This window comes from Salvia splendens, chromosome 8 (genome assembly GCF_004379255.2).
Source record: "Salvia splendens isolate huo1 chromosome 8, SspV2, whole genome shotgun sequence".
Classification (NCBI taxonomy): domain Eukaryota; kingdom Viridiplantae; phylum Streptophyta; class Magnoliopsida; order Lamiales; family Lamiaceae; genus Salvia; species Salvia splendens.
Window position 1 is genome coordinate 30,848,215 of NC_056039.1, and position 142,142 is coordinate 30,990,356.

Consider the following 142,142-nt stretch of genomic DNA (forward strand, 5'->3'; position numbering starts at 1 on the left):
TTGTCCTACTTGGGGATCGGACTTTCCTTGTCCTAATTCGGCGAGTTTTATCGCGTGGATCGGACTTTCCCTTTGTTGCAGTTCGTTTCAGACGAACTGCTTGTTTCTTAAGCTGAATTTGGTCTTGTATCCTCCTTAGAAGCTTGGACTCACAATCGTTGCTTTATATATGTTCTAAAAAGGGGATCAGCCTTCGAAGAACAAGATACTCAGTAACATTTGTAAGAGACGAACACGCACATAGACAGACAAAACGCACATAGACAAATAAAAAGACGAAAACAAGTAAAAAACAAAGAAGCACATACCCTTAGGACCGAACTAGACACAAGACTGACTGACCGACTGTCTCTTACAAATGGACACTTCTTTGAGGTTGGAAATGTGCCATGTTCGGGTATTGTTCTCCTGACATGTGGGTCAATTTATAAGACCTTTGGCCGAGGACTTCTGACACCCGATATGGACCTTCCCATGTGGGTTCGAGTTTGCCCAGCTTTTCTGCTCGGCTTACTTCATTGTTTCTCAAGACGAGATTCTCCACTTGAAATTGCAGCTTTTTCACCCTTTGGTTATAATACCGGGCTACTTGCTCCTTGTACTTGGCTGCTTTTATGCAGGCCAATTCTCTCTTTCTTCGGCAAGATCTAGTTCGGCTCTCAGTCCGTCCTCATTCAGTTCTGCTGAGAAATTAAGAGTTCGGGGACTGGGTATGCGATCTCAACCGGAATCACGGCTTCAGTGCCGTACACCATCGAGTTCGGCTCCGGTGTGCATTCGGTCATTTTGCCCTGCCTCTGACTCCGGCTGCTGTGATTGCTATGCTTGATGGTGCCGATCTGATTGCTCGCACTTTTAAGCTCAATCTGCAAACACTCTTTTGCTCTCTTTTGATCACCTCGGATGACCGCTATCCCCTCCTTTAGTGGGGATCTTGATGGTGAGGTGATAAGTAGAGCAAATGGCCGAACTGTGTTGAGCCAGTCTCTTCCCAGTATAAATGTTGTACGGGGACCGAGCTTTTACCACAAAGAATCGATCATCGTACTGGAGCTTGTAGGCGCTTTTCCCACCGTGATCGGAAGGCTGATAATACCTTCAGGGCGGGTGTCCTCCTGGGCGAAACTTTTCAGAGGAAGTGGAGCCGGACTGAGCCGAGCTGGATCCACTTCTAGTTTATCGAAACATTCTTTAAAAAAGAATGCTGACTGACGCTCCGGTATCCACAAACACTCTGTGGATCAGTTTGTTTGCCACTCCGGCTTGGATGACAATAGCGTCTTGATGAGGAGAGATGGCCGGGACGGGATCTGCATCTGAAAATGTAATCACTTCGTCCTGCTTCAGCCTTTTATGCGTTGGCTCCTCTTGATTGGAACCTCTGCGTTCTGCTTTTAGGGACGATTTAGTCTTCCCGGCAGGGAGAGCATCAATAGTCAGGATTACTCCATCATATTGCAGCTCGTCATCGTCTTCGGGTCCTGTTGCTTTTTCGGATCCTGAGGAGCGCAGTTCGCACCTCTCTGCTTTTTTGTTCTTTTTCGGCTGCTTGCTTGGTATTTTTTTAACGTCCCTGCTTTCACAAGAGCATCAATACTGCAGCCAAATGTCGGCACTCCTCGGTATCGTGACCGTGGTCTTGATGGAAGGAGCAATATTGATCCTGAGGTCGACGCGCGGCCGATTTCGTCATCCGCTTTGGTTTTTCGAACATATCGGAATGTAGTTCGAAAATTTCCGCTCTTGACTTGTTCAGTGGTACGAACTGAGCGGGCGGCTTCTCAGGATTGAGACGTGGCCCCAATCGGTCTTGCACGGAGTCCTTTGAATCCTTTCAAAAGGAGTTCGGCGAGGATGTCCCTGATCGCTATGATCGGGCTTCCTCCTGTCTCCTCGGGATGAGCTGTCTAAAGACCGTTTGCGACGGTCTGCCTCATCGGCACGGGAGAACTGGTCCGCAATGTCCCACATCTCTTGAGCTGTTTGCGGACTGCATTCCACGAGCTTTCTGTAGAGAGCTCCGGGCAGGATTCCATTTTGGAATGCCGAAATGACAAGTAGATCATTGAGATCATCTACTTGTAGGCATTCCTTGTGGAATCTCGTCATAAAGTCGCTGATCTTTTCGTCGCGACCTTGACGTATAGAAAGCAGCTGAGCCGAAGTGATTCGGGCTTCTGCTTTCTGAAAGAACCTCCTGTGGAAAGCATCCATTAGATCTCGGTAAGATCTAATGCTGCCTTGGGGGAGGCTATCGAACCACCTTCTTGCGTTCCCGATAAGCAGCTCGGGAAACAGCTTGCACATATGGACCTCATTGAGACCCTGGTTCGCCATGTTATACTGATAGCGTCCCAGGAAGTCATGAGGATTCACTAACCCGTCATAAGTCATCGACGGAGTTCGGTAGTTCTGTGGCAAGGGAGTTCGGGTGATATCGTCCGAGAACGGAGTCTTCAATGCTCCGTACATGGCGAACCCGACATCTCTTCGGTATGGAGGAGATGGAGTTCTCCTGTGATTCCGGTACCGAGGAGGAACAGGAACATGTCGGGGTTGAGGATTCTTCTTCCTGGAAGACACGGCACTACTGCGGTAGTGACTTTCATGTCTGGATGAGGAGGGAGAATCCACCGTTTTCGTCTCCGGCTTTTGGCCCTTTTGCAGGAAAATTAAGAACTCTTCCTGCTTCTCGGCCAAAAACAACTTGACAGCCTCGTTCAAATCGGGCTGCTGGGAAGACTCGGTGCGATGAGTCTTTGAGCGGCTTGTTCCTTCTCCGTGAGAACTGGAAGTAGATTTCTCCCGAGGCTGTTTTCCAGACCTGCGGGCTGGACTAGCTTCCTCATGGTTATCACGGACGGAAGCACGGGTATTATGTGATCTGGTATGCATTTTTTTGGTGGAAGAGGATCAAAAACTCGCTTTTATCACAGATTTGGTTCTCTGGTTTCCACAGACGGCGCCAGTGATGATTGAGCGAATTTTTGATGGTAATAAATGCGGGTAAAAAAAATATAGATCACGACACAAGGAATTACGTGGTTCGATTTACTGAGGTAAATCTACGTCCACGGGAAGAAAGGAGGGCAAGATTGTATTGCTTGATCTGGTTTACAGCTTACAAATACAGACTTGCTATATGATATTTGATGTCTAGAGAGCTTTTTTCCTCCTAGTCTATCTGATCTAAGTTCTATTTATACATTGAATTAAGATCGTGGCTTGCATCACCACTAACTAGGTCGTGGATGTCGTGGAGGTCATGAGATCCAGCATGGGTCCACTATCTCTTTGTTTGGTCCGCTATCCTGCATGAGATCCTGCATGAGTTGACACCACTAAATAGATCGTGTAGTGGAGGTCGTGGAGGTTCTGCATGAGTCCACTATCTCCCAGTTCGGTCGAATACTGAGACCGAACTGCTGAACTATTGCCGAGCAGCTTTTGCCGATCTGAGAGTAGAGCTTGATTGGTCGGCTTTTACCGAGCTGTAGGCTGGGGCCGAACTCTTTGGTAATGCCGAACTGATACTCTTCCTTGGGCTTTGGGCTGATGGGCCGTCACTGCTATTGGGCTTGTTTAGTACGTACCCCGTCAAGGGAGGAATTGAGGATAGAGAATTTGAGAAAGAAATTAGAGATAGGGGAAAAAACGAAAGAAAGAGAAGACAAGAAAGTAACAGGCGCTCATCCATTGCTCATAAATAGCTCCTCACCATATCAATTCTCTATAGTTAGACGTTTTTGCATTGATATATAACGAATAAATAAGCTTTATTATGAAAAACTTGGGCAACTGATTAAGTATGAAAATATGTATAACTAAGGTTAAATCATATCCTATATAACTAAGGTGATGAAATTTTAGATTAACTCCTAAATTTATACATGTATCTACTCACTTTGTTCAGATAATATTTGAAAACCCTTTTATACTAATGAGTTTTTTATACCTTTTGTATTATCTTCCTCCTCTTCTTCCTTCTCTTTGTTTCATGTATAGAGTTAGCACCCTTCACAATCATGAATCTCTTCATTATCTGTAAACAATCATGTAGAGTATTTATTAGTTTGGAAAGGATTTATAGTAGAAATTACATATTATTGTGTGAGCTATACTTGGATGATATAATTCTGACTAGGTTTAGTAATTCTGACATGCTTGACATGTCAAGTGTGCTCTATGTGTAATCATTTTGCCCTTTCTGCCGTTTCATCTTCCTTGGAGTTTTCTTTCTCCTCTTTCCTGCAGAGTGAAGGGCGGCTGAAGCTTCTTTAGGGTTTTGTTTGTTTTTATTAATTCAAGCAACCACCTATATATAGTATAATAATAATTGAATAATAGAATAAGTGAAATGGGCCTTACATAAAGTTGTTGATTGTAAACTTATGAAAAAATCTGGGCCTAATCTGACCAATGCGATTATGTAATTTTAATTCTATCTTAATATTAATTTAAAAAAGTTCCTATTAAACTTTTGCATATTAGTTGTTAATTGTTTTATCAGTCAAAATATTATTAACTAATAGTATATATTAATTTTGTTATTTGGAAGGTCTTTCTCATTATTATGTTTCATTGGGAACATAAATTACTTTTTTGAAGAGCATGCTAATCATTTTTTCCCTATAAATATCCTTTCTTAACACTTCTACAATCACTCAACAGCCCCTCACAATTGAAAACACTTAACCGAATCAGCAGCACAAACTTGGTTCAGTTTCTTATCAAATTCTTATTTGCATTCCCCGTTATTGAATCTTCTTCATTCTTCCTGTTTCTCAATTGCTATTTCTGTATTGAATTTATTTTGTGATATTTATCTACTGTAAATTCTCAGTTATTATTTTTGTTGTTTTTCTTCTTTGTTTATCTGTCATAAACTGTGTTAATATTTGTGTCTATGTTTGATAGGTGTGATGAGAATATCTACACATTTTCAAGCATCAAAGGTTCTGATTAATGCTGACTTGGATGTAGTTACAGATTTTAGGAAAAGGTATAAGTTATTGATTGTAATTAATTCCTTACAGTTGTTGCTTTCAAATTATTTATGCAGCTGTATAGTCATTTATCATCTTATTTCCAACTGATTTTGGATGTTTTTTTTATATAGAATTGAAGGTGATGAGAGATTTATTCAGCAAGGATCTTTGGGTCAGGTTGGACCAAAGATCAGAGTATGATAATCTTAAGACTTTTTCTATTATGAGTATTTTAATTATCAGTTAAATGTTTGATCAGTTATATGTTTTAAAATTTTTTCTTATTTAGGTATAAATTTATTGTCAATATTATTGATAATACAAGTCTTATCTATATACTGTGAATTAGGTGTGCAATATACCTCATGTAGTTGAGAAGTAGATACCTCAAAACATTGGTTCATGGTCTGGCCGCCGGTAAGCATGCGGCCGTTGTTCTCGTATAGGCCGATAAATTGGGAGACAGTGGTCTTCAGTCGGTCCCATATCTTCCGGCACTCTTCAGCCGTGTGATACCTTCCATCCGCCGGTTTAAACGAACAGTAGGCTCGGGAGATGCGTTTCCACATGTTGTCGATCCTCTGGTTGCTCGAGCGAATGGATCATCGCAGACATTGATCCATGCTTTTAACAAAGCCACACACTCCTCACTCCACACGGTCCGCCGTATCTCATCGTAGTCGTTATCCGCCTCAGCCCCCGCCTCCTCCGCCCCAGCCCTCGACTGCGAGGACTCACCCGCCACCCCCTTGCCCTTGCCGCGCCCCTGCCTCTACTCTTGCCTTTCTTTGAACCACCCCGACGGCCTGCAGATGATGGACTCTCAGTGGGAGGCACCCTAACCGGAGATAGACCCAACTCCTGCAGTGAGAAAGTCTCAGCATAAGTGTACTGAGACTCCAGTGGAGTACATGTCTGGGATGCCCATGTAAAGAAATCAATAATGGGGCGATAGACATTGTCCCCGGGCGACCCAGCAGTGGCCGACTGCCCCTGCATCATCCCTCTCTTCTGCGTCATCATCTGGGGCATCATCCCCAGCATCATCCCGCTCATCTGGGCCGTGCCGGCACTCATGCCCGCTATTCGGGGCATCATCCCTGCCATCTGGGCCAAGCGTACATGTTATAGTACTATGGCGGCATCATCCCCGGCATCTGGACCCCCATTCCACTTCCAACCGGGAACGAGGGTGTTTGTGTTTCGCTAGTGGCTGGGGAGTCGCTGTCGTGGTGCTCCATTTATCTTGAATAGAAATGAGAGTAGAGAGATAGAAACTCGTTAATACAAGTGGTGCAAATGAAAATGAACCAAAACGAGCCGTATATATAGAGTTTTTTTTAAATCAAAAATTGCTCTCGTCCGTCGGGCGCCCACAATAGTGGACGAGACGACGGACACCGCGACGGACGAGCGCAAAAACTGACAGATGAGGGGTCGTCCGTCTGACTCGTCCGTGAGCGGGACGCCGATCTCAATAGCAAGCGCGACGGACGAGCGGCTCGCGGTCGCTCGTCCGCCGGCTCGTCCACTATTGTGGATGCTCTACTGAGATCATGGTTTTTGGGATAAGAGCATCCACAATAGGAAGGACTTCCCCACGGACTAGCACTAGGCTTCCCAAAAACACATTCTGTCACGTCACTAGGACTTCCCACCCACTACCACATTACTAGGACATCCCACTGCACAATAGTGGACAAACACTGAGGACTAGCCAACGCCCTAGCTAATAAAATAAATTGAAAAAATACGATTAGTTCATTTTAATTGTTGATGTTTATCAATATAACAAAAATGAAGTGAACTGAGTTGTAAATATTGAGTATAAATAAAAAAAAGTAAAAAAATTTTTAAAAAAATGGGACGTCCTACCTTTGTCCGTCGCTGCCCACAAATAGCGGACGAGCGCCGAACAAGGAGGCGGACGTCCGCCTTATCCGACGGACAACCTCGTCCGTCTGGGACGTCCGTCACCCGCTCGCCGCCCAAATAGTGGACTAGCACACGAACTAGCGCTAGTCCACCGGCTAGTCCTCTATTGTGGATGCTCTAATTGGATTAACACGGTTGGGCCACTTTGAACTGTTAGTTTTTTAATATTTGGGTTATTCTTATAATTAATTTGGGCTGTTATGTTTGAGATTTTTATTTAAAAAATCTTTGGACTGTGCTTTTACTTAATTTGGGCTGGAGTATAATATCTTTTGGGTATATAATTTTTTTTGGGCCTGTTTTATTAATGTATGTATATAAAAGAAAAATAATTTGAGAAATAATTATGTATTCTTTTGTAATTATTATGTTCATTTTATTAAAAAATTATGTTAAATATTTAATTATATCTTGAATCGTATTTTGTTGTGTTTGAACTTACTAAAATTTTTTTTGTAGCTAATGTTGGTGTATCGTTCAAAGTTCAATAACTTCAAGTGATGTTGTTCTTGATCAACCTACTTCATGTATTGTGCATGATAGTATCATTTGTTCGTCTTTTGTAATTTATTTTCATATAATTTGATGTTTGGATTTACCTCAACGGGAGGTAAAGTTGATAATAGAATGAACACTGGCCGTCCTCCACCTATTTTTCGTTTGCATGACCAAAATACCACTTAATGGGTAGTTTGTTGCCATAAGATGGTTGCCCCTACAGTTTGCTCAGTGTACATACGGAGAATGAGATCAATAATAGAATAATATCTTTGAGTCACGAGTTACGAGTCGTGCATGTCTAAATTTTTGGCTTGTAAAGATGATGATAATAGTAGAGGCGATCCACCGTTACTGTTGTTCTCAAAGAAGTTTTTCTGAACTTATGACTATTGGTTTGCTGTTATTTTCTAAGTTTTTGTTCCTATATATGAATATTTATATTTTGTTGATCACATTTGTTCAGTTGCATTGTTTATTCCGATTATTTGATTTTTACTCTTTGATCTTTTCTCAAACATATATTCTTTATTTATAAATCTTACTCAAATTAAATCATATTGTTTGATCATTAGTGTCACATCTTATCTTTGTCCATAATTTTATTGTTTTTCTTCATTTAGATCATAAAATAAAATTGAATAAAATCGTTTGCTGAATTTGAAATGTTTCATTCACTAGGGAGTGGTAAATTCTTTATTTAAATATATTCGTATTCATATTTAAAATTCTTATGGCCCGTGCATAGCACATATGTTAACACTAGTACTAGAAATGACAAGGTTTTGTTTTTACATGAAAGAGTGGCTACTATTTATATTAGTAGTAAACGGCGTATTTTGTTATGAAGGAACATAAATTTATACTATGTCACGTCTAGAACTTGAGATCTTTGGTATCATGAACTATTCTACGTACACAAAAAAAAAACAAAACAATTTGGTTTGCTATGGAACGAGGAAGCCGGACATTGAGATTTAAGAAGCTACTATTTCACAATAAGTTTTTAAAATCAATACAAATATTTAAAATAAATAGAATGACAACTATAGATAAATGAATTACTGAATTAGTAGCAACAAAACTCCAACACGAAGCAACTTCTTTACTTTAAAGTTTGAATTATTAAATAATAATAATGATATTTATAAATGCTAATTTGAATACTCTACTATAAAACTACTAAAATACTCTTAGAAAAGTTTAAAACTATCGGGGAGCCTGGACCTCACCCAACCACCTCTGCCAATGTTAATTATATTATGATAAACAGTGTACTACAATTATTTTTTATCTTATTTAAAAACAAAGAATATAGCTAAAATTATGGATTCCCACCTCTCCACATAGCTACGTCAGTGTTTATATATGTGTGTCTATACATTATGAAAGTAGTGTACTATCATTAGTTTGATTTCTAGTTTAGTCCTATTAACTTTAATCCCTTTTAGTAAAAATATTTTTTTTAATGAACATGAATATGATCATATGAAAGCCCAGTCAATTAATGGGCTTTTATATTGGGCCAAGATGAAAATTTAATGGCTGCCATGAAAACACATACTCCCTCCGTCCCTGAAAATTTGTCACCTATTTCCTTTTTCGTCCGTCCCTAAAAATTTATCACATTTCACTTTTACCATTTTTGGTAGTGGACCCTATATTCCACTAACTCATTCACACCCACATTTTATTATAAAACTAATATATAAAAGTAGGACTACCAACTTTTTCAACTCACTTTCTATTATACTCCCTCCGTCCCGCACTACTCGCACTTATTTCCTTTTTGGGCGTCCCAAGTTACTTGCACTCTTTCCATTTTTAGTAAAAATTTTCACCTACAGCCGTCATTTTTGACTTTCCTATACACTCATTCATTAATCTCCGTGCCGAAAATGAAAGGAGCGAGTAGCCCGGGACGGAGGGAGTATTTCTTAAAACTCGTGCCAGGTATTTTGGGGGGATCGGAAGGAGTAGATAGGTCATGTGGTTTCGGAGCCGTCTGTCAATTTTCGTAATTTCTCGCACAAAAATTTAATGTCGGCTTATGATTCCTTTATCATCACCGATCACCGATCAATAAATTTCCCCTCACCAACTGTTCCGATCCGAGAAAATTGAAGAAGCAGCAAATACGCAGTGAGATGATGCGGGCCAGAGGGCTCGCCCGGTTAGCGAGGTCGGGCTACGCCCGTGGTCAATGGGTCTACTCGTCTTTGGGAGTGGCGAGAGCGCGCCGCTGCTGCTCGAGCATTCCTCCCACTTTCGCAACCCTCTTCAGTCTTCTCGAGAGGTGAACTCACGCCCTCGTATTTGATCTCAAAATGGATTAGTGCCAGTCTGGGTTTTGTGTGTTTTTGCGTCGTGTGCTTAGGTGGAGCTGTTTTCCTATTAGTTTCAGCTCTGGATTTTGAAATTCGCGTTATTAGTGAAGCTTGTTTCGGAGCTATTATATTTTCTGTCTATGGTAATTTGATCGATCAGTTGGTAGGTGTAAATGAGTTCATACTAAATGGAGCTTTCTTATGGGTAGAGCAAGCTTTATTAATAAGTGGGTTGTGAAAGTTACTTTTTTTTGCCTTCCTAATCATTTTTTATCAAGTTTTGTTACAGTGATGTTTAGGATTTAAGAATAGAGGAACCTAGCTTATTCTCTGATTCCGCATCTTAACCTGAAAAATTATGTTCGGGTAAATGGAAAATGCTCTGTAGCTCGGGGCTGCTAGCTGTTGTTGTTGGTGACATTTGTTTAACTAGGGCGATGCATATGCAACCATTCACTGCTCTTTATGTATGAGTTTGTGCTGTGTTTAGTTTTGTAATTAACCCTTTTTTATCGTTACATTGTATTATATTTCTTTTTTTACTGTTTATTAGTAGGTTTTGGGTTGCAGAGTTATTTATTCATGGGTGTCAAATGCCATTAGTACGGTTGGGCAACAGGTTCAACTTCAGAGTAGCTCTGCAGTTGAGGTCAGTGCTTAACTGCTTATTTGATGATTAAACTGTCTTGATATTCAAAATTTCAAATTGCCTTGACTTAACTAATCTGCGATAAATATTTGTATCTTTGTACATTGTTTCCAGTTGGTTTAGATGCGCTTTATTGTTTGGCCAACCTTCTTCTTTGTATGGCAGGAGCAAGTAGACCCGTTTTCTCTTGTTGCTGATGAACTGTCGATTCTCGCGGATCGTTTGAGGTCCATGGTAGTTGCGGAGGTATGACATGTACGGTGTTGATTATTTTTACCAAGATGGATGTGTAATGAAGGTAATTCACATGTAATTAATCTCATATAGGTTCCTAAGCTTGCCTCAGCTGCAGAGTATTTTTTCAAATTGGGAGTTGAAGGAAAGAGATTTAGACCCACAGTAAGATTGTCAACCCAATCTGATTTCTGCGTGCTTACTTGTTACACCGCTGATTTTCCTTTTCTTTGTGTTCTTGTGCAAAAAATGATGGACTGATTTGAAATTTTGGTAATTGATTTACTTATGCAGGTCCTTTTGTTGATGGCAACGGCTCTAGACTTACCAATCCAAAGGCAAATATCTGAGGCTGCAGTTAATACCCTGTCTTCAGAGTTGCGTACAAGACAACAGTGTATTGCTGAGATCACAGAGATGATCCATGTTAGTGACTCTATCTCTTCCTAGAAAGCTGTTTGCACAATGCTCCACTTCATGTCTCATTCTTAGACATTCAAATGAGTTTTGGGTTATAAAATTAGTTATGCCAGAATTATTTAGAGAATGGTATTCTGTAGCTTTTTGGTGTCTTACTTTCTCGCAAGTCACAATGTTACATACTTACAATTCTATGTTTATGGGATATAATTTCTTGTTTTAGTTATTTTGAGCGCCTTGGCCAATTGAATCTTCCTTTAGTAATATCCATGTAATGTAATAGGTTGCTAGCCTCCTCCATGATGATGTGTTGGATGATGCTGATACAAGGCGGGGTATCGGCTCTTTGAACTATGTTATGGGAAATAAGGTATATGATTTGTATCCTTTTGAACTCCCTCGGCTATAAGAAAAAGTGGCAAGGAACTTGATTTTCAGATAAAGATCATCTTAGTCCTGTCGACTTTTGAGTTAGGTTATTTGTCTACGAGTCATGTTTTCTTTGTTTAAATTGCAGTTAGCGGTGTTGGCTGGAGATTTCCTGCTATCTAGAGCTTGTGTTGCTCTTGCTTCCTTGAAAACACACAGAGGTACTTTAAGCCTTTACATGTAGAGGATAAGCATTTCTTTACACACTTACATCACAAGCATAGAGTGACTATAGAAGGCCAATCATACACATGTTCAAGAATATCGTTTATGTTTCTTGTAATTGCTACAGGTTGTTTCTCTCCTGGCTAAAGTCGTGGAACATCTAGTCACTGGTGAGACCATGCAAATGACTACTACATCTGATCAACGCTGCAGGTATACTGATAGCTGGGCTTATGACTTCTTTTTTTGTTTCGCTGTTTTCTCTGTATTGGTAACATGCAGAACAATATCACATGATATCAATAACTGTTCTCCTTTCACACACTTATCTTATCTTATCTTATCTTATCTTATCTTATCTTATCTTATGTTTTCTTCCTAAAATATTGTATGTGTTGCTTTTGTTCAGCATGGAATACTATATGGAGAAGACGTACTACAAAACTGCATCATTGATATCCAATAGTTGTAAGGCTATTGCCCTTCTTGCTGGACAAACGGCAGATGTTTCAAATTTGGCTTTTGAGTACGGCAAGAACTTGGTTTGTGTTTTTCTGCTTTCTTTCTTTTATGTACAAATTACAATTAAACTGGGAGTGTTTATTGTGTTTTTAGTGGACTACATGCTGTCTTAACGTGCTTCATATTAGCCTAAGGTTGTAAGATGATGTTACGCGATGGGGTGGCGGAGGGTGGGTATTGAATTCTCTGTTGTTCTAGTTTTATCCTCTTTTCTGTGTATATTCTGTGTGCATATTGGATGCCTCGAATATTCGTTGCAATATGTTGTTATAAATGTTTTTAATGTCATGTTCTCATCCATGATTTCTTTATTACTACTATAAAATAATAATAATGATAATACTGTTATCATGACTTTAATTTTAAAAAACTTTTCCTGTTGTTTCTGTTACCTGCCATAGTTCTATCTTGAAATCTTGTTTGCATGTGTTTTTGCAGGGGTTAGCATTTCAGTTAATCGATGATGTTCTTGATTTCACCGGCACATCAACTTCCCTCGGGAAGGGATCCTTGTCAGACATTCGCCATGTAAGTATCTCCATTTCATTTGAACTTTACACAAATGCCTTAACAATGAATGTGGTTCTAAAATGACATGTCAAAAATTCCAAATAATTTTTTTCAGGGGATTGTTACCGCTCCTATATTGTTCGCTATTGAGGAATTTCCTGAACTTAGGTTGATTGTCAACCAAGGATTTGAAAAGTCTTCAAATGTGGACCGGGTAGGTTTGCTTCGTTACTTGATCATCTGTCAACACCATCGATTAGTCTTTCCCTCATGTGCCTATTTGAAAAAAGAGAAATGTGTGGATATCATCTATCCAAAGTATTGAGCTCTCTCTCTCTCTCTCTCTCTCTCTCTCTCTCTCTCTCTCTCTGTCTATAGGCTCTAGAATATCTCTCAATGAGTAATGGAATTCAGAGAACCAGAGAGCTAGCAGCAAAGCATGCTAGCCTTGCATCAGCTGCAATCGATGCCCTTCCGGAAAATGAGGATGAGGTTGTGCAGAGGTCGAGACGGGCGCTTGTAGAATTAACGCATTTAGTCATCACCAGAACAAAGTAGAACAGATATACAAATATGATTTAGATCATTCTGGAAGTCGCAAGATCGTATCTAGGACAATTTTCCCTCTCCTGTTTTCGGTTGCACAAGACAAGTGTTAATTCGATCCATCATTTCCCCGAATAAAAATGTCTTCCACATGAAATTTTCTCCTGTGAGAATGCGAAGGGGTCCTCTTTAGCTTGAATTATTTGTTGCAATCGATCAATTAGATACTTGCAACATTTTGTATTTGGTGGTTTGATTCTTTACTAAATTGTTTTTGCAATAATTTTGCTTTTCGAATCGAGGCATCATGCAATAAAAATGTCTTTTATCTTACTTTCTGCTGCAGTAAACTGATTGTATATTTCATATGAACATATAAAGTGAATTTGCTAACATTATTACTTTCATTTACTAAAAACAACACACCGAGTCAAAACACACTCTTCACATATCTACTCAGCCTTCCTGCATACATAGTTTGCATCTTTCTACTCTCGTCCATGACCCCTTGATATATCAAAACCGATGGACCCCGTTGATATTTCGAAACTGGTATTCTATAGGAGATAAAAACCATATAGCAAGTCTGTGTTGTAACTGAAGCCCAATCAAGCAATACAATCTGCCCCCTCTCCAGTGGAAGAGATTTACTTCAGTAACGAACAACTTAATTCTCTGTGTCGTGATCTGCATTTTTCATTCTCTACCAGCATTTACAAACCTAAGAAATTCGCGGGTTCATCATGATGGTATTGTATCTCTAGAGAGCTTAACCCTTTTTCTATTGATCTAAGTTCTATTTATACATTGAACTAAGGTCGTGGTTTGCAGCCCTACTAACAAGATCGTGGGTGAGCAATAACTGCTCAATAACTCTTCGTACACTACATAGAGTGGGTTATAGCGGAGGTCGTGAGAGCCTTTCATGAGTCCACTAACTCCTAGTTAGCGCGAATGCTGAGACGAACGCTTGGACTTACCGATCAGCTCTTGCGATCTGAAGAGGAGAGGCTTGATGGTTCGGGCTTTACCGGCTGTAGGCTGAGTCCGAACTCTTTGGTCGTGCCGAACTTTGGTTGTCCGAACAGATTACTATTTTGGGCTCTGGGCTGATGGGCCGTCACTGTTATTGGGCTTGCCATTAGGGTTTAGTTCGTACCCCATCACTACCCCCCCCCCCGAAAAGCGAAGTGGATCACTTCGGCGAGGTGAGTCACTTCGGCATTCTGGATAATGGTAAGGGGGAGGCTGACGTCAGGGGACGTGCCTTGCGCGTGCCTGCTATTAAATGCGACAGTAAAATCCGGCCGTTGAATCCTGAAAAGGTGGGATTCGAAACGGCGCAACGATCTCGAAATCTTTCCCGAATCTGATAAATATGCTCTTTCTTCCTCATTTGAACACCTTTGCGTGTTGCGTCTTCTATACTCTCTCTTTCTCGAGAAATTTTCTTCCGCTTTCAAGAGCTTCTTCAGACTTTCTTCACCTTCAAAAAGTAAGAAAATGTCTTCTTCTTCTTCGGAGTCGGGTAGCGGTAGGAAAGGGGATAAGGGGTCTTCTGGCCGGAAAGAGTCCGCGGGAGAAGACCGTAGAGTATTTCCATAGTATTTTGAGTAAGGATACTGTGATATCCCTACCCGAAAAATACTTTTTTCCCTGGGGGGGAAGGCGGTGGTACCTGACGGTGATCATAGAGCTGACTCCCCGCCGGAGGGGTACGCCACCGTGTACGAGGCCTGCTTAGAATGCGGGCTTCGTTTCCCCCTCCCTTCTGCCTTATAGATTTACTAGATTTTTTTCAGCTTCCTTTAGGCCAAGTGACTCCGAACTCTTGGAGGCACTTGTCGGCCTTCGCTGCCGAACTCCGTAGGTTAGGAAGGGATTTGTCTTTGAAGGCGATCCCTTAAATTCTTTCAATTTAAGAGGAAGGGGTCTTGGTTTTACTTGATCCCTTTACAGCCCTTTAGGGCCCTTTGTAAAACGAAGTGGCCGAAATGGCAAAATCGCTTCTTCTACTATGATAGGACCGCGGCTCCTAGTTTTCCTTGGAGAGGGCCGGAGTCCGTTATCCGTCATCCTCGGCCTGAACCGTTGGACGAGCTCGATGGCGAGCTCAACAAGATTCCCATAGTTAGGAAACAATACACGGAGTCTGAGCTCGTCAAGGGCGACGTCGTGTTCGACATCTCGTCTTCGGACGAAGAGGCCGAGGGTGAGGATTTCTCTTTATCTTTATGCTCTACTGCTTTAACGAAGAAATCTGACTTTGCTTTCTTGCTTTTTGGCAGTGTACATGCTGAATAAGGCTAGCCGCAAATCTTCGGAGTCCAAGGAGCCGGAGAGGCCGAAAACCACCAGCTCGGCGTCTGATGCCGAGAGGACTCCGAAAAGGCAAAAACCTCTTCGGATCCGAAGAAGCCGGAATCGACTTCGGCAAAGGGGAAGGGGAAGGCCCAGAAGCCCCCGAGAGCGCCAGAGAAAGATGTGGTCTTGGCGCCTCCTTCGGAACATATCTGTGAGCCGTTTTTATGGCCCACGGACTTCGCCGAGGTGAATTCTCTTCTTGATTTTCTGGCCTTGCTTTTTTCCTGTATTTTTTGTGGCCCCTTGTTGACTTTTTTCTTTATCCATTTTCAGAGGAACGATATGCTCTCCAAGCTCGTCGCCGTCGAACTCTCCAAAGCGTCCAATGACTATGCTGAGATGCAGAGGAAGTTGGCGGCTGCTTGTCATCGGGCCGAACAGGCTGAGGCTAACTTTGAGAAGGCCAGAGCTGCTAGGATTTCGGCCCAGGATGAAGCTCAGTTTGCCAAAAACCAGCTCGTCATCCAGCGGGAGCAGACGAAACGGAGGGATGCTGCTGCCGTGGTTGCCCAAGGGGAGGCTCTCCGTGTTTACACGGAGAAACTCTTTTGAGCAGCCAGTTCTCGGCCTTTGTCGGTAGTCTGGTAAGGCTAATTGCCGATAAGGGCGAGCAGGGGGCCGACGTCGTGCTGCCTCTGTACAGCCGAGAGATAGCAGCTCGGCTTCAGAATCTGCCGCTCCTTGAGGAGCTCGCTTCATCCTCGGTCCTGCTTTCTGCAGACCGAGTCCGGAGTTGTCGAGCTGATCGGGACGAGAACCTGGAGGCTATCTTTGCCTCCGTGGGACCCATTTCACCCGCTTCGACTTACAACGGAGAGGGTGAGGCCGAGCCGCTGAAGCTGGAGGCCGAAGTCGAGCGGGCCGGGCATCCGGAGAAGGAAGCCGATCAGGAGGCGGAGGCGAGGCCGGCAGGAGGCGAGGCCGAGGCTGAGGTAGCTCAGGAGAAAGAAGCTGAACCAGACCAAGGAGCCGGAGACGAAGCTGGTGGAGTATGATTTCGTCTCCCTTCTCTTAGTCTAGTTTCTTCCTTGTAAAATGGCCTTGAAGCCCTCCTAGTGTAAAAATTTTCCTTGTGAATGAAAAATTCTCTACACTTGTCTTCGTATAGCTTTTCGTACTCGCCTTTATTCCTGTTGTATTTTACTATCTGCTCGGTACAGCTGCCGAACTAATATAGCTGCTTTTGTACTCAAGGAGATGGAGATACTTCACTGGAAACGGCTGTACTCTTCGGCTTTAGACGAAGCTGAGAAAAGAGCTATAGCCGATCAGACGAAGAATGACGAGCTTCTGGCTCGTTTAGTGAAGCTGGAGGCCGATAATAAGGACTTAGAGTCCGATAAGAAGGATCTGGAGGCCGAGCTGAATACGACCATTGCTGAGAGGACTGCGTACGAGGATTACATCCGTGTGCGCGGGGGAGTGACCATATCAGATGTTCAGAGTCGAGTTGACGAACTGTGGGAGGAATATCATGTACTCCGGAGGAACAATGCGCTGGAGAGCTCGGCTTGCCAACAAGTTGTGAAATCATTGCGGCGCTGGGCTTCTCGGTACAACATTGTTCTTTCTCGGCGCCCCTCCATAGAAAGATTCCTTCGGCATATCGTGCCAACAGATGCTCGCACTCCAGATCAAACCTCTGGTTCCCTTGTTCAAAATCCTACTCCCAGTCAACAACGAACTCCGGAACAGCCGGAAACGTCAAGACGAGAACGGGCTCAGGAGCAACCGGAATCGTCAAGACAGGGACGGACTGAAATTCGCCGAGGAGTTGTGACTATGAGCGAGCAAGATCAGCAGATGCTTATTGCAGAGACTCTTCATCGCCGAGGTGTTAGGACTTCTCGGGCTCGGGGAAGAGGCGTTGGGTCGAGGATAGCATCTCGTCGACCTGCTTATTCTTCATCTGCTCGGAACAACCGAACTCGGCTTCCAGAGGATTTTGCAGATAGGTGGCTTAACTTCAGCAACCCTGGACAGTAGAATAGTCCTTTGTAATAGCGTAACGCCATTTTGTAGGGTAGCGGAGTTGTATGCCGAACAAGATTTGAAAAATGAAATTTTGTTTTCGCTTCTAACACTGTATTTACAGCTTAGCGAAAAAATTTCATCGTACTTGTCCTCGGTCTTATGAAGTAAACTTCTTTGACCGGACTTGGTCCTTGGTCTTATGAAGTAAACTTCTTTGACCGGACTCGTCTTTGGTCTGATGAAATAAACATCTTTGACCGGACTCGTCTTTGGTCTGATGAAATAAACATCTTTGACCGGACTCGTCTTTGGTCTGATGAAATAAACATCTTTGACCGGACTCGTCTTTGGTCTGATGAAATAAACATCTTTGACCGGACTTGGTTTGTGTTCTAATTTGGCGATTTTTGTCGCCGGGATCGAACTTTCCCTTGTCCTAATTCGGCGAGTTTTATCGCGTGGATCGGACTTTCCCAGTTAACCGAAGTGGTCTTATGCAGTAAACCTCTTTGACTAGACATGGTCGTCCCCGGTCTTATGAGGTAAACTTCTTTGACCGAACTTGGTCGTCCTAATTCGGCGAGGTTTATCGCGTGGATCGGACTTTCCCTTATTGCAGTTCGTTCCAGACGAAGTGCTTATTTCTTAAGCCGAATTGTGGTCTTGTATCTTCCTGAGAAGCTTGGACTCACAATCGTTGGCTTATTGCAGTTCGTTTCAGACGGACTGCTTGTTAAGCTGAATTGTGGTCTTATATCCTCCTTAGAAGCTTGGACTCACAATAGTCTTTAATAATCGATCTAAAAAGGGGATCAGTCTTTAAAGAACGATATACCTTGGTACCATTTGTAAGAGACGACAAGCACATCGAGACAAAACACATAGAGAAAAAATGAAAAAGATGAAAGAAAAAAACTTTAAACTTTTTTTTAAAAAACGACAAGTAAAAGGTGCAAGTAAGAAACAAACAAATAAAAACATATACCCCTATGACCGAACTAGACACGAGACGGACTGACCGGACTGTCTCTTACAAGTGGAACTTCTTGAGGTTGGAGATGTGCCATGTTCGGGGTACTTGTTCTCCTGACATGTGAGTCAATTTATAAGACCCTTTGCCGAGGACTTCTGACACCCGATATGGACCCTCCCATGTGGGTTCGAGTTTGCCCAGCTTTTCTGCTCGGCTTACTTCGTTGTTTCTCAAGACGAGATCTCCTACTTGAAATTGAAGCTTTTTCACCCTTTGGTTATAATACCGGGCTACTTGCTCCTTATACTTGGCTGCTTTTATGCACGCCAATTCTCTTCTTTCTTCGGCGAGATCTAGTTCTGCTCTCAGTCCGTCGTCATTCATTTCTGAGGAGAAATTTAGAGTTCGGGGACTGGGTACGCCGATCTCCACCGGAATTACGGCTTCAGTGCCGTACACCAGACTATACGGAGTTTCACCGTTGGAGGTTTTGGGTGTAGTTCGGTAGGACCATAGGACTTGAGGGAGATTTTCTACCCATTGTCCTTTGGCTTGTTCTAACCGAGCTTTTAACCCTTTCACCAGAATCCGGTTCGTTACTTCCGTTTGTCCGTTTGCTTGGGGATGGGAGACCGAAGTGAACCGCTGTTGAATATTCAGCTCTTGGCACCAATTCTTGAACGTCTTGTCGGTGAACTGAGTCCCATTATCCGAGATGAGGATGTGGGGTATGCCAAATCGGCACACTATGTTCTTCCAGACGAAGTCCAATGCCTTTGAGCTCGTTATCGTAGCTAATGGTTCAGCCTCCACCCACTTCGTGAAGTAGTCCACGGCAACGATAAGGAATTTCATTTGCCGAGGAGCTTGAGGAAGTGGTCCCACTATGTCTATGCCCCATTGCATGAAAGGCCAAGGGCTTTGCATAGTGTATAGATCGGTCTGCGGCATCCTTGGGACATTTGCATGAATTTGGCACTTCGTACACTTCTTGACGAGCTGCACTGCCTCTTGTACCATGGTTGGCCAATAATATCCCCATCTCAGAACTTTTGTAGCTAAAGCTCTGGCTCCGATGTGGCTACCGCACGATCCTTCATGAACTTCTCTGAGGATGTAGTCCGTCTCTTCTGGTCCTACGCACCGCAACAACGGCTGGAGGTAAGACTTTCTAAAGAGGACTCCTTCATGAAGTTCGTACCGAAGTGCTCGGCACGTGATCTTCCGAGCTTCTCTCTTATCCTCGGGCAATTGTCCTTGATCCAGATACCGCAAGATCGGCGTCATCCAGTTCGGCGAGCTGGATACTGAATGTACCTCGGCTTCATCAATGCTTCGATGCATTAATTCTTCCACCTTTGAGCTCGGATCTGAGGCCAACTTACTTAAGGTATCTGCTCGGCTATTTTCCGCTCTGGGAATGCGGATTATCCGAAAATAGGAGAAACTTCGGCTGATGTTTTGCGCTTTGTCCAAATACTTCTTCATTCTCTCGTCACGAGCTTCACTTGTACCCAACATGTGATTTACTATGACTTGTGAATCACAATGGACTTTGAGAGATTTGACGAGCAGACTTTGCGCTAACTGGAGTCCGGCCAGGAGGGCTTCGTACTCGGCTTCATTATTAGTAGTGGGGAATAGAAACCGAAGTGAGTAGGTTACCTCGTGTCCGTCGGGAGCGACAAGTAAAATACCAGCTCCACTTCCCATTTTGTTTGAAGCTCCATCTACGAATCCGCTCCAGCAGTCCGGCGGCTCTACTTCGGATTCCAAGGGCTGTGCTAGCTCGGCATTGGCAGAATTCTTCTGTTCGGCAATAACAGGAATTGCTTGATCGAACTTTGCTTCTGCAAGAAAATCTGCCAAGGCTTGTCCCTTGATGGCTTTCCGAGGTAGATATTCAATTGTGTGCTCTCCCAACTCTATAGCCCACTTGGCGATTCTGCCTGATGCTTCTGGTTTGGTCAACACTTGCCGAAGTGGCAGATCAGTTAAGACGCATACCTTGTGAGCATAGAAGTATGGCCGCAGTCTCCTTGCTGCATTTACTAATGCCAGAGCAATCTTTTCCAGAGGTTGATACCTGGTTTCTGGACCTCTTAATGCTCGGCTTGTAAAATAGATGGGAAGCTGCTTTAGGCCTTCTTCTCGTACAAGCACCGCGCTGATGGTTTGATCCGATGCCGCTAAGTATAAGAATATTACTTCGGCTTCGGTTGGAGCAGAGAGAATAGGAAGCTCGGCTAGGTAACTTTTGAGCTCGTCAAAGGCCTTTTTCTGCTCGGCTCCCCACTCGAACTTTGGTGCCTTTTTCAACACCTTGAAGAACGGCAGTTGCTTTTCGGCTGCTTGGGAAAGGAATCGATTCAGTGCGGCTAGACATCCGGTTAGCCTTTGCACGTCATGTATGGACTTCGGCATTGCCATGTTCTGAACGATTTGAACTTTTGAGGGGTTTGCCTTGAGTCCGTCCTTTGAAACCCAACAACCCAGAAACTTTCCCGAATCTACCAAAAAGGTACACTTTTGGGGATTAAGTTTGAGGTTGGCTTTCTTGAGCACGTTGAGAGTGGACTTGAGGTTGTGCTCGTACTCCGAAGTGCTTTTGCTTTTGACGACTATATCGTCAACATACACTTCGACCTCCTTTCCAATCAGGTGCCGAAAAAGCTTGTCTACCATCCTTTGATAAGTGGCTCCGGCATTCTTTAAACCGAATGGCATCTTTTTATAAGCGAAAATGCCGAAATCAGTAATGAAGGCCGTTTTTGAAGCGTCAATCTCATCCATTAAAACTTGATGGTATCCTTTGTACAGATCAAGAAAACAAAAAATTTCAAAGCCTATCAAAGCTTCTACTTTTTTATCTATGTTCGGAAGGGGATAGCAATCTTTGGGACAGTGCTTATTTAGATCGGTGAAATCTATGCACATCCGCCATCCTCCTTCCTTTTTCTTGATCATGACAGGATTGGCCACCCACGAAGGATACTTCACTTCGAATAACACATCCGCCTTCAATAATTGACGGACTTCGTCATGGATGACTTGACTTCGTTCTGCCGCAAAGAGTCTTTGCTTCTGTTTTATCGGCCGGACTGAAGGATCAATATTTAACCGATGAGTGATTACCTCGGGGGGCACTCCGGTCATGTCCAACGGAGACCATGCAAAGACGTCTTTATACTCCTTGAGGAGCTGGATGGTTTTTTCCCGAAGTAGGGGCGTTCCCGCGAAGCCGATCTTAACCGTTCTGGATGGATCGTCTTCGTACAGCTGAACTGTCATCGAGTTCGGCTCCGGTATGACTTCGGTCATCGCCTCTGACTCCGGCTGCTGTGATTGCTATGCTTGGTGGTGCCGATCTGACTGCTCGGCACTTCTAAGCGCAATTTGCAGACATTCCTTTGCTCTCTTTTGGTCACCTCGGATGACCGCTATCCCTCCTTTAGTAGGGATCTTGATGGTGAGGTGATAAGTGGAGCAAACGGCCCGAACTGTGTTGAGCCAATCTCTTCCCAGGATGATGTTGTACGGGGACCGAGCTTTCACCACGAAAAACTCAATCATCGTACTGGAGCTGGTAGGCGCTTTCCCCACCGTGATCGGAAGGCTGATAATACCTTCAGGGCAGGTGTCCTCCTGGGCGAAGCTCTTTAGGGGAAGCGGAGCCGGACTGAGCCGAGCTGGGTCCACTTCTAGTTTGTCAAAGCACTCTTTAAAAAGAATGCTAACCGACGCTCCTGTATCCACAAACACCCTGTGGATCAGTTTGTTTGCCACTCCGGCTTGGATGACAATGGCGTCTTGGTGAGGAGAGATAGCCGGGACGGGATCAGCAGCCGAGAACGTAATCACTTCGTCCTGCTTCAGCCTTTTATGCGTTGGCTCCTCTCGATTGGAGCCTCTGCGTTCTGACTTTAGGGACGACTTGGTCTTCCCGGCAGGGAGCGCGTCAATAGTCTGGATTACTCCATCATATTGCGGCTCGTCATCGTCTTCGGGATCCGGCTGCCTTTTCGGATCCTGAGGAGCGCAGTTCGTACCACTCTGCTTTTTATTCTTCTTTGGCTGCTTGCTTCGGTATTTTTTCAATGTCCCTGCCTTCACAAGAACATCGATACCTGCAGCCAAGTTTCTGCACTCCTCAGTATCGTGACCGTGGTCTTGATGGTAGGAGCAGTAGCTATCCTGTGGTCGACGCGCGGCTGATTTCGTCATCCGCTTTGGCTTTTCGAATAGGTCAGAGTGCAGTTCGAAAATTTCCGCTCTCGGCTTGTTCAGCGGTACGAACTGAGCGGGCGGCTTCTCGGGATTGAGACGAGGTCCCAATCTGTCTTGCACCGGAGCCCTTTGAATTCTTTCAAATGGAGTCCGGCGAGGATGCCCCTGATCGCTATGATCGGGCTTCCTTCTGTCTCCTCGGGTCGATGAGCTGTCTAACGACCGTTTGCGACGGTCTGCCTCATCGGCCCGGGAGTACTGGTCCGCAATGTCCCACATTTCCTGAGCTGTCTGCGGACCGCACTCAACGAGCTTCCTGTAGAGAGCTCCGGGCAGGATTCCATTTTGGAATGCCGAGATGACAAGCAGATCGTTGAGATCGTCTACTTGCAGGCATTCCTTGTGGAATCTTGTCATAAAGTCGCTGATTTTTTCGTCGCGACCTTGACGAATGGAAAGCAGCTGAGCCGAAGTGATTCGGGCTTCCGCTTTCTGAAAAAAACCTCCTGTGGAAGGCATCCATTAGATCTCGGTAAGATCTGATGCTGCCCTGGGGAAGGCTATCGAACCACCTTCTCGCGTTCCCGATGAGCAGCTCGGGAAACAGCTTGCACATGTGGACCTCGTTGAGACCCTGGTTCGCCATGTTATATTGATAGCGCCCCAAGAAATCGTGAGGGTCCACAAGCCCGTCGTAAGTCATCGACGGAGTTCGGTAGTTCTGTGGTAGGGGAGTTCGGGTGATGTCGTCCGAGAACGGAGTCTTCAGTGCTCCGTACACGGCGAATCCGATATCTCGTCGGTATGGAGGAGATTGAGTTCTCCTGTGATTCCGGTACCGAGGAGGAACTGGAACATGTGGGGGACGGGGATTCTTTCTCCTGGGAGATGCGACACTACTGCGGTAGTGACTTTCTTGTACGGAGGGAGAAGGAGAATCCGCCGTTTTCGTCTCCGGCTGCTTTTGGCTTTTTCGCAGGAAGGTTAAGAATTCCTCCTGCTTCGCCTCCAAAAACTGCTTGACAGCCTCATTCAAATCGGGCTGCTGGGAAGATTCAGTGGGACGATTTTTGGAGCGGCTTGTTCCTTCGCCATGAGAACTGGTGGTGGATTTATCCCTAGGCTGTTTTCCAGACCTGTGGGATGGATTGGCTTCCTCCTGGTTCTCACGGGCAGGAATACGGGTACTCTGCGATCTGGTATGCATTTTTTGGGTGGAAAAAATGGATCAAAAATTCGCTTTATCACAAATTTTGTTCTCTGTTTCCCACAGACGGCGCCAGTGATGGATCCGCGAATTTCTGATGTTAGTAAATGCTGGTAGAGAATGAAAACTACGACACAAAGAATTTACGTGGTTCGATTTACTGAAGTAAATCTACGTCCACGGGAAGAAGGGAGGGCAAGATTGTATTGCTTGATCTGGGATTACAGCTTACAATACAGACTTGCTATATGGTATTTTATCTCTAGAGAGCTTAACCCTTTTCTATCTGATCTAAGTTCTATTTATACATTGAACTAAGGTCGTGGTTTGCAGCCCTACTAACAAGATCGTGGGTGAGCAATAACTGCTCAATAACTGCTTCGTACCACTAAATAGATCGTGGGTATAGCGGAGGTCGTGGAGGCCCTTCATGAGTCCACTAACTCCTAGTTCGGTCGAATGCTGAGACCGAACTGCTGGACTTTACCGATCAGCTCTTGCCGATCTGAGAGGAGAGCTTGACTGGTCGGCTTTTACCGAGCTGTAGGCTGAGTCCGAACTCTTTGGTCGTGCCGAACTCTTTGGTGCCGAACAGATACTCTTTCTTGGGCTCTGGGCTGATGGGCCGTCACTGTTATTGGGCTTGCCATTAGGGTTTAGTTCGTACCCCATCAGTGTCAAACACATCTTTCACGTTCTGCAACAAAGAAAAATGATTATTAAGAATCTTGCTAAATTAATTAATCCATAACATTTGTTATAGAAAAAAATATATTTTATAGCATAATACATTACAACTATATTTACCTTCAAATATTGAAATTATAAAATTATACTTATATCTTACTCCTCCGTCCCATAAAAATATGTACACTTTCCATTTTCGTCTGTCCCACAAAAATATATGCATTCAATTTTTGGAAAGAATAATATAGGTCTAACTATCCATTAACTCTACTTTAACTACTTTTCTCCTCCTCTCTATTACTTTACCATATCATTCTCCTTCTCTCTCATACTTTACCAATTTTATCTTAATTCACGTGCCATTTCATCCGCCCATATTTTTATGGGACGGAGGGAGTATTTTTTAATTTATCAATTTTAATAATTAAGTTATACTAGTATTATGAAAATGATGATAAATTCTGCACACTTAATTATAAAAGTAATGTGGTACGAATAAAAAAAAGTGGCATCTAGAGTGACAATAAGGGAAAATATATGGAGTAAATAATTAAGTACTCCCTCCGTTTCTCCATAGTTGAATTATTTTTTCATTTTAGGAAGTTCCCTCGTCGTTCAGTCATTTCTCTATATAGTAATTTTTTTTCTTTCTTACTTTACTCTCTTTTACTTTATTTTCTATATTTTATTCACTTTATACTTTATTCTCTATATTTTATTCACTTTATACTTTATTCTCTCTACTTTTTCCCTCTCTTACTTTTTTATCTATTTATTTAACACATTCAATATCCATTTCTTAAAATCCATGCCAAAAAGTTTTGCCTCAACTATGAAGGAACGGAGGAGGGAGTACTAATTAGTTACCTGTTGAGTTTTTGCACTACACTCTATATAAGCTACTGCTCCGATCATCTTCTTCAGTTCTTCTCCCTGTTTACAAATGAAAGAAATGTTAAATTTGAAGAAATTAAAATATGGAAGTAACTGTTTATATACCTGCGCATTTGTTATTGGATGAGCAGCTGGATGGTTGATTAGAAATTGCTTATCTTCTCTCAAATCTGGTGGTCCAATTCAAGTGTGCAGATTACATGTTTGTTGAAATGTCTCAAAGAGTCTAACACTCATTTCAAAGGTCAGATTTATATCTTACCCATTTTGGTTCCAACAAGCACAATAGGCATAGTTGGAGAATAGTGCCTTAACTCTGGAATCCACTGTGATCAACACTAAATCATCACACACTGGAAAAATATAAAGGAAAAAAACCTGATAGAAATGAAGAACAATGTCCAACTTTCTTGTATATGTTCTCATAGCTAGCTTTGCTGATGAGAGAAAATGCAAGTAAAAACTCTTCTTGCCCTATTCCATCAAATCACATGCTATCAAATTTCATCACAAATCTTCATCTAACCAATATTATAAATAATTAAACAAGCATCAGAACCTGCGGTATCCCATAGGCCAATGTTGACTGTGTTTCCATCGACGACGACGTTGGCGCTAAAGTTGTCGAACACAGTCGGAACATAATCCTGCAACGGAACGAAAGCAATATTATGATTTACAATGATTAATCTCGAAGATTCTGGTTGTATTAAGGCAGTAGTACCGTTGGGAAAGTATTACTCGTGTAAGAAATGAGCATGCAAGTCTTCCCGACGGCGCCGTCGCCCACGGTCACACACTTGATGAACTTAGCCGTACTCATTTTTCTCTTCTTTTAGGTTGCTTATGCATCTAATCTGTTCTTGTTTATATATCACAGTCGGTTTGATCTGAGATTACAAATTGAGAACGAAATGTATGATGATTTGTTAGTGGATAATTATGGCTATCTTTGAGTTTAAGGATAGAGACGATTGGGTGCAAGGGAATTAGTGGTGAGAGTTGGTTGATTAAGTGATGAACAAGCGATGGAGAAAAAACAAATAACAAAAGAGAGAAGGTGATCAAAGGGAGAGGGTTGCTTACTCTATAACTAATATGCCATCATAATCATTTCTTAACAAAAATGTAAGAATTATTAATTGTGATCTATCAAGCCTGTCTATCTCATTTCAATAAGTCATCTACTTTAATAGATCACTTCATACAATAAAAATTTAATATATCAATTCTTTTGTCACACCTTATGTCATTGTTAGATTAATTTATTTTATCCCGCATTCTAGCTTACTTAATCATTTTATATTTCCTATTTTCTAATAAATATACTCTCAATAAATTAAAGATAATATTTTCTTTCATATAATATTATCACTATTTTGTGAACCTCACACGTCATTAGTCTACTTTATACTACAAATGAAGAAGGATGTAAGAATTTTAGTTAGAAATGAGATTGGTGAAGGAACTTATAGAGGTTATTGGAAATATAATCGTTTGTGTTTTTAAAAATATAAAAATAAAAAAAGGACTTGCATGTCTACCACTAAATCACTATAATATATTTTCGATGGTCGAAAAAAAAGAGAACTAAAAACAACAAAAAGAAACATAAAACAAAAACTTAATAAAAATAAAATAAATAAATAATCGAAATCTGCGTTGGCGCGCTGTGGATGCAACGCGTCTTCTTCTTCCAGCGGTAAATTTGGTTCATACTCTAATGATGAAAAAACAGTCGCCATCTTCTACGCTATCGGTTAAGGATGAAGTTCCTTAACTTGTTGATTTTGCATCGAACGTCGGGGGAGCTTTTGCCCATCGATCAATCCGGCGTCAAAATTAGGGTTTTGTGCGTTTTGCACGTTTGAAAGGAAAGAGAGTAAGAGAAAGTAAAATAGAAGGATAATTGATATTTCTTGAATGATTGAACTAAAGAACAATGTCCACTATTTATAATAGTGGATACTAACTTAATGAGCAAGACAAAAGATATGAAAAAGATATGCAAATCTATAATTAACTAACTAAATAATAATAATAATAATAATAATAATAATAATAATAATAATAATAATAATAATAATAATAAGCGTATCAACTCCCCCATGGTTGAAATCCACCTTGTCCTCAAGGTGGGCACCATGAAGCAACGATGAGTGTCGAAGAATCCTCCTGGGTCAAACATACACCGAATAATTGAGCGTCTCCCTGCATCAATGCGTCCATGAATGCTCAAGCATAGAGTGTCATTTTGCGGAGGAATCAACCGGGCATCGGCGTCGAGGAAAGTTGATCGATGATTAATACTTGTAATATCACCAACATGAGATTAATCACTCAATAATTTCAGCGATGCGTTGTCCATAATGGAACTACCCAAACCAATCTGGACTTGGGGAATCTTGAATCGAGAAGCATTCAATTGTCGCGCGCACTGAATCTCGATGCAACCGTGAACCGGTTTCTCTTTACATGCGGAATTCGGACTGGACTTCTCTATCTTCTCAACTTTTTCAACTCCACCAAAACGAGAAGAAGAATGTAGAATCTTCTCCGAAGAATCATCAAATCCTTCCTCGACTCGATCACAGTCAAGAATCACAATCTCTTTCTTATTGCACTCCAAAACATTCTCAACTGAAGTATTGGACAGAGCATAAGCCAACGAGCGATATTCCACTTGCCAAGGAAGAAATTTTGGCGGCGGCGGCGGCGGTTCGAGGGCGGTATCGGGAAGCAGCGCAAATGGTGGTGGTGTTGTACTCGACTGTTGCGGCGGAGCCAATGAGTCGTAGGGGACTAAACCCGACGGCCCCGGCGAAGCCTTGCTATTTCCTGATGGAGGAAGGTGCTAAATGAGGTCCCCAAACCCGAAAATTTGGGAGCCGTAGGGCTGCGCAGGTTCAGGCAGCTCGAGAGGAAGCATGTTGTCGATGCGTCGGTCGGCTGCAACAAGGAGAGACTCCATCCTGTAGCACGCTTCCAACAATTGTTGAAGTTGTGCGAGAGTCAGATGTGCCGTGGTGGTGGCTGCGGCGCGGGCTGATTCCATCCTGAGTTATGGTTGGGGGGCAGCGTATGATTGTATGCCGAGACCTCGTGAAAGGGGCGTTGTCCCGTTGTCTCCCAGTAGGCAGGTGGATCCCAACTAGTGGGTTGTCTGAGCGCGGTGTGGTGTAGCTGCTGAGGCGGTTGATAAGGCTGAAAGTATCCCTGCTGCGTGCACAACCTTGGCGGGTCCCAACAAGAGGGCGGTGGTGGCGAGTACAAATCTGTCTCGTAGGACGATGGTTGTTGATATGCAGTTTCCTGGCGCAGCCATGGCGGGTCCCAGGAAGTGGGTTGACGGACTTGGTAGGGATGGTGTTGTGGGTGGAGTCTCCCATCCTGTGGATATGGATATGATGGTTGTTGATCTAACGCTCTGATCGGATGGAGCAGGGGTTGAGGTACGGGCTGCCATGGGTGGTAATCTGCCTGCCGGAGTTGATATCTGGTGTAGCCGTATGACATATAGACAACGATTCAGAGGAAGAGCTCTCAATGAAAGCACCAATTATTAAGGATGAAGTTCCTTAACTCGTTGATTTTGCGTCGAACGTCGCGGGAGCTTTTGCTCGTCGATCAATCCGGCGTCAAAATTAGGGTTTTGTGTGTTTTGCACGTTTGAAATGAAAGAGAGAAGGAAAGAGAGTAAGAGAAAGTAAAATAGAAGGATAATTGATATTTCTTGAATGATTGAATTAAAGAACAATGTCCACTATTTATAATAGTGGATACTAACTTAATGAACAAGACAAAAGATATGAAAAATATATGCAAATCTATAATTAACTAACTAAATAATAATAATAATAATAATAATAATAATAATAATAATAATAATAATAATAATAATAATAATAAACGTATCACTATCACTATTGAATATCTCATTTCTTAGATTTTTCAAATTGAAATCCACTATGTTAAGACTTCGTGAATTCGATGATGAATGATACCTCAAATTTGGATGATTGTTTGCCACCCGCTTCCCATAGAAGTGCATTGTTGAGATTCCTCAGCTCTGAAGCCGGCCCATATAGAAACCAAGCCCATATTTTGACGTGTGCATAAATCCCAGGATATGATTATTTCATAGTCATTGTGGAATTGTAGTTTCTTTTATTAAAAATCGTCATATCCGGGGATTTTTAATAAAAAAAATCATCAATGTTAGGATTTTATTATTTATTATTTGGGCTTGTACTTGTTTAAATTCGATTTATAATAAATATCAATTACTACAATTTAAAATCCTATTCAAATATTGCATTTAATGACTGACATGTAGAACATTATGGAACCGATACTTTGCAACGTTTTGGTGAGCAATCAGACATTTTGTATTTTCTTATAGTACTATAGTATTTTTAATGATTTTCCATCACTGAATACGAGGGATGATAATAAGCCCTCAAATGTTTTGATTTAGTACGTTTTTTTTTCTGGAAAGTTGGATGATGCAATGGAAGAAATTAAGAAATAGTAGTACTGTAATTGGAAAATAGAGCGGTGATTCGTGGGTTTTTAATTACTCAACTCTTATGTATCAATTCATAGTATAATATAAAAAGGAGTACTACATACTTATGGAAACATGATGTACTAGTAAATTATGTACATTCCAAAACAAATAAACAATATATTATACTCCGTCTAAGTGCACTTAATAACACCACATGAACATGGATATAAATTCGGTAAAATTTCACTTATTTTGTGGAATTACGACGACTATATATTGAAAAATCCAAAACAAATAGTTATAGACCAAATTAACAAGTTACTATTGTATGTACATGAATGAATAGAAGCTACCAGAAAACACAGTAGTAACGAATTCTATGCATGTTGCAATTGAATTAATGATGTATAGAATACAAATATTGTGATTGTGAGCAGAGCAGACTCTCCAAATAGTCATTCCCAAGATCCTCTAATTCTAAAACATGACCATGATGAACCCCTCTTGATCTCTTGTGCAAAGGCTGTTCCAACACAAGCAACCCTTGTTCATCAGGCGCTTCCCTTTTCACAGTCTCGAGAGGGAAATTGAGACGAGTTTTGGGACCTCTAATCCGCAATGCCGCCTTATCATACGCCAGCGCCGCTTCCTCCGCCGTCTCAAACGTCCCCAGCCAAACCCTCGCCCCTTTCCTCGTCGAATCCCTTATCTCCGCCGCGTACTTTCCCCACGGCCGCCGCCTCACTCCTCTGTAATGCTTCCTCGTGGCCTCCGTCTTCGCAGCCGTTCAGTTCTTCGGCGGATGGAAATGGAATGATTTCTTGCAGAAACTGCTCCCACGCTTCGGCTCCCATCGATATCCATCTGCCTAAACTCGGAAGCCTCTCCAACATCTGCATCGATCCATCTCTTTCAAGGCTAGGCAAACCTTCCCACGCCTTTGAGGTTGATACGTCGTCGTCTTCACCTTTCTTCGCCATGAAATTCGCCCACACATTCTCGAGAATTGCTTCAGATGATTCGCTCTCCGCTCCCATAGTTTAATTAATCTATGATTTCAAAAATATTATGATAATTTTTTATATAACAGCTGTGGTTATATATATTTATATATATATATATATATATATATATATATATATATATATATATATATATGAGTTTTATCCATCTCGGAAAGAGTAAGAAACTTGTGTTGCAAGTTATTAGAAGCAAATTTCAAGGATGATTCTGCGGTGGATGAAGTTTTAGATAATTTAGTAAGACAAGTCTGCGTGTGATTAATTACTTGGAACATTCGATGTATAGTAATCATTTAGGAGGATTGTTTGGTGAAGAAGCAATGTTTTGATGTATTTTTCATATATATAGGATGTTTTGTAATGTGTAAATGCGGCCATAAATTGGAAAAGGTGCACGGGGTGACGTGCTGCTGCTTGATTTTTATTAGCTAACAATTAACTGGAAGATGCATTTGCTTATATGTTAAGATTATAGATTGTGTGATGTGGAAAAAGTAGCTACGAGAAATGTCAAAAGTCAATTCACGAATATACATGCATATGCCCGTGTTCACACTTACAGTAATAATACAGTATAAAACTGCTGACCGATGTAAAATTCTGATCGCTACACATCTTTGCACCTATATATAACATGTGAACCGACCAGTCTTGTGTCTTGATTTCTTGAATTGCAATAGGCATTTGGGAAGGCTATTATACACCCATTCTCCTAAACATACCATATTATAGAGATACATGCAGAGTTTAAATACGATTCGCATGTCAATCGAGGTAGCACATCGACTTTTGGGTCAGCGGACTAATCAAGCTAGAATTTTATTGACTTGAAAATTATGCATTTTAACCTTAAACATTCGGGTTATCTCGATTAGCTAATAACAACTGATATTAATATATCAAAGATCTAATATGATTTTTAGTCCTCAAAGTTGTCATTTAAAAAAAATCTAATTGGAACCACTCCCTATTCAAATATAAACAAGCTAGCGTGTATGTAAAAATCAAAATATTGAATCAAATATATTAAAGTTGAAACCTGCTACATAAAAAGTTAATGAAAAATGCAAGGGATGCGGCAGTGTGGAAACTGGAAGGTTTACTGATTTACAATTTGCAAGCATGGCATCACTTTGAACTTAAGCTTTCTGATACATGTAGAACTTGGTGGATATTTAAATAGAGATCACACGTTTATAGATAGTAGTCTTAAATTTCAAAGTAGAGTCTTGTCTGACATTTTTTAATTATTAGTAATTAATATCACGAATTTGCTAGTTAATCATTAGAGTAGTACTATTATTTAATACTTATGAGTTTGGATTGAATATAACCAGCGCCCAGCGGATTATTTGACGCAAGTTTTTTGTACATTTTGAAAAGTCACAAAAACTTATAACCAACATGATCAGTATCTAATACTCAAGTTTTATCAGCTTAAGGCCATGTTTGATAGGTAGATAACTCGAGAGATAGAATTATTTTAATAAATATGACATTTTAATTTGTAAAGATATATATGCGTATTTTGGTAACAAGATATTATGATATTATACATAACATGACATATTTTAGAAATGTGATAATCATATTTATTTCGAAGCAAAATCTAAAAATCCTACGCAATTGCGGCGATAAGTTTAATATTTAACAGACGGTCAAGACTCAAGTGATTTGGGTCATGTTCACGCCAAGAAATCGTGTTTAACTTTCAACGGATTTTAATTCATAATCTTAATTTTGAGTTATGTTAGTTTAATCTTGCCTAAACATCTCAAACTCATTCTTTAAAAAATAAATATAGTCCTAATAGAAGAAATCCTAGGTTTTAAATCGTGAATCTAAAATATTGGCTTGTTTAATTAGTAGCATGAATAAGACCTACTATTATATTAATATATCAATTTTATATCTATAGTATGTAATTCGTGGTTTGATAAAAGTATTAAAATTAGATACGCAATCTGAGAGATGAGCAAAGTCCCACTTATTAATATTTGCACACTTTTAATTTATATAGATCTGCGTATTTGATAATAAACAAGATATTATGGTATTATACATAATATAATTAGTTCAACTTGGAGATGAAGACATAAAATAAACAATCCCTCGACAGCGGGCAGTTGCTTTAATTTTATTAGCCGATAAAACTAATCGGCCTTTTTCAAGAACAAAATAAAATCACATAAATGGTAAGCATTCCAGCTGTTTTCTGCTGTCGTATTTATCTCTACATTTGGATAGAAGAAACATACATTATGAATTTATGATTGAAAATTAAATATACCATATGTTCTTGCACTATATTAATAAAATATTGAGAATAATTCACCGTTTCGAGCCTGAACTTAGATAGGAAAGAATGATAAAATCGAAAGATAAAACGATGAATATTCTGGAGCTAGGAAGAGATTTTAAGAAAATAGTATTTCCAAAATAATAATAGAAACAAACGTAGGTAGAAATTATGTACTACAAAAAATGGATGGATGTTGAACATAAAGTATAGCCGTTGCATTTAAATGAAATGGGACCATTTCTCTGTGATTTTTAAATTTTATTTCTAATGGTGTGTAGTTATTTCAACGACTGTGGACCTTCCTTCGTTCGTTTAATTGAAGAACTATTACTCGATAAAATTATAAATAAAAATTAGAGTCGAAGGTATTTACTATCTCCAATTTTTAAAATCATAAAAAGTCGCCAAAAAATATTGAAAGTCAATCTTGTACGTAACTAGTTTTCCACGGTTTGGCATTTTAGCCAGATAAAATTTTATGTGATAAAATTATATCTCAAGTGATGATTAAATCTATCAAAATGAAGTTGTTTTGAATAATAACTAGTACTAGTATTATACTTCAATTCGTGCCCTCTCCAATTTGGTAGTCGAAATGAGGTCTGAATTGCATAGCAAGAAATTGTAAATCACAAAACGCTTCAATGCAATAAGAGGCTTTCTGAAGCAATAAAATAAAATAAAATAAAATAATCAAATAAAAAAATGATGGAAATGCCCTTGCAAATTTTGAGCGATTGGATGGGAGCAATTATATATATGTTTAATTTGTAACTTTTTGCCCAATATTTCAACGAATCGTTAGCAATCAAATCGGAATAGGCATAATTAATAAAATTGATGTTGAATCGCACTTGAAAACTTCCAACAAGTTTTACTCTTTTTGCTTATATTTCTTACGTAAAAGTATATAAAATTCAGTCTCATCCTAATTAGAAGAGGTCATCTTCTCTGGGATCGCGGAATGTACAGAACTTGTACACTCAATTACCTTATTTATTTATAACTAAAGAATACATACGAGCACGCCGCATTAGGCATGCACACGGTTCTAAAACCGCTGGTTCCGGTTTGAAACCGTTGTGCGGGTTCCGGTTTGTGAACCGGCGGTTCGGTTCGGTTTGTGCATGTCTACGTCGCATGATTGATAGTAGCCAAAATAACCGGAGTATATTACTATTGGTAAAAGTTATTTAGTAAAGAGGGCTATATATATACATAGATAGAAGTAGTGGTTTCCTGAATCCGGCAAAAACAGTTTAGATTCTTTTTCCAATCATGTCTCTCTCCGGTTCATTCCTAACAGTTTCCGTGCTATTCCTTGTTCATTTAGTGGTTCTAGTCGTTTTCACGCAGCAAACTGCAGAAACGAGGAGGATTAACACTACAACCTCTGCATTTTTTGTGTTCGGTGACTCTACAGTTGATTCTGGCAACAACAACTACATTCCAACTATTAGTCGGAGCAACTTCCCGCCCTACGGCAAGGATCTTCCCGACCACATTGCCACCGGAAGGTTTACTAACGGCAAGCTCGTCACTGACTATTTGTGTAAGTAATATATCCTACATTTTTCATTCATAACATAGACGACTTAACAGCTGGTAAGATTCTCCGACCAATAGTAAGTTGTTTAAAATAATATATAGAAACTACAAGTCCATTTGATGCTATATTTGTGAAAGTGCAGCTTCTTATGCTGGGATCAAAGACATGATACCACCCTACTTAGACCCCACGCTCACCGTCGAAGACCGCAAGACCGGAGTTTGTTTTGCTTCTGCCGGCACTGGCTTCGACCCCCTTACTGCCCAAATCAATGTCTCTATCTCCCTTTAATCTCTATCTCTCTCACACACACATGTGACATGTACTACTACTACTACTATTATATAGTTTTGAGTATGGTGGATTTGTGAAAATGCAGGTGGTGATTCCTATACAAAAGCAACTAAAATATTTCAAAGAGTACAAATCAAGAATGGAGGTGGAGATTGGAAACGAGAAAACTAGAAGGCTGATAAGTAGTGCTTTTTTTCTAATTAGTGCGGGGACTAACGATTTTATGGTTAATTACTATGGGCCAACCAAAATTCGAAGCAAAACCTACAATATTTCTGCCTATCAGGAATTCTTATTACAGCAAGGCCAACAACTCATTCAGGTACGCTATACTATACTTTCTCCTTCACTGCAGCAGAAACAAATGCTACTATCATTCATTCAATTTCTTATATGGAGTAGTGCTATATTATTCTATATGAGTTAATAACTAGTATAACAAAAATTTTATCATAAGTGCTGCCGATGACAGCTTTGCTTGAATAAAGAGTGTGTACTATCCGTTGGACTGTTCATCCATCATAATTTCCATATTTATGAGGTGGGCCATATTAAGTAGAATATGGTTTTTTTTTAAGGGAACGTGTTAGCTTGAAAACCATATTTGATGATCATAAGCCCATCCACTACGTTGTCTCTATACCGTCCCTTAACTACTATTTGACCACTATTTGAGGGCCCCACTGTCCCTTTTTCCTCCATCCCTTAACTAAGGGACGGAACCTGCAACGCTCCGTCCCTTAATCGTCCCTTATTCCGTGCCTTAATTACTATTCATTCAATTCATTTTATATTTTTTTTCCAACCCAATTCAATTTAAACAAACACAATTCATTAAAATTAAAACAACATTACAACTTAAACTTAAAAAAATAGACATAATTAAAATTCTAAAAAAATAAAAATGACATAATTTAATCTTCTCCGCCAAAGTTTTCCCAAATGTGCTCAATTAGATCCTCTTGGAGTTGGGTGTGGGCGTTAGAGTCGCGTGTCCTTGCCCGAATAGCCAACCGTTCTTGTATAGACGGATGCGCTCCACTTCGCGGCGGACTACTTGCGGTTGAACTTCTGGGGGATTCGGGGTCGAACCAATTTCCCGCATCGGGTCCTTTGTCTCGGACAATCATGTTGTGCAAGATTATGCACGTATACATGATGTCGACCATGCTCTCCATGAACCACGAACGAGCTGGGGCTTTGATGATGTTGAAGCACGCTTGGAGAACCCCGAATGCCCTCTCCACATCCTTGCGCGCAGCCTCCTGCTTCTGCGCAAAAAGAGCCTGCTTTGGGTTCGCAGCCTGCTGCACGTCTTCACGAAGGTCGACCACTTCGGGTAGATGCCGTCGGCGAGATAGTACCCCATTTTATACAGCCGGTTGTTGGCGACGAAGTTGATGGCCGGCGCTTTACCATCCAAAACTTCGGTAAAGAGGTCGGACTGGTGGAGCACGTTTACGTCATTGTTCGAGCCAGGGACCCAGAAGTACGCGTGCCAGATCCAAAGCCGGTAGTCAGCAACGACCTCGAGTACAACGGTTGGGTGGGTACCTTTGTGGCCGCTCGTGTAGGACCCCCTCCAAGCCACCGGGCAATTCTTCCATTGCCAGTGCATGCATTCGACACTGCCAAGCATCTCGGGGAATCCGTGCACTTGTTCGTGCAGGTTGAGGAGGTACTGACAATCGTCCGTGCTTGGCCTCCGGAGAAATTCGTCACTGAAGACTGTCTGGACGCCTCTGCAGTAGTTGAGCAAGCACATGCGCCCAGTGGTGTCTCCGATGTGGAGGTATTCGTCAAATATGTTGGTCGTTTGTCCAGTCGCAAGCTGACGGATGGTTACAGTACATTTCTGCAGCGTCGTGTGGCTGGGACGGCCAACCGCGTCGAACCCCTCTCGGAAGAACTCTTCCCGGGCCGCCAAAGTATTCGCTATGTGAAGAAATAGCAGTTTACTCATGCGGAAACGACGACGGAAGTAGGTATCTCCCCAAATCGGGTTATCGCAGAAGTAGTCGCATACTAACCGTGCGGCGGCTTCTTCTCGATTCCGATTGATGTACTTCCGGGAGCGTCGTGGGGGTGGCGCGGCTTCCTCCGCCTCTCGTCGTCGATCTTCTTCAAGTGATTATTCCATTAATTGACGTATTTGCTCAAAAGGATCCATTTGTTTGAGTTGATTTAAGATGAAAATTGGAGTGATAGAGAGGATTTGAGAGGAATAGATGTGTGTTTGTGTTTGAAATGAGTATGAAATAGGATTATTTATAGAGTAAAAAAATTAAAAAAGGAAAATAAAAATTAACGGTAATATTATCGTTTGAAAATTAATTTTTTTTAATTTAAATTCGAATTAAAAAAATGAATTATTGCGTCATCCGTGATGACGCCCACTCGCGGGTCAGCGAGTGGGCGTCACACAAGCATCGGGCGCGTGGCGGGACGGCGCGTCCCGTGTCTCGCGTCTACGGGCTACGGGACGAGACGGGCGCGGGCTCGGGACGGGATGATCGTTGCAACGGGTCCCGCGAAGGACCCGTCCCTCAGGGACGAAACGCGAGCCCGGTGCGGGACGCATAGTGGATGGTCTAATAAATTAGAGAAGGGGAAAAGAATGAATAGAAAAATAAATAAATGTTAAATACTAACTATATGTGGAATGTGGAAACATAAACAGATTCAATAAAAGGTTTCAACCGCTTCATGAGATGAGGTTTTAAATATGATGTACTTATGTGACATTGTGGTGGCGTTCGATTGAAAAGATAAAATAATAATGAGATTCAATATATGATAAGATAAGATGGGCTTAGACTAAATTAGTATTACTAAATTTTATATTGATGTTTGCTTGAAGAGACTATGTCTTGGATTAAATTAGTATTACTAAATTTTATCTTTGCTTTACAAGATTATATCTTGGATAATTTTGTATGATGTTTGGCAAACAAGATTAACTACATTTATCTATTCTTCAAAAAATATTCAAAATAATTAAAATGCATAATTAATTAAAATAAAATTAAAACTATTTAATTTTAAATTATTTTTATTTCATATATTAGGAATTAGGATTAATACAAATACAGAACATAAAGCATAATTATACCACAAGCATTACTACTTATTTAATTTTATTTAATTTTCACCACCTCCTCCAACACCATTCCCCAAACATACAGTATTTAATTTCATTTAATTGCATAATTTGTTGTTGGAAAAAGTGAAAAACAACAACAGTAATTTATTGGTTGTTTAATTGCTTAATTATTAATGCACCCACACCACAAAGGCACAAATCGATGTTGAAAACTTGAAACCATCTATACGCACATACAGAGTAATAGGCGACGTACAAACAAAAAATGGTACTTGCACACAACATTGATATCACACACACACATAAAATCAGAGAGAATCAGCGCCACTGAGGGGGTAGCGCACGATGGCGAAGGAGTAGTTGGGTGAAGTCAGAGAGAAGATGTCTGAGATAAATTTTGTAGCAGGGGTTGGGGTCAGACGACTTGTCGCGGGATAAGTGTAGAAAAATGACCGTTGAGACGGGCAAAGATTGAATTGTCTCGGGCTGAGTTTTGGGGAAAAATGGAACCGAACATTGGATTAACGTAAGATTATAGAAGAAGATATGAGTTGTCTTGGGAACCGAACAGGCACTATATATACGACACGATACATTTTTTTATATTTGTTGTGGAAATACGGCACTCTATAGTCTATGCATTCTGGATAAGGAAAAGAGATCGTTTATAGCCAGTCAAATAAATATACGGTTAAGAACTATTTATATTCCAATTTTTTATAGTTTTAAATTTATTTCAGTGTTTCTAAAATATATACACTTCATACGTATTCTGTACAATAATACTTCAGTATCAAATCTATCGCCAAATTAAATAGCACTATTTCACACCAAATTGTAAAGTCATTAAGATGTTTATGAGTAAATTCTCATCTAAAATATTAAAAAATCACATGTCACATATGCTCAATACATAATTTTTAGCTTTTTTTGCAAGAGCAATTACTTATAAGATGTTAAGTCAACCATCTGACTACAGTCCAAAATATTCACAATTTGCTGTCTATCTTTTGACTTGCCTTTTTGTAGCTCATCATTTTGTGCCTTAGCATTTGTTTTTCTTAAAAAAAAGTCAACCATCTGACTCCGAAATTTAATTGTGTAATATCGAGTATTTAATAGTAATATTTTAAAAGATTAGATATAAAATTGATACTTTCAAAATATTAGGATACATTTTTTAAAAATTGAGATAAAACTACAATTAACCCTAAAATATATTTTCCAAAATGAGCCGTCTTCTCTTAAAACAGTCGGGCAACCTACCATATATTCTTAATTAAATATTTTAATTAACCTGACAGCATAGTAAAAATAATACAAGTATTTGTAAAATTTAATATACAGTTTATCACAAAATTAAACTAAAAAATTGTGTAGTAAAGAAATGTTGATACTTGCAGTTGTTGATGGACGTTTTCGTGACAATATATAGCTAAAAATCTTAATGCTATTGAAGTATAATTACGATTATTGAGCAACAAAAATTGAAATTGGTTGAATTAAATGGTTGGTGGGTGCAGGGGCTATTGGGTTTGGGGGCAAGGAAGATTGCCTTTGTGGGATTGCCACCAATAGGATGCGTGCCAGCTGTCATCACGCTTAATTCGGACAACGCACTTACTCACCGCGGCTGCATCCAGCGCCTCTCCGCCGTCGCGCCGTTATAATACCTTGCTGCAAATCAAATTGGCGGCTCTACAAAAGCAGATTCCCGCCGCCACTATCGTTTATGTCGATATATTTAATCCCGTAGATCGCATGGTCAGAAACCCCCAACAATTCGGTAACAATCTCTTCCCAATAGCAATCAGGTGCTCTGATTAATTTTATTACAGAACTATATGATATTGAATTTGAAAAATTGCAGGATTTGAGAATGTGAACATGGGTTGCTGCGGAAGCGGAATAATTGAATTTTCGGTGTTGTGTAATAACTTCTCTCCAGTTTGCTTGGACAATTCAAAGTATCTCTTCTGGGATTCCGTACACCCAACCTGTGAAAGTGTGTCCATGCAAACTACTGATTTGATCGAGTGGTGGAGCCTCTGCAGCTCAAAGAAGAGATCAAGAAATGAAGCTCGGCTTTGAGCTAGCCGAGAAAGGGAGTTCGGTTTTTGAGCCGAGAAGGGAGTTCGGTTTTGAGCCGAGAAGGGAGTTCGGTTTTGAGCCGAGTAGCGGTTATAACTAACTTTGGGAAATAGAGTTAGTTGGATTTTATTTCTTGATTGCATCTTGTATAAATAGCTCGATAGAGCTCAGTAGTGAAGTAGCAGAATTACACCATATACACACACACACCCAGAGAGATTAATTCTCAAGATAGCGAGCGGTTGTGAGCGGTAGAGTGTGAGTGTGAGTTCATTGTAATTGTAAAGAGTTCATCAATAAGATTCCGGTCATCTTCTCCGTGGACGTAGGTGGTTTATCACCGAACCACGTTATATCGTTTGCGTGCTTTATTTTCTCGATTACGTGTGTGAGATCAGCGGCATCGCAACCCAACAGGTGGCGCCGTCTGTGGGAATTTCCCAAAGGAGTTCTTGATTGCTTTCTGGGATAGTTAGGGTCCAAGAATTCCGGTACTTGAGCTGATCTTGGCGATTGCCCACCGTCTGTTTGAGAAATGTCTACAGCTAAGTTTGAGGTGGAGAAGTTCACCGGGAAAAATGACTTTGGGCTGTGGAGGTTGAAGATAAAGGCCATCTTGATGCAGCAGGGCCTATGGAATATCTTGAAGAATGAAGTCGATGCCGAGAAAGAAGCGGAGGTCGATGAAAAAGAGAAAGGAAAGCTTCAGGATATGCAGTATAGAGCCTACAGCACCCTAATCTTGAATTTGTCAGATAGGGTTCTGAGGGAAGTCTCCAAAGAGGAGACAGCTGCGGGAGTATGGACAAAACTTGAGTCATTGTACATGACCAAGTCCACTACAAATCGTTTACACCTGAAGCAGAAGCTCCTTGCATTCAGATTCTCAGATGCGAGAGGAATTACAGAGCAACTTGAAGAATTTGGTAAGTGTGTAGATGATTTGGAAAATATCGATGAAATGATCAAGGATGAAGATAAAGCCTTGATGCTGCTGAATTCGCTTCCTAAGAGTTTTGAACACTTCAAGGATGCGGTGTTACTTGGAAGAGAGTCCAAGGTTACATATGAAGAAATTCATTCTGCTCTGAAAATGAAGGAATCGCAGAAGAATGATTATTCCACTTCTACTAGACAAAATGATCCAGTGGCTGAGAGTCTTTTCTTGAAGAAGGGTCAGAACAAGAAAGTTTTCAACAAGAAGAAACAAAACAAAGATAAGGCTGAGGGAGAGAGGGAGACTAGAAGCTGCTACTATTGCAGAAAGCCGGGTCACTTGAAGAAGGCATGTTTTGCTTGGAAAAGGAAGCAAGAACAAGCGATCAATGCAGGTTCAAATACTGCAGATCTTGCTCAGGAAGTGGAGGCCAATGAGGCCTTGAATATACTCTCAGGGGCAAGAATTGAAGAATGTTGGATCATGGACTCGGGTTGCTCCTTTCATATATGCTCCCACAGATCCTGGTTTCAAAAGTTGACAGCACACACAGGATCAGTAATGTTGGGGAATGATCAGACATGTGATGTTAGAGGGATTGGAGAAATCAAGCTGAAGGTGAGTGATGGTAGTGTAAAAACTCTCACAGAAGTGAGGTTCATACCTCAGATCAAGAGAAACTTGATTTCTTTAGGGCTGCTGGAGTCCAAGGGCTACAGGTTTGAGTCCAGTAACGGAGTGCTCAGGGTGACAAAGGGTCCCAGAATAGTCATGGAGGCCAAAAGAAAGAATAGCCTGTATTACTTGGTGGGTGAAACCGTGATCAATGCAGCAAATGTTACTCAGTCAGAGAGCCTGGATCTGTGGCATGCTAGACTTGGGCATGTGGGGGAAAAAGGCATCAAGGAGCTTGCTAAGCTGGGTGTAATGAGGCTGGGGACATCAGAGAGGCTCAACAAATGTGAGTCTTGTATTCTTGGAAAGGCAAAAAGGCTACCATTCTCTGGTGGAAAGCACACTACAACAGCTCCCTTTGTATATGCTCACAGTGACTTATGGGGGCCTTCTCCAGCAGAATCCATAGGTGGAGGTAAGTATTTCATATCTATTATAGATGACTATTCAAGAAAGGTATGGGTTTACATCCTCAAAGAGAAGTCTCAAGCATTTGAGAGGTTTAGAGAATGGCATACTAGATATGAAAATGAGAGAGGGTCAGTGCTGAAGTACTTAAGAACTGATAATGGGATGGAGTTCTTATCTACTGAGTTTGATAGCTTCTGTAAAATGAAAGGGATAAGAAGGCATAGGACCGTGCCAAGGAACCCTCAACAGAACGGGCTGGCAGAGAGGATGAACAGGACGTTGCTAGAAAGAGTGAGATGCATGTTGTTCTACTCTGGAATGCCAAAGAAATTTTGGGCAGAGGCTGTTTCTACTGCAGCTGATCTGATTAACAAATGCCCCTCTTCATCAATTTCTAATGAGACTCCTGATCAGAGATGGTATGGAACTTTGGGAGACTACTCAGGCTTGAAGATTTTTGGGTGTGCGGCTTATGCACATATCAAGCAGAATAAGTTGGAACCAAGAGCAAGAAAATGTGTGATGTTGGGATACCAAGATGGAGTGAAGGGGTATAGGTTATGGAATATGGATGAAGGGGGTCAGAATATCATTGTGAGTAGAGATGTAGTGTTCGATGAAGGAGAAATGCCATTCAAGAAAAGTAGAGCACCCCCTGGTGGTGACAGTAGCTCTAGCATACAAGAGTTTGAGTTTGATGAGAAATCTGCTTGGTCTGATGCTGATGAGGATGTTGAAATCTCTGAACACCAAGAAGAAGGTGGAGCTTCCAGTTCTCAGTCAGATGAAAACACAAGAGGTGGAGATCCATCAAATCAAGGAAACAGAAGAAATCCAAGGAGGAATGCAGACTTGCCCAGCAGGTTTTCAGATTATGATATGAGCTTCTTTGCTCTTTGTGTAGCAGAGGTGCTCATGTTCTCAGAGCCTTCAACCTATGAAGAAGCCATAAATTGCAAGGAAAGTCAGAAGTGGATCAGAGCCATGGAAGAAGAAATAGAGTCCTTGTTGAGAAATGGGACTTGGATTTTGGTGAATGACCCAGGGACTCAGAAACTCATAAGTTGCAAGTGGCTATTTAAGAAGAAGGTTGAAGTTGGGGAAGTTGAAAGCATACGTTTTAAGGCAAGGTTGGTAGCTAGAGGATTCACACAAGTAGAAGGTATTGACTACACTGAGGTGTTCTCTCCAGTGGTAAAACACACCTCCATTCGGATCTTATTGGCCTTGACAGCTCATTTTGATTGGGAGCTGCATCAACTCGATGTAAAAACAGCTTTTTTACATGGGGATCTAGAGAAGACGATCTATATGATGCAGCCTAAGGGTTTTGAAAGGCCTGGAGAAGAAAAGAAGGTTTGCTTACTTAAGAAAAGCCTATACGGGCTCAAGCAGAGCAGTAGGCAGTGGAACAAGAAGTTCCATGAGCAAATGGAGCTGATGGAGTTTGAGAGATCCAGCTTTGATAGCTGTGTATATGTCAAGAGAAGTGGAGATTTGATAATAGCCTACCTGTTACTGTATGTAGATGATATTCTACTAGCTGGATCAAGCTTGAGTGAATTGCAGATTGTAAAAGATGAGCTTAAACAAAAGTTTGAGATGAAGGATCTTGGGGAGGCAAAACGAATCCTAGGCATGGACATTGTCAGAAATAGGAAGAAGAAGGAACTGAGGCTTGTGCAAGCTGAGTACATCAAGAAAGTGATAAGGAAATATCAGGTGACAAATGCAAAGGCAGTCTCTACTCCATTAGCAGGCCATTTTAAGTTGAGCAAAGAACAGGCGCCTAAAACCGATGAAATCAGAAGGGAAATGAGTGCGATACCATATGCGAATATAGTGGGAAGCATAATGTACTTGATGATATGTACAAGGCCGGATGTGGCTCATGCTATAAGCGTGGCTAGCAGGTACATGGCTGATCCGGGTAGAGAACACTGGATGGCTCTGAAATGGATCTTGAAATATTTGGGAGGATCTGTTATGATTGGTTTGAGATTTGGTGGAAAAGCATGGTCTGAGAAAGATGAGATTCTGGTAGGCTACTGTGATTCTGATTATGCGGCCAACTTGGATAATAGGAAGTCCCAAAGCGGCTACATATTCACTTTGTTTGGTACAGCCATTAGTTGGAAGTCGAATCTACAACCGGTGGTCGCATTGTCCACAACTGAGGCAGAATATATTGCACTAACAGAGGCCGCAAAGGAGGGAAAATGGCTACAAGGAATCTTACAAGATCTGGGGATAGAGCTGGGAGCAGTAATGATTAATTGTGACAGCAATTCAGCCATATGCTTAGCCAAGCACCAAATGTTCCATGAGAGATCTAAACATATCGATGTAAGGAGGCACTTCATCAGAGACGAAATTCAGAGTGGGAAGATCAATGTGGTGAAGGTTCCCACTGAAGAAAATGCCTCAGACATGTTAACCAAGTCACTGCCAACTTTGAAGTTCAAGCATTGCTTGAAGTTGGTGGAAATTGTGGAATGTTGAAGTATGGAACAGGATTGAGAAGGGAATCTAGATATTGATGGAGTTTTGCAAGGACAAGGTGGAGATTTGTGAAAGTGTGTCCATTCAAACTACTGATTTGATCGAGTGGTGGAGCCTCTGCAGCTCAAAGAAGAGATCAAGAAATGAAGCTCGGCTTTGAGCTAGCCGAGAAAGGGAGTTCGGTTTTTGAGCCGAGAAGGGAGTTCGGTTTTGAGCCGAGAAGGGAGTTCGGTTTTGAGCCGAGTAGCGGTTATAACTAACTTTGGGAAATAGAGTTAGTTGGATTTTATTTCTTGATTGCATCTTGTATAAATAGCTCGATAGAGCTCAGTAGTGAAGTAGCAGAATTACACCATATACACACACACCCAGAGAGATTAATTCTCAAGATAGCGAGCGGTTGTGAGCGGTAGAGTGTGAGTGTGAGTTCATTGTAATTGTAAAGAGTTCATCAATAAGATTCCGGTCATCTTCTCCGTGGACGTAGGTGGTTTATCACCGAACCACGTTATATCGTTTGCGTGCTTTATTTTCTCGATTACGTGTGTGAGATCAGCGGCATCGCAACCCAACACAACCCAAGCCGCTTACTATTCTGTTTTTCTGGGCCTTCGTCCGCTTGTCGATCGATTCATGCACATTTAACTTGTTTCAAAGATTCATTTTTATGTATAGAGATTCTCTCCTTCTCCAGAGCAATGACAGCAGCTTCTCGTGTCTTGTCTTTAATTTATTCTTCACCTTCTCTTTATTGGATTTAGACATGTGTGATGTGTGTATTATTCAAATTCTCTAAGGTTGAGTACCTTGGTTTGTATGAAAATTTGAGGAATAACAAAATTCTTTTACTTTTGTTAATCATGGATGGAGAGGCAAAGATTGAAGACATGGATTAGTTTGTTTGGTAGAATTGAGCACATAACATTTACTATCTAATTCGGGTTAAGTCAAGCTTTATCTCCATCTCGCTCCTCTCTCATCCTCCTCTGCTCAAGTCTACAACCATTGTCTGTGTGGGCTGAGGGAAGCGCGACGGATTTGCAGCGGTGGCAGCAGACGCCAAATCGAGGGAGTGAGAGCCCGATGGGTTGACCAAATAGTAGAGTGGTAATGCATCATGCCGAATATTTCAAATTCAAGTCATTCTATGGCGTGATCTTTAAATTTATGGTCATTATTTACTGTAAACAAGAAAGAAAGAAGGGATGAACATACGGTGGTGGAGGGAGAAGCAATGTTAATTATTTAACTGATTAACATGTGATAGACAAACTAATTGATTGATTAATTAAAATGTGGTGGGCAATAAGTAAACAGCTTGCATTTCTAATAAATTGATTTTATCAATCAATTAATCATTTTATAGATATTAATTGTTAAAATAATATTAGACATAATTATTTAGCTAATTAACATCTTATAGACGAATTAATTGATTGATTAATTAAAAGGTGGTGGACAATAATTACACAGCTTGCATTTCTAATAATTTAATTTTATCAATCAATTAATCATTTTGTATATATTAATTGATAAGATAATATTAGACATAATCTTAATTGCCAACCAAACAACAAAATAAAATCTAAATAGTAGTACTAATCTAATCTTATGCAAATCAAAATGCAACTTATCTCATATTTATCTCAGTATAATATTATCTACCAAACCAAATAGGTACTAGAAATTACCAAAACATCTATCAAGGATTCACATGGAAAATATATTTTACTAATATTTTTTAATCTCTCAGATAAAAATAATTCTACAGTGTTAAATGCTACTCCATATAAAGTATCGCATAAGACACAGTAGGAATCATGACACAATTCTGTTACGTTGTAGTCTAGTTGGTTAGGATACTCGTTGTGAGAGACTTGGGTTCGAATCCTATCATGTATCAACATAACTGTTCTTTTACTTTTTATTTAGTAGATGCTAGAATAGGATAAAACCAATTTAAATAGATGATTTAAAGTCATTACACATAAAAGGATTCCAATAGATATATGATTTTGTTTTTGAGAATCAGATTTTGTCTTGCAATGCACGAAAATAGTTATGGTTGAAATTGATTTGAATGGATGAATTAATGTCATTACATATAAAAGGATTATTCCAAAATATGAAGTTTTTTTCTGTTGAGAATCAGATGTTGTCTTTGTGTGATATATGTACAATGTGAAAGAAATTATAGAAAAGCCATGATAAAGAAGAAGAAAAGCTTTCCAAAAGTATATGTTGTATTTCACATTTTGACATAAGCAAGCAATAACGGACGCAGAATACAAAGCCCGTGGGGTCGAACAGAGTAAAAATTAATATTTATATAATATTTAAAAAACTGTTTTTTAAAATAATAATATTAAATATTTTTATATAATAAATTATGATAAGAAAATATAATATATTATTTTGTATCTACAGAAATTTTATAAAATTATACAACTAGTAATTAACAAAATAAGAAGAAACTTATAAAATAAATTGATGCCTTAAAATAGATTTCCGCAAAATGAATACAATGATTTAGAATATTTAAAAAACTCATTTACGGAATCCCAAATCCCCAGCTCAACCCAAATTTCAAAATACTAAATCACACCTTTATGGAGTATATTATTTTTATAATAAAATAAATTAATAGAATATAAAATTTATTTTCTATTTATAGTAAAAGTAAAATAAAACCAGACAAATTGTCAAAATGGACTCCTAATGCCGAATAGAGGTTGTAAAAAATAAATAGTTTTACTTTTATCTTTGGATTTAAATAGTTATTTTTAAAATTTGTATTTAAATATTTTTATAAAATAATCACGTGACGAGTTATCAACTATTTTTTAAAATCAATAAATTAGAATTGAATTATCGTTGAAATAGAAATTATAAACATAATTATCTAATATTAATAATAGTAGTAGTAAGTAACCTAGCCTATTTCATGAAATAAGCCCATGGAGTTAAAACAAGGCCATAAACAAGGACAATTGATTCGAGTGCCCTGGCACAGGGTCAAGGCAGGGCTGCGTGGGGTCGAAGGTCCATGAAATGAAGATTCCGGCAGCTCTCGACGGACTCCGGTGGGGTCGGGTCCGTCATTGTAAGCAAGTAAGAACATTATATAGGTGCAAAGGAAGAGTCTGGAATGCATCCTATAATCCTAGCAGAGAGTACAATAAATAATAGGAAGATGATGAGCTGTTTGTAACGGAAAAATCTTCATAGCTCATCGAATGTGCTGCTTCAACTGGAATGAAGGAATTTCATCCGATGACTTGCCCTTTATTTGTATCTTCTTGCTATTCTTTTTCTTATTTTCATGTAGATGAGATTGTTGAATAATTGCAGCTTCTTTTAAGTATGATAAGTTAACACAATGCAGGGAAATAAATATGGTTAAAACTTGTAGCTTGTGATGGATCAATATCAAAGCTGGGATAAGTCTAGAGCTTAATCGAGCTCATTAATACGGCAGTGTTCAGTAGCCATCCGATTGGGATTAGTTGGGAGCTTTTAATCTCAGCCGTTGGTTCATAGATAGCCGTTATGTTTGAATACATGTATAAGTAGTTTGTTTAGTTTGTTTGAGCTGCAGTTAGCTCACGATTGTATTCCCAAAATTGATCTGCAGATAATAAGAGTTTCTCGTTTCTCAAATCTTCTTCATCTTCTTCGAATTCTTGCTATTGATTCTAACAATTGGCGCCGTCTGTGGGAAGAGAAGTTGCCGATTGAGTGAGAAGTCAGTCGATATTGTTTCTGTTGGAATCGGATCCGCGACGCGAAAATGGCATCAAGATTTGAAGCTGAAAAGTTCACGGGCAAGAATGATTTTGCCTTGTGGAGGATGAAGATCCGTGGTCTACTTACGCAGCAAGGATTGTCTTCGGCCTTGACGAAAGAGGCGAAGGAGGGGAAGGAGGCAGAGGCGGCCTCAGATGCGAAATCTGCTGCGAAAGATGATGAGATCGAAGCAAAGGCATTCAGCACGATCGTACTATGCCTCGGAGATAAGGTTTTGAGAGAGATATCCAGAGAAACTACAGCGGCAGGTATTATGGCAAAACTTGAAGATTTATACCTTACAAAATCCCTAGCAGATAGATTGCTTATGAAGCAACGCTTATATTCATACAAATTTGTGGATGGAAGATCAATTTTAGAGCAGCTAGAGGATTTCAATAAGAATGTGGACGATCTTGAGAATATTGATGTTTCTATTGGTGATGAGGATAAGGCTATATTACTATTGAATGCGCTTCCTAAAAGTTATGATCAGCTATGAGATGCAATTCTTTATGGCCGAGAAAGGACTATCACACTTCTTGAAGTGCAATCGGCCTTGAGGTCTAAGGAACTGCAGAATGGAGATGGAAGACCTGCTGATTCTATCTCGGAGAGTTTGAATGTCAAGAAGTTCAAGGGGAAGAAGCCATTCAAGAAGTTTAATGAGCCCTATAAGCCTGCACCACCAACTGATCAGAAAGAGACTCGTTCTTGCCATTGGTGCAAGAAACCCGGTCATTTGAAGAAGGATTGCCATGGTTGGAAAAAGAAACAGGCGGAGTTGAGAGGTAAAGCTGTGAATACCACTCAGGAAGTGGTTGATGATGAAGCTCCAGTGGCTTTGAATGTTATGGAGCAAGTGGAGAATGGTTCTTGGATCATGGACTCCGGGTGCAGCTTTCATATGACCCCCAATCTTCACTGGTTCGATGATTTGAAGGAGATAGCTGGCTCTGTGATTCTTGGGAATAACCAAATTTGTGAAGTAACGGGCATAGGGACAATAAGGCTGAAGGCTGGGAATGGCCGAATGATTATCTTGAGTTCTGTCAGGTTTATTTCGGATGTTAAAAGGAATTTGGTGTCTCTGGGGTCTCTTGAGGGTAGAGGGTGCAGAGTGGTGTCTGAGAATGAGGGAATGACAGTAAGCAAAGATGGGAAGGTGCTTATAAAAGCCAAGAGAAAGGGCAGTTTGTATTACATGAATGCTACTGTCATGGTGAAGGATCAGAATGAAGCTCATGTTGCAGTGTCTGATAGCCTAGATATTTGGCATCAAAGGAGCTGATCAAGAGGGGTTTTGTGCAATGTAGGGATTCTGGAAGTGGTTCTACAGAGTGTGAAGAGTGTGTGTTGGGCAAGGCCAAGAAGCTGCCCTATCCAAAGGTAGTGCATACCTCAACAAAACCTTTAGATTATGCCCATAGTGATTTATGGGGGCCAGCTCAAGTGAAGTCCATTGGAGGAGGCAGATATTATATGAGCATCATAGATGACTTTTCAAGGAAAATTTGGATCTACATATTGAAAGAAAAGTCAGAAGCCTTGGCCAAATTCAGAGACTGGTGCATTGAAGTTGAAGCTGAGAAGGGAATGAAGCTTGGCTGTTTGAGGACTGACAATGGCTTAGAGTATGTGTCTGGGGACTTTGATGCATTCTGTAAAGCTAAGGGCATCAAGAGACACAGGACCGTGCCCATGAATCCACAGCAGAATGGAGTGGCCGAGAGAGCCAACCGCACCATTCTTGAGAGAGTAAGATAAATGTTGCTGGCAGCCGGATTGGAGAAGAAATTCTGGGCTGAGGCAGCCTCTACTGCAGTGAAGCTGTTGAATATGTGCCCCTCATCAAGTATAGATGGAGATATTCCAGATGTGAGGTGGTTTGGGAGACATAGAAACTATGAAAGCCTAAGGAAATTAGGTTGTAGAGCCTTTGCACACATCAAGCAAGGGAAGTTAGAGGCTCGGGCTCTTAAATGCATCATGATAGGATACCAGCCAGGAGTAAAGGGGTACATGTTATGGTGTGTAGAACCTGGAAATGGCAACGTTGTCATTAATAGAGATGTTATCTTTTGGGAGCATGATCTACCTTTTAAAAGGAAATCTGATGTTTCTGAAACCGAGCATGTAGTCCTTCCAGAAATTGAGGTGGAGCATGGTAAAAATGATCATAGCCAAGATGATGAAATTACTGGTATTCATGATGAAGCCACTGGTATTCCACAATCTCCACAGTAGATTTCACATCAGTCCACCCCATCCACTGGAAGAAGCTGGAAGTTGGCTAGGGATAGAGTCAGGAGAACTATCAAACCTTCAACTAAGTACTCTGATGCTGAATTCCTATTTTTCTGTTTAATGGTGGCAGAAGAAGTGGAGTACTCAGAGCCTGGTTCATATGAAGAGGCTATGCAAAGTAAAGAGTGGGAGAGTTGAATGCAAGCAATGGTGGAAGAGATTGACTCACTGCTCAAAAATAGCACTTTGGGTATTAGTTGAGAAACCAAATGGAAGGAGGGTAGTGAGCTGTAAATGGGTCTTCAAGAAGAAGATAGAAGGTGCTGATGGGGATAAGGTGAGATATAAAGCCAGATTAGTGGCTAGAGGGTTCACCCAAGAGTATGGCATTGATTATGAAGAGGTTTTCTCTCCTGTGGTGAAGCACACATCAATAAGGGTGTTGTTGGCTATTGTTGCAAGAAAGGACTGGGAGCTTGATCAATTAGATGTCAAAACAACATTTTTGCATGGTGATTTGAAGGAAACAATATACATGGCCCAACCAAAGGGTTTTGTAAAAGCAGGAGATGAGAAGAAAGTATGTCTGCTGCAGAGGAGTATCTATGGACTGAAACAAGCAAGCCGACAGTGGCACATGAAATTCAATAATCATGTGATGAAAAATGGCTTCACAAGATCAGCATATGATGAGTGTGTTTACATAAAGAGAGCAGGTGGAGCTGTGGTTGCATATCTACTATTATATGTAGATGACATGCTCTTGGCAGGAGCTGATTTGGAAGAAATAAGGAAAGTAAAATCTGATCTCAAGGTTGCTTTTGAGATGAAGGATCCGGGGCCTGCAAGAAGGATCCTTGGAATGTCAATAGTGAGGAAGAGAGAAAGCAGGCAAATCTTACTGACACAAGCAGATTATGTATCAAGACTGATCAACAAGTTCAAGATGAGCAATGTAAGGGAAGTCTCAATTCAATGCCAATGGGGCAACATTACAAGTTGACAACTGAGCAGGTGCCTAAATCTGATGAAGAGAGGAAGGAAATGCAGAATATTCCCTATGCAAACATCATTGGGAGTGCTATGTATGCAATGATTAGCACACGGCCAGATATAGCTCAAGCAATCTCTGTGACCAGCAGATATATGTCAAACTATGGAAGGGAACACTGGTCTGCCCTGAAGTGGCTGATAAGATACTTGAAAGGTGCCACGGATGTAGGGATCATGTTTGATGGAGGAGCTGCATTTGAGGGTGATGCTTTAGTTGGTTGGAGTGATTCTGACTATGCAGGGAATCTTGATACTAGGAGATCCCAGTCAGGTTACTTGTTTACTCTCTACGGTTCTGTAATAAGTTGGAAGAGCAGCCTTCAAGGAGTGGTTGCCTAATCAACAACTGAAGCGGAGTTTCTGTCCTTAACAACAGCAGTGAAGGAAGGGTGTTGGCTGAGGGGAATTCTGGAGGATTTTGGCATAAATCAGAAAGTTGTGAGCATTGGTTGTGTTAACAACAGTGCTTTGTGCTTGGCAAAGCATTCGGTCTACCATGAAAGGAGTAAGCACATTGATGTGCGGCTACATTTCATAAGGGAAAAAATTGAAGAAGGAGAAATAAGGGTATTCAAGGTTGATACTGCTGAAAATCCAGCAGATATGTTAACTAAACCTCTACCAAGATCGAAGCTGGACTTGTGCATGAGGTTAGTTGGTTTACAGAGAGAGATCAAGACTGTGTGATGATTGATGATTGATGATTGAGCCATCAAGGTGGAGTTTGTAGCTTGTGATGGATCAATATCAAAGCTGGGATAAGTCTAGAGCTTAATCGAGCTCATTAATACGGCAGTGTTCAGTAGCCGTCCGATTGGGATTAGTTGGGAGCTTTTAATCTCAGCCGTTATGTTTGAATACATGTATAAGTAGTTTGTTTAGTTTGTTTGAGCTGCAGTTAGCTCACGATTGTATTCCCAAAATTGATCTGCAGATAATAAGAGTTTCTCGTTTCTCAAATCTTCTTCATCTTCTTCGAATTCTTGCTATTGATTCTAACAAAACTGATTTAAATATATGAAATAATGGCATTACATATAACAAGGATTATTCCAAAATGTATTTATTGTTGAGACACAGATTTTGTGTTCGTGTGATGTATGTGCAATGCACGAAAACAGTTATTGTTAAAACGAAAAGTGTTGGTTCTCAGCCTATTAGATAAATGTCTAGTTAAGTATGCAAAGCCTGGTGGCCTTATGACCACTGTGACAACTATGAAAAATATCAATGCACAGGATGTATGATACCTGAACCGCAACGTGTTTTAATCCTGGTAGCAATATCGTAATTTCAGCAATACAAAGATATACGTGTTCATCAAAAGAAAATTAAATTTATAGGTGTGGTTAATTGTGAAACCAAAAAAAAAAGGAAGAATTTCCATTTGTGCGCTGCAAATGCGATATATGTGCGATGCACAAAAAATAATTGTGGCTAAAATGAAACTTAAATAAGATAGGGTTAATATCTATAATTTCTCTCAATGATATAATTAAAATATGATGGGATGTAGTCACTGATATAATCACTCAATTTAAATTAAATTCTGTTAATCAAATTTCTGCCCGTATGGCCATAACCGTTCTTCAGTTTCAATGGAATCTTTTAGTTATGGTCTTTTTCAGCCATTAAATCTATGAACATATATATATTAGTATTACTCCATCTCTCCCACTTTATTAGCCTCATTTGAGTTCAACACAAGTTTTAAGAAATGTAAAAGAAAGTTGTTGAAAAAAGATAGTGAAATGTGAATCCTACTTTTATATATTAGTTTTATAATTAAATGTGAGCGGAAAAAAGTTAGTGGAATATGAGCTTATTACTATTTATGGAATATTCAAACCGGGACTCCTAAAATGGGACGCAAGGAGTGACAAACTGCGAAAGTTAAAAGAGGCAATTAACTTGATAGATTATTAACATCTTCCATATTAAAACTTAATCTGCTTTTTACATTCCAAAATAGTTTAAAACTCTAAATACCAAAAAATGCAAAGGCACTAAAAAACCAACCTCTTTTTTCATCTACTATTTATTTATAAGAACTAAAAAAAATAGACTAAACCTATTTTTCTGAAAGTATAGGCTGTAATATGTTCACATCCACTAAAAGAAATTACTACTACAAGTATATGCTACAGTGCTGATAGATTACTAAGTACTCAATATTCAATAAACATTAATTATATTGATTGTATAAACAGTTATATTAGTTACAGTACAATTTTAATCAGGATTCCGTTGTAGTCTAGTTGGTCAGGATACTCGGCTCTCACCCGAGAGACCCGGGTTCAAGTCCCGGCAACGGAACCAATATTTTTTTATTACGTTTAATTATTCTGATTCAGAATAAGCTGATAGTACCGCACCAGCATTAATTAAGTAATTAACTGAAATATCTGTAAAAATATACTAGGTCAAATCTCTGCATGAAACAAAGTACTACTAGTTTAGAATCATTTGTAAAAATATACTAGGTCATATGATCTCAGGTATCTCTCTGTCTAATCACCATTTGTATTTCTGAAAATATTAGCGATGCATTAGACTGAGATAGCATCAATTGCAAGCATATTCAGATTACAATTGGGTATTCCACCAAACAAGACTTACTTAGATGAATCGAGCTGCATCGTCACCAGACCATCATTCACCAACTTAGCCTTCAGATAGAAAACAAGAATCTTAGTGTTTTGAGCACACCCACACACTAAGGCCAGGGTTATAAGTGATGACACAAAGCTATGGATCTTACTTCCATCATTGCTCCAAATACACCATCTGCATTGAATGAACAATCAGTGGTTAGTATAAACCTTGTTGAATTATTTTTGTGGAAGCAACACATAACAGTGTGGAAAGCATCTCATCGTTGGCGATAACAAGCCAACAACACGCAACCTAATTGGGCGGAGAAAGATAATCATTTTGAGACTTATTGTCCAAGTTCAGAAAATGCTAAAAGTATTGAAAAGGCTGTTATTCTCTTCAGTAAATCAGTACCATAGGCATACATTATAGCCGCTCCTTAAAACTATAGCAGAACTATGTATTTGCTTATCGGTGGAGCGTGTGAAGTTTACCTAAGCTTAAAGAGTAGTGTACACAGTAAATAAGGAAAGCATTACAACTTACAAGGCCTTATTTGACAATTCTTTTGTATGCTATCCATCACTATTAAGAAACCAAGCTAATACGTAGTGACAGATACAAAGTTCATAAAACGCATATCACCTTTAACAGCATCTGCACGGTAAGCTTTCTGAAATCTTTCAACTAGAGAAGCATAGAATGATTTAGCTGCAGCGGGGGGTCATCGCCACATGAAAATCGGGTTTGTTGCCTTTTAATACCCCATATAACGTAAACTGACTAACTGCACAAAATCAAACCACGGCGCCATCAGCACCCAACTCAATAGTCATCAATCCAAACTGGAATCAACATAAAAGGAGTCTTACCTAATAGAACTTCATAATTTTTTTGCATAACCTGTCAATGAGCATCAAAGTCATGAGCCATCAAATCACCCTTCAAGCAAATGCATAATAATCTCATGTTCTTCAACAGCTATGGCCTTCTTTTTCTTTGTAAAGTATTTCCTACTGTAAAACAGAATGGTAAAACTGCCACACCTTCCCACCTATTGTATTTTGGAAAACTCTTATAAAATCATCAACTTAGACATTACTACTATTTTTAAAGTCATCTAAAATTGCTACTCTCAGTTCAACTGTTCTGTTCTGCTAAAAAATTACAACTACAAGTACACTAACAGTGATGCAAAATTAGATTTTGCTCAGCAGAGTGAATGTTAAACTTTCAAAGTAAAACTCAGAGAAGGGAGTGAAAATGAGTAGAATTCAACTGGAAATATAAGGTTGATGAAATTACATTTTGGTCCCAAGCTTTCCCAGTTTTTTAGTGTGTAAACAATCTCATGTTCAGCACTTTGCGACATCTGCACCACAGAAAACATATCAAAACGATAGCTTAAAAAAAACTTTTCGATTTATGCTTACATGTATTATTCAGCGTCAGCCTCATGAAGCCCGACGAGGACAAGCAGGCCCGGGCCAATCGACGATATCAAGCGGCCTTCCACCTGCAATCTAACTGAGGTGAGCAATCGTAATCCAAGTACATACGACACCGTTTTGAGTAGGTGAAAGAGAGGGAGAATGCAATTGTAGGTAGACCTCAACGCAAGCAGAAGCCACGCGCTGAACCACGGCCCTCATTGATTTGATTTTTTGGTTTCTTCTTCCGGAGCAAAGACCGGTGGTGGGCGTAGGATAGCAGAGCGGCGTAGGGCAGTAAGGTGATGTTTGGTTTGTACTAGTAGATGAAATGCGGTGAGGAAATCGCCTTTATAGGGCACTTTGCCTTTAAAATAACGCAAATGTACCCATTTTGATAACAATTCCATTTATGGGAAAAACGCCGATGAAATTGGCGTGTTTATAAGTAAAAACGCCAGTGACATTGGCGTGTCTATACTCAAACACGCCAACATAGTTGGCGTTTTATACTTGTGCCGTATTTTGGGCGTATTCTTTCCAATGATCATTACGTTAAAACACGCCATTGGTGTTGGCGTGTAGTATATAAAACACACCAATGACATCGGCGTGTTTAAAAGGAAAGACGCCAATAACATCGGCGTGTTTAACCAAAAAACGCCAATTTGAGTGGCGTGTTTTAACAGGCTGATATAGCAGCCTCCACCCCCAAATCGCGAAAACATCACAGCACACCACACTTTGCGATTTTTCTCCGAGCAGCGCCAATCTCCGCGAATTCGCCCTCCTCTCCGTCATTTCGCACTCCATTCATCAATCGGTGCTATTCTTCTCCAGATTCATATATTTTCTTCGGTTAGTATGCTTATCTTTTACAATATTAGTTGAAATATTGTAATGGGTTGTGAATTGAGTTGAAATATTATGCATTTTGGATCGGTTGAATGACATTATTGTTGATTATTATGTTGGATTGTTTGGGTTTAAGTGAATTTGTGTATAAAATTGATTATAAACCTAAACCCTAGGGTTGTTATAGCTAAAAAATGGGTAAATTGTTTTGGTTTATGTGGGTTTTGGTTGATGTATGTTGATTAGTTTGAATTGTTAAATTTGTTTATATTGTTAGGTTTGTCAAATTGAAATTGGACAAATTGAAATTGTTAGGTTGGACAAATTTGTAATTGAAATTGTCAATTTTGTGTAGATGAATTGTGTTATGATTTTGGGTGTGAAATGTTGTGTAGGTGAATTTGTGTATTGTGAATTATTTGATTTTGGTGTTCCATTTTGTGAAATTGGATTAAATTGTATGTAATTATTGAATGCTGTGTAGGTAAATTATGGCATCATCTTCGACTTCTGCTCGTCGGCTTGCGTGTGGTCCTGCGGATCCTTCTGTACTGTATCTTCAGAGACAACACGTCTCTAATAACATATGGGCAGGAGTTCCATCCGAATACGTACGCTGCCGACGATATGAAGGAATAATTTGGAATGTTCCCATACATCACCGTGTTTTGGCACTAGTGGACCAGATGGGGTTCGGCGGTTTATTGAGGTGTGGTCAGCCAAAAGAAATTGACCACCATCTGATCACCGCTTTGATTGAACGTTGGAGGCCAGAGACTCACACGTTTCACTTCCTAGTCGGTGAAGCGACTGTAACATTGGAAGACGTGGAGGTTTTATGGGGCCTGAAAGTTGATGGAGAGGATGTGACGGGTTACATCCCCCCGACACAACCGGGATATTGGCAGGATATGTGTTTGGATTTTCTAGGATTCATACCGGACGCATCCGAGTTGAAGGAAATGTCTTTTAAGCAGACTAGCTTATCGCGTCAATTGAGGATTGAGCTGAATGATGAGCACGAACACAACATATATGCTCAGCGGGCTCGTATCTACTGTCTGCTATTACTTGGTGGTCTGATGATCCCGAATGCCACCGGAAATAAAATTCCATTCTTCTACTTGCAATTTTTCATGGATATAGAACGGTGTTCTACCTATAGCTGGGGTGGTGCGACGCTTGCTTGCTTGTACCACAATTTGTATGAAGCTGCCGTTGCTAAGAGGACGGATGTCGGGGGAGCCTTAACTCTATTACAGTTGTGGGCTTGGGAGAGAATCCCAAATATTAGACCGAGGATGCTAGATCCCGTGCATACAGACTATCTACCATGTGCAAGCGCGTAAGTTGTTCACTAATTCATTTTTTAAGCTTTATGTTCATCAGTCTTCGTGTTATTCGCTCATAATTTACATTTTGTAGATGGAATGGTCAGGCGTCATATGTAAAAGCACCCGGACATTGTATTGAAAATTTCCGAGATCAGTTCTCCATGATGCATGCCAACCAGGTACTTCATATACTTATAAATTATTTTTTGTTTGTTGTTTTTTATTGAAATTAATTTGAATAAATTTGTGTTACATGTAGTTTATTTGGATGCCTTATCTCCAACGGCAGTTGCCGGAAAGTTGTGATGCCGGTCGTCCTGTATGGATATCGATAACAACGCTTATTTGCTGGAATCTGGCTGAGCCACACCTGCCACACCGAGTGTTGCGCTAATTTGGGATTGTCCAACCGTATATCCCGCAACTCCCCCGGTTCCACGGTACTGATTTTGCGAAACAGGATCGCCGTGGAAAAGCTGGTCGAAATTGGGTTGATTGGCACGCCAATTATATACAGGAGTGGGACAACAGACACTTTTTGGTGTGGACTGATCTGGAGTACAGTGATGAGCCCGTTGCAACCGAAGAATATATGGATTGGTTTCGGCAGATAACTGTTGTGTATTTAACCAAACCCGGCGTGCATGCTGAACAGGGCTTCCACGAAACGGCATCTTCTCATAGATTCGCGGTAAATTATTCATACTTAACCAAACCCTAGTTAATTATTAAAATTCATATTATGATATGTATTTAACTTTGATATTTGTAGGTGGAGACACTTCACAACGTGCGCCACTTTCTAAGTGGCCAAGATACGACAGAACATCCGGCTTTGGGAACCATTTCGAGGATGATTGAAGAAGGACTGCAGATATCCGGAGAGGCTGAGCGGATGGACTACCGTCCTTCGCAGCGCTCTGCAATGGACGTGGACGTACCCGTAAGGCAAAAGGCAAAACGGCGAACCAAAAAGAAAACCGCCTGCGGAGAGTCGTCATCTCAGCCCGTACACTGCTCCGATGACGATTTTGTGGAACCACCTCCACCTACATCTGCAGTTCGAGGCCGTCATTCTGTCAGCCACACCGGTGGTACCGGCGACGACATTGGCCTCAGTGATGTCCCCACTTCTCCACCGCGGTCGTCTGTGCAAGATGACATTTTTGGGGTGGATCTAGAGAACGCTGTTGTTCAAGATACTCCTCCCTCAAGGATCTCTAGATCTACATCCAAAATTGGGAAGGGGATACGGGGTTTGTTTATGCGGAAACGGCGAGATGATTAAACTAATTTGATACTTTGTATTGATATTGGTTGTTTTTCATTGATTTGAACTCGTTATATTAGACGATTTGATCCTCTTTTTACACGTATTCATATTTATATTTTGAACTCTTTATATTACTTATTGGTCGACGATAGGAACAAACACGCCATTCCCAGTTGGCCTTTTAGTTGTACTAAGATTTTGTATAAAACGCCAATATTATTGGCGTTTTTACCTTGCTAAAAATTTTGCCAAATTTCCCAACGTCGTGCCCATTCTGCATAAATACGCCACTGACAGTGGCGTGTTTTAAAAGACGCCAATATTATTGGCATTTTTAGTAGAAAACGCCAACGAAGATGGCGTTTTTACCTTGGGAAAACTTTTGCCAATTTTTCCTTAGTTGAAGCGGACATTCTGCATAAACACGCCACTGTCGTTGGCGTGTTTAAAAAGACGCCAATATTATAGGCGTTTTAAGTGGAAAACGCCACTGTCGATGGCGTTTTTACCTTGCTCAAAATCGTCAGCGGCATCCTCTACCAACTGAGTATCCATCCTTGAAGAAGCATTCGGGCAGTTGCGTCTGTCGTGCCCTGGTTGACGGCAATGTTTACATCGGCGTCGGGCGCGTGGCTGGTCAGCTTCACAGACATCGGAATCCTAGTAGTACGATATCGACCTCGATTTTTAGGCATTAACTGGGCTCGTGAACATTGCAAAGTCCATTCAGGCACAGCCCAATAATCTTGGTGTCTGATTGGATTGAACACCGTAGAATACTGGTGTACCCAAACACTTGTGCGGTATACGTTATCAACAAGCGACAGCATGGGCTCGTTTCTAAACCGCGCAACTGCCGCTGCATGTGAACATGGAAGCCTCCACATCTGCCACTTTTGACATTTGCAGTTCGACTCCAAGTACTTTACCTTCCATTTATTACCGCCCTTTCCACCAATTCGACGCTTTGTTCGAACCACGTAAAGCCCTGCAATTGTGTTTGGGACTCTCACATTATGTAATTGACCTTTTACATCATTTTTGCACACCTTTTCATGGGCCCACGGGGTAAGTGGTGTGGCACACTGTGTTGATGCAATTGACCGCTCATTAAACCATTCTATTGTCCTCCAAAATATCAGATCAATGCAAGCTTTAATTGGGAGTTGTCTAGCGCCTCTCAACACATTGTTGTAAGATTCCACCATATTAGTGGTCATCTCACCCCATCTTTTGTGTTTGTCATACGCCAAACTCCATTTTTCTAACTCCACGGCATCAAGGTACTGCACAGCCTCGTTGTTGATGGTTCGAAGTAAACGACGTCTGATCTTAAACTTGCGTTTCTTTGTAGCAATACCAATTTTCCAAACAAGTTTTTTTACCATGATGCCTTTGTGATTCTGCAAAACATTTTTTCTAACATGTACCAAGCAAAATCTGTGATGCCCCACATTGGGTTCTTCTTTCCATATGGGAGAATTCATTGCATCTATGATTCCCACATGCCTATCAGATATTACACATATTTCATGCTTGGCTACGTGAATTCTAATACGTTCCATAAACCAATTCCAACTTTGTATGGTTTCCTCATCAACAATGGCATATGCAATAGGCAAACATTTCTTATTAGCATCAAATCCAACGGCAATAAGAATTTTACCTCGATATCGTCCACGTAGATGAGTTCCATCAACGGTTAAAACTGGTTTGCATAGTTGAAAAGCCTCCACAGCTGGACCAAAAGCCCAAAATACGTACTTGAAAACCTTGTTCATACCGTTGCTTAATCTTTCATCATGTAACCATTCGACAATTGTGCCAGGATTTTGTCTTTGCAACTCATTCAAATAACCTGGTAAAACTTTGAAATTCCACGCCCACGAACCATACACAAGCTCAATAGCTGTCCTCCGAGCATACCATGCTTTCTTGTAACTAACTTTCACATGAAATCTATTTTCAATATCCGCCACAATTGCTTTTACCTTGTAGCAAGGATCGTTTTCTATCTGATGTCGAACACTCAACGCTATCATACCCGACGAAAGATTAGCGTGCCCATTATAATTACGATCCCCCATGCAAGTATGAGCAGTGCTAAACACTCTAATTTGCCAGTGTTCATCATGCTTCCTCAATGTTGCTCGGCACTCCCACAAACATGGCGGTAAGGACTTATCTTTCGGATTTCCTTGTGGCCACTTACAAACTGCATGCCATCTCTTTCCTTTACTTTCAACAACTGTATATTGTCGGATTTTTTCCAAATGCCAAAAAGTCACAGCTGACTTCAATTCCAATTTGGTTTTAAATTTAGTATGCAAACTGACATTGCTCGGATCTTTTTCACTCCAATAATGCACATTGAGATCATCAGACTCAAAGTTTTTTGGATCAAAACTATCATATGGACCTGGTAAGGTGCGAAAATAGTTCATACCAGGCTGTGGGAACTGTGGAACTACTCTTTCTCGTACTGCTCTTCCTCCAATTGATGTTTCTCCAACCACTGTTTCTCCAACCGGAATGGATGTTCTTGGAGCAACAAATTGGTCCTCATCCGACGAAGCACCATCAGAATCTGTACTATCCGGATCGACATCTTCAGAATCATAAGGTGATTGTGGATCAAGAAAGTCGGCTTTATCAGGACCAATTATGTCCTCAACCACATTACAATTGTCACTGTCCCCTAAATGCACGCCTCCAATATCAAAATCTTGTGTTGTATCGAAGCATGGTTCTTGGCCTCTCGTTGACGTACCAACATCAAAATCTTGTGTTGCAGCGACATATGGTTCTCGGCCTCTCGTAGACGTACCAACATCATTACTCATGAGATGATGACTATGTTGTTGAGTAATTGACGAATACTCAACATACAATTCAATTTGACCTCCTGTAGTCATACTCTCACTAAACATTAGTGGCATGTATACTTCTTCTAGTAAAATACCTATATACGTGATTGAAGATCCATAGAATATATGACGTTTCCATACTATTTGAAGTTTGTTTTCAAATATGTTAATCCCCATTCTTTCACAAATTGTTTCCACAAGCTTTTCGTAGGAAATACTTTCATCCAACATAATCAATCCTTTTGCAAAAGGAGGATCATATGAAATAACTGTTCCGGGAATTATATTTCCACCCCAATATAAATGGACACACCACGTCATACTATCTGCATTAATGTCAAACACAAATATTGGTCAAAAATATTTCTTTACAGTACACTAAAATATATACTATCATAACAACCTATCAAATATGGGTAAAAAAATTAGATATACTACAACATATACTACCATAACAATTGGTCAAAATATTTCTATTAATTACAATACAATTTATAATACTATAACAATCCATCAAATAATTATATAAATTACACTACAATATATACTATCATAATAATCCATCAAATATTGGTAGACTAATGTTTGGAAGAATGAGTTAAAAATTAGCTATACTAACCGATTGCGAGTACTAATATTTGGAAGAAATGAGCCAAAATAGAAATCTACACGCTTCAATCCACCACCGGGTTGACCCGACCAAGGCAAGCGTTTTCGCGTTTTTCAGCTTTGGGAAGGTTTTTCGCGTTTTGGGGAGGGAGGAAATGTGATTAGGGTCTGCGATTTTGGGGGAGATCTGAGAAATATAGTTCAACCCAAAAACGCCAATCAGATTGGCGTTTTTTACGTTAAACACGCCAATGACCTTGGCGTTTTATATCGTAAAGACGCCATCAAGATTGGCGTGTTCAAATTTAAGTAGTTTGGTAAAAATACGAGCAAGATACGGTCCCTATGTAACACGCCAACTATGTTGGCGTGTTTGCGTATAGACACGCCAATTTCACTGGCGTTTTTACTTATAAACACGCCAATTTCACTGGCGTTTTTACTTATAAACACGCCAATTTCATCGGCGTTTTTCCCATAAATGGAATTGTTAACAAAATGGGTACATTTGCGTTATTTTAAAGGCCAAGTCGCCTATAAACGCGATTTTCTCAAATGCGGTTGGATGTTGGATTTGCGTACACCCAGTACTTCCTAAATTTCTTCGTCCTAGACTTCTAATTTCATTACTTCAAATGAAAATTTAAAAGGCCCATCTATTTAGGCCCATTTAGCCTTTTAAATCGAACTAAATTTGAAAACAATGAATGAATTTGGGGTTGCCACTCCTTAATAAACAAAATAACTTTTTCTTAATTCTACAGATATTTAATTAATTTTTTTTATATTTTCCTATATTATTGTAAAAGTTTGTAATTAATTTTCATAAAATAATACTCTTTCCCACAAGATTATGTACTCTTTCCTTTTTAGTCTGACACACAAAAATATGCATACTCTTCCATTTTTAGTTTGTCCCACAAGAATATACAGATTTCAATTTTGAAACTCAAAAAAATATGGATTCATTCTCAACTAATAATACTTTAATTACTTTTTCTCTGTGTCTCTTACTTTATTAGTTTTGCATTAAAACTTATGACGAACTCAAAGTGTTTATTCTTTGGGGAATGAGAGAGTAGTACTAAAATTAGTTTAGGCATTGTGATAAAATAATGGCGAATCAATTCAATCTAAGATAATTTGGTTACAATATAATCTTCCAAACCTTGGTCATAGGTTTGCAATCGTAATTATTTTCCGGCGGTGTTACTTGTATATAACAAAATTATTTCAAAAAACACCGAAGAGAGAATGTCAACATTCTGGAAGCCGGGAACTGAGAAACCTCGATTCGTCGAGGATGAAGAAGGCGGCGTTTTGTTCTACACCTCCGCTTCATCTTCTTCGTCAGGGTGAATATCTTTTCTTCTGCTCTATTTTTCCCTCTTGACTATTTGTCTTCAGCTGGTTTGGTTTAATTGTGTGTGAAAATAGGCATGGGTACGCGAGTGTGGAGCGACAGAGGCAGAGGCTCCCAGTTTACAAGAACAGGACTGCCATTTTGTATTTAGTGGAGACGCACGCCACCACAATCGTCGTCGGAGAAACTGGCAGTGGAAAAACTACTCAAATCCCTCAGGTTTTACTGCTTGAATGAGCACTTCTGCTTCAGTTTGAGCTTAATTAAGCAGATTATTGATCTTTCCTACATTTGGATTTTTTAGTGTTGTGTTAGCAATAGCATTTTTCTTATCTTGGGCATTGAATATGGAATTGCACTTCTTGATGCTAATGGTTGAAAATACAACGAAACCGGGCAGTTCTTGAAAGAAGCTGGATGGGCGGACAGTGGTCGGATGATAGCCTGCACGCAACCAAGGCGATTGGCTGTTCAGGTATGATACTGAGTGCAGATTTTTTTTGGATGCAAGAATCTCGGGTTTACTTGTTCAGTTTCATTATTACAATCGAGGTCTATATGGTGGTCAGTCAGTCGCTTCAAGAGTTGCTGAAGAGATGGGCGTTAAACTTGGGGAAGAAGTTGGTTACACAATTCGCTTTGAAGATATTACAGACGCTGTGAGCATTTATCCTTCTTGTGGTCTTATTCTGTTGATTTGTAGTATCATATGTTGTGTTTTCATCATGCCTTTTGCTGATAATGGCGTATACACAAAAGCTACGCCTCATTATGTGGCAGTTCCTCCAACTTGGATTACAGTCTACATATTAATCGACACTAACAATGACTTACACTTTCTGGGACCAGGAACTAACACGTGTAAAATTTCTCACTGATGGAGTCTTGCTAAGGGAAATGATGGACGATCCTCTATTAAGCAAGTATAGGTAAGTCTATGCCTTTTAAAGTTTGTATGTGAGCTTCACTAACTTGGCTAGGAAAAACACTGTATGACATGCTATGTTGATGAGTGATTAGAATTGAGTGGCACTTGCTTGTATTTACATTATTGGGGCTCATCCATTGCTTCTGGGTACCCAGTGTTATCATGGTAGATGAAGCTCATGAACGGTCTCTTTCAACTGACATTTTGTTAGGTCTCCTGAAAAAGGTACCTTTTTTCATCCTGCTGGTTCTTACATTCTCCGCTTTTGTCATGAGATACATTTTTCTGTTTGGTCTTATATCTTCTATTGAAGTTGAAAGTAACTGTTTGAAAACAGATTCAACGGCGTCGGCCTGAGCTTCGCCTCATCATCTCATCTGCTACGATTGAGGCTAAATCAATGGCTGCCTTCTTTAATAGCAGGTTTTTCATTGCATCTGAATAATATAAATATAGCAGTTAGTTATAAATTATTTGGCTTCAAAAACATTGGTAAACCTATATTTGTTGCCCCTTATTATTGTCATGATATCCCCTGCTCCCTATAGTGTACAGGTGAACTTATACTCCCTCCGACCACGAAAAATAGTCCCATTTTGCCATTTTGGGATGTCCACAAAAAATAGTCCCATTTGTAAAAATGGAATGTTTCTCTCTCGTACTTCACCTACTTTTTATTCATATCTCGCTTACTTCACCAACCTTTTCTCCTTCTCTCTTACTTACCAATTTCTCATCAAAACACGTGCCGTCCACAAATGGGACTATTTTTTGTTGTCGGAGGGAGTATAAATTAGCTTAGTTTTCTTGTTATAGAATTATAACAATTATCCTTATCAAGCAGAAGTTGTGTGACTTGATATGGCCTTATTGTTTAATTAATTATGCTAGTAAAGCCTTTTGGGGTGATAAATGAGTTTTGCATTAGTTGTTTTGTTCTGTTAGGAGGCTTGTGCTCTTTCAAACCTAGTCTAGTGATGATATAGTATTTTATTTTGGTTGGAGTAACACAATATGCTCTGACCCTGTTTCTCTTTGAAAAAATGGCTCTACTCAATTCTGATGGTATTTAGAAATATCAAAACATGTGTTAGTGCACTATTGTAGTATTGTTGAGTAAAGCCTAATCATAAATTCATGAGAATACATAGATAAAAGGTGCTCTTGCATGGTTTTATTGTGTAAATCAGTCTGAATATGTTGTTGTTTTAAACTCCACAATTCCACTGTACCTGCTTGATGAGATCAGTTAATGCTTTTATGTCAGAACAACTTCCAAGTTCATTTCTTTAAGGGCTATTGTACTTAGTTGGTGGGTTCAAGATTTGCAGATCTGAGAATAAGATATATGTATGACGCTTTACCTTAAAACTTCTAAATTCTTCTTTGGGTTTTCTTGACACTTTGACCTAATTGGTGTATGACTGCAATGATGCTAGTTTGAATTATTCGATCATGGAATCTGCTCAATATTATATTTATATTAGCAACTCCCTAAACTTATCTTCTTGAGATTCTGAACTTTATGCTTTTTAAAATTTGATCAAAACTAGCCGAAGGCTTCAAGGACGAGATGTTGAAGGACAAGGACCGAAGAAAGAGTCTGCTATTCTCTCTGTTGAGGTATATGTTCTTGTAATCATGCTTTCGGAGTTCGGACACAAGACCAGAGCTACCCTTTGCTACGCAGACACAAACTCAGAGAAACACAAACATTCACACATGCATACATACCATCTTATTTTTGGTGATTGAATGATTGTTGATATTTATAACCGGATGTCTCAAATTGGAGTTGAATATGTAGGGTAGAGGATTCAATGTGCAAACCTTTTATGTTGAGGAGCCGGTTTCAGATTATATTCGAGCTGCAGTTTCGACCATACTTTCTATTCATGACAAGGTACGATGAGGACTACCACCAGATAATGTCTTAGCAGATTGCATGAACATAGATGCACATGCAGAAAAGTAAAGAGTGGCTTGGAATAGAAAATTGTCTAGTTAGAATTTCCTTTTTACTATATATATGAATTTATACATCTGTTGTGAGCTATATTGGATAAAGACTAGGCTGATTTTCTACCAAGGAAGATTTGAAGACCGTAAGGCGGGTCCATCAGCTTGAATTTATGCCTCACAAGATGCCATCAGTTCCTCTTTACAGTGATTTACTATAATTTATTGCATTAATGAATTTTAATTTGCAAAGGAGAGATCTTAATCGTATGTCTTTCTAGGAGCCAATGGGAGACATTCTTGTATTTCTTACTGGTAAAGATGATATTGATGCTGCAATGCAGTTGCTTGCGGAAGATTCTCATCACAGAAACCAAGGTAGTTCATGTAGACATAATGAATTGATAGGGTTCACTTGTTTCTTCATGCACTTGAGGCCATAAATTGTTTTATCTAGAGAACATTGTTTAAGCATTTGAAGAAGTGTGGCTTCTATGGAATTTTCTGAAGCAAGAGATAGACATGGTTTATTTAATCATTCGCTCATTCTCTATCATCTGATCTGTATTAACTAATACTCCCTCTGTCCACAAAAAATAGACAAAGTTGTAAATGGCACAGGTTTTAATGCATAATTGGTAAAGTAAGAGAGAGGGAAGGAAAATGTGGTGGAAGTAGTGTTAGTGGATTGTGGGGCCCACATTTAGAATGATGTGTATGGTTGGTATTGGTTTAAAACTTTTCATTTTTAGAATTAGTCTAATTTTGGTGGACGGCCCAAAATGGTAAAACTTGTCTATTTTTTGTGGATGGAGGGAGTACTAACTTTCTTAGTATATACTGTAATTTTGAAGATAGCTTCCACTAGAATCATGCAAAATTTTCCTACTCCTGATCTTATTACCTGCTTGAAATTTGTACCCATCTTCATCACTTAGATTGGTAAGTGGATAATTTATCCTATTCATCTTCTTCATTCTGTTTTATTAATCTCGCTTCTGTTTGCTTGTAGGACTGATTGTTTTACCTCTGTATTCTGGACTGCCGCGTGCTGATCAGGTTATTGATTCTTCATATTCTGTTGAAAAGAGGGGAACATATTGGAGTCTCAGCCTTCATCTATATAACTGAATCTCGTAACTGTTTATTTTTTCTAATCTTCTCGCTAGGATCTTGTGTTTTCTCCTACTCCTCGCGGGAAGAGAAAAGTGATAATATCGACAAATATAGCAGAGACATCCTTAACGTTGGAGGTAAAATATTCATCCTAAAGGGCATTCCTAACACTCCCCTGATTCTATGTAGCTACTGATCCTTGTTTCTACTCTTCTCAATCTCATTTCAGGGCGTTGTCTATGTTGTTGACTGTGGGTTCTCAAAACAACGGTTCTATAATCCTGTATGTGTTTCCAGTTTTCTCTTGATTTCACAAACTCTTTTGACTTTCAGTGAGACTTGGTTCTTCTCATGTCATGACTAATTAGTAATTTCTGACTATCTGTCAAATTGATGCTTAATATTTTCTTGTAAAAGCATTGGGCTCATCTGGGCTACTGAATCATGCTAAGTTGTGCATGTGCTGAAAAAAGCTGGAGCATATTAGTTAGTTAGCTCTAATGGTCGTTACATGAGAAGGTGACCACAATAGTTTCGAGGAAAATCAACTATGCACTTGAAGAGTCAGAAATCAGACGTGGAATATATTCTGATAAATCATGTGGTGCTATATGAATGTAGTAAATTTCTGACTATCTGTCAAATTGATGCTTAATATTTTATTGTAAAAGCATTGGGCTCATCTGGGCTACTGAATCATGCTAAGTTGTGCATGTGCTGAAAAAAGCTGGAGCATATTAGTTAGTTAGCTCTAATGGTCGTTACATGAGAAGGTGACCACAATAGTTTCGAGGAAAATCAACTATGCACTTGAAGAGTCAGAAATCAGACGTGGAATATATTCTGATAAATCATGTGGTGCTATATGAATGTAGTAAATTTAAAGGGCTAAGAAGCAACCCATATGCTCCACTCATTGTCAAATGCATAACTAAATAGGGAATAGGGGTAGGAAGCAATGAAAGTTAATAGATGTGAAGTATGCAGATAATGAGTACCTGAGTGCATCTTTTGTCAAGTAACAACAAAATAGAAGTTTATGATTTTTCACCTTGAGCTAACACTACATTGGCTTTTTCAATAGATAACTGATATTGAAAATCTGGTCGTGGCTCCAATATCAATGGATTCAGCCCGACAACGGGCTGGAAGGGCTGGAAGAGTTAGACCAGGAAAGTGTTACAGGTGCTGAACTAAACCCTTGTCTTGTGAGCTTATACAACTATTGTCTAATTTAACTTGGATAAATCTACTTACGGAAGAAAAAGAATAACTGAATGTTTTGAATGTTTTCCTTTTCTTCACCTTAAATAGGCTCTACACTGAAGAATATTATGTAAATGAGATGTCTTCTGATGGTGTTCCGGAGATACAGCGGTCAAACCTTGTTTCGTGTGTTATTCAGGTATGTGTTTATTATAAATCATCTTGAAGGTAAATGTTGTTTGAATCATGAAAATTTGGCTGTACATCTCACTATCGAGCAAAGTATCCTCATTTTAGATAGGTAATAACATGAGTTACTGCACTCGATTTTATTACTTTAAATTGTTATATGTCCATCATCATCTACTAGTCATATGTAAATGTTGCTTTTTCTTTTTTTTTTTTTTTTGGAGAGGGCAGGAAGTTGAAAGATCTAGTTGGGTAAAATTCTTTTGTGTTCCTTTTGTACTATTCAGTCACCTGCCAACCCTGCCAGTGATTTCAAGAACTTTTGATGATCCCGTCATGCATTGAATGATTTGAATCTTTTATCAATTCAAGGGCTTCATAGTGAATTTTATTTATTTATTTATTTTTAATTCTCTTTGATAGTTAAAAGCATTAGGGATAGACAATATTTTGGGATTCGACTGGCCATCATCACCATCGCCTGAAGCACTGATCAGAGCACTTGAAGTGTTGTATTCTCTTGGAGTTATTGATGACGATGCAAAACTTACATCTCCTACTGGATTCCAAATTGCTGAAATTCCACTAGTAAGTTTCTGAAGCCCAATCTCCTTATATTGCATCAATGATGATTTTGTATAATACACAATTTTTGGTTTTTTCCCTTTTTCAAATTAAGTTTGTGATGGAAGAAAATAATAATTCTGATGCACAAGATGATCATTGCTTTTTTTTATGTGAAATGCACTGGAGTAGGAGGGTTATGTAAGGAGTGTTGTGATTTTATCTGGAGAGTTAACATTTTGGTGCTTAATTTATCGTAATCTTTCCATTGCTAAGCAAATGTATATGCAGGATCCGATGGTTTCAAAAATGATTTTAGCTTCAAATGATCTTGGCTGTTCAGAAGAAGCCATCACTATTGCTGCTGTGTTGTCCTTACAGGTTTGTTTTCTTCTTTCTTCAACTTCTATTAAGTTAATATCTCTGCATTCTGCTATTATTTGATCGCATAATTCAGATTGCGAAAGACTCCATTTCTCACATTTCTTCCTCTTTTGCTTCCCATTTTTCTTCCTCCCCATGAAGTCGATCTGGTATTCAACCAGGGGATCAGAAAAGGAATTGGATGAGGCCAAGTTGAGATTTGCTGCTGCTGAGGTGCTTTCTTGTTCTGCTCATCCATCATATGCTCTGCACAATTTTTGACTTGCAGGTTTTAATATTTTGTATAGAGCTTTTGAAATATCCATGTAGTGCCTTCTGGATTAGGTAAAACATAGTTACTTATAGATAGATTGTTGTTATGGAAGATGCATGTACATTAATTTGAACCGAAGTATCAGAGTTTGTGTGGGGGTTGCTTACTTATATTGGTTATCCTATTCGTATCTTGTATCATGCGTATTGGATTGTGCTGTTCCGGATATTGACTACTTAAACTTTAGCTTCAGGAGAAATCGGATACGGGCATGCTGGACTACTTATTATCAACAAGTACTCATTAGCTTAAGAGAGAGATGGGGAAATGTGGTGGAAGTAGTGTTAGTGGATTGTGGGGTTCTTATTTAAAACATTCCTTATATAGAAATGGTCTAATTTTAGTTAGTCATTGATTTGTTATACTTCTTTGAGTTTTTAACTTTATTGTCTTACCTTAATAAGAGGCCAACTGTAATTGGTTTTACCATTCAGCTTTTATGGATCAGGTGAATTTATTTTTTTCGTGTTTATAAATCAACAATCAACAACATTTATTATTTGCCTATCCTCTCAGAATATTCTTACTCTCTTAGAAATGAATTTTTATACATTTTCTGGTTCTGCTCATAATTTTGCAGGGAGACCATGTTACCTTCTTAAATGTGTATAGAGGATATGTTGAGTCTAATAAATCCTCGAGTTGGTGTCACAGGAACCACATAAACTACCATGCAATGGTGAGTATTGTAAACTGTATACATTAAAATTTTACAAATTTTCAATGTGCTCGTCTTAGATTTTGGTTTGCTTTGCCTACAGAAAAAAGTTGACGACGTTCGAAAACAGTTGAGAAGAATAGCACAACGTTTGGGCATATCCCTTAAATCTTGTGACCACGATATGCAGGTTAGCACAGGGGAACATCTGATGATTACTTTGTCGCATAGCTTAGAGAACAATCAATTTTGTCTTACATGCCAAAGGCACATCACTGGTTATAAATGATTGCCACGTCACTGGTAATAATAATATTAATTTCAACATCTTAGTACTGCTTGTAAGTGCAAAGATTGAAGACAAACTTGGTTTAATTTGGTCGCTCAATTTTCTGTTGTGTTTGTTTCTAATAAATTGCAACACTTTCCTAATACCTTTAATGGGTTATTGGATTCGGCAGGCTGTGAGGAAGGCAGTTACTGCTGGATTTTTCTCAAATGCTTGTCGCATCGAAGTAAGTGTTATTTTTCTAGTTAACAGATCTTAATATCAAACTCACATTATTGGGGAAAACTTGTTGGCCCTGAGCATAATTTGATTTGTGTCCCTTATCTGTTGCTTATATTTAGGCCTTCAGCCATAATGGCGCATACAAAACTATACGAGGTTCCCAAGAAGTCTATATTCACCCTTCGTCTGTATTATTCAGGTTAGATGGTGTTATTTATTTTCTTGCTATCTTATAGTAGTAGAAATTAGAAGTATAGAAGTATCACGTGTGTTCGGGTTTTGGTATGTATTGTGCAGAGTGAATCCAAAGTGGGTGATCTACCATTCTATTGTCTCGACTGAGCGTCAGTACATGCGCAATGTCATCACTATAGAACCCTCGTGGCTGCCAGAGGCTGCTCCGCACTTCTACCACCGCCAACAGCTTGATCCTAGATTGCATTCCTAATGTGCCTTTGACAATAAAGCTTATGCCGGATCTGTGCTCCTTTCGGTTGCTCACTCTTGCCATTTGAGATGGTTTGCCTGAAGATGTATGCATTGCGCCTCATTGAAAGAGATCTTAGATGAAAGCTCATGCAAACTTGTTTCGTCGCAGACCTCTGTGAGATTGCTAAATTTGAACTCGGCGTGAAGCTAGAGCGGAAAGAGTGAGCAACCGAAAGGAGCACAGATCAAATGTATTAGGTGGAATACCAAATGTGAGTTGGTATCAGTCAATTTCTCTAAAATGATTAAAAACTTAGATTCGGGTTGCAAGTCTATCTTGAATCTATGTAAAAATAGGCATACGCGTCACTGCTTACCCATTCATATTTTTACTCTATTGATCTACAAAAAGTAAGTCATTTTAGTTCGACTATCAATACTGGACTTGCTTTTTTTTTAGGTAGGTAAATTTCGCTTTTTTTAAATTATTTTTTAGGTAAATTTCGCTTTCGGAGTTGCTGAGTTAGTTAAATAATGCAACATCTCACACTATAATATATACTCCTGCAGTATTCCCGCCTTACGTACTCATTCGTAGATTTTTCTGACCTGGCACGTTGCATGCGCCAACTTGTTGCGCATAAAATAATGATAAAACCCAATTTAATTGGTAAGACATTTTTCCTTTAATCCATATTTAAGTATAAAAAAAAACATAACTCAATTGATAAGATGCTTCATTTGGGCCAATTATAAACAAGAAATCCGATTCACATGTTGCATATAAACAAGTGTTTTAATGACGTGGATTCCAGCTAAGCTTCTGATTGATCAAGTTCAGCAGCCCATTCCCATATATATATGAGAATGGTTGGAGTGGAGATTAATTAGAAGTAGCTAGGATGGGGAAGATGAGCATAATCTGTGTGGTGGCTGTGGTTGTAGTTGTGAGCATGCAGGTGAGTGTGGGGGATAGCCGTTTGATAAGGGGGGTGGGTTTGGGTGCGACGGAGACTTGTGAGCCGACGTATGGGTTCTTGCCATGCTCGAGCAATGCCTGGGGGCTGCTCTTCCTGGTCATCGTCTTCGAAATCCTGATAACCTTGGGCAGCCAATACGTGGGCGATGGATCGGACCTCTTCTTCCAAACAATCGGACCGGGCATACTTGGCGCCAGTGTGTTTCAGTTTCTTGGCACAATCCCTCAGATTGTCATGGTTCTTGGTCAGTTCCTTCTTTTCTTACCTTTGCCTTTATCATTTTATTATTTTATTTATTCCATGAATAATAAATAAAAATAGGAAAAAAATCATATTACCCTCATTCTTTTTTCCTTTTTTATTTATTTATTAACCATAGTTTGGTTTTGGATCAGCAACGGTGCTTTCGGGAAGCAAAGAGGCTGCTCAAGAAAGGGCCACTCTTGGGATGGGATTGGTTGCTGGATCAACGGTTTTGATTCTGACTTTCATATGGGGCGTTTCCATTATCCTTGCTAGCTATGATCTCTCAGAAGCTCCCACTCTTGACAAATCTGGAAGCCAGAAAACCACACCTCAAGGTGGCATTTTATCTTCTTCATGTTCATCTAATTGCTAAACTTCTCTCTCTCTCTCTTGAGCAGGTTATGGCATTGTTACGGACGCCGAAACAAGCTACACTGCACGCATAATGCTGATACCCTTGCTTCCATTTCTCATCCTTCTGCTAGCACAGGCCTTCAGTTCATCATCAGTGAAGAGAGTGTTTCTTCTCATTGCACTCATTGTCTCAGTTTTGTTGCTTTTCGGCTTCATTTTGTATCAGGCATTCCAGCCTTGGATTCAGTCTCGTAGATTCGAGTACTTGATGAGCAAATATGCAAAGGACAAGCTGCTCAGACTCTTGTCCAGAAACGGCATGCCTGATACTCGGAAAATACAAGAGTACGTAGATCAGTGTAACTTGTATTAAGCCAACATTTCCAATGCCTAATCAGTTCCGTCTTGGTGTCGTTTGCAGCCTGTTTAACCAAATCGACAAGGACAGAAGCACGTCTGTATCAGCAGCAGAACTCAGAGTGCTTCTCTTGGGTGTGAGGCTGGATGAAGATGACTTGAGCACAGACAGGGACGTTGAAAATGTTTTGGAGTCTTTTGATACCACTGGAGATGGACGTATCAACCAGGAAGAGTTCATCGCAGGCATGACCAAATTACTCGATGATCTGGCTGAGGAGAGGCGAAACCGCATCAAAGGAAGTAGAGCCACCAATTCTCAGGTAAGCATAAAACTTGCACTTCACTCATATTTCTGTCATAAATTGACTGACAGCTGTTGATCCTATATTGTATAATGCCAATCTTCAGGTAAGTGATCCATCACAACAGGGCTTGTTAGTTAACAGCAACAGCTCGAATGTAAGCAAAAGCCAAAGTTCTCAAACCACTTGGCTGAACTATCTGCAAGCTCTTTCCTTAGTGATTCTTGGGATTGCGTTGATGTCTGCTTTCGCAGAGCCACTGATCACCAGTGTCGTGGGTTTCGCCACAGCAGCATATCTGCCTAATTTCTCTGTCTCATACTTGGCAATACCCTTAGCTACGAATTACCGAGTTGCAGTTCAAGCATTTGCTTCATCCGGAAACAAGTCACAGAACTCCATTTCTTTGACACTCTCTACAGTAAGTTCTTCACTTGTTCAGTCAAAATAAATGCATACATACATGAAGATATCACTTTTTCCATATTCTGAAATCTCTGATTTTAATTTGTTGTGCAGCTTTACACTACCGTGTACATGAACAACGTGGTGAGCTTGATTGTGTTCCTTGCACCAGTTTATGCTCTGAATCTGTCCGTAGATGTCTTTGCAGAAGTTCTGGTAGTTATCACGATGAACACTGTGATGACGGCTCTGACAGGCTTCCGCACCTCATTCCCTAGCTGGTTGGGTTATGTCGTTGTGATGCTATACCCGGTTTCTCTGGCATTAACCTATGTTCTTACTTATGTTCTAGGATGGCCTTAGAAAGGCTGTGGTTATAATTATTTGTGTAAGATATGTGTTTACTTTTAGTTTCGATGTGAGTAAATTTCTTCACTGTAACAATAATCAATATGTTAATAATGTAATTAAGTAGAAAACATTCTACATTTGATATGCACTGGCTGCCATCAGTTATATGCTAATTGTCTCCCATCATATTTTATGCAAAGTAATCAAGGAATTGATTCTCTAAATTATAAAGAACGTATGAAGAAAAGACTGTTATATTTCAAGGAATTAGTACCTCGCACAGCTTGGAATATAAATAAAGTGAGGAAATTCCAATCTTTTTCTGCAAGCTCTCATATGGCCAACCACGTGTTCTTCACGAATGCATGCTTCACTTCTTAATAGTTAATCAGATAAGAATTGTTCTTCTTCCATGATTTAGTGTCCATATAAACGAATAAAATCTAGATCTTAATAAATTAGCATATAAACCAGCTATTTGTTTTGCTTAGCATAACATATGCAAGCTGCTTTCACTAGCCTTTTAATGGCTATCCTCGTAGCATGTCTAGTCTTTTACATAATTTTGTCTGTAACTAACACTGTCACCGGTCGTATTCTGAGGCTTAATACTTTGGATGATTTAATCTCTGATGGGGTTGATGCTGATGCAATTCAAGCTCCATTTTTTAACCCCGGGAGGTCTCCTAATACAAAATGTGTGCACAGTTATGGCTTCTTCCCATGTGCAGACAACATAGGGGGCTATATTTTTGAGATAGTCGTCTATCAGTACTTGGTTATTATTGGAGGAAAGCTAATCGGCCGAGGGAGCAAGAGACTCTTCAACATCTTAGGTACTGGTGTATATGGCGCTACTGTTTTTCGTATACTCACAGTGTTGCCAAAGATAGCTATGGTAATTGGTAAGTCATTTCTGATTCTTTCTTTTTTTTTTTAAATGGGAAGAAACATGGTTTTGTTGTTGTTATTTTCAGTATCTGGAATTCTCAAGAGTAAAGAGGGTGCTCAAGAGTCTGTTTCATTCGGGGTAGGCGTGTATGCCGGATCTACAGTCTTCAATCTCACATTAGTATGGGGAATGTGTGTGATAATTGGCAGAAAGGAGTTTCTTGTGAAGTCTGGTGATGCCTATCATCATTCCTCATTCAAGGAAAAACTATCAGAATTAAAAGGTTTTTGTAGCTTTTCTTGAACATGAGAAGAAATTTTGGAACTAAGAACTAAGACATGTTTCATTGGTGCAGGTACAGGGACAACAATAGACAAAAAGACATGTTACACAGCTGGAATCATGCTTCTGTCTTTGATCCCTTACTTCATAGTGCAAGCGGCCAATATCTTCGACTCATCATTTGGAACGCGAATGGTGATCTTGATCGCTCTCGTGGTCTCAACGCTGATGCTACTGTCATACTTCTTGTACCAGATTTTCGATCCTTGGATTCAGGAAAGGAGTTTGGAGTATTCCAAGTATGAGAATCTGCTTGTCGGATTTCTGCAGCACGTGCAGAGGCACGCCAAGGAGAAGCTCGTTGATGACAGTGGCCAACCTAACATTACAGTTATCAAAGGGTGATTTTCATACACAAACTAATTTTTTAACTTACTATTTGTCAAAGGGTGATTTCCATATTAGTACAGATGAATAGATAGACTTATGCTTGCAGGCTGTTCAGTGAGACTGACAAAGATGCTGATAAAAGCATAACATTTCATGAATTGGAAAAACTGATTCACGAGATTCAGTCCGGGAAAGTAGAGGTGGAGAAAGGCTATGCTATTTCAGAAATGTTGAAAACATTTGATCTCAACAGAGATGGAAGGATTGAAGAAGACGAGTTCGTAGAGGGATGCTCAAAATGGATCAATGAAGCTGCGGAGCTAGCTGGAAAGGGTGACTCTGATGCAGCAGAATTGTTGCGAGAGGCAAGTGTGTATGCTAATACAACATTAGTCCTCTCATGATTTTGAATTTGTAAGAGTGTAATGTACACATTTTGATCAGGTTGTTGAACCAGTTTGCAAGAAGAAAAGATTTGAAAAGGCTGAAATTGAGCATCTAATGGCAAGAATAATGAAGCATGCACATAGTGAAGAGCTTGAAGCAGAACAGCTTGTAACATATGACGGAAAGCCTAATATGGAACGAATCAAAGCGTATATATACATTTCATATCTCCTTTATCATCTTTGCTCATTCTTATCCATTGCAGCATATTTAACTATTCCCTTTTCCTCTTCTTTCTGCAAAGTCTGTTCAAGCAATTCGATACAGACAGAAGCAACTCGCTGTCGCGGCCAGAGCTGGAGCAGTTGATCCACACTACAGTCGCAAAAACTGGAGATTCTCAACTGCAGCATGAAGAAATGGTGAAGAAGTTTGTGAAAGATTTCGATATGGATGGTGATGACATTGTTGACGAGCAAGAATTCGTTCATGGCATGACTAAATGGCTTAACAAAGCCATGGACGTCACGAAATGCAAAGATGCAAAGAGATCAATTGATGAATTTGACAAGGTATAATAAATCTTGCATCAAATTCATCTAGGCTAGTACTATTTATATATTAACACTGACACATGAAAAAAGTGCAGATTATGTGGGGAGAAGTTGACGATCTAGTGTATGAAGTTGGTCGGAACGAGGACAGCCATTTGAAGCTATTGACATGGAGTTCCACAAAAGCCATATTTCAAGTGATGTTAGGCATTGCTATACTGACCTTTCTCTCCGGACCTCTGAAGACCAGCATCCAACACTTCTCACATGCCATCGGCGTGCCTGCCTTCTTCGTCTCCTTCGTTGTTGTCCCCATATGCTTGAATGCACTCTCAGCAATATCAGCAATATTCCCAGCAAGCCAGAAGAGCTCAAGAACCTCTTCTCTGACATTCTCAGAGGTATAGAATCTGCGTGGTTTCTTTATATTTTAGTATCGTATTTTATTTCATCAGTGCATGCACGATTTTACTGTGGCAGATATATGGTGGAGTGGTGATGAACAACATCATGGGATTGTCAACACTTTTAGCAATTGTGTACATAAAGGGATTGGAATGGGATTACTCAGCTGAGGTGCTGACAGTTTTGTTGGTGTGTGCAGTAATTGGAGTTCTTGCATGTTCACAGACTACATATCCATTGTGGACATGCCTCTTGGCCTTTTTCCTCTACCCATTCTCCTTGCTAATGTATTATGTTTTCCAGTATGTGTTAGGCTGGAATTAAAGCAGTTTTCCTATTTGTGTAATTTTACTATGTGAAACATGGTTAACAAACTATGTTCGGAATAAAAGAAGTATCATTGATGATTATAAAGATGAAAATTTTAATTTGCGCTAATTGGGTAATGTTTATCATTTTGAAATGAACTTAATCATTAGAATTACAAACAACATTGGGAACTTAATAGAGGATTTCAATGACGACTTCTGCCCCAGAATGTGGGCTTATTATGGTCTTCAAAGGCAGGGGGTCGTTGATAGATAATTGATGCAGCTTTAATTCCCCAAATTGTGTAACATCTATTTTCCGTTTCGTAATCGAAGTAATGAACCAAAAATCTTTCGCACATCAACTCTCTACTTTCTCCTCTTTTCGTTTTTCATTCTGGACATTATTCAAGGACCAAAATAATTTCAAATTAATTTTAAAAAGTGAAAAAAAAATAGCCAACCTTGAGAAACATCTCTAATGGAACATCGAATACTGATTCCACCTCGGAGGGATTAAGGATAGGGGAGAAGCTGCTGATATCCCAAATTATTCCAATCACTGGAAATACAGTAATATGGCGCTGCAAAGTGCATATTTGAATCGATTTCAAATCGATTTGAAATTTGAATCAAGGAATAGAGAGGTTAAATAAAAAAAAAGGCGGTACCTTGGTGTAGAAGGGGTGGAGAATGGAGACAATTTCGAGTCCAATCCGATTTCTTCGTTGGCCTTCTCTGAGAGCGGTGGCGGCGTGGGTGTCATCGCCTTCTTCCCACTTGCCTCCGGGCAACGCAACTTCACCAGAGTGAGAGGAGATGGTTGAAGATCTCTGAGTGAGGATTACGCGAAGATGCCCGTCTTTTCCTTGGAACAAGCAGATCAAAACCGCAGCTCGATTAGTCCCCAATTCGCCGGCAGTTGGTGAAGAATTGGTGTTGTCGTGACGGCGTAGTCTTTCGGAGGCCGGAACTTGAACCCTAAACCTTTGTCATCATACATTCACCAATTGATAGTTGTGGTTCAGTTGAGAAGTATGTTATGTTTATCATCTAAATCCTTTTAGTGCAACTTCACAACTGATCATTATTAACCACAACCTACCTTCTTCTAGCTCACTACAAAAGTTAGAATTCATACTAAACGGAGAGAGCAAGCAAATAAACAAAAAAAAACACTACAATTTACAGACGAAACCATCTCACCACAAAATCCTTTCATCGTTTTCCAAGTACAAGACCAACATAAATATATACGCTTCCAAATACAAACTACTGAATCAACGATTAATTACAATATTAATATATATGACGATAACTTAAAAAAACACTGTAATGTAAGACAGTAGAGAGAGAATTTCTTGCAGGCCGACCTCAGATCAAATCCTCTTTCTGCTTTAGTTTTTTTCCTTTTGACAAACTCAGTTGCAAATGCACAACCCACACTTAGCTAGTCAAACCGTAAACACAACTCGATTTTCTCGTTCATCTGAAATCATATGCATTTGCTAACTTCTCCTACAACACTTCAGAATGAAGCAACTGGAGTTAAGAGCTTTCCTTTTCATTCTTCTTTTCCTTCTCTTCACTCTTCACGCTCACTTTTTTAACAGCAGCTGCATCGTAAGACAGTTTGCGTCCATTTCTGGCAGCCTTCCCATTAGGAGAGATCAATTTGGCCTTTCCTGGCGCCTTGGTTGTAGGGGAAATGGTCTTTTTAACTGCCTTTCCGTTAGGAGAGATCAGTTTTGGGAGTCGGGTGGTCAGCTGTGTTTTTTGGGGGCTATTAAGCGCTTCAACTCGGCTTTCCCAAGGACGAGCAGCTATCCAACGATCCATCCAGCTCCAGCCCCAGTTTTCTTTACTGAGTTCTTTATTGCCTGGTCCGAAACTTGGGATTGTGTTGGCCCTCCACTGCACGCGTTTTTTTTGCTCGTTATATCTTGGTTTGAGAAATGAAAAAGAAGCCCGTAGATACTAGAACTTGACAAACCTGATGAGTAAATGCATATGCCAGAGCTCGCTCCCTTTTCACTGCTGCCTCTTCTCTATGATGTATTTTTGCAAGAGCTTCACTCACTGTTTCAGAACCACCATTCCACTCCACCTGTCACACATTTCATTTACGGATAACATCATGTGGTGTGCACGTAGTTTCAAGCGACAAAATACTGAGGCACATTATTATATATCTAAAAGAACCACTTTAAAATCAGAAATCAAGATATATCAGGGGAGATACAAGGCTTCCTATGCACGAATCCTACTATTGATGCATGTAACGAAACGACATTGATGCATCCTTCGTTTTCTCCTCTTCCCTAGTAATAACACTCTGTCCTGGGTTTCTAACTTAGTTACTTTCTCCCCACAAGGAAATGGAATGAATCAAAGAACGAAATTTTCATTTAGTGCAGCAGCATTTCATTCTTTTTGAGTTTTTAGTGTTTTTAGCCATAATGTACAGACATAAGGAGAAATCTTGCCATATTTCCATATTTCTTATACTCTTAATTGATGGTCTAACTCAAAAGTGTTTTAAAGCCTTCGAACAAATAACTACGTACAAACCTCATCAACTATTCCATAGAGAAAGACTGTTGTATTACCTCAAAGTCATGAAGCTTTGCTTCTAGCTTCAACTGATTCTCCAGTTTCTTCTGCTTAAGCCGGCCTTCCATAACCATATTAGCACGACGTGCTCTAATCTGGGCCTGAGTTTTGGTCCATGAGTGCAGGTGACTCAATGTAGCCGAGGCTTGATTCTTAATAGAATCACACTGCACCAGCTTCTGTAACCTTACAGTTCCTCTCATTCGACGAAGACTTTTCCGTGCCTGAAGCAGGAGAGGAAAATACAGTCAATAATAGAGTTTGAGAAAAAAATTCGCTAGACTGACAAATGACATTAGTCAGGGAATCCATGCGTCTATTATAAGCACACACTCGTATATCATTTTACTACATAAAATTATTTTGCACATAAAATGGCGAATATTATCACAACTATCCTTCGTACTATGTATTAGCACAAGCACAGTTTCTAGGTAAGACAAAATAAAATTATGAACCATGCACTAAAACGATAGCAATTGGGAGCAGGGATAACATACAGCATGTGCACGGTACGCAGTCTGAATCTTTCTAGCAGCACCATATTCTCTGGAGAGACCAACACTGCCCTGATTGTCGAGACAAGCAACATTGGCTACTGCTATACACCCTTTGATAGAGCAGAGATCCTCTTTGCAGCCATCTATGTGTTCAAGGGATGAATATCTCTGCTCAACAATATGGAAAAAGATAACAATATCAGAAATCGCGTCCAATCTTGTGTAAAAAGCCTTGTATAATTGTATTCAATCAGGCAACCGAAAACAACTGCATGTAAAAACCTTCATCAAGAAGAAGGGACCGAATAACTTCAGATATCTTGAACTTGAATATTCAGATAACATGTCATGATGTTACCACTCCCAAAACATGGGAGGAAAATAAAACACAGATAACCAAAGATTTGGATTAGAGCTTCAAACCTTGACTTTCCCTGATTTCCCACCCTTCACTTTCTTTTTGCTGATTATATTCTTAAACCAAACTCCTGAACCCATGCTCAATGCTCAAAGCCTCGAACTGGTACTGCAATACCCTATAGAAATCATAGATCACATCAATTACACACAGTATACGAAAAGGCCTCAGTGCACTTGCTCACTAGTCCAATTATATGCTTCAACATAAAACAAGATGTTGGTATCATATGACATAGATTGCTTCATTTCTCAGGAATTCTCAGTATTTCCTCTAGTCAACTCAAAAACCATCAACAAGAAAGGATGAACGAGAAACTTCATTAAAGAAGAAAGCTTGTGTTCCATCTCATAGATGGAATTACAGAGTGTACTTACATTTAAAATTGATACTATTAATTTGTTCTGTCTCAGTTAAGAACCAAAGAGTGTTCTCAAATAAAGGCTAATCATCAAACCTCCCATAAAAGCAAATCATGGGAAAGAAAAGAAGCTGATATTTAGTGGATCAGAGAAGGGACATCAAGTTCTCAAAATGAAACTGGGATTTCAAAGATCCAGAATAAGATCAAGGAAATCAGATTCAATCTAGTATGAAAGACTTGTTTGTTTCAATCTAACAGTCCACAGAAAGCAAATGCAATATAACTTAAACTGATTCGGATCCTATCAAGAATCACAAAAAAAACACATGTTTCTATCAGTAATAGTTGAAAAAAGAAATTTAAATAAAAAGAGAGGCACATTTTGCTTGCAGACACATCAAAAAACATTCTTGAAAGGAACAAAACAAAGTGGGCAGTTGAAGAAGCAGACATACCAAAGAAGAGGCCTCCTCCTTTTGGGCAAAAGGGTTTCTCTCAGAGCTGACAAAATAACCAAGCAAAACACTAGAAGGTAAAAGCAGTGATGGAGATTGGAGTGGGAGAGACAAGTATGAGTCAAGCTGAAGAAATACAAAGGCTTATATGTACAGTACAGACTTGAAGTAGAAGGTTGAGAGGGAAAGAGAAAGCACATAAAAGTGGGTAGCTTTGCCATGGCCCAGCGGCTGCTGACCTCAAAAACAGACTTGAATCAATCAATCTAAAAACGTAGCAACAATAAGGAATGTCGCTTTACATTCCAATTATTTGAATAAAATTACATGTATTTCCCCAATCAAGAGGTCTTAACCGACACCCAAAAATCCGAATCTGCATAATATTCTTAGTTTTATTATCCATATCACTGTTTTAAAAACCGGACCGGCAAGCGAACCGGAGTCGTTCACTGGTTCAACCGGTTCACTGGTCGAACCATTGGTTGAATCGGAACACTGTTTATACATATATATTTATTTATTTAGTAGTAAATAATAAAATTTAATTATATGTTTTATCAATAAATAATATAGTATTATACATTTAATAGTATTATTATAGAAACCAAGTCTTGTACTAGTATATTAGAATATTTAATGACGTTAAGTTTGAATACAATAATAAATTATAATACACAATATTAAAAACTAGTATTAAACTCTATGTATAATTATAAACTCATATATTGTAAAATATTAGTGATTGTAAAAATATAATTAAAATATAAGAAATATATTATAATTATCAATTTCTTAAAAGAATATAAAATTAAAATGAATTATCTTAAAAGAATACAAAATTAAAATGAATTATTAGTTTCGGTGGAAAAAGAATTTCAGATTTAATGTATAAGGATTAGGGATGTCAATCGGGCCAACCCGTTCGGGTTCGGGCCAACCCGTTTGGGTTGTCGGGCCATTCGGGTACGGGCTATTCGGGTTATGATTTTTTCGGGTTATAAAAGTTCGACCCTAACCCTAACCCTTCGGGTTTCGGGCTAACCCACCGGGTTATTCGGGCTAATGCGTATTTTTAATTTTTTTAATATTTTCAAAAAATAATACGTATTTTAAATTTTCTTTAATTATATACATATTTTTAATTAATCATTCAACAATGAAATACATATTTTTAATTTTCTTTAATATTTTTAAAAAAGATTAAGTTATTTAAATTTAAATAACTTATTCATTACATAATTATTTACAAAATATTTATAAATAGTATGTTTATGTTTATGTATTTAAAACATAAATCAACACTTTGTTTCAAAATTCAAACATAAATCAATTCGTAGAAAATTAAATAAAATTTTCATAACGTGAGAGGTGCATCGTAGATGTAACAAAAATATTTTGAATTGTTAAAGAGTGAATTATCAAGATGCTAGCTAATTGGAGTAACTCTAAGTTTTCTTGAATTATGATTGGTCAAATTTAATTTATTCCAGCTGTAAATAAGTCAAATAATAATTTATCTTTGTTTTAAGAATCATCAAAGTACGCATAATTCAATGAGGAAGCGGCGTCAAAACACTTTGCACTATTATATTGGAAATATACTAAAAGAAAACTTTTATATACGAGTATTTATTAATCCATGAACCACATGGTGATTTTTTTTCGTGATCTTATATAGTCGGTTGACGTATTTGGATTTTGCATGGTTTTAGAGGGTTGTTTTGGATGATTTTGATTATATTTCTATATTTTGGTATGTTTATATGTTTGTTGAGAAATGATAGAAAATTGATTAGAAAATGTACACAAAATATGTGGATGTGCAGCAGCCTTGTTTGAGTCAATGTTTCTCGCGATTTTGAAGTGTGATAAACCTCTAATACATATCATTCTCTTCGTCTTCGAAAGAGCTTCGCGTGGATATATTACACGCCTCAATCGGAGCTTTGTAAAGAAAGTTATGACCGTTACAAAAACTGCTCGCTGTGTAGAAGCCTTCAACCCGACGGGCCAACCCGTAACCCGAACGGGTCAGCCCGCCTAACCCGACAACCCGAATGGCCCGATTTTAAATTCGGGCTGCGAAATTACAACCCTAACCCTGTATTTTTATCGGGTTATTCGGGTCGGCCCGCGGGTTCGGGTTACATTGACATCCTTAATAAGGATAATTAATGTTCATAATATTTTAAAATGACTATGTGGTGGAGTGGTAAAGAAGTTGGTATTTAGAGATGAGGTCATGTGTTCAAGTCCTAGCAACAACATATTTTTTGAAAATATTTTGAAAAAGTGAAAAACCGGTTTCCGGTTCACGGTCGGACCAGTCTGACTGGCCGGTTCCACCGGTTCACGGCGATTCAATGTGCTAGTGGTTTTTAGGGGTGAACCGGACCGGACTGCCTGCCGGTTTGCGGTTGAACCGATCGAACCGGTCGGTCCGGTCCGGTTTTTAAAACACTGATCCATATAAATATATTGTTATAGCGGCAGCCTACTAACCAATTTTTTATATGCTAGTATGTTGTTAAAGACCTCGTCCATTTACTTCTCCCTCCTTTCCATAATAAATGACATATTTGGAGGCACATAATTTTAAGAGATGTTATGTTGTGCGTTCGTGAAAAGAAAAATTTTTTTTTTTAATATTAATGCGCGAGTGAGTTTTTCCCAAAAAAAATGACATCTTTTGTGGACAAACCAAAAAAAAGTGTGACATCTATTATAGGACAGAGGGAGTCGTATACATGAATAAAGGGATGTCTTAATTTGACAACCTTCTTTAGTGTAACACTATACCATTATTTTAGGTAATTAGATCCGATAATTGTGTGATTCTCAAACTGTCAAGCTGTCATGTGGCAGCCTATTTTGTTAGTAATTGAGCTGACCAAATCCAATTCATCTCTGAAATATAGCCGTTGGAGCAGTGGAGACTTGAAGTTGGAGTAGCCGTTGGAAGTTATAAGAGCACCAGCAACGCGGGCCGCCGGCATTCCGCGTGCCGTTCCTCCGGAATGAAAGCGCAACGGAACGCGTTTCGGCGCATGGTTTCGTCGCGGTGCCGTTCTCATGCCGGGCCGGGTGCCGGCGGCACGACTCGCGGCACGGTCTGTGCCGCCACGCTCTTCGGTGACGTGGCTCTCCCCGCGTCGTGCGTGACGCCCACTCGCCGGCCCCGAGTGGGCGACGTCACGTGCTGACGCAATAATTATTATTTTAAAAAAAATCGATTTTATAAAAAAAAATTTTAACGGTAATATTACCGTTTTTTTTACCGTTTTTTAATTTTTTTTAAATTTTTATTTTTATTTTCCTATTCTATAAATACTCCTAATTCATCATCATTTCACACACAACTACACATCTATTCTTCCTAAATCAACTTCATTTCCTCTCCAATTTTCATATTCAATCTCTTCACAAAATGTCCGGCGACGGCAACTACGGCGGTGGCGGCTCTGGTGGGTGGGATCTCAACGCGTTCGGCGATTGGGAGACCATGTACAACACACTTGGTGGTTCCGGTTCATCGACGCCGGGCACCCAGGGGTCGGCGACGCCGGGTGGGTACCAACCACCCACTTTCGATGTGGATGCATACGCTCGACCCTCCGCCTCCCGGCCTTCTCAGGGATTGCCCCAGATTCGGGAGGATATCCCCGTTGAACCCACCCAGGGAGAAGGCCGAGGCGGTGGAAGCTCCAGGGCTGCGTCTGAGGCGGTCGAGGAGGAGGAGGAGGAACAGGAGGAGGAACCGGAGGATCTGGGCCGGCATCCGTACAGCAACGAAGAAACAAAGGCGGTGTACAACGCCTGGCTCACCGTCTCGTACGATCCCATCGTCGGGAATCAACAAGCCGCCAATTGCTTCTGGGAAAAGGTCCGTGATGTCTACCACCAGACTAAGCCGAAAGGGGCCCGGAAGCGCAAATATACAATGTTCCGTTCTCACTTTGGCCGAGTCGACGTACAGGTCAAAAAATTCTACGGTATCTACTCGGCCGAAGCAGCGCACTACCAAAGCGGAGCTTCGGGCGCCGACATTCTGAGGGCGGCTTTGTGCGCCTTCCACCAGGACACCGGTCTACAGTTCAAATTTGTTGATATTTGGCAGATCGTCAAGGACGAGGAAAGGTGGGCCGGCGGTGTCCGCTCCAGCTCGGGCTCAACCTCAAAGCGCATGAAGCATACGGCGAGCGGCAACTACTCGTCTGGTGACACCGGTGAGGCCAGCGAGGGTGAACCGCAGGTGTTTGGGGGTACGGCCGGTGAATACGGGGGATCCAGCCGTGGGCGCCGTCGGCCGCAAGGGACGAAGGCGGTGAAGGCGGCTAGAGCGAGGAAGGGCCGAGGCGAATCAAGCCAGCCGGCCTCGGGATCAGGCTCGCGGGGAGGCTCGAACACACTTATGGTGGCGTACATTACCGCCACAATGGCGGACACTTCCCGTTTCTCGCACTCCCAATACGTGGCCTGGTGGAACGGAATTGTGCATATGGCGGCACAACTTGGCCTTCCGACTCCCCCTTCACCTCGACCGCCTTCGGGGGGTGATTCGCCGGTGGAGTAGTTTTTTTATTTTCCCACGTTTAATTGTGTGTTTTTTATTGTGTGTTTTTTATTTTTTTAAGTTTAAGTTGTAATTTTTTTAATGTTGTGTGTTTTTTAATAAAGTGTGTTTGTTTAATTAAATTGGGTTGGAAATAAAAATAAGAAATGAAATTGAATGAATAGTAATTTAAGGAACGGATAAGAAACGGAGGGTTACAGGTTCCGTTCCTTAGTTAAGGAATGGAGTAAAAAAGTACAGTGGGGCCGCAAATAGTAGTTTAAGGAACGGTTTAGGAACGGTATAGGAACAACGTTGTGGATGGCGTAACTAACTTTGGAGCCAAGTTGTAGAGTGGCGGTTGAGCTACTTGAGTTTCTTCTCAAGTTGATATAACTGTGAATAAATACACGGTTGAAATAAGAGTGTCTTAGTTAGAAAGAAAAGTTTCAAGAGAGAAGAAGAGAGTTCTCCAACTGTGCGTTATTAGCTCTCGAAGTAGCATCGTCTTCAAGCGTGTTGAGAGACGGAGAGATCTTCATCTTGCAAACATTGAGTCTAGATAGATTCTTTTAATTCTTCTTGAGTGATCAATAAACATACATACTAGTTTCGGCTCGTGGACGTAGGCCTAGAGCCGAACCACGTAACTGCTCGTGTTCTTTCTTTTTCTTGTTTTCGATCTTGTTCGAGCGTTGCAAGTTATTCACATATTTTAATTAAACCGGAACACAAAACGTTGAAGGGCAAAATTGTACTATCTATTTCAGTTCCAGATTGCAATGTTACTCTATGAATATTGCAGTTTCACGTGCATGCATCATTCGTAATAGTTTTTCACCTTATCAGATTGCAGTGTTACTCTATGAATATTGTAATATTACCAAGTGGTATTTGCAGTTTACATATTACCAAATTCGTTTGTGATTTTAATTTTTGGGAATTGACTAAAATACCCATGCTTGCAATATCCAACACATAAGACGCAATCCGAACTCTATTTCATCAATTCAATCCTAGGCGTCTATCTTATAAATTTAAGAGCTATGATTAGTGTTATGGTGTCACTCTACACATGGTGTCACCCGAATGCTCTCCAATAAATAAATGTTATGTAGCATACCTATATAAGCGTTAATCTTGAGAAAAATAAATCGAGAAACCCAATTGCAAAAATTATTGATAGTTATAGTACTCCCTCCGTCCCGCACTACTCGCACGTATTTCCTTTTTGGACGTCCCAAGTTACTTGCACTCTTTCCATTTTTAGTAAAAATTTTCACCTACAACCGTCATTTTTTACTTTCCTCCTATACACTCATTCCTTAATCTCCGTGCCGAAAAGGAAATGAGCGAGTAGCTCGAGACGGAAGGAGTACTTATTAATAAATGTCTGAAAATGATATCGAAATAGTAAAATGGATACAAATTAACTTCTTTTGGTATAACCGATTAGCAACATGCCATTTTATGTAGTGAGTTGGTATTAAAAAATAAAAGGATATTTTCTATAAACAATAAAAATGCTTTCAAAAAGCGCGTTGGAAATAAGTTTAATTGATATACTATCACCCGTCAATGAGATACAGTTACTTGAGAAATGGGACAATATAATTCCAACATATCCATTTAAAAATTATTTTAAAAAATCAACTAAAATGGGCATCTTTGTTTGGTGAAAGCAATGATTTAGAGATGAGCATTACTTATATTTGCCGTAAACTGGCAACTGGCATTATCATGGTATTAAATTAAATGTCTTACTTTTGAATAATCAACTTATTTTTCAGAGGAATAAATATAATTAACGCCTAAGTACTTTAGTTTTCTTTTAAAAACTCACAAGTAGTTTGAGTTATTATAGGTCGATCCGAATTGCATGTCACGTTGTTATGAATAGCAACTTACTAGTTTTGGAACAGCTGGAACACCAATCTTGTTGATTACTTCTTTCCTGAACTTAAAAAATGGATCATTTCAATATTCTAAAATAAATTAGATGAATGCATAGTATTAATTGAAATGCAGTTTGACTTCTTCAATAAAAAAGTCAATGAATACTTGTTATGCTATCATTATTTTAAAACTAAATTACAGAAAAGGTTCAAAATTCAAACGCAGTATAAGGCTTCGATTGAAAATAGAAAAAGTTATTTGTTCTCATTTTCTTTTACACTCTTAATAAGTCTAGGATTCACTCTGCATGTATAAAAATCATGAATTAAGTTCAGCTAAAATAGAGTACCTCGAGGAGAAAATAAGTCAAAAATCACAGGTAGGTTGATAAAATAAATAGTACTACTAAAATTAGTTTAAAAATAAACATTTTTTATTTGGTTATGTCAAACAGCAAATTAAGGTGGGTGATTGAGTACAAATTGTGGAAATTATGATAACATAAATTATGACAGAAAGTTGTAGGTTTTGATGTGGAATATTTAGGTGCACCGTGCATGTTCGTCTTTATCTGAAATAAAGTATAACAAATATAATTGGTCGTTTACCTACAAACAATGATTCCATAAGTCCAGATATATCTCCGCTGTTCAATTTTTTTTATTTAATTTTATTGTTTGCTTGTCTTCAAAACAAATATTTATGGAGATTTAAGATTTTAGCCACAAGAATACTTGCTTTGTTATTTATAGCTGGATAGGAAGTAAAGTAAAGTAAACTACACAGGACAATTAGATAGGAAACTGAATCAAGGCTCATCCTACTTGTAAATAGTATTGTGTCTTTAATTTTCTATCAATAAATAGAATAACATCAGCAGATTTTATGTATTAGCATTTGCAAACTTGTTGGGGTTTGTGTGTGATAAGGTTGTCTTGGAGCTGGAGTCGCCAAAGCTTGATCTGTCCGTGAGCTTCGTCGACTACCCAGATTTCACTTGTGGTTCAAAACCGAGAGGAAATCGCGTACTTGCCTCGTGAGAGATAGATAGAATTGAATCTTCTGTGTTTTTCTGTATATATTCTGTTTGACAGGTTGAAGAGAGATTTTCTATCTTAATCGAAGCTACTGAAAGATAATGTAATCAACTATTTTTCAATGTTCTTATAAATTTTGGTAGTGGAGTAATAAGTATGCTTTAGTTACAGCTCAATCTAAAAAGTTGATAGAGATTGAAATCCCAATTATTTTAACTTTGTTGTACTCTGTATTTAAAAAAAACTAAGGTTTAACATTTCTTACTAATATAAAATCACATTTTCCGCGCCATAATTTTTATGCATATTCATGCAGCCAAAACGAAATTATGTGAAGTGATCATTTATTAATTTAATCTCTGTTTCTAGATTACATTGCTAGTTCCAAAATTTTATGATAATTTCTGTCTCCAAATGTCATTCTAGTGTATTTTGTGACTTGTAAATCAGATTCAGTTTAATTAAATCATGTGGTTTTATATTTTTCCAGAGGGAAATACCTTCGGATTTCCAGCCCTCACTATTCCATACCTGTCTAATCCTATTCAAGGCTGGGTAAATATACCGAAAACACAGTAGATCGATCGTATCGCACCGAAAAATATAAAAAAATATCAAATTTTTGGTATACCGAAATTTTCGGTACGATACAATATTGTATCATAAATTTTCGATACGATAACAATATGAATTTTCTTATACCGCGGTATACCTTTTATATCGAATATTTGATATATATCAACATATCAATATACCGAAATATATCGAAAATCAATATGTATTGAATTATCGATACATACCGTTTATGCTGATTATAATAATATAATTTATTTTTTACAGATTAAATGTTTAAATCATAAAAAGATATCCATTTAATTTATTTATATATTCAAAAATATTTATTGAAAACCCTAAAATCATAAATAGATATCCATTTAATTTCAAAATAACGTTCAGAATGGTATACCAAAGTTTTGTACGATACCGAAATTTCGATACGATAACTTTGTAGATGTTATCCATACTGAAATTTCGGTATACCGGAGTATACCGAAACTTTCGATACCCCCACTCTAGTTGTTGTATTGTGTAACTTCTATGTATGATGCAGTAAAATTATATTTTATTACACTTCCTTTTCAGGAAACATGTCATGTACTGCTGATTTCCATAGCATGCCTCTAAATGCTGGTTTGTGGTTGTATATATTCTTGTCTTATTATTTACAATATGTCTCTCAATGCTTATGGTTATATATATTTACTTGTTATATAGTAAAATTATGCTTCCTCCGTCCAAGAAAAATAGAGCACATTTGTCATTTTTGGCTGTCCACGAAAATTAAAGCAAATTTAAAAAATAAAAGTTTTCAACAACTTCTCTCTTACTTTTTTCCCTTCTCTCTTACTAATAATATGGACCTCACATTCCACTAACACTACTTCACTCTTACTTTTTTCTCTTCTCTCTTACTTTACCAATTCCACATTAAAACTCGTGCCATTCACAATGTGTCCTATTTTTCGTGGACGTAGGAAGTATTTTATTACACTATCCTTTTCAGGGAACATAGCTGGATTTTCATACCCCCACCCTATCGTAGCAACTTTCTCCGGTTCAGCTTTTCATAGCATGCCTCTATGGTTTGTGGTTGTATATATATTCTTGTCTTATTGTTTACAATATGCCTCTCAATGCTTATGGTTACATATATTTACTTGTTGTATTGTGTAACTTCTATGTATGATGCGGTAAAATTATATTTTATTACACTATCCTTTTCAGAGAACATGTCATATACTGCTGGATTTTCATACCCCCACCCTATAGTAGCAACTTTCTCCGGTTCAGCTTTTCATAGCATGCCTCTAAATGCTGGTTTGTGGTTGTATATATTCTTATCTTATTGTTTACCATATGCCTCTCAATGCTTATGGTTATATATATTTACTTGGTGTATTGTGTAACTTCGATGATGCAATAAAATTATATTTTATCACACTATCCTTTTCAGGGAACATGTCATATACTATTGGATTTTCATATCCCAACCCTATGGTAAAAACCTTCTTTCATAGCATGCTTCTAAATGCTGGTTTGTGGTTGTATACATTCTTGTCTTATTGTTTATTTTCCAGTTCAGATGCGGTGAAGTTACTTTTTATTATACCATCTTTCAGGCTTAATGTTCAATACTGGCATACCAAATTCTACTGGATTTCCATATCGTCCTGTTGTTGCAGCCAGCAGTTCAGCTCTCCAGATTTAGCCGTCTTATGTTAATCATCCACCTGCAGGTATGACTTTCTTCCGTATTTCTTTATCTTATATATGACTTTTCTTTATTTTGATATCATTTTCTTTATGCAGCTGGACCCCATATACTTTCAGAAAAGACAGATTTGCTCACCAAAGCTTACAAAGATGCATATGTATTTGTTAATGCTCAAGGGAATGCGAGGGTTCACTGTTTCGTCTATCGCCAGTTTGGTGGTGGCCGTGCAAAAAAAGGTACTTCTCTCCCAATGGAAGTGGAAATCGTAGCCTATCTGGTTTTCAGACTCATCTTTCTTCTGACTTCCATATCAACTCACTGTTGGCTAAAGAAAAAGGGAAGCAACCTCTTGAAACCGTTGTGACAGGGCGAATTTCTGATTCTGATTTGGGAGGTACATCTCGAGTTGGTTCCGTGACTGTTCTTTCCTTGCTTCAATAATTGGTTCACTCTATGGACAAGGTGTCCTCCTCCGTTGAGCTCATAAAAGAGCTGTTTAATGAAAAGTTGCAGTAATTCTGATTTTGTTAAATCTTTGCTGCTTCATTACTAACTTGTTTCATACCATATTTTGCTATTTCATCCACTACTGATGGATGTGCTGATTTGCGACTTACATATTTTGCTATTTCATCCACTATCTGATTGGATGTGCTGATTATTACTTCATCCACTACTGATTGAATTGGATTGAATGTGCTGATTTGCTACTTCATCCACTATCTGATTGGATGTGCTGAATTGTAATTCAAGATTGGTTGTGTACATAAGTTTTCTGGTTCCTTTGTGTTTTTCATATGTTGTCCAAAGCAAGTTACATTCGGTCCTGCTTTATAGGCTCTTAATTAAAGTTCTTCATTGCTTTATTTTTTGGCCACAAAATATGTTCGAGGACGCGAACGAATAAATGAATTCTATGTCTCAAGTTGCTTATGCTTGTGTTTTATGTGCATATTTACTTTTTTAACGTTATTGGGACCTATAGAGTGAGTTAAATATGTATGATTAATTGTTAATTTGTTACTCCATTCGTTGTATATAAATAGAATGATTGACTTAAAAAATTTAGGGGGCAGATGGTATCGATGAAAATAATTTTTATGGTTTCCTAAATAGTGGGCTTTTTCACATGTATATGGATAGCCTTTTTGGTGACTATATTGTGTTTGGTACAAACCATATATCCTTAAAAGCTCACTGCTACTTGTTTCGTTGAAAGCCCAAGTTTGTGAAAATAATTATGAATTGCCTAGACTGCCCCTCACTTGAAAATATTTAAATATTATTTGTTAGCCCATTTTATTAACCTAATTGTTGAAGACAAGCAAAATTAGAATTCAATCCTCTTCTTCATATAATGTTTGGACTCTCGGCAAAGGACGAAGAATTGCGGTGGAGATCCACCGGAGGTGATTGTTTCCGCCATGGAAATCGGAGGTGATTGTTGCTGGAGATTGAGGTGTGACGCAGACGAAGGTGTGGGTTGATTGTTCACGGAAATATAGTGGGTTGATTGTTCACGGTATCGTCATCCTCGACGCGAACAAATCGAATTCAACAAATGAATTAGGATTTCGCCCAAATAAATTAGGATTTGGCCGAAACCTGATGCGGAGATCAAGCCCAATTCAGTGAAGGAGTGAAATTAGAACGACGAGGATGACAATTTCGTTAATAGTTGCTTCAATTTGGGGAGAGACGTGGGTAAATCTGGGAGAAGTGTTTGTTTTCAAGAGAAGGGAGTATACCTGCCCTCGGCTGTGATTGAGTTACACTACTACTTCCTCCGTCCGTGAATATGAGTCCCGTTTTTTTCATTTTAGTCCATCCGTGAATAAGAGTTTTGGTTCACTTTTAGCATAAATGGTAATAGGATCTCACATTTCACTAACTCATTTCACCCACATTTTATTTAAAACTAATATATACAAGTGAGACCCTTATTTCACTAACTTTTTTTCACATACTTTTCTTAGTATTTTTTAAAGTGGAATTCCTAATGGCGAATGGAAGGAGTACATGATAGTAATATAGGGTAATATTTCTTAAAGTGGACTCCTAACGGCGGATGGAAGAAGTACATGATAGTAGTACAGGGAAGCCTGAAACCCGCTTGGTATTACCGGGTCAAGAGATTAGTTTCACAGCTACCAAACAAGAGATGCAAAGAGTGAACAGTGCTATTTCACACCATTTCATAGCTACCATCGGCCCCCTTATTTTACTAAAATTAACCATCATTATTTGAGACACAGTTAACTATTTGCTCTCTAAATCTCAAAACTTTTACTTTGAAAAATGAACATTGGACTACTAGGTATCAAATCGACTAGCATGAAAAATAGATGAAGTTTATTATTATTTGATTGATAAAGTTTATACTGTTAAGTAAGTATGCAAAGAATAAGAAAAAAACAAATTGTCGCACCATTCCATAAAATTATAACTAAGACTTAAAATACTCTAATTAAAACTATGGATACAATAAATACTAGCTAATTTAATTTTCATTATCTAAGCTATCTTTCTAAAATAACATTAGGGTATATAAGTCAAAATATAAATAATACTTATGGTAAAATGATATAGGGGCATTATCACATATAGACATTATGTTTCTAAATCACTACCCTAAAAATAAATGTTATGTAGCATACTTATATGAGCGTTATTCTTGAGAAAATAAATCGAGAAACCAATTGCGAAAATTATTGATAGTTATTACTTGTTTATAGATGTCTGGAAATGATATCGAAATAACAAATCCTTACTTGTTTTGGCATAACTGATTAGCAACATGTCATTTAATATAGTGAGTTGGTATTAAAAAAAATAAAAGGATAAATTCTATAAACAATAAAAACACCTTCAAAAAGCGCGTTGGAAAAAAGTTTAATAGAGATATTATCACCAATCAATAAGATACAGTTACCTGAAAAATGGGAATATATAACTCCAACATATATTTAAAACAAATCAACTAAAATGGGCATCTCTGGTTGGTGAAAGCTAGTATAGTATGATTTAGAGTAGAGATGAGCATTACTTATATTTGCCGTAACCTGGCAACTGGCATTATCATGGTATTAAATTAAATGTCTTACTTTGAATAATCAACTCATTTTTCAGAGGAATAATTAAAGCGTAAGTACTTTAGTTTTCTACTTTTCTTTTAAAAACTCATAAGTAGTTTGAGTTATTATAGATTTATAGGTTGATCCGAATTGCAGCATGTCACGTTGTTATGAATAGCAACTTACTAGTTTTGGAACACCAATCTTGTTGATTACTTCTTTCCTGTACTTAAAAAATGGATCATTTCAATATTTTAAAATAAATTAAATGAATGCATACTATTAATTGAAATGCAGTTTGACTTCTTCAATAAAATACTAGTAGTATTATTATTATTAAGCAATCAACACTTGCTATTATTATTTAAAAACTAAAGTCCCAAACTACTCAAATTAGTCTTACATATAGGAGTAGTTGTTCTACGATTTTAGTCTAGACTCTAGAACATTATGTTTGATACCTTTGTGTGCCTAATCAGCTAAATAAAAAACGTGCCTTTCTTCTTTGTCATTCGAACACTCCACGAATTATAGTTTTCCGATTCCTCTTTCTTCTTTCTCGTTCAAACACTCCATAAAATAATCGACCGGTGATTTGGGAATCGTCTTCTCCATGAGCTGGGAGTCGCCGCTCCTCTTTTAGCATTCCCCGGCTGCACACGCGACATCCGTCTCTTCTATGCGAGGAGAACAAAGTTCAAACACAATCGAAAACATCCCTCAATTAAAAATAGAAAAAGTTAGTTGTTCTCATTTTATTTTACATTCTTAAAGCGTAGGATGCAATGAATTATGCAGGTATAAAAATGATAAAGTTCAACCAAAATATATAGAGTACCTCGAGGAGAAAACAAGAGTAAAAAATCACCAACTAAGTTGAAAAAATAAAATAAAATTTGTTTAAAAACAAATAGTAATTTTTATTTGGTTATGTCAAACAGCAAATTAAGGCGGGCGATTGAGTACAAATTGTGAAAATTATGATAACATAAATTATGAAAGAAGGTTGTAGGTTTTGATGTGTAATATTTAGGTGCACCGTGCATGTTCATGTTCGTCTTCGTCTGAAATAAAGTATCACAAATATAATTGGTCGATTTACCTACAAACAATGATTCCATAAGTCAAGATATATCTCCGCTGTTCAATTCTTTATTTAATTTAATTTAATTTAAAACAACTCACTAATATTTATCGAGATTTGAGATTTAGCCACAAGAATACTTGCTTTGTTATTTATAGCTAACAGGATGCAAAGTAAACTACACAGGAAAATTAAATAGGAAACAGAATCAAGGCTCATCCAACCTGTAAGTAGTATTGTGTCTTTAATTTTCTATCAATAGATAGAATAACATCAGCAGATTATATGTATTAGTATCATATCACTCTAAAAATTGCAAATTAAGATGAAGATTTGAACAAATTCTAACCTATTAACTTCATTCTACCAAATATATTCTTGGATTATAGCATCTTGACTTCTTGTCTATCAACATTAACTCAAAGTTTCAGCAATACAATACAAAATGCTTAGAGCTTTATCTGTTTGTTTTGCAGCTCCAAAATTGAATAGCCAAGTACACAAACCTTCATACCAAAGATAAACCTTGCACTGGAAAATCAGAAGAAAATTTACCTCCCTCAGCCAAAAACTTCGTAGAATTTCTCAATCACGAGTACGCCTGAGTCGATCGACTCCAGAGGATCCTTTCTAAGTCGGTGTCTTAAGCAGTTGGGGATGACAGTGGCAATATCCTCTGTTGTTACTTTATCTCTTCCTTTGAGAGCAGCCAATGCTCTTGCTGCCCTATTCGAAACAATATCACCTCTCAATCCATCCACATTAAGCTCAGAGCAGACCTTGGAAATTTTTACTCGAAGATCATGATCTATTGTAACGGAGGAAAGGGCACTCCTGGCTGAGTCAATTTGCTGCTGGAGTTTCTCTTGCTCTGCAATGTAGGACTCCCGGAATTCTTTAGGATTCTTGTCAAATCGTGCTCTCTCCTCGACTATCTTGACCCTGAGCTCCGCATCCCTCACTGTTCCAACTTGGGCATGCATTCCAAAACGGTCAAGAAGCTGTGGCCTCAGTTCTCCCTCTTCCGGATTGCCAGATCCAATGAGTATGAACCTGGCTGGGTGGGAAATTGAGATTCCCTCTCTCTCGACAGTGTTCCAACCCGAAGCAGCAGAGTCCAGTAGAACATCCACTAAATGATCATCCAAAAGATTAACTTCATCCACATACAGAATCCCTCTGTTGGCTTTTGCCAGAAGGCCAGGCTCGAACGCCTTCACACCTTCAGTAAGAGCTTTCTCAATGTCGATTGTGCCACAAACTCTATCTTCCGTGGCACCCAAAGGCAGATCAACCATATTGATTTTGGTGGAAACAACAGGGAGCTGTTCACCTTTCATGACTTTGTCACGTACTTCCGGCCCCTGCACTTCAGCGTCCTCTGGATCCGAGTTAAATGGATCCCCGTAGACTACTCTGATTTCGGGGAGTAAATCGACTAAAGATCTAACAGTGGTAGACTTCCCAGTCCCCCTATCTCCCATGATCATCACCCCACCTATCTTGGGATCAATCACATTCAATAAAAGGCACAGTTTCATCTCATCCTGCCCAACTATAGCTGCAAATGGATAAACTGGCCTCTGGTTCTCCTTCGAAGAAGTTAGCTTCTGAACCTGATCACACCCATAATGTAGTTTTCTCACTTATGCAATAGATTCAATCTATATTCAGATAGCCAATTAAATGAAATGAGGAACATATGATTTCACAGTATTATGAAAGAGATTACTTATCCACAATTACCAAAAATGAGAATCAATGATTGCCGTTAAACTCAATCACATTCATATCTACAGCATCAACACATGCAATTTTTGGGGGAAACAACACTGTTCGAAGCAAGATGGAAACAAACCCAATTTAAAATATAGTAGAACGCCAGGAAGTTGGTACCTCTTCTTGAGCGGGAGAAGTGGCAACATTGGAAATTGAGAGATGTAAATGAGAGCGCCCTTTCTTCAAGGGGAGGGCAACTCCTCCATAGAATTTCCTCCCTGAACTTAGCCCTACGTCGATTAATAAAACAAAATACTCCAATTAAACTTCTATTAGTACTATCGTTCAAATTATAGAAACTAGAAGTTGAAGCTTAATCGGACGCAGAAGAGTTCAACATTGTAAAGATTGAACATAAAGTTGAAAAGAAAGAGTTTAAGAAATGTACGAGGAGAGGGGTGGAGGGAGAAAGAGGGAGTTGGTGATGAGTGAGAAGAAAGGGGCCTGGAGGCAAAGATCGGTGCAGTGGAGGAAGTTCCGATAATCCCAGCCATGTTGAAGCCAGTGTGTGTAGTGGAATGGATTTGGAGTGGCGGAAATCCAATTGAGAGGTTGTAAAAGTATTGTTGTTGTGTAGTGTGTGGTGAAGATAAGGATCAGATTTCCTAACGACCCATCCACATTAGTACTGATCAACTGTTTCTTATACGGATTCTTATTTTACCCATAACACAATTATCTTATGTCTCCACGACTACTTGGATTGCGAATTTTTGTGGAAAACTATAATTTGATTGAATTCTAATTCAACAAATAATATAAAAAAAATCAATAGAAAAAACTATAAAGTTTGACTTTTTTTATTAATGAAACACCATTTGTTTTTTTTCAATTAACGACATTGCTTAACTCGCTAAGATGATTGACAACAAATCCAAACTTTATGATTGAGAATAAATCCATCGTTTCATTTTATTAAAATAAATTGCCCGGTTAAAAATTTATGCCAATCAGAATATCGACGTCACAGCCGAAATTACGTGTCGATTGAGTAATCAATGTGTAATTTTGGGTAATAAACATGCAATTTGGATACCGACATGGAATTTTGATTTGTCACGTTAATATTTGATCGCCAAAAATATTTTGCCGGACATTTTATTCTAAACAATGAAACGTTGGGCATTAAATGGTTATTGCCTTAACGGTGGTAAAACGCACAAAATGATGGGACACAATAGACTCTTTACCCTTTTATTTATAAAATTAAAAGTGTACGTCAATTGATTCGGTAACATGTTTAACTCAAAAATGAAATTATATGTTCAAGTCTGACTCTAAATGTCAGATGTCTGGATTTGGCATCAAAATTACGCTGATGGTTTGTTTACAATTTACAAATGGTTTACTTTATACAGTTGTAGTAGATTCATTACAGTTTTTGTCTTCTGCATCAGCACCTACTCAAATTGTATTGATGCATTGCTGTAATTTTGGGCTTGTTCAAATCATCAACCATATTTGCACTTGACTTGCAGAAAGCTGCTTTTGGATTTTGCATGTTTAGTTTAATGGACACATCATCCGCACAACTGATTTACTCAAATGCAAATGAAGCTATTGAACTAACTACACAACGTCTTCATGTAAAACAAAATATTGTGGTTTTTGAATCAGTTTTCTCTCACTTCAAATGAGTGCTATATATATGTTCACTTACCACCTTATCTATATCACACTTGCATTAGACAGTAGATTGCTAAGAAAAATAAACCACCATGAAGTTTTCCATGTTGCTTATAACTTTGTTGCTCCTATTTTCATCTGCAGTGATTGCGGCTCGCCCTGTTAAGCCTATAACAATGGCCAGACGTGCATTCGAGGCTCAGTTCAAGATGGCCCAGAGTAACGGCCATGAGTGGCCTGAGAGATCCAGTCCCGGAGGGCCTGATCCGCACCACCACCGCAGGCTTACAATGATCTTCCTTTGAGAATGTAATATGATCTTTTTTTGAGAGTGGTTATTAATAATGTACTTACATCTTTTGCTTGTGATCAGTAAAAGATGCTTATATGTTTCTCCACATGAACAAAGGAAGATAATTTTCTCACAGTTTCATATTCAGGTCTATTAGTTTAAACCATGTTATTTGGAAATTAACGTGACAAAAATGGACTCAAGAGTTGGGTTTCATTTTTGTTAGAGACATGCATAGATTACAATAATAGATTAAAAATTCAGCTTATTTTATGTATCCGTACCAAGTTGCTGGAAAAAAAATGAGCTAGTTTCTAAAGAAAAGGTAAAAAGGTTTCCATTTTTTAGGCATATCTGAAATTCGATCCTTAAAATTACTATAGAGAGATTTTTCACCACTTGGACGATGCTAAAGGGGCAATATGATTATTTTAAAGAATTTCCTTGAGTCCATAAGAAAACATCTTTCTGGATAATCAACTACAGATTTATTTATCTCATCATAATTATACACATTTTGAGTTTACCGACTGATAATTCCATACACCTTTATTATATAAATGAGATAATAGTTATTTAAAATTTTGGTCAAATTTTTGTCTATTCCATTAACTTTTGAATTGAAATATGAAATCACGAATTTTCAATTTTTCTCAATTATCTCATTCATGCACAAATCAACTTCTTTTTGTAATGATAAAAACAACTACTATACCAATCAAATAAGAAGATAAATGAGAAGATAAAAAAGGAATATAAAAGAAAAGATACTTATTTTAATGAAACACGTCATTTTGATGATCGTTAAAAGACGAGATTTTGTGCATTAATGAGATAATTGAGAAAAAATTGAAAATTCATGATTCAATATCTTCAAAGTTCATAAGACAGATCAGAATTTGACCAAACTTCGTGATTTAAATAGATGTCATCCTTTATATAGATAGAATAAGTAGAAGGCAATAAGGTAATTAAATCTCTGTTATAAGCCAGTCGAGCCGCCACTTGAAAGCAATAGGTTTGTCGAATGCGAGTAAAGTAAACCAACTTACAATGCGTCCATCTGCACTAGCGCACCAGCTTTTAAAAAGGATAACCACTTTGTAGCTCCATTAAAATGCAAAAGATTACCTAAATAATCCAGTATACCAAGTGGAAATCCTTTTTTTGAAAAGACGCTACTATACATATATTGCCCGTGACGATTCGGGGTGCGCCATTTATTCCCTCTCTTCCACATAAATTGAGTCGTATAGTTTTTTGGATTGTCAAAGTATAAAGTATATCCATTTGCATGAATTGCCGGCGCTAACAACATTTGACCTGCATCTCTATATATCCTGGCTCTTCAACATGATCCAAATCAACAACTTTTTCCCTCTCAAAATTTATTTATATATTGACTACTACTTCCTCCGTCCCATAGTAGAGGCGAAAGAATTAAAAAGATGGCTGCTGTTTCAGTTTTCAGTAATGGGAGTACATATTTTTTAAGCATGCATAAAGGGTTAAATAGTAACCAAATTTACAAGAATTATTAGATGCCAAATTCTCAAAGATAGAGAGCAAAGTAGTAGGAGGGTGATAGTGGATACAAATAAAGTGTCTTCAGTCTTCACGTCATGTTCATGTTATCATGTATAATTTGAGTTAGAAAAGGTATAATAGTATTGTGATCATGGGACTATAATATATGTTCAACGTTCAACAGCATAGAATTTAAATAGAAGATGACAAAGAACAACACATATATGAGATTTTGGATCCAGGATATTGGTCTTGGTTTAGTTTTGGTATAGAGATATATTATTCCACTGCAAATTCAAATGTAGTGAACTGAAAGCTTGAGCAAAAGGTCCTCCTCTTCCATTTAGTTCGCAAACGACTTGAGCGGATCGTTAGGGTCGATCTCAGAGATGAGTGGGAAATCTGCTGGCAGCGTCTCGAGACTTATTTGCTCTTTAGCTAGAAGATTAATCACTTCCTCGAATACAAACTTATTTCCTTTCTGACTGAGGTGCAGGCCGTCACTGCAATTTCGGAAGATGGATAGTTTTTACTTTTTAGGGTTGGAAAACAGTGGCAATTATAGGTAGAGAAAATATGATGGGAGAAGAGAACCTCAAAAGCGACTTCCAGTCAGGAAGTTGCTGCATTTTTTCGCAGAGATGGATAGCTGGGAGCCCACATTCAGCTGCAACGTCGAGGCACTGTTTGGCGTATTGGCAAGCAGCCTCATTTGTCCTATCCGGAAGCCCAAGAGGTTTCTCAACAAACGGGTACCTGAATTACGTTAAATGATTGAATCATAGATATCAAGCATTTTCAAAATGCTAGCTATCTATGTAATAGAATTACTCAGCAAGGAGCGTATTACAGGAGTCGTGCATTGTCATCGACTGGAGGAGGTGTGATGAGGATGATGCGAGTGGACGGCCATTGCTTCTGCAGTCATCATCAGCATTAATGACCACATAGCATAAGCACTACATTCTACATTGAAAAAGCAGGGCTCTTACATTGCATCAACTTATGTACTGATCATCAGTGTTAAAATATCTCAATAACAGTTAATACCACATTTCCCAAGTGAGAAAATGGTGAGAGGATTAACCAAAAAATAGTAAGAACAAGAGAAACAAATAATTGAAAGGTAGTGAAAATGACAGGGCAACTCCATGCATAATGATAGCAATAAGTGCCAAAAAAGCTACTTACTACTTTGTTTTGTTAACATTTCTCAACATTTGTAGTATATACAACTCATATATGGTTTGATAGTTCATGAGTCATTGTCACATCATCAATATAGGTAAAGTGTCATTATCCAACATATGTAACTTTAGGAGAGAGCAAAATCATCCATTGTCCTATCAATGATGGCCGCGTGCGGACAATATTGCTTTTTTTTAAATGGCCATGCTGCTCATATTAAATTGGAATGATCTCCTAAACATATCGGCTCCTTTACTTTGATTTGAGTAAAATTCTTGACGCATTAATTAAGATACAAGTAACACTCCCATTATTTATTTTTCCAAACAATCTAGGTGTAATACTATACCAAAAAACAAGAGAGTGAGGCCAATTTTTACCATTTAGAAACAAGACAACTCAAAAAGAAACTTTTTTAAAAAAAATGAATAACCAGTGACCACATTAATGTTACAGTGAGCCCACCCGCACGTGTGAGAGGCCACGTGCGGGGTGCAGTTGAATTATTATTTTAATTTATGTTGTTACCTTGAAATAAGCAACAATGGCGAGAAGGTTGTGCTTGTACTCGTCAAGAGGCACGTGCTGAAAGCCGCTGTCTCTGTCGGGTAGCGCGGCATCATTGGCGCCGAAGAAGACCGTGACCGCCAGAGGAGCGTCGCCGGCCGCCGGAAACACTTTGTGGATGACCTTGAGAGCCCATCTGGTGTTGTAACCGATATAGCCTCTCAACACCACATCCGCCTTCAAAAGTCAAAAGTCAAAAGTTAAAACCAACCACAGGCATACATACATATAGGAGTAATAACAAGAGTATTTACCATGCGAGCGAAGTGATGTGCGAGGGAAGCACCCCAGCCGCCGTTGGAGAAGGAGCCTTCGGTGATTGAGTCGCCGAAGAGATAAATCTTGGGCCTCATTTCTCTCTATTCTTACTAATTCCAATGCGCTATTTAAATCTCCCAATGAAACGTTTTCAGCAGTTTCGATTTATTAGAATTCTAGGAAGAGTAACAGTAGGGAATTGAAAACAATTAGGTAACGGGAGTAGATTTAGTTAGACTAGCTTATAGGTTTGGTTCTCTCTGTATTTAAAGGTAAGGGAGTAGAGTAGTAGTATGTGTGGACCGACCGTGTGCTCTTTGCGCATTTCCAAGGGCTGTATTAAACAAGGTTTCGAAACTGGGTTGATAAGGCCACCCGCACCGCGTCACGCGGGTGGCCCGTATTCCATCACGGAGTGACGGGACGGCGGCGTGACGCGTTGCAGCGCCCCAGCCCGTCCCCAGCCCGTTCTGCGTTCCGTCACGGCGTGACGAGTGGCGAGACGTCTCGCCACGCGCCGAGGCGACGTGGCGCGCCCCGGCGCCGTGCGTGACTCCTACTCGCCGGCCCACTGACGCAATAAATCATTTTTTTTAAATTCGAATTAAATTTAAAAAATTTAAAAATTAAAAACGGTAATATTACCGTTTGTAGCCGTTTTCCATTTTTTTTTTGTTTTTTACTCTATAAATACTCCTAATTCTTCTTCATTTCACACACAACTACACATCTATTCTTCTCAAATCATATCCATTTCCTCTCCAATTTTCATCTAACATCTCATCACAAAATGTTCGGCGACGGAAACTCCGGTGATGGTGGCTCCGGCGGGTGGGATCTCAACGCGTCGGCGACTGGGGGAGCATGTACAACACATTGAGTGGTTCCTGTTCGTTGACGCCGGGCACCCGTCAACGCCGGGGGTACCAACCACCAATTTTGACGTGGATGCATACGCCCGTCCCTCCGCCCTGCGGTATTCGCAGGGATTATCCCAGATTCGGGAGGATTATTCCGTTGAACCCACTCCGGAAGAAGGCCGAGGCGGAGGAGGAGGCCGAGACGGTGGAAGCTCCAGGGCGGAGGCGGGCGAGGAGGAGGAGGATCTAGGCCGGCATCCGTACGGCCCCAAAGAAACGCTGGCAGTGTAAAACGCTTGGATCAGCGTCTCGTACGATCCCATCGTAGGGAATCAACAACCCCGGAAGTGCTTCTGGGAAAAGGTCACCGAGGCCTACCACCAGATTAAGCCGAAGGGGTCCCGCCGCTGCACATATAAGATGCTCCGCGCTCACTTTGACCGAGTCAACAGAGAGGTCAAACGATTCTGCGCCATCCACAAGAATGAAGCGCCCATTACCAAAGCGGAGCCACGGAAGTCGACATTCTGAGGTCGGCTTTGCGGGTCTACTACGACGACACCGACAAACAATTCAAATATGTCAATGTTTGGGAGGTCGTCAAGGACGAGGAAAGGTGGGCCGGCGGTGTGCAGTCCGGCACGGGCTCGACCTCGAAGCGCACGAAGCACACGGTGAGTGGCCAATACTCGTCTGGTGAGGGCGGTTCGGGCAGCGGACCACAAGAGTTTGCCTCGCAGGAGGTTGAGACCCAGGCAGACGATGCTGGGGGTTCCTCCCGTGGGCGCCGTCAGCCGCAAGGGAGAAATGCGGCGAAGGCGGCTAGAGGGAGGAGGGGCCGAGCCGAATCAAGCCAGGCGGGCTCGGGCTCGGGGGGACCCCCCAACTCCCTTATGGCCATGTACATGACCGCCACAATGGGGACACTTCCCGCATGACGTTCGCCCAATACCAAGCCTGGCTTAACGGAATTACGTTTATGGCAGCACAACTTGGCATTCCGCCTCCTCACGGCTTCAGTGCACCTCCACCGCCTTCAGGGGATGATTCGCCGGCGGAGTAGTTTTTTTTATTTTCTATAAAATTGTATTTAAATTATGTCATTTTTATTTTTTTTGGATTTTAATTATGTCTTTTTTATTTTTTTGAATTTTAAGTTGTATTTTTATTTTATGTCGTAATTTTATTTTATTTTTAATGAAGTGTGTTTTTTTAATTGAATTTGATTGGAAATAAAAATAAAAAAATGAAATTGAATGAATAGTAATTTAAGGGCCGGTTAATGGATGGAGGGTTGCAGGTTCCGTCTCTTAGTTAAGGGATGGAGTAAAAAAATATAGTGAGGCCCGCGAATAGTAATTTAAGGGACGGTTTAGTGACAGCGTTGTGGATGGCCTAAGAAATCGGCCAAATTTCTGAAATACTACACCCCATGTACAATTCAAGATAAACTCACTTTCTTTCTTTTTTTCATCCCAATCAAGATTATCCTTTTTATCTAGAAAATTAATAATACTGACTATATTTCATTATCTTTTCTTTCTTTTATTTTATTTCATCTCTAATATTTGTAAGGATAAATTATCTTAAAAATCATTAAAAAAATATTTCTTACTTTTATTAATCTCTTATACTTTTAAATAGTCAACAACCTTTCTTTCTTACTTTAAAATCCCAACAATCTTTTATCCCTCTCTTAAATTCTTAAAAACTGAACCGACGAAGCTACATGTTCATGTTTTAATCGATCAGACCGGGTGAACTACTGGTCGAACCTGTTATATTGTTACAAATATATATTCCCTCCGTCCCAAAAAATATGAAATGTTTTGTTTCCGGCATAGGATTTTGTGTAGTGTGTTTTATGAGTTAATGAAGAAAGAATAAAATAAGAAAGAGAAAAAAATAGAGATAATGTTGTTTTCATTTTAGGAAATATATCATTTTTAATGGGACAACCCGAAAAGGAAAACGTTTCATTTTTAATATGACAGTAGGAGTATTAAATAATATATAAAATATATGCAATTTAATATATGATAACATAAACTTCATGTATCACAAAATACATTAAACCTTTTATCTTATAAATATAAACCTTTTTATTTTCAAGAAATCTTTTTGGTGGAGTGGTAGATATGTTGGCTAGTTGACCCGGAGGCTCTAAGTTCTACCCCTACTAATCAGCCTCAAATTTTAAATAATTTTGAAAATATTTTAAAAATCGGAAAAAATGGTTTTTGGTTTCTGGTCAGACCGACCTGATTCGACGGTCCACAACAGCCTGCTAGGCTAACGATTTTATATGGTCAACCAGACTGGAATACATGTCGGTTCGTGGTTGGATCGATCAGTTTGATTAGTTGGGTCCGACTTTTAAAATATTGAAAATAAGTGTATTGAAAATCTTGTGTCGTGTCAAGAAGAGGTAATTTTTTCCTAGGACGGATGGATTAATTGTTCAAACCAATCCAAATCATGTGTAATAATAATGATAAAAACATGTAATAATAATGTTAAGTAAGTTTTACAATTAATTAAAGAGTGAACTAAATATAAGTAGTCCTTTAAGATTATACAGTTAAATCATTTCACTTTTGGCAAAAACTTTTCTCTCTTATTTCTTCTTCTACTTTATTCTCTCCAATATAAACTTTAACATATCAATTTCTTAAATTCTATTCTAAAAAATACACTTTAACGGATTTAGATTCATTTTGATTCAAAATAGTACTCTTTTTGTTCCACGTTAATAAAGTCGTATTCTTTTTATGACGTTCCAATATAATATAGTCATTTCTATAATTGGCTTAAAGCAATACACTCTCTCATATTTTATCCTTTTCGTTACTTTATTCTATTCATTTTTCGTATTTTATCTTCTCTTTTACTTTATCATCTCTATTATATTAAATATTTATTTATCAATCTTTGTGAGAAAAGACTTACATCTATAACATTTATTATCTCTATTATATTAAATATTTATTTATCAATCTTTGTGAGAAAATACTTACATCTATAATATGGAAATATGGAATGGAGGAAGTAGTTTAAAAGTGAAAAAAGGCGCATATGTGATTATATCGTTAGTTTAAGAGCTATTGACGATAATATGGGCTGCGTGTGGGCAACTTAATAGTTTTGAATCATTTACAAAAGTCAGTCTTCAATAAATTATGTTTATGAGGTTTAGAAATATTAAAATTGCAAACACCACCCCAAAAAAATAAATAATAAATAAATAAAAGAAAAAGGTGGAATATAGACCATTAGAGCATCCTCATCTGTGCTCTTGCTAACGAGCACAGATGTGGGCCCGGATCCACTTTTATTACTTTGTTACTCCTTGCTCTTAGGCAAGAGCACAACACCCACATTCGTGCTCTTCTGCAAGAACAAGCTCAAGGGTCCCACCATTCTATTATTCAATTTAAATAAAAACATTTCCACAAAATTAAAATGCATTAAAAATACCCGGAATAATATTACAAATTACAAAAAAATAAAAATTACATAATTAAAATTCTAAAAATTAAAAATTATATAATTAAAATCTTAAAAATTAAAAATTACATAATTAAACACCTAAAAAATAAAAATTACATAATTAAAGGCTAAAATACCCCCCACCAATTCTACCCCCAATGTTCTTTGGAGACTCCGTATCATTGTCACATGCGATCGAAGTTGCTCGGGGGTCATATTTGACCTATCGGCCAAATTGAGTTGGGCCAAAACCCCCCACAACGAGTTGGTGGGGGGTTGAGGTGGCACAAAGGGCGCAGGAGCGGGGGCGGATGGAGTCGCGGCGCGATGGTGGTTGACCGTCGACTTCTTCCTTCCTTGCGGCCGGCGTTGGGAACTACTCGGGCCGGCGTCGGGGCTACCCAAGTTAGCTCCGACAAACTGGGTGGACACCTCATTGGAGTCGTCGTCGGATAGAGATACCGACCTCTACCGTTTGCCGGAGGAGCTAGAGGAGGATGCTACGCCTCCCCTATACTTCGCCAACGCGGCACTGATGATGTCGACCTCGCTTCGGCCGCTCCCCGCCGACCGCTCTCTTGGAACTTTTGGATTTATTCGTTTGCTCTGTATATGACATTGCGCACCATACTCTTGTTGCGCTCGATTGTTCCAGTCGGTCGGTTTTCATTGTACCGGCGACAGATGCGCCACCAAAAATGGTCCCCGGATTTGTTCGTGTCAATCTCCGGATCATCAGAGATAGACAAAAATGCTTTGAATAATTGCTCCATCTCCCCCGGAGTGTACGGGGTGCGGACACCACGAGTTGGAAGAGTAGGAGTTTGAGAGCCGTCGCTCCCTCCCGCTCTAGGTACGGGTGGTTCGGTTGCCCACCCGTATTGTCCATCGGGGGCATCTTGGTCGTCGACCGGGTAAGGCCGCTAGCCACCCGGAGCTTGCGAACTTTGGGTTTGAGGAGGGGCCGAAAATTCCGTTTCCGGACTAGGAAATGGTTGTGAACCGAACCATTCGTGGTTCCAACCGTGGGAGCCGGATGGGTGATCGCCGGAGCTGGACATTTTTTTGTTAAGAGTGAAAGAGAGATTGAGAATTGTAAGAATGGAAATGAGAGAATTTAGATGAGAATTGTGTAGTGTAATGTGAAATTTTTTGTGTGGAAGTAGGGGTATTTATAGATGAAAATGTGTATTTTTTGGGAAAAAAATTGAAAAATAAATTAAAAGTGGGGAGAAAACGGATATAATTTTTTGGGAAGTGGGAAAATATTATTTTTATTTTTAATCGGATTTTTTAATTAAAATCCATTTAAAAAAATTAAATTCCAACGAATTTGTTGTTGGCCAATCAGGAGCCGCCACGTCAGCTGCTCGCTGGCACGGACGTGTAGCGCAGCGGCGAGTAGCGTTCCACCGCGCTGTTGGGACGGACGGACTTAACTGAATACTACTCATTTCAATTATATTCCATGCCTGGTCGAAGCCCATTGGGCCTAAACTGTCTTTTTTGTAATCGTACAATATTTTATGGTGACCCCACCCACTTGCTAGTTGCATATGTGAAGTATTGGTCAAGAAGAAATTATTAAACAAATACGATACCAGAGGTGGTTCTCCACGCCATTAATAGTAATAGTATACCATCTCTTTTTTAAGGTAAAGTGCAAAAATAAAGCTCACCATTTGATATTAGTAGTATCTAGTATTTCATTTATTAATGCATGACAGAAACTTAGAGACATAACCTCGGAATGGCAAAAGCAGCAGTCGGTAGTATTAAACCACCTGCGCTTATTGGATACCAAAAAAAGTAACGCCTCTTGTTTTCGGAGATTCCTTGCTAATCCACCACTATTTTCCGTATTTTATAATCCATAAAGCATCATTATTCACCCAATTAGTTGTAAACAAACATAAATATTTCCATCGTCGCCTCCTTGGCGACAACGGACAAACAATACCGTCAACACAAAATTCCACACTGCATCTTCTCCTCACACACTGCCCACAGTGTTTCGCTTCCATCATAGCTCCCCACCTATAAATACTCCCCTCAACTTTGCCAATCCAATCACAAACAGATCAAAAATGAATTCCAGCAACGCGATTAGCCCCGCCGCCCCATCCGCCGCCGCTTCATCCGGGACTCTAGGCCGACACCTGGCGCGGCGGCTGGTCCAGATAGGCGCGACGGACGTCTTCTCCGTCCCGGGCGACTTCAACCTCTCCCTCCTCGACCACCTCATAGACGAGCCCGGCCTCAACCTGATCGGCTGCTGCAACGAGCTCAACGCCGGGTACGCCGCCGACGGCTATGCCCGGGCAAAAGGAGTCGGCGCCTGCGCCGTCACCTTCACCGTGGGCGGCCTCAGCGTGCTCAACGCCATCGCCGGGGCCTACAGCGAGAACTTGCCTGTCATCTGCATCGTCGGCGGCCCCAACTCCAACGATTACGGAACGAATCGGATCCTGCACCACACCATCGGCCTGCCGGATTTCACCCAGGAGCTGCGCTGTTTTCAGACCGTCACTTGTTTCCAGGCGGTGGTTAATAATTTGGATGATGCGCATGAGCTGATTGATACCGCGATTTCGACTGCTTTGAAAGAGAGTAAGCCTGTGTATATAAGCATAAGCTGCAATTTGCCTGCCATCCCTCATCCTACTTTTTCCAGAGAGCCTGTCCCTTTTTTTCTTGCTCCAAAGTAAGTCTTGTCTCATTTTATTTGATTTATGGAGTATTTTTCTTGATTGTTCTGTTTATGTCAACACTGCTGCTGTTATGGGAATATAGTGTCTTCTGTTTGTCTCATTTTTGTTGATTTCTACAGGGTTAGCAATCAGCTTGGTCTTGAAGCAGCAGTGGAAGCAACGGCTGAGTTTCTGAACAAAGCAGTCAAGCCAGTGATAATAGGAGGTCCAAAGCTAAGGTTTTCAAAGGCGCAAAAGGCTTTTGTTGAACTCGCAGATGCTTGTGGCTATCCAATAGCCGTGATGCCCTCGGGCAAGGGACTCGTCCCGGAGAGTCATCCGCACTTCATAGGCACCTACTGGGGAGCGGTGAGCACCACCTTCTGTGGCGAGATTGTGGAATCGGCTGATGCGTACATCTTCCTCGGCCCTATCTTCAACGACTACAGCTCAGTTGGCTACTCTCTGCTGATCAAGAAGGAGAAAGCCGTGATCGTGCAGCCCAACCGCGTGACCATAGGCAACGGCCCTTCCTTCGGATGGGTCTTCATGACTGATTTCCTTACCGCATTGGCCAAGAGGCTGAAGAGAAACGCCACGGCTATGGAGAACTACCGCAGGATATATGTCCCTCCCGGCATTGCTTTGAGGCGCGACAACGACGAGCCGTTGAGGGTTAACATCCTCTTCAAGCACATACAGGTAAGAAACATTAACACTACTAATTAGTTGAAGTAGCAATCCTTGACATTCAATCACTGAATTGCATAACAGGAAATGCTGAGTGGCAGTAGTGCAGTGATCTCAGAGACAGGGGATTCATGGTTCAACTGTCAGAAGCTTCGTCTCCCGGAAAATTGTGGGTACGAGTTTCAGATGCAGTATGGATCGATCGGGTGGTCAGTTGGTGCAACTCTTGGGTATGCGCAGGCTGCTAGCGATAAGCGCGTCATTGCCTGCATAGGCGATGGAAGTTTCCAGGTGAAGTGTTTGTTAATGAAGCATGAATGCGTAGGAAAAAGATCATTAACTAAGCTATTGTGCCACCACACCACAGGTGACAGCTCAAGATATATCCACCATGATAAGATGTGGGCAGAAGAGCATCATATTCCTAATCAACAACGGAGGATACACGATTGAAGTCGAGATACACGATGGGCCGTACAATGTGATCAAGAACTGGGACTACACAGGCTTGGTGGATGCTATTCACAATGGAGAAGGAAAATGCTGGACTGCAAAGGTAGTCAGTCAATCACACATACATACATACATACATGATCATTGTGAATTAGAGTGGTTGTGTTGTGTGTCTAACATGTTGTTGCTGGGAGTAGGTGAAAACGGAGGATGAGTTGGTGGAAGCGATAGCAACGGCGACAGGGACGCACAAGGAGTCGTTGTGTTTCATTGAAGTGTTTGTTCACAAGGATGACACAAGCAAAGAGCTGCTGGAATGGGGATCTCGTGTCTCTGCTGCTAATAGTCGACCTCCCAATCCTCAATAACTGATGCAATGGACTAAATTAAAATCTGCTTGCTTCTATTACTACTCTCATACTCTTTATGTGCGTGTCGTTTTTATAATGAAGAAGTTATTTGGGAATATTGCATTCTGGAGTAATATATAATAAGCAATTGATGTTTTTAAAATTAATTTTCTATTTAAGTGAAATGATAACCATATAGTACTCTCATACTCACTTCACTCACATTTTATTATAAAATCAATATAAAAAAGTGGCTCTCATATTCCACTAATTTTTTCAACCAACTTTTCTTCACATTTCTTAAAACTCGTGCCCGGTCAAAGAGTGACAATTAATCGAGGACGGAGGGAGTAAATGTCAATATATTTCTTATCACTTACTTTACTCTCCCTTATTTATTCTCTCTTCATCTCTGTACTTTTATCTTTTTCCTACTTTATTCTTCCTTTAATTAACTCACTTAACACAAAATTTTTTAATCTCTATACAGATAAAAATGTCTTCATTACTATGGAACAAACTATGGAACAAAGGGAGTAAGAAAAAAAAATCATAAATGGCATGTCAACGCCAATAACTTTTTGAAATAAATTAGTCTTTTAAAATCAAATGCATATAAAAATATTCGTGATTGGAAGATAGTTCTACTTAGGCATGCACACGGTTCATAAACAACCGGTTCCGGGTAGAATTCAGACAATCATATGACGAATTCCATCTATGAGACACATCCATGGTAAAATTCGTATATCTTACCTTCTTTTGATGGCAATACTTCTTCCAAGCTTTGCCAATAAACGACTTTTGATGGATTAATCTAACTGCAGTTCTAATAGGACTAACATGCTTTTGCCATAATTCAAGCGCATCTTGTACATATAAATTCAAAATATGACATATGCATCTTTGATGAAAATACTTACCACCAATAACCGGAGCACAAGCCGCAATCAAGTCATTGATACTTACAGTGTTAGCAGTTGCATTATCAAAACCAACAGAAAATATCTTATTGCATAATTGAAATTCATTCAAAACCTGAATAATTAAAGAAGCAATTTCGGGTGCAGTGTGTGGTGTCTCAAATTCTCTAAAACCAATCAAACGTTTGTTCAAAGTCCAACTATTGTCCACAAAGTGAACTGTAATGCCCATGTATGAATGTCTATTAAAAGAATCAGTCCATACATCTTAGCAAATGTTCACTTTGTGTCCCAAGTTGAGTAAATAACGTGATAATTCAACTTTTTTCTCCAAACATTGTCGAACGGTAGATCGTTGAACGGTTATTCGACCTACTCTTTTGACAGCTACGTTCAAACCATTTTGCATAGTAACCTCAAATTTTTCGTCATCATAAACATTAAAATGAAAATGCTTCATTGCAGCTCATCTAGTCATAACGTCATCAAAATTTTTAGGATCATATTTAAAAAGAGGCGTACCTGACGAACCTGAGCCACCGAGCTGGAAGTTTAGTTAGGTTTGGGTAGCGGCAGTGCCACATTCTACCGGATGCTTTGTCACCAAATGACGACGGAGGGTGCCATATCCCTCACCACTCGTAAATTTGTAGACTTTATCACAATAGTTACAATATGCATGAAACGCCGATGTCTCTTCTTGAGAGAGCGGATCATTAGGACTTGGAATTACCACCGGGCCTTCTTGTAGTGTTAACAAAAATATCAGATTTCAATGCTTTTTTAGTGGGTGGAGGGGGAGGCATGTCCTCATTTCCTTCGGTGCTAGACGGAATACGAGAATGAGATCTATCATCATTGTTGTCCGAGTCCGATGATATAGCAACGTCGTACTCGTCATCTTGTTGTTGGGAACTACCACCCCCACCTTGATGCATTTGAGGTTTTAATTAGGAACACAAAAAAAAATAGGAACACAAAAAAAAAATTTAAAAACTCAATCTTATGAAATTATGAATTGTAAAAATAATTTTATTTTTTAGAACTTACTTGCATGCGTTCAGTCGCCACTCGGGAAACCTTTTCCATAACTTTTCAACGACTAGGTCGCTTTGATTTTTGGGGACAACTACTTTGATTTCGGAAAATTCCTTTGCCCCGATCACCACGCCCCGGTCCACCAAGAGAAGAAGACATAATGCAAAATGAAAGTAGTATGGAATATGGAGTATTGAATAAATGGTAGATTACGAACAACAACAAATATAGTAGTAAACAACTTAAACAATTGGAGAGAATAGAGAAATTGAGATTGAGAAGGAAATCCTTGTTAACACAAGAATGGGGTGAGTAAAAATGATGGGGGAAGTAGGGTATTTATAGGAGTAAAATTGGAAGAAATTAAAAAAAATCTAATTTGGGCCGGTTTACTGCCTGAACCGGCGGTTTCGGACTGAACCGACGGTTCAGTCCACGGTTTCTGAATCCCCTTACCTACCGAAAGTAGCGGTATGACAAAATTCCATACCGATACCTTACCGAATTTTCGGTATACCGAAGTCTGGTATACCGAAAATTCGGTACGATAATTTTCAATACCATTACCATACCGTTATTGCGGTATACCGTACAGTATTACGGTATACCATACTTTTACGGTATATAGTACGGCATATCGTAATACCATTATACTTGTTATAAAAAAATCTATTATAATTTTTTTATCCAAAATATAAAAAATAACATTTCCAAGTGTTTAACTATTTGAAAAAAGTCCAAAAAAAAACTCCAATAATCCTAAACAACCAAACTTATACCCAAAATATTTAAAATAACATTTCAAGTGATCAATACTATCTTCATTTCTTGCAACCTTGTTGTCTTCATACTCACAATCCCACAAGAAATCTTTGAAGATGTCATTCTGCATTTGACAATCTTTATTAATGGTCGAGCATAATCACAATGGTAAATATTATGAAACAACCAAACCAAAATAAATATATGAAGTGTAAAATCCATATATCGACACCACCTAATTAACTATGAGGATGATATGATTAAACTTAAACTTGATGAAACCATCATAAGCTAGCTACTAATATTATGTGCCAAATGAAATTAAAGTAAAATAATGGCAACACATAAATATATTAAATATTTTAAATTTTTATATATTACACCGAAGATTCGGTATACCGTAGTATACCGCATGTACGGTATATACCAAAGATTCGGTATGCCGTGGTATACCGCGGTATAGGATATTTGATACCGTTGCCATACTGAAAACTTTCGGTACGGTATCATACCGTACCGAAAACTACGGTATACCGAAAAACCAGTATTTTCGGTACAGTAAGTCCGGTATGTCGGTATTTTTTTCCCACCCCTGTCCACATGTTTAGTGTTGTTTCCTAATTAATTCTTGCTATTTTAATTTAAAAGCTGGATATTGAATTCATATTTTTGCCTTTTTATAATTAGCCAAATGTTCGGCTCAAAATTTTTAAGTGAAGAGAGCTTAAACTAACGAGATGGCACATTAAGTGGTTTAAAAGCCGAATATTGATTTCATATAATTACCCACAAAATAACGAAATGGTATAATTCTTAATTGGCCAAAATTGTCTGCTATTTTAAATTCATTTACTATATTTCTCACTAAATTGGGAATGAAATAAGAGAGAATGTCTTTAATGATTTCCTTATAATGCCCACAAAATAACACATTTTGTCACTTTTAATTTTCATGACATAGATGATTGGTGAGACTCGTGGAGATGGAGTACTAACCGCGCCAAGCATTAGCACTAAGTGCAAATAATGAAGTCAATTCGTTTGACTAATCAATATGTTTCTATCGAACTTTTTACAAGTCAAGTTCGACATTCAATGTAAATACTAAATATAAAATAAAATTTTAATATGAAATTCGTAAAGTAAGAGAAAGGAGAAAAAGTAAGAGATGAGTAGTATCGGTGGATTGTATGATCCATATTATTAATATTAGTATTTAAATGTTTCAAACTTTTCATACTTAGAAAGTAGTCTAATTTTGGTGGAAATACCTAAAATGGTAAAATTTATCTATTTTTTGTGGATGGATGAAGGAGTGAGTAATTTTTTTTAAGAAGAAATAAACAAATACTACTATGATATTTGTAGCACTAATCTGATAAGAGTTTATTGTATTGATTATGTGATTAGGTATCACTAATTGAATATATTTTAGGTCTCATAACACAATATTCACGTTTATACTTATGTTATTGTAACATCTACGTGGGTTGATGGCTAAAATAATAGCACTAGGTAGGACTTTAAGCCCATTTGCAGCAATGATATTATAAGTAATTCTTTGTCGATTAATCCAACTATGCAGAAAGCCCAATTAAGATAGTACGTGAGAGAATCTCTTCATTTTCAGAAATAAGATATTTTTGGTGGACATTCTAAAATGGCAAAATGAGATTATTTTTTTTATAAACGGAGGGAGTAATTATTTTGAAATTTAATATTCCATACTTCCCTATCCCATACGATATCAAACAAAAGCTTACAAGAATAAAATTCATTAAACCTATTCAAGTCTCATTCTCTATTTAAATAGAGTATTGTTTAAACAATTTATATTAATTAGAAATTAATATACGTGTACATTTAATACTCTATTATGAAACAGTAACAAACCAATCAACATCAGCCGATAATGGCGACCCAGTAAATATTGGCAGAAAAACAAGGCCGAGCCCAGCAGCAAAACAACAGCCCATCAGTAAAGGAGATAAAGCCCAACAACAGATGGATCAATTTTAAGAGCATCCACATCTGTGCTCTTGCCAACGAGCACGGATGTGAGCCCGATTCCACTTTTACTCTCTGCTCTTAGGCAAGAGCACAACACCCACATCCGTGCTCTTCCGCAAGGACAAGCTCAAGGGTCCCACCATTCTATTATTCAATTTAAATAAAAACATTTCCACAAAATTAAGATGCATTAAAAATACCTTGAATAATATTACAAATTACAAAAAAAATAAAAATTACATAATTAAAATACTAAAAATTACATAATTAAAATACTAAAAAAATTAAAACTACATAATTAAAATCCTAAAAATTAAAAATTACATAATTAAACACCTAAAAAATAAAAATTACCCCTGTGGATGACTATTCATCCAGCTCTACCCTCAATGTTCTTTGGAGACCCCGTATCATCGCCACATGCGATCAAAGTTGCTCGGGGGGTCATATTTGACCTATCGGCCAAAATCCCCCACAACGAGTTGGTGGGGGGTTGAGGTGGCACATAGGGAGCGGGAGCGGGGGCAGGGTGGATGGAGTCGCGGCGCGAGGGCGGTTGGTCGCCGCCTTTTTCCTTCCTTGCGGCCGGCGTTGGGAACCGCTCGGGTCGCCATCGGGGCTACCCAAGTTAGCTCCGACATGTGGCTAGCCACATCTTCGGAGCCGGCGTCGGATAGGGATATCGACCTCGCCCGTTTGGAGGAGGAGCTAGAGGAGGATGTTACGCCTCCCCTATACTTCGGATGCGACCGCGTCTCCTGCCAAATGTTGAGGTACTTGAACGGCTTGTAGTTAATGGATTGGTAGGTCGCCAAGGCGGAACTGATGATGTCAAGCTCGCTCCGGCCGCTCCCCGCCGACCGCTCTTCCTGGAGGTAATACCCCTGGAACTTTTAGATTTCTTCGTTGGCTCTGTATATGGCATTGCGCACCATACTCTCGTTGCGCTCGATTGTTCCAGCCGGCCGGTTTTGATTGTACCGGCGACAGATGCGCCACCAATAATGGTCACCGGATTGGTTCGTGCCAACCTCCGGATCTTTGGAGATTGACAAGAACGCTTTGAACAATTGCTCCATCTCCCCCGGAGTGTACTTAATTCCAATTATGGAATTTAAAAATTGATCTTTTTCGTCACTGGACCTTGACGTACTCAGTCGATAATGTTTTACTTACACGTTATACACTTGACATATTCAGTCAATATAAATATAAACGTAAATGCACAATATCATCGATATGGTCATATCTACTCTATATTCTCTTTTCCAGTCGCCTAATAAATATTGCAGATGGTCAAACATTCATTTAGAAAACTTTTTCTTAGAAAATTGTGATTATACGGAGTATTTTAGTTTTATTAAAGTATACTACTATAATTGTAGGCAATTTCAAAGTATTTATCTCTTTGGTAGTAGAGGAAAATTAATTGCACCTCCTACTTTTCCCTTAGTTTTAATTTAAAATAACATGATTTTATCATCGCAATTAAGTGCCATGAGATAAGTATTCGTAGTAATTAATATCCATGTGATCATCAATCACTATAAAGGAAATTAAGCAAAGTACCATAAACATAGGATTACACAATGAGAGTAGTCCATTAATTATGATTAATAACTACTACATATCCTAACTTATTAGGATTCAACCGACACATCCGAGACTTTGGAAACACACAGAAAACATATTTTGACATCCTCATCTACACATACAATAAACAAACAAATGCATAGTTATACTTAAATAAGCATATAGTAAAAATGAAGAGAATGAATTAAGAATCCCAAATGGGTCCATAAGCAGCAATCCCATTAGCCTTGCATGCATCAACCACGTCTCTGCTTCCCTCCGGATTACTCGTCACAATCACCACCTCCGCCCCAAACCTCTTCGCCGCGTCCACGCTCATCTCCGACACGTTGGGCCGGCCCAGCACCGCGGTGTCATGAACGATCACCTTCTCCTTCGGGTGCCCGCTCATCCACTCCTTAATCTCTTTCCCAAAATTCTGCTCCACCCCTTTCGTCACCCAAAGCAAGCACACATCCGCCTTGCACGGCTGCAGCAGAAACGACAAAAACACGCATATACCCGACCCGGTCGCCACCAGAAGGACCCTCCCGTACATGTTGGTCAAGTACGGAAGTCCCGCAAAGTGCACCTGCCTGACCCACAGATGCCTCGGCGGGCTCGACACCAGCGATTTCGTGAAGTCCCCCACCGCTCCGGCTAGCATCATGTGCTCCTTCTTGTTATCTGAGATGATCCCGAACGCGTGCCATTCGGAGAACGGTGAAGGGCTGATCCTTCCGAGGATTCCGGCTTTGACACCCCCGTCGAATTTTATGATCCCGGCGTGGCCGGATGGGGAGGAGACGCGGACCGAGACCCGCCTCACGGTCAGCCACGGGATGATGATTAAGACGGTGATTCCGATTGTGAACCAGAATTCTTGGGTTTTCACTAGCCTTGAGCCGAGGTCGTCTCTGTAGGTTTTCGTTATTGGGTCGTATGAAATGGTGAGGGTGATGAAAGCCCAGAGGAGGCCCAGAGCGGCCCAGCCGGCGAAGCGGTGGGTCCGCTCGAAGACGTTATGGTGGAGGTGGCGGACGAGGGGGAACGCTGCGAGCGAAGAGAGGCAGAGAAGGCCGAGGATCGCGGCCGAGACCGCGATGATTTCGGGTGTGGTGTTGTCTCTGTCGTTGAGCGTGAGGACTAATGCGTAGACCAGCCATGCGACGGAGGAAATCCCGCAGCCGCTGTGGATTCCGCCGAGAGATTGAAGCAAAGCGGTGGTCAAGGTTTTGAGGCGTAGTGGGACCCATGAATAGCCCAGAACATTCACCGCAAGCCAGAAAACAACCCTCAGAACCGCCTCGCTCCGGCAGAGGACCAACGTGAATATATTCGCGATGGAGAAAAGCGCTGCGCGGTTTCTGGCGTAGGGGAATTCTCCGGCGGCGGCGAGGACTAGCCCGGCGATGTTGAGCGCGAGGCAAACGGCGAAGAGGCGCTTGTAGACGGTGAAGAGGCCTTGATCGAGGAGGATGACGGAGAGGCGCGACGGAGGGGGTTTCTTCTTGGCGGCGGATTGAGGTGGTGGAGGAGGAAGCGAGGGGGGAGAGTGGTGGTCGTGTTTCCCTTCTTCGTGGCCTTCTTCAATGTCGGCAAGAATTTGATCGGTGTCATCTTCGTCGTCGTCGAGGTCGCAGAAATGGCTGCTGGTGCGGCTCATGGATCGGTCCAAGAGGTCGGAGGATGGGATGATTCGGGCGACGCTGCCCCATCGAGCCCAGGATCGGCGGATGCTGCCGTTGCGAGGAGTGTTACTCGGCGGGGCAGGGATGGCGAAGAGGTCGGAGTGGGGTTTTATTTCGAAAGCTACGCCTCTGCAGCTCGAAAACCTCTCCAAATTTTCAGTTTTTCCCATTGTGTGTTTTTTTGGTGTGGGAAAAGAGAGCTGAAATATTGGAGAGTGTAGATTGTGATTGGTGCTTTGAAGTATTGTGTATTTATAGGTAGCAAATAGAATCTTATAGATGCCCACTTGTTTGGAAATGTTTATTAGTGCTAGTATTATTCTCGAATTATTTGGATTTGAATCGGTCGGGTACTATTGAAAAAGTCGCAACATGTTATTGAAAAAAATGAAAGACACGGATATTTGCATTAATTACAGTTAGATTTTTAATCTTTCTGAAGACATTATTTTATTATTGTAAACTAACTAAATGAAGTTTCACTTATAGATATAGGAGTACTCCACTAGTTAAAGTCACTTTGGGAATCAGAAGGCTTTACAAAATGAGATATGTTCTCTGAAAAAGGTTTTCATGGTTTAGATTTTAGAACGAGCCTTTAAACATATTGTCACGCGAAGTTACTAATTATATACTATTTTAATCGGATACTTTACATTAATGAGGAAATTAATATAGATCAAGGTTTCAATAAGAAACGAAGCGAGCTATATGACTTTCGAACCGTGGTAATTAGTTCTGTCTGATAATCTGGTAATTAATGATCAGATCTAACTCTTTCAGCAAGGACATTAATTAAATAGTACTACTCAATTACTTGCATGTGATGATAAATCATTATAAAGATTACAGGGTTCAAACTACTAAATTTTCAGGTCACTGAACACTGTTAGCAACTAAAAACATCATGTATAGTATAGTTAGTACTCCCTCCGTCCTACAAAGTTTATCCCAGTTTGACCCGATATGAATTTTAAAAAATTGTTTGACATTGTATTAAATGGAGGTGTGCAGTGGAATAAGGTTCCCACATTGAGGAGATTGAAAGGTGTATTTAATGTCTATTTTTGGTAGGGGTGAGCATTCGGGTTTCGGTTCAATTTTTTACCAAAACCGAAAAAACCGAATTTAGTTCAAAACCCAAACCGAACCGAAACTGAAAAACCGAAAAATCGAAAACCGAACTTAAAAAACCGAACAAGACCGAATAAACCGAAAAAAAAAACATATAATATTAATATATATATGTAATTTATTTTATTTTATATATACTAATACAATATATATATATATAATATAAAATGAATATATATAGTAGAATATATTAAAAGAATATATATATATATATATATATATATTATATAATATATTAAATTAATAGAATATATATATAATTCGGTTTTTCGGTTTTTTTCTTCGCCCGAACTGAACCGAATCGAAAAATCGAAATTTTTGTATTTTCAAAACCGAAACGAAACGAACCGAAAAACCGAAAAACTGAAAAAATCGAATTGAATTTCAAAATTTCGGTTTGGATATTCTGTTTTCGGTTGTTTTGCTTACCCCTAATTTTTGGTAAGATTCTAAGTAGGACTAACTTTATGGACGGACGAAAATGGTAAATTGGGACAAACTTTGTAGGACGGAGGGAGTATTTACTACTACTACTATATAGTAAAACTAATGGGGTGAAAATGACAACTGAAACTATAACAAAAAAAGAATCTTGGTCTTGATTGCTTGGTTTCTTTGGACGGAGAGGAACGGCTGCAAGCATGGCGGTCGTCCTTTTCGTCATTCACATGTTATTTGGCAGGTCACTCACCATCTGTGTGCTAGTTCTGGCCGGCAAGATTACCTCGACTCATTGGAGGGGATGCTCGCCGTCGGTTGATTTCATGTCTTTCTCCCCCAGACAGCGTGTTATGCGGTCGCTCATGGTCCTATGACATCCCCCTGATGCACCTTGGGTGAAGCTGAACATAGACGGTGCCTTCTCTACATCGACACTGGCGGCAGGGGAGGGAGGATTGGTTCGTGGTTCTGATGGAGACCTTCTGCGGGCTTTTTATGCTCCGATAGCTGTATGATCGAGCTTTGAAGCGGAGCTTTTGGCTCTGATTCGGAGTTTAGAGATGGCTATAGAGCTTTCTACTCACATTTGGATAGAGCTGGACTCAGCGGCTCTGGTTAGTTTGTTGTCATCTAGACACTTTGGCTCTGCGGATTTTAGACACCATATTGCTTTGATCCGGAGCATGACAGCTCAGCGGCATGTTCGATTCTCACACATCTACAGAGAAGGAAACAGGGCTGCTGATTTTCTGGCAGGTAGGGGTGTCCAAACCCCTGCCCTTACATATTTTGATCCAATCTCTGCGCCACGGTATCTGAAGGCGCTAGTTAGGATGGACCAGCTGGGATATCCTAACTTCCGTTTCCGACGTAGAGGTGTGGATTGATCTAGCTCTTCTGGTGGTTGGTTTTGGGCTTTTTTCGTTTCTCCCTTTAGTGTATTTAGTCATCTTTTTTCCACTTGATAGAATGGAGGATCCCGACTTGTGGGACCTCTACTTTGCACATTCATGTTCTTGTTTAGATCTTAGTCATTTTTTGGGCTAAGATCATGTTGTTGGAACATTACATTTTGATTTTATTTACGGGTTGGGGGTCTGTCTAAACCCCCGCCAACACAAAGGGCGTTTTTGTTAAAATAAAAAAAAATAAAAAATCTTGGTCATCTCTTTGGTCTTAAAGATCCACGACAGTGATTTAATTGTGTGTTCGTTCATTGATGTTATATGTTTGTTGGCATTCTTATTTCTCATAGAAAAATCAAATTCTCATAATGACATCATATATCCCTACACATGGGAAAAATCATCTGATATTCCACGGGTAAAGGCACTATTTCCAAATTAAGCTTCAATAAATCAACACAAGTTACTGAATGGAGGAAAAAATGGCAAGCTGATGGTAGGTAATGAAAAGTCAGAAAGCTTTGACTGGTGACTCGCGGCCATTTGCAAAATAAGTCCAAGTCGAGGACCATCAATATAACTTTTTAATGTATAAGAGTTTTTTAATGATTTTCTAAGAAACACTCGTTGTTAGCTCTAGTTGACCGAAATTATTACGATCACAATAATTATGTGATTAGTTATAATTTGGGGATAAGTAAGAGGTTCATTAAGGGTTACGTACTAATATCATTAAGGGTTACGTACTAATATTCCATAACTAAAGTTTGTTAATATCCAAATACGTGATATCAATCCATTATCACAATTTGATGGAATGCCCTAGGCTGAAACCTATTCAAAGTTTATGTTATTTATGTATGTAGATTTAATGTATCAACCCCATGTCGCAATGCCGACATTGAGTGCTAGTTGTTCATGAAAGTGGGGTATGACTAGTACGTGTTGTAATTAGCATTAATTACAGTTATAAAAAAAATTGTAATTATATAAGTGTGCCCATAACTTTTTCAATAGAATAAAATTAACTTCGTGTTATCTAACAATAAAAGTTTCAATAATTCGGTGCAAGAATATAGTTTGACATTGATCATAATCCTATAGTCATATAGGAAAATATAGTCTTGGTCATTCACTAAAAAAACCGCTAATTAGTGAGGCAATTAGTGACGATGATGGATCCCTAAACAACCAGTGACAATGATGGAATAGCATCAGTGTCCGTCATTAATATGAACTTACCAATGCAGCCACCTGTGTTTTCTGTCCGTGGATGGTTAGTAATTGTTAGTGGCTAGTTGGGGTGGCGAAACGGGTTATCGGCGGGTATCCACACCCGACAAGTCAGGTACCCGTACCCGATTTTAGCCAAATTTGTTGTCCCAATACCCGCCCCGCAACATATCGGGATTACCCAATACCCGTGTCGGGTTTCCCGTACCCGACATTGCGGGTACCCGACTCGCGACCCTAATAGAAAATTTGAAAACCCTAATATCCGCCAATGTTCCCTAATTTACTGTATTCATATCGATTGTAAGTTTTGAATAAATTGAGAATAAAAGCGAGGGGACACTCTATAGTTAGTTGCGATGAGTTTTCAATTATATGTTTGTTGGAATTTAAAAATGTTTCAAAAGAACTATTAGATTATATAAAGTATTAAAAGATGATATATGGCTAATACTAATAATATCGGGTATTATCATGATTAACGGGTATATGCGTGGGTAGCAGGTATAGTATATGGCTAATATTAATAATATCGGGTATTGTCGGGATTAACGGGTATACTCGTGCGGATAGCGGGTATACCCGTTACCCGCAAACCTCTAAAACACACTACTCGATCTCTCCCCGTTTCCCGTTATCGTCGGGTAACGGGTACCCAATACCCGACGGGTAAAGGGTTGAAATGGGAATTACCCATTACCCGCTACTCATTTTGCTACCCTAGTGACAAGCTATTTAATAGTACAACTCTATCTGACACTATTCTGTCTCTGACCTTGTTCGGTGACGGAAATTCGCTGATTAGTGACAGAATAATCCATCATATATATTACCTTAATTTGATTTGTTAATTCACATCATGTGGTTGGATATATTACTTGATTCCATGATCTCCACCAAAATTATTAGTAATTTAATTATTTTAATTTGATGATGATATTTTATCGTTATATAAATAATTATATGTGCTTAAATTTGTTAGAGATGAATTATCTTTTAATGGATATTTTGCCACCCTATTGCGTGTATAGCTTTGGGCAATTAATAATTAATTTGAGATAATGGATTACTCTGTAATAAATACTGCTCAGATCCAATTGCAGGCTCTAGCACAAATAGTAAGTTTAATATTTCATACTAAATAATAAAATATTTCAAACTTTGGAAATTTATTGATCTCATTATAGAAATATTATATAAGTTCGCCCTGGTCAATATTACATTATTGCTTTTACTTTATGTTCAATTGCAAATTTAGATTTGTTTTCAATTGTAATTTACTACTACAAGAAAACACGATTGTAACAACGGATTAATACGAAGCGAGTAAGTTTTGTCATTGATATTGCAAAACTTAATGACAAAATAACGATAAGATTAACTTTAATGTTATTTAAAAATTGGAGTCATCGCTAAACATCTAGTAATTAATTTTAAAATAATTTATTAAAATGAACCGTTGTTAATTCAACGTTAAAAATATGTTACTACTATTTATTTATTTAAGTCTTCGTTAGTTACTATATATTTGTAACTTTAAATATATTAGTACTAACTTTAAAGTCAGAAAGGACCTTGGGAGTGTGAGAGCTGACTTTGTTTACGGAAGTCAAGGTCAACCCATCCATTCAGTTTCAGTTTTCACTCCACCAATATGGCCTCCACAGTCTTCTCGATCAACCATTGAAATTCCTAGAAGATGCATCGCTAAACGACATATGTCAAGATCAGTTTTTCTAAATCTTGGTACTTCTAAATTTCCAATTTTGTAGAGTAATTCATATTGCTAAAATCATTAATTTGATGATGGGATGAGATGCGGAGATATAAATTTAGAAAATGGACATAATCATTGTGCTTATTAATATATTCGATTACAGGAATTAGCAACAATTATACTAGGTAAAAATATTATAACCGCTAGCAAGATCAATCAAGGTATTTTTAAAATTCCATAGTATTATATTTTTATTTTAAAAATCGCTTAATTTGCGTTAGTAAATGTTTAAGGTCAACTATTTACAGAAATAATGATTACTCGCATACCGCGCTCAAATAAAAAATATATCCCCTCTAATTTTACAAGTTTGTTTAATTACTTAATTAAATTATGTATATATCATGCAATAGGGATATATCTTTCTTAATTGCGAGTCTCGTTTAAAATATTGCTGGAAGTGCAATCATTCATGTCATTAAGCTGTTGATAGAGAGAATTATCGACCTTATATTTTTACTATTATAATTGTATTTATGACTGTAATTATAGAACAAAAAACATGGACGTGCAAATTTACGTATAAAATATGCCCAATTCATAGTTAATTAATTACTACATCCGTCCCTCATTAACTGTCACATTTACTTTTCTACACTCGTTTTGTAAAAATGATAATAAATAGTTAAAGTGGAAAAATAGTAAAGTAATAGGGAGAATAATATAAAGAATACTCTTCTCTACCTTATTCTCTCATATTTTACTATTTCTCAACTTTAACTATTTATTATTATTTTTATAAAATGAGTGTAGAAAAGTAAATATGACAGTTAATGCGGGACAGATGTAGCTTCAAGTTGTCGCTCATTTTATATCATGTGACTGTCATATTGGAGCTGGAGTTAATTTCCAATTTCATATTCCGTTTACTCTAACAAAGTCTCTCCTATACACGCTATTATAACAATAATTGATTCAATATAAATACTACTAATAACGAATAATAATGGAATTATTGAATAAAACTATTGAACCATTCAGTATTATTACATTCCTTGATTCTGGACGGCAAAATTTAGTTCCTAACTATTGCTATCATTTTCTAATAACTCACTAAAAAAACTTACTGATATTTTAGGGACATAAAATTTGAGACGCAATCATTTGCGTTGAAATTTTTTAAAAATAACAACTTAAGACGTAAAAGAAAACGTCCACACAAATTATATTAATCTTTTATTTTTTAATGACACTTCCATTTGCATCCACTAATTTCAGTTGGAATACCAACAATAAAGACGTTTTTTAAAGCGTTGGTGGTATATTTATAAACACAAATTAGCATCCTTAATTGTATTAAAAAATATTCTTAACAATTTTTTGTTGTTGTTGTTGTTATGACCCATCGAAAACAAATTAAATTTAATGACCATTACAAATAGTTTTTCATGATTTGAAATATTATTTAGAGCATCCACAACGGCGGCAGTCCCGGCGGACGTCCGCCATTACGCAGCATGGAGGCGGACGCGGACGTGCGATGCGGACACCGGAGTTCCGCGGCATTCCGGGGACGTCCGTCGTGACGTCCGCCATTGCAGTGACACGACGGACGTCTCGGCGGACTTCCCGATTTTTCATTTTTTTAAAAAAACTCTATATATACGGCTCGTTGAACTTCGTTTCATTCACACCACTTGTTTTAACGAGTTTCTCTCTCTATTTTCATTTCTTCAGAAGATAAATGGAGCACTTCGATAGTGATTCCCCCACCACGAGCGAGTCACAAACGCCGACTTTTCCCGTTAGAGTTGGGGAAAATGCCGGCGGAAGTGCACCGATGTCCGGGGTGATGCCCGGAATGGCGCCAATGATGCCCCAACCGCAAATGGCGGGGATGATGCCCGGGTATTACAATATGTACCCCCCTTGGTGTGGGATGATGCCCCAAATGCCTGGGATGAGTGTCGCGATGCCCGGGATGATGCAGGGCATGTCTGCCGCTGCGGGGGAGCATGCAGGGGGTCCCCCAATCACCTGGGGACAATGTCTATCGCCCTTACATGGATCTATTGTCGGGTGATTCCCCCAGAGTACTCCTCTGGAGACTCAGTTCACCGGCATCGAGACTTTCTCTTTTGAGGAGTTGGGGCTATCTCCGGTCAGTGATTCTCCCACTAAGATGCCATCGGCGGGAGGAAGGACGCGGAGGCAAGGGAGAGGGAAGGGCAACGGCAAGGCCATTACCTCATCCGCGCGTGCGGGGAACGAGGGTGGGGCGGGGGGCCAAGGGGGAGGGGGAGGAAGCCGGCAGGAGAAAGAGGACCATCTGGAGCATAGAGGAGTGTGTCGTGCTGGCGAAGGCCTGGATCAGTGTAGTCGAGGATCCCTACGTCGGGGTTAACCAGCATATCGACAAAATGTGGTGGCGTATTAGCCGAAGCTACCTCCAATTCAAACCGCCCGGTGGGAAGACTCACGATGGAGAGCAATGCCGGAAACAGTGGGAGCGGCTGAGGAGACAGCTGAGTCGATTTACCGGCATCTACCAAAACAACCTCCGCACGGCAACCAGCGGCATGTCCGCCGATGATGTGAAGCTTCAGTCTCACCAGCAGTACCCCGACAATGAATTGGGTTTCGGGGATTTCAAATATTGGGAGATCTATCTTGTGGTGCAGACTTCCGCCAAGTTTAGTTCGGGTGTTGAAGCTGGCTGGCCGAAGCAGACGAAGATCAACCACACCGGGAAGTACAGCAGCAGTGCCGGTTCCCACGAACTCCCTGAAGCCGAGGCAGAGTTCCCAACCCCTCAATCCCGCTATCGTCGCCCGGTTGGGCAAAATTCCGTGATGCGGATGGCTAGGGGAAGCGCCAGCAGGTCCGGACCCGAGGTCCAATCGGTAGCTCCTTCCCAGATCAATCCCGAGCTCTCCGCATTCGCCCGCATACAACAGCATGATTTACTTTTAATCACCATGGAGAAGTGGCTTTCAGCGACTGACCTCTTATACAAGATTATGCTGAAGGATGTCATCGACAATATGCGGCGCGAGGAGTGAGGCGGGGGCCGCATTTGTCGAAGCTGTAGGTTGTTTTTTTTAACTATGCATTTTTTTTAATAATTATGTATGTTTTTTGTTTTAAATAAAGTGGTTGCATTTTCTCCGTATTTGTGTCGAAATTTTAATTCCGTAAATTGTTTAATTTGGTGAATTTTTGAATTTTTATTATTGTGGGAAGTCCGTCGGGATGTCCTTAGGGATGTCCGCCATTGTGCGGTGGAATGTCCTTATGACGTGGCAGAATGTGTTTTTGGAAAGTGGGACGGATATCCGCCGGGACATCCGTCCCACTGTGGATGCTCTTACTCTGTTTTAGGCAAATTTTCGTTTCATAATTAGTTTACTAATGCTCTCGTTTTTCTGATAACCCGTTGAAAACAAAACAAATTTAATGACCATGACAAATACTTTTTATGATTTAAAATTTTATTTTGATTTGAGGAAGGATAATGAAAATATTAGTTGAATATTATCCTCACTTTTATTAGTTTTATATACTCTCTAACACTGAAAATAGAGATTTTAGAAATAAGATAATAAATTTATAATTGATAAATTATGAGAGAAAAAAAATTGATGAAATAGTAGTATTGACAGATAATAAGACATTCATTTTTAGTGGTGTAATATGAGATAAACAAGTTTTCAAAAAATTAAAATGGACTAATCTTAATGGTTTTACCAAAATGATAAAAGAGACTATTTATTGTGTAAAGATGAATAGTACAGTTCAGATACCTAAATTCAAAAAAATTAAATGAAACTTTAAATCATGGAAGCTTTGCAATAACATAATGAGACATTATTTCGTGGACGATTATACTTCGTTTATAGTATTTATGAACGTGAACGTAATCGTGGTAGCTACTATTTCATGTGTACTTAGTAGGTAGAAGAACCACAAAATGAGAAGGTGGAAGAAAAACTCAGGAGATGCTACTAGAATATTGCTTATAAGCAAATTTTAGTTAGATGGTTAATTTATGATATTGTTTCCAAATTAAAATAACAAATTTAACAGTATTTGGGCTGTTCACAGTAGTGGGCAAGTTGCAAACTTTAAATGACAATTTGGGCCGCCGATAACGGGTCGAATTATTTACTCTAATTTAGTCAATTTCCATTTATAAATAGGGAAAAATATTACTGAACCTAAATTATTATTGATTGAGAGCTGACTTCCTACTTCTTATATGAAAGAGGCTTAATTGGTTCATATATTTGTCAGCTTGTCACGTTAGTTAATATTCTTTTTTTGTAATAAAATAAATCTTTTTCTCTCTTTCCTTATTAAAATGGAGAATTTAATTGATTTTTTCTCTCATCTTTAATACATTCCACAACTCTAGTTAAAATCTCATATCAATCAAAAATATGATCATCTTAAATGAGACAAATATAGTAACTATATGACTATATATTTTATACTATCATCAGCATCATAGTTTACAATTTTGGGCACGATACAAACACGTATGAAATTAACATGTTAGTGTAAGCATTATCATATTCATATGCTTATTCATGTCGACATGATAAGGACACGATACTTTCGTGTCGGGTTTGTGTAGTCCACTAGCATTAATATTATGTTTTTTATTAATTAACTATTTTAATTCTGAGTTTACTAGTTAATGTTTATTTAGTCCTCAAACTCACACAATTTAGACTTTGCATGACTATATGTCTATACATGTGATATTACATTTTTATCACGTCTATATTTGAATGAAGTGGGTAATTTTTGTGTTCTACTGAAATTTTTTCATGGATTGTAATTGAATTTGAGCTTATCATATTATATGGTATTAATTATTTTGACACGATAACAACCCAACTACTGTAAAACCTATTTAGCATTAATTGTTTGCAGTTTGGTTTCATACGTTAGCATTTCTTAGAGAGACATGTGTTATTTAATTATATTTTCCTGGTCTACATAGGAGTTGCGGTAAAGTCAGAGTCATGAGTATACAAACAATCGAAATTGCGTATAGAAAAATGTTACCAATTCTACAACTTAATTTCCAGCAAGCTGCGAATTTTGGCATATTTATTGACGACGGATTAAAATTTGAATTCTCGAGGTCAATTTCTGCAATGTGCAAAAAGTGAGTATAAATCATTACTTCGAATATACTTGAATTATTAATCTGAAATCCATTAGATACAACAATCCAGCCAAGAAAAGTTCAACACGACACCATTTTGATTAAATATAAATTTTAATAGCTAAAAAACAGCAAACAAAAATCATACTGTGACTAAGTACGTGGCAGTGTTATCCAGAAATTAGGTAATCAATTCAATTAGAGCACAGTGAATGCACAAGAACTTGATTGGTTACGCATGTTGGAAAGAGATCCGGAGCATCTACAAAATCAAAGGAGAATATTACATATTGAATGAAGAAGATTACGGAATATCTCTACCACATAATTAGCAAGATTTAATTGGGAGAATATCTTACCTTGTAGGACCCGTTTTATAGAGTGAGTGGGTTATAGCAAGAGGATTAACATAGGATAAAATTTTCGGGCCAAATGTAGGATTTATGTAGGATAAAATAAACCCACAAGAGGATAAAATAAACCCACAAATTTTGTGGGTCACATTAACTAAGCCCAATAGTGAAAACGGGCACTATTCACGCGGGCCTGGCGGGCCGCCGCAATTTTTTTCGGGCCTTGGATTGCATTTATCCAGGCTGAAAAATTGTATCAAACATTGGATTGTGGTGGGTCCCACCAACCTTAACCTTGGTTTATCACCTATAAAACGGGTCCGTATAGTTATAGTCTAGCCTATATATCTTGTACTATACCATTGTGAATAATCAAGCAATAAAATTACCCAATTCTACATGGCATCCGAGCAGGTTTGGCTCAGAAAAATATCATCATAGCCCTAGCCCCAATTATACAATTCTCGACCGAGACGACGAGAACCAACCAGAATCAACATGACCGACGAGAACAAAGACGGAATCGAACCAATTGCCGAAAAAATCAGATCAAGCAAGAGCGTTACCGTGGCGTTCAAGCTTAATGGATCGAATTACTCACTGTGGGCTCGCCTAATGAAGGTAGCCATTGGCGGTAGGGGGGTCTACCGTCACATCACGGGCATCCCGACTCAACCAAAACCGGGAGAGAAGGGATACACCGATTGGGAGGAGATAGACTTAATAGTCTTCTCGTGGATCATCGACAACATGGAGACGCATATCATAGCCGATTTTGCGCATCATCAGACGGCGAAATCCCTGTGGGATACGCTCGCCGTGACGTTCGCAAGCTCAGCAGATTCATACCTGATTTACGACCTGCGAGAGAAAGCAAGTAGAGTCATCCAGGGAGACTCAAGTTTAGAAGCCTATTGGAGCAAACTCCATGGGTTATGGATGGATATCGACCGATGCCCACATAGGACGGTCGATTGCTGCGACAAGGGAGTCTCACAATATCGAAACATCAAGTCAGAATTAAGGCTGTTCAAATTCCTTACCGGACTACACGAGAGATACGATTGGGTCAGGCGGGAGATCCTCAAGGAGGATCCATATCCCTCAGTCGATGAAGCGTACGGGTGGGTGAAACGGGAGGCAGCCCGATTAAAGATCATGTCATCGGCGTCCGAATCACCCACCGTCGCTGGAAACGACTCATCATCGGGAGTAGGGTTCGGCTTTGGAGCCAGAGAACACCGCCAGTCGCAACCCCAACACCGCAGCCAACTACCGCCGCCGGGGAAACATCAAACCGGACAAGTCGAAGCTTTGGTGCTACCACTGTGGGATGCACAAACACACCAAAGACACATGCTTTCAATTGATCGGGTATCCCGACTGGTGGGAAGAGGAGAAATCGGCAAAGGTGAGAATGGCGGTTGGAGATGGCGGACGAAATGGAGATGGAACAGGGGTCGAAAGAAACCGAGAAGCGGTGCAGGAACGGAAGCCCGAAGCCGGTGGCCTCCAAACCGGCGGAGGGCGACGTGGTGACGACGGCGGAGGAGGGAGGACGGCAGAGGCGATGGTGGCCTCGCTGAAGCTAGGCAGCGGCGTGGAGGAGGAATGAGGTAATGGGCTGGGGGAGTCGAACCCTAGCCCTAATACTAAACCCTTTCAATTAAACCCCCACAATTCCCTTAATTTGCAATTTAGTCCCCATATTTTGCATGCTGTCAAAATTGAACCCCAGACAAAGAAAACCTTTAATTTTGACCCCCAGACTAGGAAAATTTCCGATTTTGACCCCATTACATGTAAAAATTCGTTTGCCCCCCTAGAAAACTTGTCATATGCTTTTGAAACCCGAGATTGTGACGAACTTGATGATACCGGGTGGATTTTTGATTGTGGTGCCACGGATACTATGACCTTTGATAAAAGGGATTTTGTGAAATTTTACGAAACCCATAAATCACACATTCAGACAGCCAATAGGGGGTTAACTCCAGTTGAGGGGGCAGGGACTATAGAAATATTCCCAAATGTACAGATTACGAACTGTCTATATGTGCCGAACTTATCTCAGAAATTGATGTCCATTAGTCACGTGACTAAGGAGCTAAATTGTACCCTACTGATGCAACCGAACTTTTGTCTCTTACATGATATCCGGACGGGGAAGATTATTGGACATGGCACTGAACGTCGTGGACTCTATTTTGTGGACGAGATCGCTCGACACGATGGTACGGCGATGCTTGCTCACGGACCCACCAATCAGGAGACTTGGCTCTGGCACCGAAGAATGGGTCATACTTCTCCGGGTTATTTAAAAACTTTATTTCCCAAACTTTTTGTTCCAAAGGATTTTTCTTGTGAATCGTGTGTTTTGGCCAAGAGCCACCGTAACTCTTTTAAACCCAATGATACACGTGTTGACACTGTTTTTTCTTTAATACATTCTGATGTGTGGGGACCGGCACCTATTAGTACTAATTCCGGGTTTAAATACTTTGTGATATTTGTTGATGATTGCAGTAGGGCTACATGGGTATATTTTATGAAACATAAGTCAGAAGTTGGTGGAAAATTTACTATGTTTTATAAAATGATCCAAACCCAATTTCAAACAAACATTAGGATACTACGGTCAGATAACGGGGGGGGGGAATTTGTGAACAATTATATGTCTCAGTTTTTTAGGGATAACTGGTTGATCCACCAAACTTCATGCCCTCATACACCAGAATAAAATGGGGTAGCAGAAAGGAAAAATAGGATCATCCTTGAAATGACTAGGGCACTCCTTTTTGATTCCAAAGTCCTACCCATTTTTTGGCCTGAAGCAGTTGCTACTTCGGTTTACCTTCTCAACCGTCTTCCCACAAAAACACTACATCAGAAAACACCCTTGGATCATCTGGCTACCTTAACACAAATTCCTGCAGCCTTATCCCTTCCACCCAAAATTTTCGGTTGCACCGTCTACGTTCACATTCCAAAACAAGAAAGAACCAAATTTTCTCCGTGTGCGATTAAGTGTGTATTCATGGGGTATGGGATTACTCAGAAGGGCTATCGATGCTATGACCCTAAAACTAAGAAAATTATCACTACCATGAATTGCAACTTCCTCGAAACAGAATTCTTTTACCACCTTGGGACTCAGGGGGAGAGTGAGAGACAGGGGGAGATCCAAGAAAGCGACTCCCTTCGGTGGCATGTGCCAAGTCACTTTGATATGGGACCACCAGAGCAAGTTGGTACCATTCATGAGCCGAATTTGTCTGCAGAAATGAGCTCTTCAGTGCTTCCGCCGCGTTCCTCTGATCCAACCGAACCGGAATCCGAGGTAATTTCTGGCACACCTTCTGAGGATACGACTGTTATTCCTAACCCCCCTGATACAGAGGCAGATACCACTATTGATCAAGACACAGGACAGTATGTACTTCCGCCGCGCAGTACAAGGGGAGTTCCTCCCAAGAGATATTCGCCGGAGAGAATAGGGAGGAGAAATAGATACTCAATAGCAAGCTTTGCTGAAGCAAACATCTCTAAAATGGCGAGGGCATTCCAGACCGCCTTGTACGAGGAGGAGATACCTCGAACATTTGAAGAAGCTATAAAGATCAAACATTGGAAGGAAGCAATGCTGGTTGAGATGAAAGCCTTGCAGAAAAATCACACATGGGAGATCAGTCCACTGCCTGAAGGGAAGCATACCGTAGGGTGCAGATGGGTCTTCACCATCAAGAGGAGACCAGATGGAAGTATTGAACGGTACAAAGCTCGACTGGTGGCGAAAGGATACACTCAAACTCAAGGTATTGACTATTCTGAGACCTTCTCTCCAGTTGCCAAAATGAACACTGTAAGAGTACTTCTGTCAATAGCGGCAAATAAAGACTGGCCTCTCCATCAGTATGATGTTACTAACGCTTTCCTTCATGGAGAATTGAAAGACCCGATTTACATGGAAGCCCCACCAGGTTTTTCAGAGAAGTTCGGGCGAGAGAAGGTATGTAAGTTGAAGAAGACCCTGTACGGGTTAAAACAATCCCCAAGAGCATGGTTCGGCAGATTCACGGAAGTAATGAAGAAGTATGGGTATCAACAAAGCAGCTCCGATCACACCCTCTTCATCAAACGAGAAGGTGAGAAAATTACTTGCTTGATAATTTATGTAGATGATATGATTATCACAGGAGATAATGACGCCGAGATAGAGCGACTAAAGGGGCATCTGGCAGCGGAATTTGAAATGAAGAATCTGGGTGACCTCAAGTACTTTCTCGGGATCGAAGTACTTAGGTCCGGAAAAGGAATTTTCATTAGCCAACGCAAGTATATACTGGACCTCTTGGCAGAGATAGGAATGCTGGACTGTAGGCCCGCAGACACTCCTATAGTCCAGAATCATGGGCTCCAAATCACGAAAGGTGCAAACTCTACAGATCGGGGAAGATACCAGAGACTCGTTGGGAAACTCATCTACTTATCCCACACGAGACCAGACATTGCCTATGCTGTAGGAGTCCTCAGTCAATTCATGCACAGTCCTCAAGACGAACATTGGGAGGCAGCGCTTAGGGTGGTACTATACTTGAAAGGAACTGCTGGACATGGAGTGTTATTTCGGAAGAATGGTCACCTAAACATCCACGGATATACTGATGCAGACTGGGCAGGGAACGTGATGGACAGACGATCCACGGGAGGATACTTCACCTTTGTTGGTGGGAACTTGGTAACTTGGAGAAGTAAAAAGCAAAAGGTAGTAGCACTCTCAAGTGCCGAGGCTGAATTCAGAGGCATTCGAAGTGGGCTAACCGAGATACTGTGGCTTAGAAGATTAATGAGAGAGTTGGATTTGGAACCACCGAAGACTTGCGAGCTGCTATGCGACAACAAAGCTGCAATCAGCATTTCAGAGAATCCAGTGCAGCATGACAGAACGAAGCACGTCGAAATTGATCGACACTTCATTAAGGAAAACCTTGAAGAGAAGATAGTGGAGATCCCGTATGTGAAATCTGAAGACCAGTTAGCTGACGTCTTGACTAAGGCCGTCTCCGCGAAGAATTTCCAAGAAGTACTGGGCAAGTTAAGTTTTGGAAATCCCGTCACTTAACTTGAGGGGGAGTGTTGGAAAGAGATCCGGAGCATCTACAAAATCAAAGGAGAATATTACGTATTGAATGAAGAAGATTACGGAATATCTCTACCACATAATTAGCAAGATTTAATTGGGAGAATATCTTACCTTGTATAGTTATAGTCTAGCCTATATATCTTGTACTATACCATTGTGAATAATCAAGCAATAAAATTACCCAATTCTACAACGCAGACATGTTAGTAAGAAATTTTAACATAAATTTATTTTCGAAAATTTAAGAGAGAATTGGTTTTGTATAAATATAGAACACAATGGTGTGAAAAATATAAAATCAAACGATCTACTAAAATGAAAAAAATTGTAAATGAATCTATCAAAATAGGATAATATAAATGGGCTTGGTGAGTTATTTCAAGAATTCTAAATGGCCCATCGATCGCAATAATTACTGTGTTTTGTTTGGGCTTTATTTTTTTGTTTCGGCCTTATTCGAAATTTTCCTCTCAAATGTTCAGGAAAATATTGACGAGGCTAAAACTAATTAAGGGAAAATATTGGGGTTGGCAGAAGAATAAATGTTGGTTATGAGAGTGGAAAGCTGTTTTTGTATTAATTGCGGGAGCAAATGTTGAATGTGTTGGCAATTAATAATAGGAATAAATATTATTTATTCCATAAATTAGGGAAAACAGAACTTTCAAGGACCACATTTACATTTATTCACTAGTTTCCCCAGCTTCTGTTATCTTCCTTTCACGTACCTTTCATCATCATCTTCAACTATCAGCCATAACGCAACTCTCTTCGTACAATTACTTGTTTATAGGTACAATAATTGTCATTGATTTATTAATTTTATAAATTAAATAATAATTAAAACTTAATTTATTCAATTACTCTAAACTGGGGTTGAATTTTTAATGTACTTTGGAAAATTAATTGTGTCAATAATTATTTGTTAAGATTATGAAATCAAATTAAACGCATAAAACAAATAATATCAATGTAGACTACGCGTGAGTGAAAGGAAGTATGAGAGAGATTGAACGAAAAAGTGATTGAAATATTGTCAGTGAAGATGGGTTCTACTCCCTCCGTCCCTGAATAGGAGTCTCATTCCTATGCGGCACGGGTTTTAATAAATGTGAAGAAAAGTGGTTGGAAGAAAGTTAGTAGAATATGAGTCTCACTTGTATATATTAGTTTTAAATGATACGTTAGTGGAATGAGTTGGTGGAATATGTGGTCTCTTTACCATTTATGGTAATTATGAACCGGGATTCCTATTCGCGGACGAATCAAAATTAAAAAACGAGACTCCTATTCACGGACGGAGAGAGTACAATATAAGAGAAATAAACTTACTCAAAATGAAAGAGGACCATTTTTATGGAACCGACCAAAAAATAAGAAGAATATTTTATGGGTGGATGGAGTATGTTTATTTTTATGAAATCCGAATAAGCAAAACCCAATTGGCAATTTTCTCTACTTTAATCAATCGTTAGAATATACACTAGTAGTACAAACTAGATCAATCTGCATAGAATGACAACTACAACATACACGAGTGTGTGAACTTTATGGTCCAAAAACTTTATGATTACACGCTGTTTCCGGCGTCGGAATTCTAGTTTCGTCCAACTTTGATTCACGTAATAATGTTTTACAATAATAAAGCATCCCACCTTTATTAATAAAATTAATGATTGTGAAAAATAGACAAAAAGAGAGATGTGCAATTAATAAAAATTGTTGGCAATTGAAACTAAAAAATATAACATATAACTGTCTCACATTGGTGTCAAGAGAAAACTGAAACTAGTATATAAGTCTCATGGGCCCCTCCTCCTATCACCAATTGGTTTTAGGATGGAACCCACGGATTTCTATCATGGTATCAGAGCGGGTCGCCGACTGTGGGTCATATTTAACTGACCCAGCAGTATATCTGGGCTGAAACCGAAAAAAATGACTGACCCAGCAGTATAACTGGGCTGAAAATTTGGGCCAAGTGGTCCCAAACCAATCGAAAAAATTGGACCGATTGTCCAATCGTTTAGAAAAAAGTCCAACCCCTCCAAGGTTCACCTTGAAGGGTTTGAGGGAGGGTGTTGGTAATTGAAACTAAAAAATATAACATATAACTGTCCCACATTGCTCTCAAGAGAAAACTGAAACTAGTATATAAGTCTCATGGGCCCCTCCTCCTATCACCAATTGGTTTTAGGATGGAACCCACGGATTTCTATCAAAAATGAAAAGTAGCCCAAGGCCTTGACAGTTTAATAGTCTAATTAATTAAATGACATATGACAGCTCTCAACTACTTACATTAATTTTTTTGTTGTTGTAAGTATGTCGTGTGAGATATGCAATATATAGACATAGTCTCGACTCATGGGCCAAATTCTGTTTCAAGTGGATTTGATTAAACAGAATTTCTTAGTTGATTTACGACAATTTTTCTTGCAAAATCTAATTTATGGTCACATCAATGCACCGCCATATCTAAATCTCAACCGATGCATCAGATTTTTTTTCCTTTAACCAATTTTGGCATAACTCTTGAGACATCAAACTATATAGGAAATATATCTGACGTTAATATGACATCATAGCTAAAGTAAATCTGGGCGAAAAAAATTAATCATTGAAAAGATTTTCCATAATATAAGTTACTATGGATTATAGAAGTGGTTGTACCAAACCAAATTATGTGAAGGAAAAAAAAGTTTCATCTTAAATATGAAAAAATCATACATCTTCAAGTCTTCAACCATAATCATTATCTGCATGTGTACAAATAACTATATACTCAACTTTTAAACAATAAAACTATATTATCCACGTTTAAGACACATTACATCAGTATTTAAGCGTGAAATGCACCTCTAATCTCGCTCAACCACCTAAAAACACTATGCACTAGCTACACTCAATTAAAATTGTTAAGATGGATTGTGCTATCTTAATTAGTTTGGAAATATATAAAAATGTAATTAAAGCTATTTTTTTGCTTCAATTTTTTATAAGAGTAATAATTTATATAGTATCATCTTCGTTCCATCATAAGCGAGTCACTTTACTTTTCGAGGTGTCCCACTATAAATGAGTCATTTATCTTTTTAAGTAAAAATAAATAAAAAATGCTACTATATTTCATATCTCTTACTACTTTATTATCTTATCTATTTTATTATCTCTTTAGTCCGCTAATTTTTTTTATCATGCTTTACTTTCTGTCTATTTAATTATTTAAATATCTATTTTTTAAATCTCGTTCTAAAAAACGTTTTGATTATCGCGTGATGGAGGGATTAGTTATTAGTATTAGAAACTATAATGGGACAAATATGAGACACAAGGCATAGAATTTGAATGGCTTACTTTAGTCAAGCCAAAAAAATTTATAGTTTCTAAATATTATAAACATGCATAATCATGAAAAAAGTATACCTTCTAATAACCATAGTTATATGCTTAATACACGCCGGCGTGATCTCACGAATATATGTACTACTAGTATATTTGTAAATATCTTTAACGTGAATGAACTAGTCAGAAATTTGTGCTTCCTTTGATACATAGGATTGTCCATTACAATTTAATTTGATATCGATATATTTAAGGCTTCAACCAATAATAATGAATATTACTCTTACCATTTAGAACTTTTTAACTAAGAGCATCCACTACGCGTCCCGCGCGCGGCTCGCGTTCCGTCCCGGAGGGACGGTTCCGCCGCGGGACGCGTTGCAACGTTCGTGGTTCATGGAGAGCATGGTCGACATCATGTATACGTGCATAATCTTGCACAACATGATTGTCCGAGACGAAGGACCCGATGCGGGAAATTGGTTCGACCCCGAATCCCCCGGAAGCTCAACCGCAAGTAGTCCGCCGCGAAGTGGAGCGCATCCGTCTATACAAGAACGGTTGGCTATTCGGGCAAGGACACGTGACTCTAGCGCCCACACCCAACTCCAAGAGGATCTAATTGAGCACATTTGGGAAAACTTTGGCGGATAAGATTAAATTATGTCATTTTTATTTTTTTAGAATTTTAATTATGTCTTTTTTTTTTTAAGTTTAAGTTGTAATGTTGTTTTAATTTTAATGAATTATGTTTGTTTAAATTGAATTGGGTTGTATAAAAAATAAAAAATGAAATTGAATGAATAGTAATCAAGGGACGGTTAAGGGACGGAGCGTTGCAGGTTCCGTCCCTTAGTTAAGGGACGGAGGAAAAAAGGACAATGGGACCCTCAAATAGTGGTCAAATAGTAGTTAAGGGATGATTTAATGGACAGTATAGAAACAGTGTAGTGGATGGTCTAAGACAGTATAACGTGCCTCAAACACTGTGAGCATGGTGACCCAAAAAAGTAAACTCCTAGAAAAATGGCTTGGACCAAAAAGTTAAATGGGACAGAAAAATTCCAAAAAATAAGAGACAAAAAATGATAATGCCAAGATTCATTAAAGACACGTACGTACTATTCGTTGGGTTTGCTTCTCGAGCAAATTGTTCTTTTCATCGAAATATAATGCCAAAGGTGATTGTATACGTGGGTATGAATCTTTGCGTGACAAATATTTTTGGCTTTGAAAGTGAAGCATTGGCCATAAAATTAATTTTGCAGAAGTCACGAGAGTTAATTAATTAATAGGAGTATATATGTATCAGTGTATGTACCACGAGAAAAAAAGAATACTACTTAATTATACCATCTCGAATAACAGAGCGGCATCATTAAGTATCTATTGAATAATTACTGGTTTTTTGTTAAGGATCGGTGCTATGCTTATATGCTATATGTTATAAAAATCCACAGATAATAATTGGTCGACTAGTGGTGTGTCAACGCCGAAGACTTTAATGATCATTATAGTTAATAAACTCTAGGAAAATTAAGAAATACAATTGATACTCTTCTAGATAGAATTATTAATACTGAGAGTTGTAGTGTTATATCTTGAATAAACACGAGACTAGTTATAATTAATTTCTTGCATTCCATATTATATTTGAAGCGTTTAGACTAATTAGATGTCCTTAAAATGATGGATACCGAACGTAGCAAATAATAGAGGAAAGAGATTGTGTCCTATCGAGTAAGGAGTTCACACATCAACTTCACCATTTGTTAAATGAGTCTTAATTTTTATATTTCTACATATAGTTCTTTAATAGACTCCCATTA

General features: G+C 39.2%; 10 protein-coding genes, 1 non-coding gene and 4 pseudogenes across 17 annotated transcripts; 8 read left to right on the forward strand and 7 right to left on the reverse strand.

Annotated features, from left to right (window-relative positions):
- Positions 1 to 9,409: 9,409 nt before the first annotated feature.
- LOC121743777 lies at positions 9,410 to 13,556 on the forward strand (annotated as a pseudogene).
- A 10,966-nt stretch (positions 13,557 to 24,522) lies between these two features.
- On the reverse strand, positions 24,523 to 26,412 carry LOC121743776 (rac-like GTP-binding protein 7). The gene is made up of 7 exons (XM_042137144.1): positions 26,274 to 26,412; positions 26,109 to 26,196; positions 25,956 to 26,023; positions 25,812 to 25,875; positions 25,655 to 25,719; positions 25,523 to 25,588; positions 24,523 to 24,665 (listed from the first exon to the last, which is right to left on the reverse strand). The coding sequence occupies exons 1-7, from the start codon at positions 26,370 to 26,372 to the stop codon at positions 24,618 to 24,620; spliced, it is 498 nt and encodes a 165-aa protein (XP_041993078.1). The 5' UTR covers positions 26,373 to 26,412; the 3' UTR covers positions 24,523 to 24,617.
- A 4,012-nt stretch (positions 26,413 to 30,424) lies between these two features.
- Positions 30,425 to 31,134, reverse strand: LOC121744148 (annotated as a pseudogene).
- A 3,527-nt stretch (positions 31,135 to 34,661) lies between these two features.
- Positions 34,662 to 40,384, forward strand: LOC121746063 (annotated as a pseudogene).
- A 13,890-nt stretch (positions 40,385 to 54,274) lies between these two features.
- On the forward strand, positions 54,275 to 54,347 carry TRNAE-CUC. The gene has a single exon. It is a non-coding gene; the product is annotated as a tRNA-Glu (tRNA).
- A 104-nt stretch (positions 54,348 to 54,451) lies between these two features.
- On the reverse strand, positions 54,452 to 56,362 carry LOC121744435 (annotated as a pseudogene).
- Positions 56,363 to 56,786: 424 nt separating this feature from the next.
- On the forward strand, positions 56,787 to 59,620 carry LOC121744434. The gene is made up of 4 exons (XM_042137967.1): positions 56,787 to 56,914; positions 57,396 to 58,424; positions 58,505 to 58,936; positions 59,018 to 59,620. The coding sequence occupies exons 3-4, from the start codon at positions 58,838 to 58,840 to the stop codon at positions 59,531 to 59,533; spliced, it is 615 nt and encodes a 204-aa protein (XP_041993901.1). The 5' UTR covers positions 56,787 to 56,914; positions 57,396 to 58,424; positions 58,505 to 58,837; the 3' UTR covers positions 59,534 to 59,620.
- A 4,516-nt stretch (positions 59,621 to 64,136) lies between these two features.
- On the forward strand, positions 64,137 to 73,051 carry LOC121744741 (probable pre-mRNA-splicing factor ATP-dependent RNA helicase DEAH9). 2 transcript variants are annotated; one of them, XM_042138357.1, is made up of 23 exons: positions 64,137 to 64,349; positions 64,432 to 64,576; positions 64,758 to 64,832; positions 64,927 to 65,016; positions 65,207 to 65,286; positions 65,441 to 65,510; positions 65,623 to 65,708; positions 66,839 to 66,908; positions 67,093 to 67,188; positions 67,526 to 67,622; positions 68,257 to 68,303; positions 68,414 to 68,497; positions 68,590 to 68,643; positions 69,445 to 69,545; positions 69,675 to 69,765; positions 70,179 to 70,343; positions 70,611 to 70,700; positions 70,845 to 70,916; positions 71,597 to 71,695; positions 71,778 to 71,864; positions 72,136 to 72,189; positions 72,305 to 72,384; positions 72,483 to 73,051. In XM_042138357.1, exons 1-23 carry the CDS (start codon positions 64,249 to 64,251, stop codon positions 72,631 to 72,633), a joined length of 2,085 nt encoding a protein of 694 aa, XP_041994291.1. In that variant the 5' UTR covers positions 64,137 to 64,248; the 3' UTR covers positions 72,634 to 73,051. The 2 variants fall into 2 exon arrangements, with proteins under 2 accessions (XP_041994291.1, XP_041994292.1); XM_042138358.1 differs by lacking the exon at positions 64,137 to 64,349 and having other exon boundaries at positions 64,441 to 64,576; positions 64,662 to 64,832; positions 64,931 to 65,016.
- Positions 73,052 to 73,375: 324 nt separating this feature from the next.
- LOC121744742 (sodium/calcium exchanger NCL2-like) lies at positions 73,376 to 75,756 on the forward strand. 2 transcript variants are annotated; one of them, XM_042138360.1, is made up of 6 exons: positions 73,376 to 73,838; positions 73,990 to 74,175; positions 74,239 to 74,539; positions 74,616 to 74,874; positions 74,963 to 75,013; positions 75,111 to 75,216. In XM_042138360.1, exons 1-6 carry the CDS (start codon positions 73,517 to 73,519, stop codon positions 75,117 to 75,119), a joined length of 1,128 nt encoding a protein of 375 aa, XP_041994294.1. In that variant the 5' UTR covers positions 73,376 to 73,516; the 3' UTR covers positions 75,120 to 75,216. The 2 variants fall into 2 exon arrangements, with proteins under 2 accessions (XP_041994294.1, XP_041994293.1); XM_042138359.1 differs by adding an exon at positions 75,376 to 75,756 and having other exon boundaries at positions 73,383 to 73,838; positions 74,963 to 75,277.
- A 320-nt stretch (positions 75,757 to 76,076) lies between these two features.
- Positions 76,077 to 78,936, forward strand: LOC121744740 (sodium/calcium exchanger NCL2-like). 4 transcript variants are annotated; one of them, XM_042138354.1, is made up of 8 exons: positions 76,077 to 76,517; positions 76,590 to 76,787; positions 76,860 to 77,187; positions 77,283 to 77,545; positions 77,634 to 77,772; positions 77,868 to 78,135; positions 78,213 to 78,518; positions 78,598 to 78,936. In XM_042138354.1, exons 1-8 carry the CDS (start codon positions 76,112 to 76,114, stop codon positions 78,844 to 78,846), a joined length of 2,157 nt encoding a protein of 718 aa, XP_041994288.1. In that variant the 5' UTR covers positions 76,077 to 76,111; the 3' UTR covers positions 78,847 to 78,936. The 4 variants fall into 4 exon arrangements, with proteins under 4 accessions (XP_041994288.1, XP_041994289.1, XP_041994287.1 ...); XM_042138355.1 differs by having other exon boundaries at positions 76,078 to 76,448; positions 77,283 to 77,541; positions 77,621 to 77,772; XM_042138353.1 differs by having other exon boundaries at positions 76,080 to 76,517; positions 77,283 to 77,541; positions 77,621 to 77,772.
- Positions 78,937 to 80,014: 1,078 nt separating this feature from the next.
- Positions 80,015 to 83,401, reverse strand: LOC121744743 (protein IQ-DOMAIN 5-like). 2 transcript variants are annotated; one of them, XM_042138361.1, is made up of 6 exons: positions 83,181 to 83,401; positions 82,367 to 82,479; positions 81,944 to 82,111; positions 81,440 to 81,667; positions 80,824 to 80,937; positions 80,015 to 80,744 (listed from the first exon to the last, which is right to left on the reverse strand). In XM_042138361.1, exons 2-6 carry the CDS (start codon positions 82,439 to 82,441, stop codon positions 80,379 to 80,381), a joined length of 951 nt encoding a protein of 316 aa, XP_041994295.1. In that variant the 5' UTR covers positions 82,442 to 82,479; positions 83,181 to 83,401; the 3' UTR covers positions 80,015 to 80,378. The 2 variants fall into 2 exon arrangements, with proteins under 2 accessions (XP_041994295.1, XP_041994296.1); XM_042138362.1 differs by lacking the exon at positions 83,181 to 83,401 and adding an exon at positions 82,739 to 83,120.
- Positions 83,402 to 97,465: 14,064 nt separating this feature from the next.
- On the reverse strand, positions 97,466 to 99,475 carry LOC121743482 (magnesium-chelatase subunit ChlI, chloroplastic-like). The gene is made up of 3 exons (XM_042136784.1): positions 99,269 to 99,475; positions 98,998 to 99,110; positions 97,466 to 98,717 (listed from the first exon to the last, which is right to left on the reverse strand). Exons 1-3 carry the CDS (start codon positions 99,372 to 99,374, stop codon positions 97,662 to 97,664), a joined length of 1,275 nt encoding a protein of 424 aa, XP_041992718.1. The 5' UTR covers positions 99,375 to 99,475; the 3' UTR covers positions 97,466 to 97,661.
- Positions 99,476 to 102,448: 2,973 nt separating this feature from the next.
- LOC121743574 (GDSL esterase/lipase At5g45920-like) lies at positions 102,449 to 104,657 on the reverse strand. The gene is made up of 5 exons (XM_042136898.1): positions 104,335 to 104,657; positions 104,042 to 104,257; positions 103,176 to 103,243; positions 102,920 to 103,081; positions 102,449 to 102,828 (listed from the first exon to the last, which is right to left on the reverse strand). Exons 1-5 carry the CDS (start codon positions 104,431 to 104,433, stop codon positions 102,669 to 102,671), a joined length of 705 nt encoding a protein of 234 aa, XP_041992832.1. The 5' UTR covers positions 104,434 to 104,657; the 3' UTR covers positions 102,449 to 102,668.
- A 5,880-nt stretch (positions 104,658 to 110,537) lies between these two features.
- On the forward strand, positions 110,538 to 112,986 carry LOC121744813 (pyruvate decarboxylase 1). The gene is made up of 5 exons (XM_042138470.1): positions 110,538 to 111,391; positions 111,518 to 112,079; positions 112,152 to 112,358; positions 112,435 to 112,623; positions 112,718 to 112,986. Exons 1-5 carry the CDS (start codon positions 110,775 to 110,777, stop codon positions 112,886 to 112,888), a joined length of 1,746 nt encoding a protein of 581 aa, XP_041994404.1. The 5' UTR covers positions 110,538 to 110,774; the 3' UTR covers positions 112,889 to 112,986.
- Positions 112,987 to 119,220: 6,234 nt separating this feature from the next.
- On the reverse strand, positions 119,221 to 121,070 carry LOC121743814 (adenylate-forming reductase 03009-like). The gene has a single exon (XM_042137180.1). It carries the CDS (start codon positions 121,034 to 121,036, stop codon positions 119,381 to 119,383), a length of 1,656 nt encoding a protein of 551 aa, XP_041993114.1. The 5' UTR covers positions 121,037 to 121,070; the 3' UTR covers positions 119,221 to 119,380.
- Positions 121,071 to 142,142: the final 21,072 nt, after the last annotated feature.

What these genes read in the sequence shown, in the direction of transcription:
- LOC121743776 (XM_042137144.1), bottom strand. Translation starts at nt 26,372, where the DNA reads ATGAGTACGGCTAAGTTCATCAAGTGTGTGACCGTGGGCGACGGCGCC. An exon ending in TGGCCTATGGGATACCGCAG is followed by an intron (nt 26,024 to 26,108) that starts GTTCTGATGCTT and finishes TTGATGGAATAG; the next exon opens with GGCAAGAAGAGTTTTTACTT. An exon ending in GCTTGTTGGAACCAAAATGG is followed by an intron (nt 25,720 to 25,811) that starts GTAAGATATAAA and finishes TTGGACCACCAG; the next exon opens with ATTTGAGAGAAGATAAGCAA.
- LOC121744434 (XM_042137967.1), top strand. Translation starts at nt 58,838, where the DNA reads ATGGATTGGTTTCGGCAGATAACTGTTGTGTATTTAACCAAACCCGGC. An exon ending in CATCTTCTCATAGATTCGCG is followed by an intron (nt 58,937 to 59,017) that starts GTAAATTATTCA and finishes TGATATTTGTAG; the next exon opens with GTGGAGACACTTCACAACGT.
- LOC121744741 (XM_042138357.1), top strand. Translation starts at nt 64,249, where the DNA reads ATGTCAACATTCTGGAAGCCGGGAACTGAGAAACCTCGATTCGTCGAG. An exon ending in CTGCTATTCTCTCTGTTGAG is followed by an intron (nt 66,909 to 67,092) that starts GTATATGTTCTT and finishes TTGAATATGTAG; the next exon opens with GGTAGAGGATTCAATGTGCA. An exon ending in TACTTTCTATTCATGACAAG is followed by an intron (nt 67,189 to 67,525) that starts GTACGATGAGGA and finishes ATGTCTTTCTAG; the next exon opens with GAGCCAATGGGAGACATTCT.
- LOC121744742 (XM_042138359.1), top strand. Translation starts at nt 73,517, where the DNA reads ATGGGGAAGATGAGCATAATCTGTGTGGTGGCTGTGGTTGTAGTTGTG. An exon ending in CCAGAAAACCACACCTCAAG is followed by an intron (nt 74,176 to 74,238) that starts GTGGCATTTTAT and finishes TCTCTTGAGCAG; the next exon opens with GTTATGGCATTGTTACGGAC. An exon ending in TTTCTTTGACACTCTCTACA is followed by an intron (nt 75,278 to 75,375) that starts GTAAGTTCTTCA and finishes TTTGTTGTGCAG; the next exon opens with CTTTACACTACCGTGTACAT.
- LOC121744740 (XM_042138353.1), top strand. Translation starts at nt 76,112, where the DNA reads ATGCAAGCTGCTTTCACTAGCCTTTTAATGGCTATCCTCGTAGCATGT. An exon ending in AATATGGAACGAATCAAAGC is followed by an intron (nt 77,773 to 77,867) that starts GTATATATACAT and finishes CTTTCTGCAAAG; the next exon opens with TCTGTTCAAGCAATTCGATA. An exon ending in CTTCTCTGACATTCTCAGAG is followed by an intron (nt 78,519 to 78,597) that starts GTATAGAATCTG and finishes TTACTGTGGCAG; the next exon opens with ATATATGGTGGAGTGGTGAT.
- LOC121744743 (XM_042138361.1), bottom strand. Translation starts at nt 82,441, where the DNA reads ATGGGTTCAGGAGTTTGGTTTAAGAATATAATCAGCAAAAAGAAAGTG. An exon ending in CAAAGCTTCATGACTTTGAG is followed by an intron (nt 80,938 to 81,439) that starts GTAATACAACAG and finishes AATGTGTGACAG; the next exon opens with GTGGAGTGGAATGGTGGTTC. An exon ending in CATATGCATTTACTCATCAG is followed by an intron (nt 80,745 to 80,823) that starts GTTTGTCAAGTT and finishes AAACGCGTGCAG; the next exon opens with TGGAGGGCCAACACAATCCC.
- LOC121743482 (XM_042136784.1), bottom strand. Translation starts at nt 99,374, where the DNA reads ATGGCTGGGATTATCGGAACTTCCTCCACTGCACCGATCTTTGCCTCC. An exon ending in CTCCCTCCACCCCTCTCCTC is followed by an intron (nt 99,111 to 99,268) that starts GTACATTTCTTA and finishes TAATCGACGTAG; the next exon opens with GGCTAAGTTCAGGGAGGAAA. An exon ending in CTTCTCCCGCTCAAGAAGAG is followed by an intron (nt 98,718 to 98,997) that starts GTACCAACTTCC and finishes GGGTGTGATCAG; the next exon opens with GTTCAGAAGCTAACTTCTTC.
- LOC121743574 (XM_042136898.1), bottom strand. Translation starts at nt 104,433, where the DNA reads ATGAGGCCCAAGATTTATCTCTTCGGCGACTCAATCACCGAAGGCTCC. An exon ending in CACATCACTTCGCTCGCATG is followed by an intron (nt 104,258 to 104,334) that starts GTAAATACTCTT and finishes TGACTTTTGAAG; the next exon opens with GCGGATGTGGTGTTGAGAGG. An exon ending in GATGACAATGCACGACTCCT is followed by an intron (nt 103,082 to 103,175) that starts GTAATACGCTCC and finishes AACGTAATTCAG; the next exon opens with GTACCCGTTTGTTGAGAAAC.
- LOC121744813 (XM_042138470.1), top strand. Translation starts at nt 110,775, where the DNA reads ATGAATTCCAGCAACGCGATTAGCCCCGCCGCCCCATCCGCCGCCGCT. An exon ending in CCTTTTTTTCTTGCTCCAAA is followed by an intron (nt 111,392 to 111,517) that starts GTAAGTCTTGTC and finishes TGATTTCTACAG; the next exon opens with GGTTAGCAATCAGCTTGGTC. An exon ending in TAGGCGATGGAAGTTTCCAG is followed by an intron (nt 112,359 to 112,434) that starts GTGAAGTGTTTG and finishes ACCACACCACAG; the next exon opens with GTGACAGCTCAAGATATATC.
- LOC121743814 (XM_042137180.1), bottom strand. Translation starts at nt 121,036, where the DNA reads ATGGGAAAAACTGAAAATTTGGAGAGGTTTTCGAGCTGCAGAGGCGTA.